General features: G+C 34.6%; 7 protein-coding genes and 1 pseudogene across 10 annotated transcripts; 5 read left to right on the plus strand and 3 right to left on the minus strand.

Annotated features, from left to right (window-relative positions):
- Positions 1–717: 717 nt before the first annotated feature.
- Positions 718–1682, minus strand: LOC120083201. Its single transcript, XM_039038852.1, has one exon. It carries the CDS (start codon positions 1555–1557, stop codon positions 1057–1059), a length of 501 nt encoding a protein of 166 aa, XP_038894780.1. The 5' UTR covers positions 1558–1682; the 3' UTR covers positions 718–1056.
- Positions 1683–5270: 3588 nt separating this feature from the next.
- Positions 5271–9254, plus strand: LOC120082528. Of its 3 annotated transcripts, XR_005483202.1 has the most exons (5): positions 5271–5741; positions 6177–6257; positions 7026–7165; positions 7711–8260; positions 8993–9254. XR_005483202.1 is itself a non-coding variant. In XM_039037733.1 (4 exons), the coding sequence occupies exons 1-4, from the start codon at positions 5436–5438 to the stop codon at positions 7766–7768; spliced, it is 585 nt and encodes a 194-aa protein (XP_038893661.1). In that variant the 5' UTR covers positions 5271–5435; the 3' UTR covers positions 7769–8409. The 3 variants fall into 3 exon arrangements, 2 of the variants coding, with proteins under 2 accessions (XP_038893661.1, XP_038893660.1); XM_039037733.1 differs by lacking the exon at positions 8993–9254 and having other exon boundaries at positions 7711–8409; XM_039037732.1 differs by lacking the exons at positions 7711–8260; positions 8993–9254 and adding an exon at positions 7266–7585.
- LOC120082529 (spermidine synthase 2-like) lies at positions 7669–11391 on the minus strand. The gene is made up of 9 exons (XM_039037734.1): positions 11017–11391; positions 10449–10525; positions 10211–10333; positions 10005–10109; positions 9131–9203; positions 8963–9034; positions 8098–8296; positions 7842–7968; positions 7669–7735 (listed from the first exon to the last, which is right to left on the minus strand). The coding sequence occupies exons 1-9, from the start codon at positions 11225–11227 to the stop codon at positions 7670–7672; spliced, it is 1053 nt and encodes a 350-aa protein (XP_038893662.1). The 5' UTR covers positions 11228–11391; the 3' UTR covers position 7669.
- Positions 11392–20124: 8733 nt separating this feature from the next.
- Positions 20125–22544, plus strand: LOC120082459 (U-box domain-containing protein 19-like). Its single transcript, XM_039037639.1, has one exon. It carries the CDS (start codon positions 20239–20241, stop codon positions 22282–22284), a length of 2046 nt encoding a protein of 681 aa, XP_038893567.1. The 5' UTR covers positions 20125–20238; the 3' UTR covers positions 22285–22544.
- A 1093-nt stretch (positions 22545–23637) lies between these two features.
- Positions 23638–26562, plus strand: LOC120082562 (protein DELETION OF SUV3 SUPPRESSOR 1(I)-like). Of its 2 annotated transcripts, none has more exons than XM_039037793.1 (3): positions 23638–23794; positions 24291–24398; positions 26114–26562. In XM_039037793.1, the coding sequence occupies exons 2-3, from the start codon at positions 24308–24310 to the stop codon at positions 26242–26244; spliced, it is 222 nt and encodes a 73-aa protein (XP_038893721.1). In that variant the 5' UTR covers positions 23638–23794; positions 24291–24307; the 3' UTR covers positions 26245–26562. The 2 variants fall into 2 exon arrangements, with proteins under 2 accessions (XP_038893721.1, XP_038893722.1); XM_039037794.1 differs by having other exon boundaries at positions 23642–23794; positions 24295–24398.
- A 33121-nt stretch (positions 26563–59683) lies between these two features.
- On the plus strand, positions 59684–60894 carry LOC120084080 (bidirectional sugar transporter SWEET5-like; the record flags this gene model as incomplete). The annotated part of the gene is made up of 5 exons (XM_039039982.1): positions 59684–59739; positions 59830–60046; positions 60142–60303; positions 60400–60519; positions 60609–60894. Coding segments are annotated over 5 exons (690 nt in total), but the record flags the coding sequence as incomplete, so codon positions are not given.
- On the plus strand, positions 60776–88202 carry LOC120084081 (annotated as a pseudogene).
- A 27154-nt stretch (positions 88203–115356) lies between these two features.
- Positions 115357–115980, minus strand: LOC120084082. Its single transcript, XM_039039983.1, has one exon. It carries the CDS (start codon positions 115978–115980, stop codon positions 115357–115359), a length of 624 nt encoding a protein of 207 aa, XP_038895911.1.
- Positions 115981–144179: the final 28199 nt, after the last annotated feature.

Raw genomic sequence — 144179 nt, forward strand, 5'->3', positions numbered from 1 at the left:
AGTCTCGACATTCTCCTATATCTCCTGCGACTTGGCTATATCATCCTTACTTGTTTTAAATACTTTTAGAGTTTCTATGTCTCCTATGACAATTTCCAAGAGGTCACCACCAAACATAAAATTACTCTAAGCTAAGCACACTTAACTTTAGAGTTTCTATGATTAAATTACCGAAAAAGGAAACATAAATGAACGAAGATCACATTCAAATGAAAGGGATTCTAAGAATATAAAATTATATTTAAACAAAGCTTAAAAGAATTAAAAGTTACTCCAAATAAAGTATCCTTCCTATCATTAATTGATTTCGATTAAGTAATTACTTATAGTTGATTTCAAATTCAATAATTTTTTATATTGTCATTAATTTAAAAGATAACATGGTAATCTGCAATGAGCCCTTTTTTTTTTTTTTTTTATCAAGACACATTCTCTTTTTAAAGTTTATGACCTTACAAACAAAATTATTTTTTTTTATTTAACAAAATTAAAAGTTAGGTTCATATATTTATTAAACATTTTTCTAATAAAGAAACAACACCATTTAGAACTATACTTATAATTTCACCTAACTAAAGAAAAATAATAATTTTTAATTCCATCCATTTACATTTCACGACACTAATAATTTGTAATTGGAAAAAGTAAACTATAATACAGACTACCAAACTCCATTTTTTTTAATTAACAAAGAAAAAAGAAAATATATACACACACTTTCTCTTGATATCAATAATTTATATAAATAAAACTCTATTTGAAATTTGGAATCATACAAATTTAATTGGAAAAAAAACAAAATTATATCAACTATAAGAATATGAACACCACCATTTTGCTCCACGTCACCCCCACAAAAACAGTCAGACTATCTTATTTAACACGCGTACAGCCGCCATTGGCGCCTCCTATTTCACCGCGAACGGTCAACTTCCAGCTCATCAGTTGAAAAAGATACGTTAAAAGCCCAAGACCGGACGGAAACCGCCCGTTCAACTTCACCGGAGAAAACAAGACCGCCATCGTCATCACCACCGCAACCGTCACCGCCGCACCCTAACCATTCACCGCCGGCGCTCCCGACGACTTCACAGGCGTCGGCACGGCAGCAAACCGGTCGGAGAAGTTCTGAAACCCACCACCACTGTATTCATCCCCGTCGAAATCCACATCCCCATTATGCCCGTCATCGAAATTCAAAGCGTAACTGATAGGATCATATTGGAATTTCCCGAGCTTGACAGTGGCCGGACGGTTCCTATTAAACCGGCGAATGAAAGTCTTCCATCTCGGACCGGCGACGATCTCAGACCATTCACGAAGCTTTTTGAGGGATCTGATTCCGCCGGTCCACCAGTGATCTTCTCCGTCGAACTTCGTGGATTTTGCCTTCGTCTTCACCCGTTCCCACCATGATACCTCGTCGGAAGCCGACCGGCGAGGTCCAAAGCAAGGGAAGCAAAAACAACTATAGCGTTTAGAGGCTAAAAGAGCATCGGCGCCATCGATTTCTCCGATTGATTCTAATTCTTTGAAAGCTCCGTCACGGTCTCCCATGGCCGAAGAGAGAGAGAGAGAGATTAGGATTTACAGGGAAGAATAACGCTCCCGTATATAGAGCCAACGGGGAGAATTAGAAAGAAGGAAAACGAAACAGTGGGCGACCGGAGATTGCCGGTAAAGTGGTGGGGCCAGTATTGGATAGCCGGTTGTTGAATTATCCGAAAAGAAGCTACAGAGATTTAAAAAAAAGAAATGGAAAACGGGATTATTTTTTAGAGCCGTTGTGCGTGAGGAGGGTATGATCTGGTGTATCGCGGAGAGAATGAGATGGTACAAAAAAGGTGGGGCCCTGGATTAGCTGGCATGAGAAGATTAGAAAAATGAGGCGATGATTAGGGGATGTTGGGTCCCACTTACGGAATCTTAATTCGCTGGCGCTTTTATCCACTGCCTACTGGCACTAACTAATATTCACTATTTTCTTTTTTCTTTTTTCTTTTTTCTTTTTCAAATTTTCATATGTTCGATATATCAAGGGATTTTTTTTTTTTTTGATAATATTGACTTTATAATGTTATTTAAAATAAAAATTTGTCTGCCTCCAAAAATATAAAGTGTCCAACTAATTTTGCAATTGCTCAATTTTCATAAAGAACCAAAAAACAAAAAAGTATATATAAAGTGGACGGTTTTTGTTATAAAAGAGAAGAAAAAGTGGACGGTTTTATCCATTGTTTTTTATTTATTTTATTTCATTTCGACGAGAGGTGGGCCATAGAAATGTCCATGGGCGCAGTGGGACGGGAAAGCCCCCTCTCCGTCCTCACCCCTATTCCATTTTTTGTTCCTATGAATTTTTTCGCAGAGAACGGGGCAAAAATTTTCTGCAAGAATCGGTTTTTCGTTGGAAAATTTTCTCCATCATCATTTTTTTGTTTAAATTAAATATACATTTTTAACAAAGTAATTGTATTCCCTACTATATAGTTTTTATATATTATGGTTTTAGTTTGATTTAAAAAGTTATAAAAATTTAGTCTGCAAATACGGTGTATTTGTACTATAATTTATGTTTTCTTAGATAATGTGTGTAACTTTATGTTGAGTTTGCAGATTTTGCATTTTCTTGCATTACACTCCATACTTTTTAAAATTAGAAATTAAGTCTTTCTTCAATTATTAAATTAACTTTCATAGGTTTAACATATGAATATCTCACCGAGTTTGAGTTTTATAAACTAGTGTATTTGTATTCTGATTATTTCTTTTATTTTATTTCAATTTTTTTGCAAGTAAATATCACTACTTTTTATCTGATGGGATATTTTGGTCAATTTTTTATTTCTTAATTAATAGTGTTAAAATTCATTTTGCCATTTTTCTAATTTTTAAAAAAAAAATTGTCATTTTTTAAAATGAAATATTTTATTTTGTCATTTATCTCGTTGGCCAAAAGAATTATAAGGATTTTTTTGGAGAGGCAGGGAAGTTGGGCCGTGGGCTTTATGAGGTGCGAGAAGTTTGGGTTTTCTAGAAAGCCCACTCCACTATTCAAAAGCCCAAAATGTGGTATGAAAGTCAAAACTCTGACGTTATACAAAAAAGTCAAACACTTCGCACGGATCCCACGAGGCACAGCTTATGCGAGAAAAAACAAGATTTATATTACTTCTGTTCTTTTATAAAAAGCGTGCACGGGCAATCATCCATTCCAACTATTTTGAGTTCAATTGTACGAATTTTATATCTTTGAATTTTTGCACCGATGATCTAAATTAGAGGAAAAAAAAAGAATGAGATTTGCCTACTTTTTAAAAATGAGATATTTTTAATCCTTTATTGATGTTACATTCGAGTAAAATTACAAAAACAAAACTTTCGTGCACGTGAACTGTAAACTAACTCTCTCGTTCTTGAACTCTATTTCCTCTCTCATATGGATCACTCTCCCTAGTCCCTTCTTCTCATAATCTTACTCTCCTCTCTTCTTTCTCACTCTCCAATGCTCAATCTCGTTCTACAACATCGTCAGATCAAGTCGCTCGTCAGAGAAGAAAAGCAAAAGTCCGGAGGAGGAGGAGGAGAAGAAAAAAACCTGCAAGATGGAGAAAGGGAAATTTTGTAAAATTGGTTGAGGATGATGTAAGCAAGAGATAAAAAAAAATCTTAGGTTAAAAAACTACTTTTATTTTGGACCTCCAAAATGGGCCAATTGTACAATCTTCTCTATTTAGGTTAATAATTCGTACAAATTTAGGATTTTAGAGTTTAGGATTTAGGTAGGATGTAGCGGGTTAAAGTTTATAATGAATATATTTTCTCAATCTTTTAGCGCATACAAATATCAACTTGAATACTTATTAGGAGATAAGGTATTCACTAATTATTGTTTAGTTCAATATTTGATGTTTTATTCATCTAGATATTATAGGATTATTCATTGTCTTTTTAATACTTTAAAAGTTCGATCACCACTCTTATATTTAATGAACTAAAAAGATAATTTCTTTTAATTCATATATGAGGATAGAAATTCAAATATCTGACATTTTAATTGATGATATATACTTTAATCAATTGAACTATATAAATTGAGAAAAAAAGAAAGTTTCATTATGACAAATCATTTTGAGAAGGATGCGTAAGTTGAAAAACAACACGACGTTTGATGTTAACCTAGTTGTAAAGAGTCATTATAGTTTTTATTTTGAAGATTTGTTACGAAGTTTTGGTGATATTTACTACTAATTTTTTTTTTAAAAAAAATAAAAACAAAAACAAAAACGCATTTTAATAATAAATTAGGTTCAACCAAAACTTTCGGTACAACCTACCGCGTCTAAAAGAAACTTTTGATACATGAACTTTAATTAAAGGGACCATTTTTGCTTCCTTTAATTTTTTTTTTATATATTTTTTAAAATTACATATTTAGTTCAGATTTTTGTCAATTTTGTTTTATATATTATTATACTTAAAAAAATAATTAACTTTTAGTCCAAGTTATTTACAAATTTGATGGTACTAATATAAATATTGGAGTATGAGCGACTCAACATTACATGAGTGTAACTTTCTCTATTTATAGACATTAATTCAATTTCCATTATATAAATCTGTTGATAATCCACATTTCGATATCAACTAAGTTCTTTTGCCAAGCATTCTAGATTTATTTAAAAACATATTTTTGATCCTTCACAATCATTTACAAAATTCATACAAACAAGTTCTTAGTTTCTAGAAAGTGTCATCTAAATTGTGTACTTTAAATTTATTGTAAAATTTAATATAATAATAATTTAATATTTTTTTTGTACTAATGACTCATTCTCAATCCCGTCAATCTTTAAGTGTTTGAGGCAAGAAGTAGGTTATTATAGTTGAGTTACAATAGTTTGTGTTCGGGATGTAGATTATTTTAGTTTGGATTATAATAATATGTGTTTGAGATATAAACTATTTTATTTTGAGAATAAAATAGTAAAACGATAGCAAAGAATAAAAAAATGATAAAGATAAAATAATAAAAATTGTAATAAATAGTAAATAATAAATAGTGTAGTAAATAGAGGTTTTAAAATAGTATCGAATATAACTAATTGAAAAATAGAAAATAATATTCACTATAGTAAAATGTGATTATTATGATAGTTTTTATGTTCACACACATCCTAAATGATTAATCATCGGCTCCTAAAAACAAATAAAATCTAATCTTTTAGTTGCCACAAAGCAATGATGATCACTATAATAATTGTCAATGCAATATTATAAGTGACGGATCCAATTTAGTAAAAATAAATATAATGAGGGAATTTGAACCCCTGCACCCCTGCTAAATCCTGAGTTAATGGCTTCCATTCCCGTCGGCTCCACTGAATATTGAGATCGGAAACTTGGGTTGCGACTGTGATCGTTGAGACCGAACCATGCCTGGACCTGGGCCGCACATGCTCTACGCCATGGGCTCAGGCACCGCTCTGACGACTCTCACCGACGGCCGATTCAGCCCCCACCATACCCTCATTTACACCGTCAACGCCTTCTTCGGCCCCGACATCGGCTCCTTCTCCGATTGGCTGTCCTCCGTTCTCGGTTTCTCAGGATCTTCCGTTCCCGACGCAATCCATCATCCCGTTTTCTACATTCTCATTCTGGGTCTTCCTCTCTGCCTCTTCTACTCCTGGCTCTCCTCTTTTCTACTCCAAAAGGGCCTCCTCGAGTCCGTCTCTGGGGTGAGTCAATTCACTTCACGATTCGGCAGATTTTGAAATTCCGTGTTCCATTTTTGGATCATTGAATTTGTTGTTGGTTACTAAAATCTGAAGAATTGTGCGAAGACCTAATTGGGTCTCTCGATTTTTTTTTGTGATTGATTATATTTTGATTTACTTTGTTGTAAGATGATTCTTAAGTTATGCTCGTGTGGATTGATTGCAAGCATGATGGTGAATTTGTTAGAACGATGTTGTATTTGGTTTTATCTTATGGTTTGAAATTGGGCTGTGAAATATACTCTTTGTTTTCTTTTAGAAGGGATTGGTTACTCGATTTACATATTTATGAATTAGCTGCTTCTAGTGAAAAGAAATGGAAAATATTGTCATCTTTTAGAAGATTGTCTTGAGATATTAATCTTCATCCTGGTTTATTTTGCTGTATTGATGTAGGTATCTCTTAATAGAAGGCAATGCTTGTTGCTAATCTCAGCTGGTTCTTTTTCACACTTCTTTCTTGACCATTTGTTTGAGGTAAGCTTTACATCAAGAATTTAAATTGCCCCATCACCAACCTTTCTGCCTCTGTAAGTTCTTTGATCATTTTTTAAAGTAAAATAGTCTTGCTTGATATAGTGATGTGTGAGAATACTAGTTAGTGGTCTATAGGTAAGAATAGTAGGATATTGGTAAGGGGTACTTCGGGTAGTTAGTGGTGTCTTAGTTATAAATAAGAGGAGTTGGACACCTTGGGGGACTTGGATCGTTTTGTTGAAAGCTTCGATTGTGGGACTTTGGTGGAGAGATATCCCTCTGAAAAGCTATTAGTTTATCTTAACTTCTCTTGATATTACAATATATTCCTATCCTTGCGTTCTTTGTATTTCTTTGAATTTTCTCGTTAGGTGGTATCCTAATATAATGCTGCTAAATTAAGCATCTCAGGTAAAGCACCTGTGATGAAGAGATGTGACGTGTGTTCAAATAGAAGTTTTCTTATATCTAGGAGGGTGCAAGGGAAAATTAGTGTTATTATTAATGTCTGGTTAATGATTTTTGAGGTCTTTGGTGGTTTACAACAAGACAAGATATATCACAAGTTAGTTGAAAATTATTATCCAATCAGATGAGAAGTACAACTGATATATCTTGTCTTTGATGAATTCATTCATCAATTTTCGACTTTCTTTGAATCGTCTCCCTTTGGAGTGGGATTGTTCTTTCATGTTTTATATTTCTCAGAAACTTATATAATTAAACAAGATGGGTTGTACTATTATATCTCTATCGCGAAATTTGCAGGAAAACGGGCATTCGTCAACATACACTTGGATATTGAGCACTGGTTGGTGGGAGAACCGAGCACCAATCAATCCAGATGCTGTTATGGTTGTTGGATTCTTGTGCACTTGCTTAATTGGCGGCTTTGTTTACATTAACAGGTTCGTGATACCAAATATATTCATTTACACTGTGCCATTTGAGTTTCATTAAATCTTTAGCCTGTACTCAAAATACCATTCATGCTTCTTTATGAGACAGAGCGAAGTCTGCAAAGTCGATTTCAAAACAATCATATCAGTCGGTAAAGCTTATCATAGTTGTAGCTACCCTATATTCCATGTGGTGTGCAAGCCAGATATACTGGGCTAGCCCCCGTCGACCAGCTGTCGGCGAAGAAGCCGACCTTGGAGTTTTAGTGTTTCTGGTTTTCTATTTTTTTCTACCTCATTATCTTTGTATAAAGTCCATGCAACCAAAGGATCTTGAAATCAAACATCTCCCATTGTGATAGATGAGATATTCATTTATATTAGAAAAGTCTCGATTGACAACAGTTTCCCGTTGTCACTTTCACATTACAGCCTACAGTTGATGAACTACTGAATTTGGTAGACTTTAGTATATGCACATAATTCGTTCATATACTTATACTTCTGAGTTCCTCATGTGTATTTGGAACCCATCGCCGACTTTGCGAATGCAGGAAGACAAAACGCAGCAGTATGGATCTAAACAGCAGAGTTACACAGCCAGTTAGCTAGATCTTAGGAGTATGCATAGCATAGCATGGCATAGGCTTATGAACAAATGTGAGAAAAAGAAAGAAGAAACCACCTCTGGGTTGTAGAACTTAGGGGGTCCTTTTGCAACACCAAAATTTCCTGGATCCAACAGGTTCACCGGGTGTTTGAAGTCGACTGATGGACCGGCGGTTGAACAGAGCATGAAGCCGATCACTCCACTGAATTTGGATCATTTAACAGGGAAAAGAAAGGTATCAGAAAACTTCAGATTGTGCAGAAACATAAAAGTAAAGAATTTTGGAAATGAAACAAAGCTATATATAGGATTTGTTTTCGGTTGGGTTTACCTTGGATATGAAGGAACAGAGGTCCAAGCATAGTTTACAGAGCCTTTGAAGATGTCACGGCAAAGAGTTATGGTATCTTCCATGGCGAAATTGTTTTGCCATATGCTGTCAGCCGGAGTCGACATTACGCCACCGGGCTTCAAAGCCGTTGCCATTGATTTAAGTAAGTCTTCATTTGAAAGCTCTGTTGCATAAGCCCCTGATCTCCAACCCACATTCAATTGGAAAAAAAATTATGGAATGGTTAGCTAACTATTTGGTTTTCGATTTTGAGTTTTAAAAATTAAACTTGTTTTCAAAAAGTTTTTAAAATTTGGGTAGAAATTTAAGTTTTGTTGACTTTTTTAACACTTAAAAGAAGAGTATTTCTTTTGTTTTTTCACGAAGTTGAAAACCATAGTAAAAAATTCAAGGGGAAGCAAATATTAATTTGAAAAATAGAAAATTAAAAACAAAATCGTTATCTCAATTTATACTGAGTTGTATCACTTAAAACTAATAACTAATAATTATATACATTGAAACTTTAAGCTACATTAATCATTTGTTTTTTGAATTTTAAAATTTGTGCTTGTTTATTATTTTTTTTTTATTATTATTAATTTTGAAAGCTCGACTTTAAATTTGAAAACATCATTTTTGAAAAAAAGGAAAACAAAACAAAACATATCGATGTGAAAGTAGTATTTATAAGTTCAATTTTTAAAAATTAAAAAACGAAATGATAAAAAACGGAATTATTAACACTTACATAAAATTTGAGAAATTATTGCAATAGTAGAGAAGAAATTTTGAAATCAAATAGACATTAGGACAATTATTAGTTGAAGTTTTAAATATATTCAATGAAAAAATTATAGCGTACCCATGCCCTGAAATGCATCAATTATAATAGCATCATAGGTGGCTGGAGGAACAGATTTGATGAAGGCCACACCTAAAACAACGAGCAACCATTATGACAATTAGAAACAACACGAAACACAAAATCCGACAACATTCCTCGAACGACATGTAGTTCTATGTTTCATACCGTCGCCTATGCATACATTCACACGAGGATCCTTGTACCCGATAGCAATGTCTGGGAAATACCTTTTGTAAACCTAAATGAAACACCATTTTATTAATTAGTAAGGAAAAACAAATTCTTTTCATTATGTATTCTTCTTTCATAATTTCAGCCACGCAAAATTGAAAATTAAAACATAATTAATTTTGAGTTTCTGAGGTTAAATTAAGGTTTAGTTCCTAAACTTTCATATTTGTGTTTTTGTCGATCTCTATAATTTTAGAAAAATCTAATTGAGTCATTGAATTTTTAATTTTGCCTCCAATAATAGGTTCTTGAATTTTAAAACTGTCAATTAGGTTTATGAACTTTTATGTCTAATAATTCTATATATGCACACCTTTGCCAAAAAAAAAAAAAAAAAAAAAAAAAAAAAAAAAAAAAATCTATATACACAGACTAAAATGAATAGTTAATAGACATAAAATGAAATTACTATATCTTGTCTTAAATAAGTTCGTGAAGCTTTTAAAAAGCCAAAGAAATATAAGATACAAAATCAAAAGTTTAAGATCCTACATGATACCTTTAAAGTCTAGGGATTTAGACCTATTAGAAACAAAATTGAAAGATCAAGGACTTATTAAACATTTTTAAAGTTTATTAATCTATTTGATACATGAAAATACGTAGGTGTTGCTAGGTGAGCGGTTCAATAAAAGGTTGTCATGTGACTTTTTTTTTGTGTGTGTGTGTGTAAAAAAAAAAAGGAAGCGTGGAGTTAGGTACAACGTAAAGCCGTGTCTAATCATTGATCTTTGATACAAACCTGAAAGTTCAAGAACAATACTTTTGATTTGATCGAAAATATATGATACTCAGAAGTATAACTTACATCGATCACCATTTTGTCGAGATCACAAATGTCGATGTGCTCCACACAAGCATGTCGAGATATTTCTCGAAGAATCCCTCCATCCCCACCCCCAATCAGCAAAACCTAGAAGGTAAGTATTAATCAAATTTTGTATTCAAATTAGCTAGTAGATTGTAACTCATAAGACACTTGAAATCATTATGATATGAAGAAAAAAAAATCACCTTTTTGGGATTGGGAATAGAACAAAGTGGGAGATGAGTGAGCATTTCTTGATAAGCAAACTCATCCTTCTCTGTTAGCTGAAGGGAGCCATCCAAGATTACAACCTTCCCATGTGTTGGTGACTAATTTTCAATTAAAAAAAAAAAAAAGAAAAAAAAAGAACTTAGCAAAATTAAACAAAAGTAACAATTAATTTAAGGAAAGTAGACCAGAAATAAAAAAAATGAAAAAAAGTACCTGAAAAACAAAAAGATCTTGATATTGGGATTTCCCCTTGAATATGACCTTCTCTAGCTTATAGACATGTGCCTCCTCTGTTAATTTAAATTACATCATTAAAGAGTGCATAATCATGGATTATGAATACTACTCAAAAAGAAGACTAATTATAAATTATCCTTATACTTTTAATTAATTGGGAATTGGTTCTATTTTAGGAGAAAGAATGGCTAAGATATCATCTTTGAAGTTGGTTCAATTTTAGTCTTTGTACTTTCATATGTTCCTGTACTTTCAATAAATCTTAAATTTAGTCGTTGATGTTAGTTTATTGTTGTATTTTTTTAGCTATTAGCATTTTTATTATAAATTTTGAAAACATATTCACGTATTATATTTCTTTGCATGAAAATTATTATTATTATTATTTAACCAAATTCGATATAAATTAACTTTGAGAGACTAAATTTAAGATTTATTGAATGTATATATAGACTAAATTTGTGCATCTAAAAGTATAGAAACTAAAATTAAATAGATTAGCTCAAGGTACAATGACTAAAATAAATTTTAACCAAGAAAATACCAGGATAGCATGGGGCAATATCGACATAGCAGCCAGGAAAAACGGGTGAAAAAGAGGTCTCGTTTTGAGCTCCATTTTGAGTGCCATTATGAGTACCATTTTGAATAGGAGAAAAGGAAATGATTTTCACAAGCTCATTATGGTCGGTTCCGATGGTAGGGACATGGAGTTGAGCTTTCGTGGAGGAAGAGACACCATTTTGAAAGGTCATTTTGGAAGGATTTAGTGGATATATATTGTGATAGATTAAAGAGTATTGAGTGAGTTTTATTTTGAGGGAATGGGGGCAATTTATATAGTAGTTGAAAGCTTTGGGAGAACAACAATATTTTGGATTGAGGGAAGGAAGAAATGGAAAGTTTCTAATGCATGAAATGAGAGTGGTGGATCAGAAAGTTTGTGATTTTCCCTCTTTATAAGTGATTTTTTCTTCAAGGTGAATTGTACTTTGTTATTTAGACTAATTTGGATTCTTATGCTAGCTAGAAGGTTTCTCTCCTTTTTACCTCATTTTATGATCCCTTTTGGTGGTTTACATTACAAGAATCCTTTTGTGGTTGGTGGAATAAGGAGACTTTTGAAATAATATGTTTTTAATTCTTCTTTATTGTTTTGATAAATAAAATAGTGTTTCTTTGGATCAACAATATGTGGAGATTCGAACCTATAATTTCTTGGTTGAAAGTATATTGTACGAATAACTAGTTGAATTATATTAGTGTTGATTAAAATTAAATAAACTAGTTCGATATTTGGTTAATAATCGATTTTAATTATATAAATTTAGTTCGAAAAAGAAAATAAGACAATATCTAGAACTTACATGCTCTAAGTCAAATTTTCGTGAAGTTATTTGTATACCTTCCCTAGAAAAGAACCCTACAAAACATACCTATGATCCTATTTAATTACACATTTCCCTATTATAAATAAGGGGTTTACACACACTCGTTTCATGCAATTAACTATGTATGAGATAATCTTACCCTCTTCGAGTCTACTTAAATCATATTAATAATGTCATGTATTTATAAATAACACTTAGGAGTATGCTCAAATAAAAGCATCTAATTAAATAATCTTGGATGTCCTTCATAAATCTCAAGTTAATTTTAAATTTTCATGTTAAGGAGAAATTATTTGAAGAGATTGTCTCAATATATATGACAAATAATTTTTCATGGTTTGATGTATATTAATGACGAGGAACACATTTTTGCTATTCTACTAATACTTGTATTTGCTTTGCTATTCTGCTTGAGCACTTGGCTAAGGAAGAATTACAAGATGAAAAATTTAAAAAAAGGATGATTCGGGTTTATATGTTAGAGACTAAAGAGAGTAAGAAATGCAAAGAGAAGATGCAGACTCATAAAATTCTTTGATTTCAAAATCCCAATAACTCTATGTTAGGTCCCCATTTAAGGGAGCTCCAAATTTTGTGTGTTTGAATTTTGAAATATAGTGATGAAATGGGAGAAATTTTAAGAATGGTAGGTAGGGATGGAAAAAAAAAAAAAAAAACCGCGAGATCAAGTCCCTATGGGTCCCGATCTGATCGGATCGGGAAATCTTCGGTTTGACTAGTCAGGTCAGAGAATCTTCTATTTGACTGAGAATGGGGTCAAATCGGGGACCTGCGGACGGGGATAGTATCCTTGCCCGGATCCTGACCCTAATTAGTTTTTTTAACCGAAGCCCAAACCATAATGGCTAATTAGTAATTTCATCTTTAGATTTTTTTTTTACCAAGTTCCAACCCTATTTTCATTATTCACATTCAGCAGCTAGCTCCTCACCATTGATTTCTACCGTCGAGCAAACAACACAAAATAAAGAGGTCTGGTTTGATGGTGTTAACATTCAACAAATGGAAGCTAATGAGATCCTACACACTCTAACTACATCAATTTTAGTGAATCAGCATGTGTATTCTTGTTTTTCTAGAATTTAAGGTTTATAGAAGTAACCTTTGAAGAATCCATGAATTGTTCCAAATCTCTGCAAATTTCTTCTTGTAATCTTGAAATAGACTACCATAAGATCTTCACCGCTAAACTCTTGATCTTAGATTGAGTGGTGATACTCATATTGAGATGATTCTGGGATGAACTTTGAGATTTGGAGAGAGTTTTGACAGAAAACTGTTTTTCTTCAAAAATTGAATTTTTGCATGAGAATTTCTACTGAAATTAAAACCCCTACTTATTGGTTTGAACATGCAATCTAGTTTAACAAGAAATTGATACTCAGTTTCCCACTAACTTGATTGATTAGTGGTAACATTTTGGAAAAATCCACTAACATATTATTTATTTTTAATTTAATTCAAATTATCACAAAAATCAAATTAAATTAGAACAATTAATACTGAATTTGAAATTTATTCAAGTTTAAATTAATTTACATAATTTATCTTGTTTTTAAATATTTATTTAATTAAAAATAATTTAATATCAAATATTAAATTAATAAACACCTAGTCCAAATATGAATCAATATTCATATAGAGAATATTTAAATCAAATTTAAATATTTTAACTCTCCAATTACACTTAATTCGATAATTAAATGTTAATTATATCGTATATAATAATCCAAACCCTAATCCGAATTTGAACATTTCAAATTCATTAAACACGTTATCCTAAGGTTTAATTCATTTACAAACTAGTAGAGGGACTTAGTGGATCTACATATCATGAGTTCCAACGATTTGAGATTAATTGGCTAAACTCCTTTATCCGGATTAATCGATATTCATTAACTACCGAGACATATCACTATAGGTCAGTAGTTGCACTCTCATCACTGTAGATATATTTATGTCCACTTGATTTAACTATAATCAGTAAGTCGATTCTTCACAGGTTGTTCGTATTTACAGTTGCATCAAAATTATTGTTTTACCCCTGTAATACATCTTGTTCCTTAAGTCTCCACTAATCCACAAATGAACAATTGGTTTATGGTTCGACCTATAAATTGAATCCCTCTCGGCCATAGAGAGGGTGGCACCCCTTATTTAAGACTAAAAATCAGTACTTAAGGGAACAACCTATCTACTACCCTGAAATGAGTAGGAGTGAGTTCCATCTTGCAAGACTATGTCTCTAGCTATCTACCTGGTCTGACCCTTAAAATAAGAAGCTTATTAAGCGACGATGTTGAGCCACTCTCATCCATGCAGATTATAGGATAATCTCGAATAAACAAGAGTTTATAGTTAGCTCAGGATTGAGATCGAGTTACCTTAGGTCATCAAATTGAAATAGTCAGTTTTAACAGTAAACGGTCATTATAAAGAAAAGTGACTATTTCATGATCTGGTCTTATGCAAACAACTTTTGCATAGACTGCCCCCACTTGCATGTCTCCACATGAACGATTAGGGATCACATAATTTGTATCTAATACAAAGCAGGCCGCATCCGTAGTGTCCCTAGGATAAGGTACCCAACCCTATCTTTATACTTATAGACCATTTTGGTTATATACTAAAACTTGATCCTCTTTTATATCTCTACATAAAGTTTAAGTATTCATGTTATAGCCATGGGTTCGTTAGTTTATAGGATTTAGCAATTTAAATGCAATTTACATGTTCAATAACAACTCTATTGAATAAACTTCAATAATAACTTTATTGTAAATAGAATATGTTTAAAGTTTACAAACTACGAGTTTTAGAATATATAACCTAACATGGTCTGCCATCGAATAAGCCATAGTATCGTCGTCTGTCAAACAAGCTGTCATCAAAGTTGTTGCTGCCTTCGAGTACACCCTACTGTCATCAATCAATGTAAGTTACTGATTTTTACTTGAGATGTAAACTTTGTAACTTTTAAGAAAATCCAATGACTTCTATTGGAAAATCCAAATCCATTATAGCATAATCATACTAATGAATTTTGAAGAAGGTATTCTAAAACTTAGAGAAAATTTTACATGTCAAAATGTTGAAAAGTCGGTTTCCATTCAATTTCCTCCCCCCTCCCTCTCAAAATCGTTTATATACTATACAAGTCATGGAATCTTCCTATTAAACTGAAAAGTCGAGTCTCTCTTCGTTACACATTGTTGTATGTTGGTTGAATAAGGGAAACGGGGAATCCCATCCCCATCATCGCCATTTGAAGGTGGAGAAACCCCCCTCCCACTCCGATCCCGTTGCCAATCCTAATGGTAGGTCTAGATGGAGAAATGCTTATTTTTGTAATGTCGGAACAAAAAGAAATTGCTAAAACAGAGCAAGGGAAGGGCTTTGATGGTAAGTTGATAAAATCTTTAAAGAGAAAGACTAAATTATTACATGTTAAAAGTATGAAGATCGAATCATTAATTTTGAATTTTTAGGAACCAAATTGTTGCTTTTATCAAAGTTCAGGGACTAATAATGATTTAAACCTATTTCTAAATATCTAAAAAAAAGTATAAAAGAAAAAATTATGTAAAGATATTAAACATCTATCTCTTTTTAAAATCTAAACTTCTATTGGATAACTATTCAATTTTTTGTTTTTAGTATTTTTTGAAAATTAAGCTTATAAACATTACTTACACATGTTATCCAATTCATGTATTAATTTTTGTGAATACCAAGCTAATTTTTTAAATTAAATAAAAAAATTATTTTCAAAATATAGTTTTTTGTTTTTAGAATTTAACTAGAAAAACAAGTATTTCTTAAACAAAGATGACACCTGTAATTAAAAAGTTGGTTAGAAACATACATAAATTTTAGGTTTAAATACTATTTTGGTCCCTGAACTTTGATACTTGTTCTATTTTAGTTCCTAAATTTTTATAAATATCTATTTTAGTCTCTGAACTTTTAAAAAATGCTTACTTTGGTCCATACTATTAAATTTCTATAACTTTTAAACAAAATGATGAGATGGCTTGTATTTTTAAATGGCTAGGCTGCCAAATAAGTTAGTAATGCTAAAAAATGCAGGGTTTCAATTTTAAATTAGGTGATAAAACATTTTCTATCGAACTCAAAAGTCATTTTTCGTTCAAGAATTTGGTCGTTCAGCGTTTTGGCACATTGGTTATTGATATTTTACTTCACCTTCATTTTACTCAACACATGCTAGACGCAATTTCATCAAAGAATTAACAAAGTTTTAATAGTAAATGACTAAAATAAATACTTTTTAAAAGTTTAAGGACTAAAACAATATATTTTTTTAAGAGTTTGGAGACCAAAATAGAGCACAGTTGAAAGTTCAGAGACCAACATAGGATTTAAATCTAAATTTTAAAAATAGAAAACTAAAAAACAAAATTTATTATTAAACAAGGCCCAATAATCTAGATTTCTTAAAAATAGATATCACTTATGAATCAACATATATGATTTTTCCAACAAGCCACACATTTTATTTTCTTTCTTTCTTTCACTTTTTTCTTTTACAATATAGAATAAAGAGATTGAACTTCAAAACCTTGAATTTGATAGTACAAGTTCATGTCCGTTGTTATTATTATTATTATTATTATTATTATTATTATTTATTTTTACTTGTGACAAGAAAACAAAAGAGAGCAATGTAGGTTTTTTATGGTGTGAATGAAGTATAAGTGCGTTTGAAATGTCAAAAAACTATTGGACAATAATGGTTTTATTTTAATTAAATAAAATCTGTTGCTCTCTCTTAGCAACATTTTATTATTTATATATAAAAAAACATTTTATTATTATTATTATTATTATTATTTTGAAGAAATAGCAACATCAAAATTCTGTTCTAATCAAATCAATTCTACCAAATTCAACGACTACATCTTATTATTATTATTAAATTCAAATTTCTTGAAAATGATAACGCCATGCATATTAAGCCACATAATATGATTACAATGACCCACACACTATATATGAATCTCTACACAAAAATATCTACTTTTAATTCCACCATATATTTTATTTTTCAAATTATTCTCTCTTATTAAAACAAAATCATATTCTTCATCTCAAAAAAGAAAAAAAAAATCATATTCTTAAACATTAAAACAATACACTACTTCCTAGATGCTTCTTAATGTTGTTTGTTGACTTTATCAATGTTTTCTTTTCCTTTTGTGGAAATTTAGAAAAACTTATTGTTTATTTAAAAGTGGTTTTTCTTCTCCCCACTTAATTGTCCTATCAAAATGAAGAGATTATTTCAATATTTTAAAGTTCCAATATAATTTCAGAGAAAAATATTTCGTAGAATAAGTTCTTAGTTTTAGTTTGGTTCTTATATTTTATTTTTTAATTAAAATATCATTTTTATCTTTATATTTTAGAATTTGTTCAATTTTAATTTTTATATTTTTAAATATCCAATTTTAATTTCTATATTCGATAAATCTTAAATTTATTCCCTATATTTATTGTGAATTATTTCATTACTTTTTATTTTTATTTGTATTTTTACTATAATTTTTTAAAATATATTCACATATTGTATTCCTTTGCATGAAAATATTATAATCATTTCAATTTCGATAAAAAAATAACTTCGATGGACTAAATTTAAGATATAGTGAAAGTACAATTACTAAAATTAAACATTTGAAAGTATATGGACTAAAATTGAACCAATCTCAAAGTAAGGGACCAAAATAGTATTTTAATCTAATTTTTATTTAGTCTATTGGTTTCAATATATTACATTTTTATCTTCATATTTTGAGTTTAATTCTCATTTGATCTCTTGATGTTTCAATATTTTACACTTTTATCATTGAATTTTTATTAATGTCCATTTTGCTATTTGACCTTAATTTTTAGTTAACTAATTTTAACTAACTATGATGTGAAATTTTTTAGTTAATATAATAAAAATGAAAAATTAGTAAAAATATAATTTAATTCTTTTAAATTAATGAATGAAATTAACACCAAGAATTGATGGTCAGTATTAATGAAAAATCAAGGTTAAATGTGTTAAATTTGAAGCTTTATAGTTCAAATTGAAACAAAACTCAAAACTTAAAAATAATAAAACTGTAATGTTTCGAAACTTGTGGACCAAATAGAAATTGAACTCAAAATCCAAAATTAAAAATGTGATGTATTGTAATCTAAGACCAAAAAGATACATGAGTTTAAGTTTCAATTTAGTGTTTATAGTTTGATAAAAAAGTTTTTGATATAGTTATATGATTTAATCAAACTTCCCAAAATTATCTCTTGCATTATTAATTTGCCTATCTTTTTCAGGTGGCAATTAATGAAAATTTGAAAATTGTAAACTATATAAACCAAATTAAAACCATAACTATATCATAGACTAAATTGAAATTTCCCCAAATTATAGAGTTCAAATTAGTTTAATGTCCTTTATTTTATATAATATTTTTGTGTATATTGGATAAAATGGTCAAGTCTAAATGGGTAAATTAATGCAATGAGATAGCTAGCTGTCCTTAGACAAATTGATGAAGCTATCAAATTTATTTAATTAATGATTTAATTGCAACTATACTTTGAAGCTTTTAATTAATTATAATTAATTAACCACTTAAAAATGACGTCTGATTTAATATATCCCAACCCATTACCTACCGACAGCTTAAGTTGATGGAAATCTAAACGCTAAGGCTAACCTTTATTTATTTATATATATAATTTGATAATTATGTTTTTATAATTAAATATTATTAAAACTAAGACACTGTTTAAGTCAATACTCCTCACGAGCATATAAATCAATATTTGTCTTCTATATAGCAAGATTCTCGTGTCACATTTGCCTTATTATTGTCATTAATTAGTATCTTTATTAAAATGGGTTTTGATTTTATAACTCTTAAAATGTTCTATTTTTGTTTTTATAATGAAGATTCTAGTTCTCAACATCAATATAATATAATTACATTTCTTATATACATATATTACAAAAAGGGAAAAGAAACTAATAAGTATTTATTAATTAATAATTGGCAACTTTAATATAATTCAATAATTGAAGTTGAAAGTTTAAATATTCATCCTTTATTGTTGTACTAATAAATTAAAATAAATCAAATAACTTTACTATAAAAATATCGAGATGAAGATTTAAATTTTTAATCAAAACAAGAGTTGATACATCAATCATATTCATGTTGATGTTAAAAACACTTTAGTCACTCTTTTCTATTCAGCTTATAAAAAATGGTCACATCATTAGAAGTGTATACATAATATATCGATGTAGACATGAAATTAGGCAGGTGTATTAAGATCAATATATTATAAATAAATATTAAGGAACACAATAATTAAAATTAATTAAAAAGAAAATTTATTTTAAATGACAAATCATTAAAAATATTTTTAAATATAGCAAAATGTCACAGTCTATCAGTGATAAATATTGATAGATATTTATTAGTAACTATCAATGTCTATTAATAATAGATGACAATAATTTATTAGTATTTATCACAAATAGATAATGATATTTTATTATATTTATAAATATTTTAATTTATTTTTCTATATATGAAAAAGATATTAAAAAAAATCAATATTTTAATAATTTAAAAGAGATTTTTCGTAAGGAAAAAAAAAAGAAGAATGAAGGCAAAATCTCGAAAGTTCGAATAATAAAGGAAATTTAAACCCATTATTTTTATTATTTGAGAGAGAATTTGAACCTATTTTCTTTCGTAGATGATAGCTTAAAATTTATCTCATGACAATTATAAAATCCTATAATATTTTCACGATAACCTTAATAATAAATTTATATCGACCTACTAAAAAAACCTCGTTTAACTTTTTTTGAATGATTAATTATATTATTAAAATTTAGTAATTTTTTAAAGAAAAATAAAAGATAATATTTAAATTTGATTTAAACTAAACACGCGTCCAGCCACGAGTCGGGTCTGACGTTGCTTAGACCAAGCTGACAATACCTTTGCCGCAAGTAACATGTCGTCATCCCATTGGTCCACGATTCTATGTCGGTTTGTGGGCCCCACAATATTATCCGTATCAGATTAAAAACCGGTACCCGAATCCGAGCAGGATCCACGAAGCCACGTATGCCCAACCAAAATCCTCCACGTGTCACCTTACACGTGTACATATTTTCGCGGCAAATCCAACCCCCACCTCCGTCCTTTTCTTTTCAATTGAAACTTGAAAACCTCAATTTCTTAAATTTCCATCTTCTTCTCTAAATTTCTTTTGTTGAAAAAGAAAATCTGATTCATTCAATTTGAAATTCTTCAATGTTTCACAATTCCAAAAGCTCCGATCGTCGGATTCTGACTTTTCCGGCGGTTCATCCCTGCGAAGCAATTTCCCCGGCGACTCTCTTGGCTTCCTTGATCGATCTCTGCCGTCAAATATGCAATCATCAAACGAAAACTTTCGTAACCCAGAAACGAAACGCCCGAGAAACGATTCGACAAATGGGAATTTTATTGATATTCTTCGAGGAGCTTCGCGACATGTCGTCCAATCTTCCGGATTCTGTCGTGCTCTGTTTTTCAGAACTTCACCTAACGTCTCAGAAAATATTGTTCTTGTTTGAAGATTGCTCGCGTTCTAATGCGAAGGTTTGGATGTTAACGAAGTCCCAATTCGTCGCTACTCAGTTTTGGGTTCTGATTCGAGCACTCGCTACGGCTCTCGATGTGTTGCCGTTGAATCGGATTGATACGAGTGATGAAGTGAAGGAATTGGTTGAATTAGTTGTGAAACAGGCACGAATTGCGAAATTTGGTTTGGATAAAGATGATGAATTGATGATGAAGCGTCTTCAATCGATTTTGCTGCAATTTGAAAAGGGGATTGAGCCGGATTTAACCGCCATTAAACGGGTTCTTGATTACCTTGAAATTCGAAGGTGGAGTGATTGTAATAAAGAGATAAAATTCTTGGAAGAAGAGATTGATTTTCAGTATTCGGATTTGAAAGAACGAGATGTTCAGATTTTGAGTAGTTTGGTGGGTCTTATGAGCTACAGCAGAGTAACTCTGTTTGAAGCTCTGGATTTTCGGGACAAATATCAAGTGGAATTCAAATGCAATCCCGAGATTCTTAGCTGTTTAAACCCAGAAGATTTTCGATGCCCAATTTCTCTTGAACTTATGATCGATCCTGTTACTGTATCCACTGGACAGACTTACGATCGAGCTTCGATTCAGAAATGGCTTTCCGCCGGAAATTTCATCTGCCCCAAAACAGGGGAGAGGCTCACAAGCTTAGAACTGGTTCCAAATTCGAGTCTCAAAAAGTTGATCAACCAATTTTGTGCCGATAATGGAATTTCCTTGGCCAAATTCAACACCCGATCTCATGATATAACTCGAACTATAATTCCGGGAAGTCTGGTCACCGCGGAAGCGATAAAATTTACATCGGAGTTTCTTCTCCGGCGACTGGTTTTTGGAACGAGTACGGAGAAGAACAAAGCGGCGTATGAGATTCGTTTGTTGGCGAAATCGAACATCTTCAATCGGTCTTGTTTGATTAAAGCGGGTACAATTCCCCCATTGTTGAATCTTCTCTCGTCTTTCGACAAATCCACGCAAGAAAACGCCATTGCTGCAGTGTTGAAACTTTCAAAGCATTCGACTGGGAAGATTTTGGTGGTGGAAAATGGAGGATTAATGCCGATTCTCTCTGTTTTAAAATCTGGGTTTTGCTTAGAATCTCGTCAATTAGCGGCCGCCACATTATTCTACCTCTCGTCAGTGAAGGAATACCGGAAACTGATCGGCGAAATTCCGGACGCCATTACAGGTCTTATCGAGCTCATCAAGGAAGGAACAACTTGCGGGAAAAAAAACGCAGTAGTCGCCATTTTCGGACTCTTACTCTGTCCGAAAAACAACAAAACCGTTCTTAATTCCGGCGCCGTTCCAATTCTTCTCGACATAATCGCCACCTCCGACAACAGCGAGTTGATTTCCGATTCACTTGCCGTAATAGCAGCGTTGGCTGAGAGTACAGAAGGAAGCAATGCGATTCTTCAAGCCTCGGCTCTGCCTCTGCTTATGAGGACTCTGAATTCCGCAAGTTTGTCGGCCGGAAAAGAGTACTGCGTTTCGGCGCTACGTTCTCTGTGCAGCCACGGCGGCGAGGAGGTGGTGGCGGCGCTGGCCGGAGATCGGTCCGTTGCGGGGTCGCTTTATTCGGTGTTGACGGAGGGAAATGCGGCGGCGGCGAAGAAGGCGCGGTCGTTGTTGAAGATTTTGCATAAGTTTAGGGAAAACGATGTGGCGGTGAACTCGGCGGTGGATCGAGAACGATCTGTTCATGTTTGGTAATTAGGTTAGAAAAATTGGATCATAAATGATTAGAGATTTTAATTGTTTTGTTAATTTTTGGTATTTTTGTTGTTCATTTTAGAAATTGAGCTCGGTTTTTAAAAGAGCTCGTTTGCTTTAGTTTGGGTAGAGATATAAAATAGTGGTATATACTTGTATATAAAACCATACTTTAAATTGAGAAATATATAGTTCATTAAATATTTTTGGACATTGTAAATGTGTAACATCATATATATATATGTAATGTGTGTTGGATATTTGTAATTCAAATGAGTATACTAGAGAGTACTTTGCCAGATCATTGCAATTTCTCATCAACGAACTCAATTTTCTCATTTTTGGGGAATCTACATATTTGTAGTTCACAAAGTCAACTATCTTTTAATTAATTGAATTTCATAGGTATGTAATGGTGTCTTATTTTTGTTACTATAACTAATCAATTAACCTTTGAGCAAGCACAATCTATTGTTATTATTATAATTGGATATCTAATATTTTAGCACCTTTGGAACAAGTATAATCTATATTAACTATTATTAACTGAGAGGATTAAGTAACCTAACTCCCTTCCACTTGTGCTTTGTGGTAAATTCATGCTTGTCCATATTAGACTTATGCGTGAATTTCATGTCTCAAGGACTCTAGGTAGATTTTATCCCAAACATAAAGTAAAAAGAATATTTAACAATTTTTTACAAAGTGGTGTACACATAATTTAGATTAAAAAAAATATGTGCACCCATATTTATGGGAAGATTTGAGCCTAATAATCGAAAAGAAGAGGAGAAAATAGGCGTTTTTTTTAATAGATGATCATAATTGTGTTGTGTTAAGTCGAATGACCCGAATTTTGGAAATAATGAATATTGACTTTTTGCTTATTTCACATACCATATAGATTGCGTTTGCTACTTTATTTGTTATTCTCGTTTGGGCTCCTTCCTCGTTCTTGCACTGCCTGTTTCTCTCCCTCTCCCTTGTGTTTGTAGGTATCGTATGACCATTCATCACTCTTTTTGACGATTATTCACGCTCACGTTTTAGCCTACCTACCATTCATTACTCGCTTTGACGAATCCTTGTTACTTGTGGTACTAGCCACTTTCAAACTTTAATCGCGAGCACAAAGAGTGGGGAACACAAGGATTTACTCTACTTTCAATTTTTGAAGAGAAAGACAGGGAAGTAGGAATACGAGGATGTGAGGGAAGAATGTAAGTAAGAGGAACAAAGAAAGTAAAGAAAGTTAGTTTTTATTATTTTAACTCCAATTTGAATCATCCTTGTAAAAATCAAAAAAAGAAAAGAAAAAAAAAAGTGGAAAACTAAAAGCAAGTGAAAATATCTAGAATATAACACCGCACCGCAAGGCTCAGCGTTTTGACCTGATTATTTGGGCTAAAAATTCATTTGCTAAACAGCAAAACTCTTCAGTTGGCTTGTCTTCTTACCCATCTCTCGACCTTCTACTACCTTTCTCCACGTCCTAATAGAACGAACGAAGGTAATGTCCTCTCCTGTTCTTCACTTAAATCTTAATCGATTTTCGTTCTTATAATTTTACGACTTCCTCGTGTTTAGATCTGTAATTTTCTTTGGAGTTCTTCAGCAATTTTATTCGGAGTCGCATATTACGATTCGAATGTACTGATTCGATGTGTTTGCTATTTCTATCTCCTTATCCCACTTATGAATGAACAAGTATTCTATTCACTATTCAACACTTCTTGATTTTTGTTTATGTAATGCGGACTCTTTTCTGAGATACTGCAAAATACTTGACCTAACCCGATCTTCATGGTCTGGCTTCTTGTGTGATTGGGATCTTAGATTGGAGAAGTTAGGGTTTTACTACAGTGCTCTTCTTATTTTAATGCTAAATTCAACTATAAATTCGTCATTTAGAATGCAGTACAATATGACTTCTAGTTTGTGTTTATAAATATATTTTACTTATTTATGTGGTTATTGCTGATCTTTGTTGAATACTACATCTGTAGACAGTTCAAACTTTGTGATGGCGACTGAATCCAAAACTGCGACTGAGGAGGTTAAGATGGATCTCTTTGAAGATGATGATGAGTTTGAAGAGTTTGAGATTAATGAAGGTACAACTTACTGTTAATCATTTAAAAAAAATGAAAAAATCCTCCACTTATTTGGAGTTCTTCACTACTGTTTGCTGTGTATACTTGTTTTTCGTTTATGGTTAGCCGATGTGGAATTGCTTGCTGCTTGTTCCAGCCAAAAGAATGGGAATGCAATGAAGGGTCTGCATAGTCCTGTTACTGCCTTGGCGATAACTGAGAACTGCTACAGCAATAATAGCATTCTCTAATTTGAATCAGCATACCCTAAATATTTCTTGTTCACCCATGACCACTATTTTATTTCCATCTGATACAATTAGAATCACCCATACCGTATGATGAGCTGGAATTGCATTCTATACAGTTGCACTAATAATAATGATCGATTACAGAAACTATTAGTTAGAGAGAAAAAGAGTCAGAGTTACATGCCTTTTGGCTTTAGAGGAATACCCTTACAAATAATCTCTGAGGTTGACATTCTGCTGTTAGGATTTGGAAAGTCTTTATTCACATTAAAGTTTTTATGATATTCAGGATGACACCTACAGATTGGTAAGTTTTTCTACTGTGCGCTCAAGAATCCTAGGAATTTTAGTTTTATATAAGAAAATTGGAGGGATGATCTTGGTGGGATGGTTTATTTATTATTAAATAAAGTGAGAGAGAGACAAAATCCTTTTGCAGTTCAACCATTTTGAATTGCTGCAAATCAAATGGTCGATATGCATTGAGGGAAGAAGTAGAAAGTCCCCCCAACCCCCCCCCCCCCTGAAAGTCGTGAAGATTTTTGGAATTGGGTAAAAAAAAAAAATCAAGAAAATCCAATCCACGAAAAATTTGATCTATGGTAAAATTGATTTTGTATCCCCCCCCCCCACTCCGGTGGGTTTGAAAAAGTATGCTCTGCTGCTTGATTTGAATCCTCCCATGGGCAATGCAACAGTGTTTTGAGGAAGGAAAATCGAGTCCTGGGGCAAAGCATAAGGAAGGAGTCTAACCATGGAGAACCACATCCCCTTTAACCCTTAAATACTTAAGCACCTTGGAGAACCACACCCCAAAAGCCAGCTATTGAGGTGAGAGAGCCGGGCCACTTAGGTACCACATTGGTGATTCCATTCTAATCGATTTGGGACAAAGGTAGCCCATACTACCTTGGTTCCTAACACCATTATTCTGTGGGTTTCTTTTGATTTGTTTACATTTTAGCTGATATCTTGCTTGTCTCATATGTCACAATGTGAACCCTTTTTTTAAGTATGAAATAGGTCTTTTCTTTAGTATGTATTAGCACACGAACATGAATGGATCGTTTCTTTAGTATGTATTAGCACACTAACACAAATGGACCGTTTCTTTAGTGTCTTTACCACTTAAAGATGCACTCATAAGAGAGAGCTATTTGTTTGCTTTTTATTGTTTCTAGCAGTTTCTTGGTTACTCATAAATGGGAGGATGCCATGACATTCTATGATATATGTATAGTCTTATTAAATCGATTCTAATCACAATTAGTAATTGGAGCTCATATCTCAGAGACCTTTCTCTTAGATGCTAGTGTAGAACTTGTTGCTCGTGGCTTCTTCTCCCCCCTTCTGATGGAAAATGAATCTGCTTCTTGTTCTTTGATGGCTTTGATAGAAATTTGGTTCCATAGGGATGCTAATCTAAATACTCTGTTATCATATAGACATTTATGATATTCTTATGAATGATCATATCAACTGCAGAGTGGGAAGTAAAAGAAGAAGGGAAAGAAGTAACACAGCAGTGGGAAGACGACTGGGATGATGATGATGTCAATGACGACTTCTCTTTGCAGCTTAGGAGAGAATTGGAGAGCAATGCCGAGAAGAAATGAGAAGATTTTTGTTTGTCTTGTACGTTTTCTTCTTTTAAGATCTATGTTTAACTAGGTCTTTTGACCCCATTGTGGTTTTACGCCGTCTTCTATCCTTGTAAATGGTGGTATTATGAATATGGTTAGAAGCCTAAAACATTGTTACCTTTTCGGATCAGATAATTGGAGAATTGTGAAACATTTGGCTCTGAAGAAAACAGCGTTTTTTTTTATTGCTGGTGGTTGTTGTCACGGACTATGAATCCATCGAGATTATAAACATTGTAAAGGAATCATTCTTGGAATGTCAAAAATGTCGACAGATTGTCTGACGAGTCACTAGGGTAGGAGAAAACTGGGGGGTTTCAAATATATCTATATATCTTTCATATTTTTAGCATTTCCTTTAAAGTGTACTTATTCTCTTATTCCTTGTTTCCTCTCAAGGCTTACTGGCCATTTCTCCATCTATTTTACGAATTTGTTTCAATTTTGATTTCTATTTACCTTGCTCTGAACTTCTATTTTCATCTCTTGCACCCACACAATACATATTGTCACCTTCTCCTCTCTGTGCCTATCAGTATTGGTTTTATAAACTCAAAAGTACGAAAAACTGAGTTAAATCAAAGGGGGGAAAACTAGTGAGATATTATAGGGAGAACCTAGAAGTAGGTCTCTACACTAACATTTTCTTTAATGATAAAAGCCTTTTAAAAAAGGCTGTCTATGCAACTGCTCAAAATGAGCATTAGCTCATATAGTTTATATTATCAATTTCAAAGTTAGAGATTTGATTCCTCTCACTCCATAAAAAAATAATCTTTCAAGTATCTAATTTTTATGTAATAGTATATTTTGAAAGAATATTTTTGAGAGACTTGACTTGGTTTTTTAAAATAATTGTTTTAATCTTTTGCTATTGTTTACACAACGTTTTCATATATATATATATATATATATATATATATATTTTATTTTCGAGTTCTTGCACTTCACTCTTTTCTCTTTCTCTTGCTTTTCACTCTCTCCAACTAGGACTATTGACCAAACTTTCATTGTGAAATGAAGTAAGAGTGTGAGGAAAAAGTGAAAGCTAGAGAAAGGGTAACATAGTAGTGAGAGCAGAAGAAAAAAAATAAGGAATGAAATTTCAAGAATAAAAAATAGGAAAATAAAAGTTTGACGATGAATCATCATGAGTTGACCTAGTGGTAAATAGAGAGACATGATCTTGATAAATGATTAAGAGATCATGAATTTAATTCATGATGATCCATCGACTATTAGGTTCAATTTTAAAAGTTGATGTACGTGTAAGCTGGTTCAGATGTTAAAAGGAAAAAAAAAAAAAAAGTTAGAAGCACTTTTAAAAAAGTAAAGATTATGAATGGAGATTATCATAATATCTATCAAATTGACATTTGAAATAAGAGCCGCAGGATGCAGTCTCGTGACGACCGCGTCCAAGAATCCAATGCCATAAATTCTCAAAAATCACAAAAAACTGAAGAAAAATAGACCATATTCTTATTAATTACAAAACTGAACAACATAAACCAAAACATAATAACAAGAAAACAAAAACAGGAAAAAAAAAAAAAGAAAAAGAAAAGAGTTGCAGACGAGAAAAATATTCGACGAGAATCCCCGTCCACAAAAAAAGAATTCTCCATTAACACCAACTTTACCCTCTTCTCGGCCCCTCCTCTTTGATAAAGCCTTCAACATTTTCCCCAAATTCAGTAGACGGCGGCGCTTCTTGTGAACATCAAGTTCCTCCGGCCACCAGTGGCGGCGGCAAAACACACATACTAGATACTACCCTCAATCAGAATATGAATCAATTCAATTGAATGAAGGAAATTTTAGGAAGAGCAGCAGCAAAAGTTCTACAAATAGGGCAAATGGGTGTATTTAAAAGCCAAGAATCTATGCATTGGACATGAAAAGTATGGTTACAATTAGGCAACAATCTACATCTTTCCCCAGTTTTGAAATTCTCCAAACACACCACACATTCCATTTCTAAATCCCTCATTTTGTATTCATAACAAGGAAGCTTCTCCAAATCCTCCTTTGAAAATCTCTTCATCCCATAATTACTATTACCATTATTAATCCCTTCTCCTTCTCCTCTCAAAGCTCTCCCAACAATACACACATGAATCACTACCAACACAGCTATCCCCACTACCAAAAGAATAGCTGATACAACAATCTCCATAACCATAATCTCTACAAACCCTTTTTTCTTTGTGGGTTTCTTTTGTTTTTTTGATTTATTCTGCAAATTCACTCATTTTGGTTCTTCAAAAGGAAGTATTTGGTGGGATTGAGTTTTAGGGACAGAGAGAGAGAGAGAGAGATGAAGAAGAAGAAGAAGAAGAAGAAGAAGAAGAAGAAGAATTTGGTGTTGAGTGTCCTTCTGGCTTTTGTCTTTTTTGAAATCATTTCACAAAATTTCCAAATTTTATCAAACACCCTTTTGGAAGCTCTTTTGTTTGGATCATTAGATGGGGAAGTTCTCACCAAAGGAAATTACAGATATATCCATCCTCCATGAAATCCAAAAATGACGGACACAGCATGTAAGTGTTCCTCTGGTTCTCTCCATTTTTCTTACATTATAAAAAATAAATAAAAATAATTCATATTTTTTTACCACAAGACATTTTTTTTTTTAAATTTTTATTGGGAGTTGTCTAAATTGTATAAAAATAGGTGCAACTTATACCACGCGCAAATTATTTTCATCAATTTAAGGTGACTGGGATTGGAGAGGTAAATAAATAATTAACTTAAGCTCCATTTTATATGCATATCATTGTGAAAAACGGAAAGAAAATATATTTAATTTTTTTAAAAAAGGGAATTTACAATGGATATGAAATCCAAAATCTATAACTAGGGGTTGGAGATGTGACAAAATTCTAAAATTTAAATTTCGGTTTATTTCATATTTCAATTTTGCCCTTTTAATAAACCCACATTTTTTTTGGTATAATATACCACATCTAAAATATATTAGCTGTGTATTTTTTTCATTGATTTGTATAATTTTTGTATTTTTTGTTTGCAGTAATATGAGTTATTACTCATTTTAATTTCTATATTTGCTACATTTTATTTATTCTTGATTTTATTTATAGTTTTTTTTCCTTTTTAAATGATGTCATTTCTTTCATTTTTAAATACAAATGTACAATAGATCAAAGAAATTCAATCTACAGCTCACTAACACTCAGTTTAGTATACTCATTTTGACAATTTAGGCATGTTTGGAATAACTAAAGAAAAAAAAATATATATTTTTTAAAATCATTTTCATGCAATTTTTTTTAAATACTTAAATAACTAGTCATTTTCAACCGTGTTTTAATAACATATCAAGTGTATCAAATGTTTATCAATATGTATCAAATGCGTATTACCAATGTATCAAGTGTATTAGGCGTATACTAGTAGTGTATCAAGTGTATCGGGTGTATTGAGCTTGTCTTTTTGCTATTTTTGTAAAAATAATAAATCATGACACTAGACCTAATTTTTGAAATTTATTTTGCAAAATCTACCAGAAGTCCTTTAAAAAAAATCTAATGGTTATTAATTTTATTTTATTTTTTTATAATTGTGCTTATAGGCACTGTTATTTCTTTATTTTATACTCTATCTTTTAGGAGTATTTTTTAGGAACCGGAGGAGTCTTGAAATTTTTTAAAAACTTATTTTCGTCTTTAAAATTTGGAAAAAATAAGGTGTTTAGTCAAAATAGATAAAAATTATGATAAAGAACAAACATTATTTTAAAAAACTAAATGTAACTCAATAGGTTTATGTTTTTCATTTAGAATCCCATGCTTCAATACATTAAAGTTTGCTGCTTTGTTATTATTATTTTTATTATTTGGATTTTGTATATATATGAAAAGGGGTCTTCACTTGAGTATAAAACCAACTCTTTCTTGTTGCAACCAGGTTAGAAATTGAGAAAATTTTATAACTTTCAAGTTTGTGTCTAACAAATCATTAATCTAGGGTTTATTTGAGATGATTAAAGAAAAAAATTATTTTTTTAAAAAAAATAATTTTCATTTAAACTCTTTGGATAAAAACGGTTTAAAATACACTTTGAAAGTGTTTCAAAAGGTATTTTGAGTGATTGTCCAACAATTTAATTTTTTTTTTTACAAAATTAAATATTTGAAAAATTAAGCTAAATACACCCCTATTTAACTTTTTAAAATGTTTATGAATCTACTTGACAAAAAAATTCGAAGTTAATATTTGTATCTAATAAAGCGGTTAATTAAAAAAAAAGTCGAATATGACTTAAATATTTTAAAAGTAAAATTTAAAATTCATTAATCTATGCTTATATTGGATACAAACGTGAAAGTTCGAAAACTAAATCGATACTTACTTAACCTAAACAATATCATATTATTATTATTATTTTTTTTTTTGTGAGTGTCATGGTAAATTGTATAAAGAGATTGAAAGGCAATGTTCACCAATGATTGGAATTGTCCTTTTCAATTGCCAAATATATGTTAGGATAAAAATAAAAAAAAAAAGAAAAAGAATAAAAGAATAAAAGAATTGGATGCCAAAGTGAAGGGCTTCATAGGACATTGTTTTATGACAAAAACAATTATTAAATAGCTCCACATGACATGAACTAATTGGGAAACCATTTTTTCTATTAAAAATTAAACTATAAATTATTAGAAGAATCTAATCATGTTCATGTGTATAACAAAGTCTTATGATTGAGAGAATCCAATCATATAAATATTGTACATCAAATTTGTGATTGTCTCTGAGGTCACTAATGGCCTAAATTATTGAATTTTAATTTAACTCTTATATATGGTTATCAATTAGGATATTCATTTCCATCTAAATCAAAATTCATTTTCTTTTATTTTTTCTTTATGAAACTTCCTACCATGGAATTTCATTTTCTTAAATATTATTGGATTAACCCATTGTTTATGTTGATGCATATAAACACTTATTACAAATATTTGGTTAAGTAAGAGTTTCTTAAAAATGTAACTTTTATATTTAAGTTAGTAGTTTAAATTCAAAACTTGATAGTGATGAATCAATATCTCTTCGTTTTTTATTTTTTGTGTGTGTGTGTGTTTTTTCAAAAAATTAAGTTCGCATGTGTTCTATGAACATCACTATATGAAGGCTAGTTTTCATTGTTTGATCGTATATGTTCTTTTCATATTTACCCATCATTTCTTCAAATTTTAAAATCATTGATGTTAAAAGTGATTTATAAGGGTATACAAATAAATGAATCCTTTCCACATTATAGGACGGATTAGTTAATTAGTTGGGTTAAGATTTTGTTAACTACTTGCTTCTCTATATCCAAATGAATACAGTTAAATTGACATACAATATATAAAGCTTCTACTATCTATTTCGACATTAAAGGTTCAATTATCTTATTCCACTTATTCTAAAGGAAAAAAAAATCTATTTGTTTCTTTATAATTCTTTTATTAGGGGATAAGAATTGGTTCTGAAAGTGATAAAATTGTTTTCAAAGATAACAAAATTAAACACGATTCGTTAAGAAAAATATGTTTCTTATTGTAGAATCAGATGATTCTTCTTAACATTTAAGAAAGCTTAGGGTTTAAATTGATATATATATGGTGTTGCAAGTTTTGTGTAATCTTATGGTGTTGTTGAGGTACTATTTATGATAAGTTATGTTTAAGTTTGAAATGAAGTTCTCGGAATGAGATTTGTGAATTTCGAGAACGGAATTCTTTTAAGGGGTAGGGAAATTATAAACCCTGAAACTTTTTCCCTAAGATATTCCAAGTTAAGTTGCTTGTGGAGTTGGCTTAGGGTGCTTAGAAGTTCAAGCTTGGAGTAGGCATGGGTCGTGGAGTGTTGGAAAAGAGAAGCTTAAACTTGAAGAAGAGAGGATTAGGTAAGTAGTCATGGCATGAAAAGTGATTTCACACAAAAGGGAGTTAGCAAGGAGTGAAATTGCTCAAGATTATAAAAGGGGCAACTAGGTGTTGAGGATATGCACAAGGGAAGAAGAGGAAACCATGCCATGACATAAGCTTGGTAGGCCATGCACGGAAAGTAAGCTAAGGAGGAGCAAAGAAGGCTTGGCCAAGCTTGGAGATGGCATGAGAGAAGTTTGGTGTGAAGAAAAAGTTTGTACAAAGAGATGTGTGACCTAGGCGTGGAAATTAAAGGAGTTAAGGCGTAGAACTTGCATGATAGGCTGAAAAATGAGAAGGGTAAGTGTTGAGAAGGCTTCCCTTGGAGGTTATTTTGGCATGAATCAAGCTCACATGCGATGGGAAGACATAGTGGAACCATGCGATGGTTAAGACTACGAGGCATTAGGAATTTGAAGGACAAGGAAGGGTGGTCGGTGAAGGACTCATATATTGCATGAAAGATGAAGTGGCTGAAGGAAAAATAGCCAAGTGTAGAGAAAGTGCCAACTGGATGCATAGGTGTCTAGTTATTAAACAAGGAAGGTATGCAAGAAGGACTATAAATAAAGGCTGCAAAGATAATGTTGGTTTGGCCATTCTACTTGACCAAAAGAAGGGATTTTGAAGTTATTTAAAAGCTTGATGAGTGAGGAGGATGCTTTAGGGTTGTTATGAAGAATCTCCAACGGATTAATGCTGAAAACTTAAGGAAATCAAAGGTAATGCAGGTTCTGGACTCCATCGAGCAAGCTGTTCTGTTTAGTGAATTTTAAGCTTTCTTAGAAGAATTAAGAGCTCCAATTTTGAGGTAAGCTAGTTTAAAGGTTTTGTAAGAAGTTCATATAAGAAATTTTCAGATTATAATGAATGGATTTTAAGTTATATGCTATAAAATTTGAATATGGAAATTAGGTGATAAAGAAGCAAGCAACTAACTAAGTGTTAAGAGAAAGAAGTGGTTTGAACATTTGACTCGTGCAAAGAAGAAGATTTTCTGTGAAGTCGAGGCTATTTGAGTGTAGAAGTTGCTCTTGGACTGCCATGGAGGGATTTGACCAAAAGAATGTCCAAAAATGAAGGAAAGTTAAGGAAGATTTGGATTTTGAAGCAATCAGAGCCGACTAAGGATTTTGATGCATTCTGAATTTTTGAGGAAGAATTTGAAGCTTGACATTTCTTGAAAAGTTTCATGAAGGAAATTTTGTTTAGTTGGAGATGGAATTGATGTTATACGTGCTGGAAAATGAAGGGAGTTCGAAAAGGGTTGTTAGTTGAAGAAGAGTAAGGCCGGCGTTGAGAGGCTGTTACTGGTGGGCTAAGTCAATGCATGGGCGTTGAGGGTTGCATGCCTTCTGTGCCTGCATCCATACACACCGCACATGCTAGGGGGTTATTGCTGCATGCCATTGCTTGACACCCAGCCTCATCACACACGCCTGCGCTAGAGTTGTCGTACATCTAGCTATTCGTGTGCGAGATCCAATGCACATAGCTTGTGTCATGACCCATGACCTAAGTGTAGCGCCCATGCACCCAAGGAGGGCAGACGACCAACCATGCAATGCAGTGAAGGAATGCACCTTGGCTTAAAGAAGGCCATTTGAGTGAAGGGGTATCTGAGGCTTTAAAGGGTTAAAAGGGAGCTAAATAAGAGTGAGTGGCTTTTACTTTTTGAAAGTATTTTAAAGAGCATGCTTATGATATGTTTTAAACAAAGTTTGCCTATGTTATGCCTAATATAAGTATAATCCTCCAGATGAGTTCAAACATAATTGAGATAAACTTGTTTATCTATAGGTTTACAAAGAGGACTATGTTATGATGTTTATGTTGTTATTCAAGTTATATTTTACAAAGGGCCACATCTTGATGTTATGTTTTCAAGGAAATTATGATATGTTATGCTTTTAAAAAGGCTTATGAAGTACTATGTTTTCCAAAGTAGTTTAGGCCATGCTATAATTTCCAAATAGATTTGTAGCAAATATATTTATGACCTCAAGCATGTGCATGTTGAACCATGATATGGTTTAAATGAAACAATGTTTCTAAAGGATGCCAAAGCTTTAAGTTTCTCATACATAAGCTAGATGCTCTAATGTTTCTAAGGCATGGTTAAGCATGATACATTCTAATTGAGCTAGATGCTCTAAATGTTTTCAAATACGATTAAGTAAGGTTTATTTCAAAAGGAGTTTATGCTATGATTTTCCATGATGTTATTGATAGGTTAGATCTTGCAATGAGTGTATGCTAGGCGATGGTTTTCCAAAAGGCTAGTCATGCCATGATTTACAATGAGAATTTATAAGAAGTATGTTATAAACTCAAAGTATGATTTATGAGTTTGAAGAGCATAATATGACATGAATGGAAATTATGAGACGCTAAGTTTTCCTAAAAGGATTCTAATAAGCATGTTAGAATCCTCAAGCATGTTTAATGACTTTTAAGAATGATTTCCTTGTGATCTCAAAGGAGGAATTTAATAAGCAATGTATGATGTTTATGCATAGAATGTGGTTTTGGAATAAAAGGGTTTCCAACTATTGGTTAGGTACCCTGGATTGCTAACATACGGCAGAGATGTTTGATGGGAATTGTCAATATACACTGATAGGAAATGTCAACGTACTCTAATATATATAGCTGAAAATTGTCTACATGTGAACATGGGGATGGGATAAGATAGGGTACAGGTCAAGTATGTTTTTTAGTTTTATGAAAAAGTTCAATAAGTTAGTTATCATCAGTCAAGGAGAGGAAGTTGATGATAGCCAGTTTGTTACTAAAAATATGTTTTCTTGGATCCATAAGACTAGGTGAGTTTAATATCTGGATTTGCTGAGATATTATGCTATGTTATTCTCATGTTTTAATATGAATGTTTTATGAGTATGGTTTTCATCAGTCAAGGAGATGAAGCTGATGAATGACAGTTTTTGAAAAGGCTAAGCATGTTTTCTTGGTTTGAGTGAAAATTTATGATCATAATCTCTGGTTTTAATGAGGTGTTTTAACGATTTTTCTTAGTTTAAATAAAACCAATTTATGAGTAGCCTATGGTTTAAGTGTTAAAGGTGTATGCATGAAATCTAACTGAGATACCTTACTTAAATGATATTTCTGGATTTAATGGAATTTATGTAAGAGGTATTCTCAGGTTTAAATGAGAAAAATGAAATGTTTAAATCTTTGGTTTTATGAGAAAGACTAAATAAAATGCATTATGTTAAAGTGACCTTTGGTTTTCACTACGATAACTTAAGAGCATAATGTTTTATGTGGAGTTTACATTCTCAATGATTTACTTAAGAATGATTTGGCTAAGCATGTTTTAATGCCTTATGTTAAGAGATCCGGTTTTAATGATCGTACTTTATGTTTAATGATTTAAAAAAGAGTTTCCAATTTAAAGCATATGTTTATAAAGTATGCCATTCACTAGGCTTCCAAGCTCATGCTTTCTAATGTTTTGTTCTCCCCTCCCTCCCAGGTAGCAGGAGAGTTCCAAGGTTGCTGGTTGCTCGTCAAAAAAGGTTCAGTCTACCACTGACTCAAATGTTTCATAGGTCAAAGGTCTAAAAGAATCTTGATGTTGTTCTAGATCAGGTTTGTAATTAATGAGCCTCTATGGAGGGAGAATTAGAGCTTGGCTTGTAAATAAGTTGTATTCAGGGTTATAATGTTGTGAGTGAAGTTTATGGTTGTGATGTATTAAGTTATGTTCTATGTTAGTTATTACATTACACAGGTTTATAGTATTGGGTTTTATGCCATAAAGTTTGTAGATAGTAAATGTAATTAATTGACCGTCATTAATAAAGAGTTATCGATGTTATTTCAATAAATATTATTGATTGTGTACGTCATCAATAAAGAATTATTGATGTCATTTCATCAATAAATAGTTATTGATGTTACTTTAGTAAATGTTATCGATATTGTTGTATTCTATTTTGTCTTAATAACCATAAATCTAATAAACTAACATCCACGACTATCTTATTAGTCTTGAACAATATGTGGAGACATACAGGGATTAATATTCAAGATATAGTCTAAAGGGCCTATAGTATAGGGATAAGGTTGAGTACCTTTTCCTAGTTACACTATGGATACGATCCACTTTGTATTTGATACAAACATAGGTGATATGCGAGTGAAGTTATCCTATGCAATGAGTTTGCATAAGACTGGACTGCGAAATAGTAACCACTGTATATAACACTGTTGACTAGTTAGATTTCTATTTCAATAGAATGACCTAGGAAACTTAGTCTTAATCCTGAGTATATTATGAACTTCTATTCATGAGGGATTGTCCTTTGAGTTTTTTTTTGAGTGAGAGTGGCCAGTTCGTCGACTTAATAAGCCTACCATTTTGGGGACAAGATTGAGTGGGGAGTTGGGAACATAATAATACAAGATGGAGTTTACTTATTACCGACTTTAGGGTAAGTAGATGAGTGTTTCTTTAAGTGGTATCTTCAAGACTTGAACAAAGGACCCTACATTTCATTGGCTCGAGAGGAGTTTCTGTTTAATGGTTGGACTATAAACATGTTCTTCATTAGAGAAGCACTGGTACTTAAAGAGTCAAAGATAACCCAAGGGTAAAATGGTAATTTAACCCAATTGGTGTTATGAACACTCGTGAAAGACTAACTTGCTGTTATTGGTCTATATCATGGACACACAAATATATCTATAGTGAGAAGAATGCAACTGTGGGTCTTTAGTGGAGTGTACCTACAGTTAACAAATATTGATTAATCTGGTTAATGAGTTTGGCCGACTAATCTTATATCGTTGGAGCTTTTGATCTATAGGTCTATTAGGTCTCCTTGTTAGTTCACTAAAGGATATTAATGATGGATGATTTGAACTGTTTAAATAAATTGAGAAAATATCATATTAATGTGATTAATATATTATATATAATTAATTATAGATGTGATCTATAATTCAAATCATGTAATGAGATTCAAATATTGGATTTATATGAACTGGATTCCTAAAGAGATACATTTAAATATATGAATTTTATATGTTAATTAACTCTATATTAAATATGATTTAATATAGTTACTTAATTGATTAATTAATGGTTAATTAATCGATTAAGAAATGATAGAGAAAGTGATATTTATATATATTAATTAATTAACTATACATATTAAATTAGATTTAATATGTGGTTATTTAATTAATATGCTAATTAATTAAATAAGGTGCTATTTAATTAATTGACATCAAGGGTAAAAAGGGAATTACCTGGAGAAAGAGAAAGGGTAAAACTCTTCTCCAAATAAATTCTCTTTATTAGTCCATTTAGGCCAAACAATTTCTTTTGGAGAGAAATTTTATTTTTGAGAAAACCAACCGTAGCCACCAAATTAGTCCCTCTCTACAGCTTTTTAATGAACTCTCTACCTCTTCCTCTTCCAAGGGTTGGAGACCACACATCCAACTCTTGGAATTCCTACAGAATAACAAGGTAATCTTGTGGTAATTTCGGTGATCGTTGAGAAGACATTCGTGTGGAGAAAAGAAGGAATTTCGAGAGGTTCGGGAGTCTACAAAGGTAAGAACCATTCTTCCCTTTTACGACTCCTTCTTAATGCACGTAGTATAATGTTTATCCTATTCTTCTCTTTTAGTTGCTGTTTTTGTTTCTTATAAAATGGAAAAACAAATGCAAGATGATCCTAACGCGTCCACTTAGGATTCGATCCCCCTTACAATTGGTATCAGAGCCAGGTTTCTTGCATTTTGTTTTTCACATTTTAAAGACAAAAATCAGTGTAGAAAGATGGGTTTACAATCTGCATTTTGAATGAAGGTTTGCAATATTGGATGTTTGCAATTTTTGGCACTTAGATTTATGTTTTAATTCAATGAAAATGCAAGGCCCATTTTTTTGGCATTTATGTTTTGCTATTGAGTCTGTAAGTCCGTGTCGATCGAGAAGCAAGTGTTGCTGAAGAGATCGGTGAGAAAACGGAGGTGTTCGATCCAAGTTCGAGGCAAAACGAAGAAAAATGGAGCATTCTGAACTACAATGTTGCAATGTTGCTATCGAAGTGTTACAACGCTAGGGGTCTAGAGGAGACAAAATTCAATCGTAGGGTTGCAACGCTGTCCCTCAACGTTGGAGCATTCTGAACTTCACAGGCGCACACGCAAGGGTTCCAACGATCATGAGATCGAGTCTCAATTCCGTGTTTGCAGCTATTTATTTGTATTATATATTTTTATTAATTAAACTAATATAAATTTGTTATATTAATTTAATTAATTTTTTAGGATGCCAAAATTTGGTTCAATATCTGATGTTTTAATTTATTATGCATATGTTTAAATTAATGTTTGAATATTATATAATGTATGTCATATAGATTCACAATCACACCTTAGGATAGACATATTCATGCATCATGATTAGATATAAGTGTTATATTTTATGGAAGTATGATTAATTAGCATGCCCATATATCATAATATAAGTGTTATATCTTTTTATGTGATTTATTAAGCATGTTCATGCATCATACAAAGTATAAATATTATAATGTATGATGGAATGATGAATATGGTTGTTTATTTTTCATGAAAGACAAATATAAATATTTATATTTTTCCAATGAAAATGAACCTTGCATTGAACATGACACTACTTAGATAAATATATTTGATCGACGTCATTAGATGCAAATTATAGGTTTTAATACGACATTAATGTTGGGATATACTAGCATGCAACGGAAGCAAACAAAATCAATAAGCACTCTAATTACATTTAATTTGGGTTCTAAAAGCATCCTTAAACAGAAATTTAAGAAGAGAGTTTCTAAACAACATACATTTGATGAAGTCTCCCAATTCTAAGCTGCTTTTCACGTGATTTCAACTCCAATTCAACAGTGAACCACCAAGAGATCTTCTCTACTATTCTCATCCTTGAATTTGAGTGGTGGAACTCCAAAATGGAATGAATTTGTGAAGGGAGAAGTGGGTTTTTGTCAAGAAGAAGAATACTATAGCAAGAACTTTTCCAGCTGCCAAAACTCTTTCTCTGATCACATCTTCAAATTGAAGAGGTTTTATATTTGATTCACATGCAAGCACTGAAGTTCAGCAATATTGACACTTCAATCACTTGAAATTCACTGGACAAGGTGTGTAATTAGAGAGAAAACACCTCCTACTTCACAAAAGTGGGGTGTTTCCACTTTCTATTTTCAATTTTCCATTTTCTATTTTATTTGTTTTTAGTTTCAATTAATTCAAAATTAATTAAAATCAAAATCAAAGTTTCAATTTCTGAAATTTGAAATAAAGTGAGAAATTAATTTAATTTTAATCAATTAATTAAATAATAATTTAATGTCAAATATTAATCACACACCTAATATAAAACATGAATCTTATTCATGCAATTAATATTTAAATCAATATTTAAATAATATAAACTCTCCAATTTCGTTTAATAAATTAAACATTAATAAATTATATCAAATATAATTATATAAACCCCAATTTGAATCTTAAACTATTCAAATTCAAACCCTAATTTCAATTTGAACATTTTCAAATTGAAATTCAATTTGAACAATTCAAATTTATATCATTCTAAATTCACTCAATTTATTAATTCAAGGTGTTCATGTTTTACGAACTAGTAGAGGGACCTTATGAACCTATAGATCATGAGCTCCAACGATTTAAGATTAATTGGCCAAAAATCTTTAGACCAATTTAATCAGTATTCGTTAACTATCAAGTCACACCACTATAGCTCGATAGTTGCACTCTTCTTATTGTAGATATATTTGTATCAACTTGATTTAATCATAATCAGTAAGTCGACCCTTCACAGGTTGATCGTAATAACGGTTGGGTCAATATGCTTTTTTAGCCTCGATATTACATCTTGTTCCTTAAGTTCCACTAATCCTCTAATGAACAATTAGTTTGTGATCCAATCACTAGACCGGATCTCTCTCGGGCCAATGAGAGGGTGGGGTCTCTTGTTCAAGACCTGGATTTAGTACTTAAGAGAACAACCTTTCTCTTATCCCTAAATTGGGTAGGCGTGAATTCCGTATTGTACCCTATGTCCCTGACTATCTACCCGGTCTTACCTCTGAAATGGGAAGCTTATTGAGCCGGCTCTATTGAGCCAACCCTCACCTATACAAATCTATGGATAATCTCGAATAAACAGGAGTTCATTGTTAGCTCAGGATTAAGATTGAGTTACCTAGGTCATCTAAGCGAAATAGTCAGTCTTAAACATTAAACAACGTTATAAAGTAAGAGTGGTCCGATCTTATGCGAACTCATTGCATAGGATGCCCCAACTCCTCATGTCAATACCTGAATGAATCAGGATCACTTCGTTTGTAGCACTTTACAACAAATTGTAACAACTACAGAGTGGACCACATCCGATAGTATTACCAGAATAAGGCACCCAACCTTATTCGTATACTATAGATCATTTTGACTATTCACTCGAATCTGATCCATTTTTATGTCTCCAAATAAAGTTCAAGTATTCATATAATAGTGATAGATCTTAGTTTATTGGATTTAGTCTTTACAATTGCAATTTAAAAATTCACTAATAACATCTTTATTGATAATAGAATATGTTTAACTTTACAACTGCGAGTTTTAGGACATACAACCCAACAATACTCCCACTTGGACTAAAACTCCAATATAAAAATATATACAATGTTGAGTTCAATGAGAGAAAACAAACAAAAATAAATACAATAAACTAGGGCATCAGATACCCATTATTTCTCCCACTTGCCCTAGTAGAAAGTATCTCATAGTCCCAGTCCCACTAGGTGACCCTCGAACACTTTAGCTAAGAGGGGCTTTATAAATGGATCAACTAAGTTGTCTTGTTAGGCTTTCCATGTTTATGACTTCGAGGTTCCTCTGAGTTTGTAACTGCTCCACTGTTATCACAATACAGGGTGACTGGTAGGTGCATATTTCGAACCACTTCCAAATCAGTTAGGAACTTTCTGAGCCATACTGCTTCTTTTGCTGCTTCACTTGCAGCTACATACTTAGCTTCCATTGTGGAGTCAGCAATACAACTTTGCTTGATACTCCTTCATGAAGAAAATCGAATACGAAAATTTCCATGAGCAACAGAAAGATCATTCCAAATTACAATCGTATATGAACTTTACAATTACAATTAACAATAGAAACATACGGTTATGGAAAAAACATAAATTATAGCATGCTATACAAATGATCAAGAACAAGAGTAACACACTTTTGTCGACTCATCATAAAGCTCCTTGATCACGAATGCTTGATCACAGCTACATAACAACACACGAACTCTCGTCCAACACAACTGCTATATTACATGAACATTGTGCACTCGAACTAAGCGATTGCCTTGGTCACGAACACCCCGAACAACACGAACGACCTCCACAGAACCTCGATAGTGTCAAGTTGAATATGACACCACCAAGAAAGCTACCTTGGTATTCTCAATGTGATAATCCAAAGGGTGGGCTCTATGTGAACTTGGTTTGAGGCCGAAAGCAGAAGGAAACACAATCGCGTAAACGATTGAGCAAGTGGGAGATGGAAGAACCTATCGTATAGGTCGATGCCCAATCGTTTAAGAAAAGCTAAGTGATCGTCTAGCTCATTTAACTCATCGCTTAGCTAAGTGTCTGTCGCTTACTAACACTCCACGATCGTTTAGCTAGCTTCAAGCTGTCGCTTAGTAAATTCAATTTACTTGACAACTTCCCGTGAGAATTTTTCAAGAGAGGAAATCTCAAAACAACAATTTTCTCAACCTTACAAAACCTTACTAAAATTAGGAAAACATTTTTCCTTTTATCTCACGGTTACCATGAAATCACCAATAACCTCCCATTCAATTGGTTATTTGAGAAAAAGAGATAATTATCCAATAATTAATATCCTATAAATATAAATGATAACTATCTTATCATACTATATTTATAATCTATAGTTTTAATATTTCATCTCATGAAACATACAAACCATAGCTCTTTTTCTATTCCATGACACTTAATGTAAATCTCATTTACATTAATCCTCCACTTTATGTATCTCATACACCATACTGATTATATCATATATAATTGAGTTACCTTTTTTCAATTTGAAACATTTCAAATCAAAACCAAGAATTGATCCTCAACTTGAATCCATTGAGCTACCAAGGGGACCTTATGGACCTGTAGCTTGAAGCTCCAATGGTACGTGAATAACTGACTAAACTCTTTAGTCACAAGATCCACCATCCGTTAACTGCCAGACACTCCACTAAAGACTGACAGTTGAACTCTCCTTACCACAGATATATTATGTGTCCATTTTAACCAATCAATAGTGCGACAACCCTTTACAGATCGCTCGTAAGTACAACTCGCCCAATAACCGTTATACCCTCGTAGTTATATCTAACTCTTTAAGTACTACTGAATCCTCTAATGAACATAAGTCATAGTTCTACTATGACTGAGTCATCTCTTCCAAAGAAAAGCTGTGGCCATTATGTTCAAGCCCCGGAATCAGCCCTTAAGGGAGTAATCTCTCTACTTACCCTACTTCGGGGAAGAAGTGAATTCCATCTTGTGTATTGAGTTCACAGCTCCCAAATCAGACAAGTCCCCAAAAAGGTAGGTAGCATTGGCAATCTGGTCACTTTCACCCATACTAATCAAAGGACCACCCTCAAAGGCAGGAGTTCTCAAAACACTCAGGATTGAGGTCGTGTCACCTATGGTCGTTTAGGTGAGATGTAAGTCTTTAATATCAATGGCATTATATACAGAGTCTAGTCATCTCATGGTCCGATCTTATACAAACTCTTTGTATAGGACACCCTCGCTCGCATGTCTCTATATGAATGGTCAGGATCTATCATCTGTAGTAGTTTACAACACTTGCAAACCTCTACAAAGTGGCCGTATTAGTAGTGTCAATAGGATCAGGTATCCCACCTTAATCCTTATACCACAAACCTATTTAGGTTATCACTTAAGGCATGATCTACTTGTATATCACATATACATGCTTAAGTTTACATAAGATAACCATGGCGCTTTGTTTATTGGATATGAGTAAATGCTAGAATGAAATAACAGTTATTTTATTCATAAAAAAATGTGTATCATTATAAACAATGAGACTCCGGGAGAATTAGGACACCAATCCCAACATTCCATATTACTGCTCCTTTATTCAGAGTGAATACTGACCTGAAGTTGATTTCCTTGAATCAATATCGGTCTGGAAGTCAAAATTAGTATATTCAGTAAGGATCAGATCCTTAGCACCATACACGAGCATATAATTCCTCGTTCTCTGAAGATACTTGAGGACGTTTTTAACGACAGTCCAATGATCATATCCTGGATTGGACTGAAATCTGCTGACTATTCTGACTACATAGCATATGTCAGGACGAGTACACAACATGACATACATTAAGCTCCTTAGTGCTGATGCATATGGAATTCAATTCATAACCTCAACATCTTGAGGTGTCTTAGGACTTTGTTCCTTAGACAGATGAATTCCATGTCTGAAAGGCAACATTCCTTTCTTAGAATTTTGCATTTGATATCTAGATAACATCTTGTCTATATAAGATGCCCGAGACAATGTTAAAGTTATGTTCTTTCAGTTTCGAATTATTTGGATCCCTAAGAACATACTGTGTTTCACCCAAATCTTTCATTTGGAATTTTGTAGCAAGCCATATCTTGACGTCAACAAAAAATTCTACTTTATTTCCTATGAGTAGAATATCATCAACATATAAAACCAGAAAAGTGATAGTTTTGTTAACGATTTTCTTGTAAACACAAAGTTCGTCAACATTTTGGTCAAAACCATCAGATTTGGTTGCAGTGTCAAATCTTATATTTCAGGATCGAGACACTTGTTTCAATCCATAAATGGATCGATTAAGCTTGCAAACCTTTTGCTCTTGACCCCATTCAATAAATCCTTCTGGTTGAGACATATAGATATTCTCCTTAAGATAGCCATTTAGGAAGGTTGTCTTGACATCCATTTGCCAGATTTCATAATCATAAAATGCAGCTATGGACAAGAGTATTCTAATGAATTTATCATGGCAACCGGAGAGAAGGTTTCTTCATAGTCCACCCACTCTCTTTGGGTAAACCATTTTGCCACAAGCCTAACTTTTTAGGTCTGTACCTTTCCAGTTTGGTCTCGTTTTCTCTTGTAGATCCACTTACAAACAATGAGTTTTACCCCTTTGGTTGATCTACAAGGCCCCAGACTAAATTGAAGTACATTAACTCCATTTCAAGGTCCATGGCTTTAATCCATTGGTCTTTATCCACATCGTCCATTGCTCATTTAAAAGTTATTGAATCCTTTAAGCCATCATCAGGTATGATGACTTTAGTTTCACTTAAGCACATGTACCGGTAAGGCTATTGTACAACCCTCCCACTACGTCGAGGCACTCTCAACTCTTGAGAAGGACGTAGAGTACTAGTTTCATCAACAACTCTTATTGATGGACCTGCGTAATGTATAACTCTTGTTGATGCATTTGTCGTTTCTCTGGTCATTTCATTTATTCTAGCCTACTGTGAGGTTGGTGATTCTTGATGTGGTCTTTCTGCAAGAAATTTGCATTTTTTGATACAAATACTTTATCTTCCTGAGGATCATAAAAGAAACCATCTTTTGTCTCTTTAGGTTAACCTACAAATAGGCATACTTTTGAACAACGTTCCAACATTTTAGGATTTTGCACCAACACGTGTGTTGGGCATCCCCATATCCTGAAGTGATGTAAACTACTTTTACGTCCTCTTCGGAGCTCGTAAGGTGTTTCAAAAACACTTTTTGTGGGAATCATGTTCATAATATACACCGCAATCTCAACTACGTGTCCCCAAAAAGAATTTGGCAACTGGGCATAACTCATTGAGAACGAACCACGTTTAACAAGGTTTTATCTCTCCTTTTTGCCACACCGTTTTGTTATGGTGTGCCAGGTGCTGTGAGTTATGACTAAATTCCGTGTTCTATCAAATAGTCCTAAGCACATTTGTTATTCTTTACAGAGAATTAGTTCCTCTCAGTAGCTCGAGGAGGTTGAAATAACGCTTAAGGTTGGAATGGGAGATGCCATTTCAACTCTGCAATGGGAGCTGCTAAGTTGTCTTTTGGAAATAATACCTGTTTTTGGAAAATTTATATATAGTTCCTAAAATGAAGAGGAACCTTGTATCTATTTCTTGTTTAATCGAACAATCATATTTTGTTTCTTTTTCATTCAATGAAGTGCATTACAAAAAATTGTGTCACGATTTGTTCAGCTAAACTAGAAGACAACTTATATGTGTTAAGACCAACTGAATCAAAAGTACTTTTAAATCATGAGATGTTTAAAACTAAGAATACTCAAACTAAAAGGCAAAGAATTTCTCTAAGTAACAATAATATCTATCTTTGACATTTGAGATTAGGTCTCATAAATCTCGATAGGATCGAGAGACTGGTAAAGAATGGACTTCTAGCGAGTTAGAAGATAATTCATTACCTCTCTGTGAATCCTGTCTTGAAGGAAAAATGACTAAAAGATCTTTTAGTGGAAAAGGCTATAGAGGCAAAGAGGCCTTAGAGCTCATACATTCAGATCTTAGTGGTTTGATGAATGTAAAATCACGAGGAGGGTTGAATACTTCATCACTTTTATAGATGATTATTTGAAGTATGGTTACTTATACCTAATGGGACATAAATTTGAAGCCTTTGAAAAATTCAAAGAGTACAAAGCTGAAGTTGAAAACTCATTAGGTAACATGATTAAAACACTTTGATCTAATTGGGGTGGAGAGTACATGATATAGAATTTCAAAACTATATGATTGAACATCGAATTCAATCCCAACTTTCAGAACCTGGTACACCTCAGCAGAACGACGTACTTAAAAAGAGAAATAGAACCTTGTTAGACATGGTTCGTTCTATAATGATCTATGCTCAATTGCCTAGCTCATTTTGGGGTATTTAATAGAGATTGCAGTTCATATCTCGAATAATGTTTCCTCAAAAAGTGTTTCTGAAACATCTTTCGAGTTATAAAAGGGGCGTAAACCTAGTTTACGTTACTTAAGGATTTGGGGTTGTCCTACACATGTGTTAGTGAAAAATCCTAAGAAGTTGTAACCTTGTTCAAGGTTATGCCAATTTATTGGTTACCCTAAGGAAACGAGAGGTGGTCTATTCTACAATCCTTAAGAAAACAAGGTGTTTGTATTGACAAATGCAACATTCTTGGAGGAAGACCACATGAAAGATCATAAACTACAAAGTAAATTGGTATTAAATGAAGCTACTGAAAAATCATTGATGCAGCTGATCCTTCATCAAGAGTTAATAAAGAAGCCAACACTTCAGGTCAGTCTAGTCCTTCTCAATCGTTGAGAGTTCCTTGACACAGTGGGAGATGAAGGAACTCTTATACAAGTGTACCTATGAGCGGAAGTGGATCATTCCAAAAGCATTGTGACAAAATTTCCACATTTAAGGCCATGAGAAGGTGTGTGGCACCACATCGTTCAAGCCATGAGAAGGTGTGTGGCACCGCATCGTTCAAGCCCCGGGATCAGCCCTTAAGGGAGCAATCTATCTACTTACCCCTGCTTTGGGGAAGGAGTGAATTCCATCTTGTTAGCTGAGTTCCCAGCTTCCAAATCAGACGAATCCCCAAATTGGTAGGTTTGAGTCGGCGACCTGGGCATTCACACCCATACAAATCAAAGGACCGCCCTCAATGGCAGAAGTTTCTAACTCACTCAGGATTGAGGTAATGTACTTATGGTCATCCTAGTGAAGTGAAGTCTCTGTCATGAATGACGTTATATAACGAGACGTTAACACTTTGTGGTCAGGTCTTATACAAACTCTTTGTATAAGACGCCCCCGCTCACATGTCCCCACACAAATGATCAGGATCAGACCATCTGTAGTAAACTTGTAACCATTCCATAAAGCGGGCAACATCCGTAGCGTTACCAGGATAAGGTTTCCCTCATATATCCATATACTACAGACCATTTTGGTTATCACTTAAGACATGATCCACTTGTATGTCGTCACATACATGCTTAAGTTAGATAATGACAACAAGAGATTTTAGTTTATTGGTTTGTTGTAAAGCAAATAAAACATCCAATGTGCAAAGTTAAGTAGTGAAGAAAATATCATATATTATACATCATAAGCGTTCGTACAAACTGTGTTTACAAACTACAGGACACAAGACTTTAGGGCATCATCCTCAACTGGGGAGTTATATCACAACCTACCCATTACTTGGGTTTAATTGAAACTCAGGTTGTCATACTAGATGATGGTGTTGAAGATCCATTGTACTATAAATAGGCAATGAATGACGTAGACAAGGACCAATGGGTCAAAGCCATGGACCTTGAAATGGAGTTTATATAATTCAATTCAGTATGGGAAATTGTAGGTCTACTTGAGGGATTAAACCCATAGGGTATAAATGGATCTATAAAAGAAAAAGAGATATAGCTGGAAAGGTACATACCTTCAAAGTTAGACTTGTAGCGAAGGGGTTATACCCAGAGGGAAGGGGTTGACTATGAGGAAACTTTTTTCCCTATTGCTATACTTAAGTCTATAAGAATTCTCTTATCCATTGCCACATATTATGACTATATGGTAAATGGATGTCAAGACTGCTTTTCTGAATGGTAATCTTGAAAAGAATATCTTTATGTTTCAGCCTGAAGGGTTCATAGCCCAAGGTCAGGATAAAAAAGTTTGCAAGCTGAATCGATCCATTTATGGATTGAAGCTGAAGGTACCATTGAAGGTCATTGAGAAGAAGCATGAGATCAGACCAAATACCCAAAATTTACAGAACATAAATTTTATAGCAAAAACATACAGATATTGCATTTAAAAGATAATTGCAGCATGCTTAAAAACATAAATTGTAAAATAGTAAAAGAGTTCAAGAAATCTTACCCTTGAAGAACTCTTCTTCAAGAGATTCCGTCTCCAAATCTTGTCACGAACAATCTCAAACACTCTAATTGTCAATGAGGACACCACCATAAATGTTACCTCTGTATTTTCTGGGTGAGAATCCAGGAGTTTTGTGGGCTCTGACTATTTTAGAAGAGAGGGTTTTTGAGAGTGTTGAGAGGAAGAGATGATATTCAGATTTTCTCACAAAACTCTTTTGTGTATCTATCTCTTATGAAAAAAACACACTAGGAAGAAGAAGAACAACTTCTTTTTATTTCCCCACTATCACATTTTAGAGAGAAAAGAAGGGCTCCCTCCCCAATGATTTTTAAAATAAAATAATTTATTTTCATAAATCAGTTATATATATATATATATATATATATTTATATGATAACTACATTATCATATAATATATATTAAACTATATGTTATATCAAATACAACACATAACCTATAGTTTCTATTCTTTCACCAATGACATTTAATATAAATCTCATTTATATTAAATTTAATTATGTGAATCAAATTCATATAATTAATATTTGAATTATGTTCAAATATTTATTTTCTCTCAAATAAACTTTATATTATAATGTATCAAAATACATTATAGTAATTATATCATATATAACTAGATTAAATTAATTAGATCACATATAATTAATTCCCTCAATTAATTTGAGAAATTCAAATGAATCCAAAAATTGATTCTCATTAATTCTCGTTGAGCTACAGAGGGGACCTCATGGACCTATACCTTGAAGCTCCAACGGTATGTGAATAATTAATTAAACTTCTTTAATTAAATTGTTCACTATCCGTTAACTGTCGGGCACTCCACTAAAGATCGACAGATATACTCTTCGCATTACAGATATATTTTTATGTCCATCGGATATAACTAGTCAATAGTATGATGACCATTCACAAATTTCTCGTAAGTACAGTTGGGCCAAAATTACCTTTTTGCCCATGTAGTTACATTTAACTCCTTAAGCACCACTGATCCTTCTAATGAATAATAAATCATAGTTCAACTATGACCAAACCCCTTGCGAGCTAGGAAAGGGTGTGGCGTCACATTGTTTAAGCCTTGGAATCAACCCTTAAGGTAGTAATCTGTGTACTTACCTCGACGTTGTGGAATAAGTAAATTCCTTCTTGTGTAGCTATGTTCCCAACTCCCCAATCAGACGAATTCCCAAAATGGTAGACTTGTTGGGTGGGCGATTTGGCTGCTCTCACCCATATAAATCAAAAGACCGCTATCATAGGCAGGATTTCATAACTCACTTAGGATTCAGGTCATGTTACCTATGATCATCCTGGTGAAATGAATGTCTTGATTATGAACAACGTTATATAATGAGACTAAATAACTCGTGGTCCAGTTTTATACAAGCTCCTTTGTATAGAATATGCACGCTCATATGTCTCCACATGAATGATCAGGATTAGATAATTTGTAGCGCTTTACAACAATTGTAACATCTACAAATCGAGCCATGCTCGTAGTGTCACCAGGACAAACTATAGAACCCTACGATATTTAGGGCATCAACCCCAATAGAAGCAAGCATCCAGATCTTGGAACATTAGATTTGATACTGCGATCTAATCATTTCATTTTGATCAAAATGTTGATAAACCTTGTGTCTACAAGAAAATCATCAATGATAAAGTAGCTTTCTTAGTATTTTATGTGAACGATATCCTACTCATTGGGAATGATGTAGGGTACCTTACTGATATTAAGAAATGGCTAGTAGACCAATTTTAAATGAAAGACTTGGGAGAGGGGCAACATGTACTTAGGATCCAAATTATTAGGGATCACAAGAAAAAAATGCTAGCTTTGTCTTAAGAAACTTATATCAACAAAATGTTGATTCGATATTCGGTGCAGAACTCTAAGAAGGATTTATTACCTTTCAAGCACGGGGTTGAATTATCTAAGGAATAGTGTTCTAAGACACCTTAAGAGGTTGAGAACATGAGACGTATTCCATATGCCTCAGCTACGAGCAACTTAATGTATGCTATGCTTTGCACTAGGCTAGACATTTGTTATGCAGTGGGAATAGTCGATAAGTACTAGTCGAATCCAGGGTTAGACCACTAGACAACAGTTAAGAATATCCTCAAGTATCTTAGGAGAATAAAGGACTACAAACTAATGTATGGGTCTAAGGATTTGATCTTTATGGTATATACTGACTTTCATTTCCAAATTGACAAAGATTCTAAGAAATCCACGCCATGATCCATGTTTACCCTAAATGAGGGAGCTGTTGTATGGCATAGCATCAAGCAAGGATGCATTGCAGACTCCACTATGGGGGCAAAATATATAGCTACTTGTAAAGTAGAAAAAGAAGCAGTTTGGCTAAGGAAGTTCCTAAGTGATTTGAAAGTGGTTCTAAACATAAACTTGCCTATTACCTTATACTGTGAAAATTGTGGGATAGTAGCTAACTCTAAATAACCTTGCAGTCACAAACGAGGAAAATATATTGAGAGGAAGTATCACCTAATATGGGAGTTTGTGTAATGAAGAGATATGATCGTCACAAAGATCTTTTCGAAGTATAACATTGCTGATCCATTTACGAAGACTCACTCGATTAAAGTGTATGAGAGTCATCTCGAGAGCTTAGGTCTGCGAGACATGTACATTGTATAATCTAGGACAAGTGGAAGATGGGTATAATGATGCCCTAGTTTATTGTATTTATTCACCATTCCCGTTGTCTTGTGTAGGAATATTATATACATCCCACTAACTAGAGTTTTAGTCCAAGTGGGAGTTTATTGAGTTTATACTTTAAAACTCGTAGTTAGTAAATGCAATTAATTAACTGTCATCAATAAAGAGTTATCGATGTTATTTCAATGAATGTTATTGATTTTGTTACATCATCAATAAAGAGTTATTGATGTCATTTCATCAATAAAGAGTTATAGATGTTACTTCAATAAATGTTATTGATATTATTGTATTCTATTTCGTCTTAATAACCCTATATCTAATAAACTAACATCCAATGCTGCCTTATTAGTCTTAAACAGTATGTGGAGACATACAGGGATCAACGTTCTGAAGGAACTCTCGACAGAGAGAACTAATGAGCGGAAGCAGATCGTTCCAAACCCCATGTGAAAGAACCTACATATTTACAATCAAACAGTAACAGTTTTGCATAAACTTTAAATTACAGCATGCTTCAAGAAGAAAATACAAGAGATTGAGTGAACATACCCTTGAAAAACTTTTCTTCTCGTATTGCTCAATCAATCAATCCAACGTTCAATAACACGAACATCACGTGAACAAACCAGCAAACAACACGAACTTGTAGAATCCTCGAACACAATCAAGTGAAACTCGACCCTTGACCCTCGAACAGTAAGTAGACACTATCATTAGGCTACCTTGGTATTCTCAGTGTGAGAATCCAGGAGTTGTGGGCTCTGTATGGATTTGGTAGAGGGAATGAGGAATAAACGATCAAGTAAGTGGGAGAAGTTAGGAGTTTATCATGTAAACTTGGGTACTCGATCATTTAGTAGTGAGCAACTATCATATAGAAAAACTCAATGCACGATCTTTTACTCTCTCAAGACTATCGTATAGCTTTTGGTTTAATGCGCGTTCGATTATGAAAAAATAAAAACGATTTTCATTTTGTACATCAGTTAACATAACTGATTGCAACTTCCCACTAAGTTGGTTATTAGGAGAAGAAATCGAAACCAATTATCTCATAATTGATTTAATTATTAATAAATATTATATTCATAACCTATAGCTTTAATATCACATCTCATGCAATATATAAACAATAGTTTTTTTTTCTCCTTTATGGCATTTAATATTAATTCCTCTAATTAATATTTCTAATACATCAAATCAATTATATCACATATAATTGAAGCAATTTAATTATATCATATATAATCAAATTCCCTCTTGTTAATTTGAACACTTCAAACTAACCCAAAAGCTGATTCTTAACATGAATCTATTGAGTTACCAAGGGGACCTTATGGACCTGTAGTTTGATGCTCCAACGGTACGTGAATAACTGACTAAACTCTTTAATCACGATATCCACCATCCGTTAACTACTGGGCATTCCACTAAAGACTGACAGCTGCACTTTTCGATCTACAGATATATTTCTGTGTCCATCGGATATAATCAATCAACAGTACGATGACCCTCACAAATCGCTCATAAGTACAATTGGACCAATTTACCATTTCTCCCCTATAGTTACATCTAACTCCTTAAGTACCATTGATTCCTCTATTGAACAATACATCATAGTTCTACTATGAGTAAACATTTCTCGGGTTAAGAGAAGGTATGGCGCCACATTGTTCAAGTCTCGGAATCAGCTCTCAAGGGAGCAATTTATCTACTTACCCCTACTTTGAGGAATGAGTGAATTCCGTCTTGTGTAGCTGAGTTCTTAGCTCTCCAATTAGATGAATCTCCAAAGTTGTAGATTTGAGTCGGCGATCTGGCCACTCACACTCATGCAAATCAAAGGACTGCCCTCATAGGCAAGAGTTCCCAACTCACTCAAGATTAAGGTCATGTTACCTATGGTCTCCTAGTGAAATGAAAGTCTCCATCATGAACGACATTATATAACGAGACAAAACATTTCATGGTCCGATCTTATACAAACTCCTTTGTATAGAGCATCCTTGCTCGCATGTCTAATACATGAATGGTCAGGATCAGACCATTTGTAGCACTTTACAACACTTGTAACATCTACAAAGTGAGTCACATTCGTAGTGTCACTACGATAAGGTTTCCCTCTTTTATCCATATACTACAGACCATTTAGGTTATCACTTAAAACACGATCCACTTGTATGTCTCCACATACATGCTTAAGTTACAACGACAACCAGAGATCTTAGTTTATTGATTTATGGTTAATGCGACTAAAATATGTCATATTTCATATACTGTAGAAAAAAATATCTCATATTATTACATCACAAATGTTTGTTCATATAGGTGTTTACAATCTACAGGACCTTACGAGATTTAAGGCATCAACCCCAACATGTTCAAGATACAGCCTAGAGGATCTATAGTATAGGGATAAGGTTGGGTACCTTATCCTGGTGACACTATGGATACAACCCACTTTGTATTTGATACAAACATAATGATCCAACATGTTCTTGTAGGTGACATGCGAGTGGAGGTATCCTATGTAATGAGTTTACATAAAACCGCACCGCGAAATAGTAACCACTAGATGTAACATCGTTGACTAGTTAGGTTTCTATTTCAATAGGATGACCTAGGCAACTTAGTCTTAATACTGAATATATTATGAACTCCTGTTCAAGAGAGATTATCCTTTGATTCTATGGGTGAGTGTGGCAGTTCTCCGACTTAATAAGCCTACTATTTTAGGGACAAGATCGAGTGGAAAATTGGGAACATAATAAGACAAGATGGAGTTCACTCATTACTGACTTTAGGGTAAGTAGATGAGTGTTCCCTTAAGTGGTGTCTCCAGGACTTGAACAAAGGGCCCTACACTCTCATTGGCTCGAGAGGGGTTTTTGTTTAATAGTTGGACCATAAACAGGTTGTTCATTAGTGGAGCATTGGTACTTAAGGAGTCAAAGGTAACCCAAGGGTAAAATGGTAATTTGACCGAATTGGTATTACGAACACTCGTGAAGGACTAACTTACTGTTATTGGTCTATATCCATAGAAAAAAAATATATCTATAGTAAGAAGAGTGAAACCGTAGGTCTTTAGTGTAACTGTGGGTCTTTAGTGGAATGTACCCACAGTTTACGAATATTGATTGATCTGGTTAATGAGTTTAGCCAACTAATTTTATATCGTTGGAGTTTCTGATCTGTATGTCTATCAAGTCCCTTGTTAGCTCACTAAATAATATTAATGAGGAATGATTTGAATTGTTCAAATCAATTGAGAAAATATATACTAATATGCTTAATATATAATTAATTATAGATGTGATCTACAATTCAAATTATGTAAGAGAGATATATTTGAATGAGATTCAAATACTAGAGTTATACGAATTGATTCTTAAAGAGCTGTATTCATATAACTATTTGATATTTATATGTTAATTAATTCTATATTAAATATAATTTAATATAATTACTTAATTGATTAATTCACGATTAATTAATTGATTAAGAAATGATAGAAATGTGGAAGGATATAAACATGTGATGTTTATATATATTACTTAATTAACTATACATATTATATTAGATTTAGTATGTGGTTATTTAATTAATGTGCCAATTAATTAAATAAGGTGTAATTTAATTAATTGACATTAAGGGAAAAAGGGGAATTACTTGGAGAAAGCGTAAAACCCTTCTTCACATAAATTCTCCTTATTATCTCATTTAGGGCAAGCAATTTCTTTTGGAGAGAAATTTTGTTTTTGAAAAAAAAAAAAAAAAACAAACCCTAGGCACCAAATTGAACTCTCTACACCTTCTCTACAAACTCTCTACCTCTTTCTCTTCCAAGGATTGGGAACCACTCATCCAACTCGTAGAATTTCTAGAGAATAACAAGGTGATCTTGTGGTAGTATCGGTGATCATTGAGAAGACGTTTGTATGGAGAAAATGAGGAATTTCGAGAGGCTCAGGAGTTTACAAAGGTAAGAACAGTTCTTCCTTTTTGCTACTCTTTCTTAATGCATGCTTAATATAATGTTTATCTTATTCTTCTATTTTAGTTGCTATTTTTGTTTATTATAAAATGGAAAAACGAATGCAAGGCGATCCTAACGCTTCCGCTTGGGATTCGATCCCCCTATATAGGTTAAATTTTGAACCAAAATAGGTTCAAATTCTAAGTTTAACAGGTTCAGTTGATAATTGATGTCATAAGAAGGTTGATATTTGCTGTCCTCACATCTTCTTCTTGGTAAAAGAGATAAACCTGGGAGGGGGTGTGACAGGTTGGCTGGCGTCGATTGATAGAGGTAGTGGTCAGAGTTCCAAATACAAACTAGGGAGAGATTAATAATTAAATACTCAAAATTCATTTTTCTAAAAGTTGGTTTCAAATATTTATCCCAAACCAACTTATTTTATAAACTCATTTTTTCAAATTCTATTTTTGGTGGTTGCCAAGCACATGAATTATTTCAAAATAAAATATATTTTTAAAATTTAATCACTTAGAAATGTATCCTAAACACACCCTAAGCCTTTAATTATTATTATTATTTTTACAATATGTGATCCTGAGGTGTGGAAATCATATCTCTAACCTCGAAGTCGATACTAGTATAAGTTTCATATCTAAGTTAGCTCAAACTAAATCTTAAATATACTCGCAATCTTATTGTTGGGATTGATGTCCTAATTCTCCTGGTGGTCTCGTAGTTTATAAAAATTTTGTACACATATTGTTATTAATAAAATAAATATTATTTTATAAGCATTTATTTAAATCCAATGAACTAAGATCCGAGGTTATTTTACGTAACTTAAGCATGTATGTGGAAACATACAAGTGGATCATGCCTTAAGTAATAACTTAAATGGTCTGTAGCAGATGGATAAAAGAGGGATACCTTAACCTGATGATACTACGGATACGACCCATTTTGTAGAGGTTACAAGTGTTGTAAAGTGCTACAAATGGTCTGATCTTGACCATTTGTGGAGACATGCCAGTGGAGGTATCCTAAACAAAGAGTTTGTATAAGACCGAACCACGAGATGATTAGTCTCTTTATATAACACAACTGATAATTGAAACTTACATTTCATTAGAATGACCATAGGTGACATGACCTTAATCCTTAGTGAGTTAGAAACTCATATCTATGAGGACGATCCTTTAATTTGTATGGGTGAGAGTGGCCAGATTGACAACTCAATAAGCCTATCATTTTGGGATTCGTCTGATTGGGGAGCTGGGAACTCAGCTACACAAGACAAAATTCACTCCTGCTCCGAAGTAGGGATAAGTAGATAAATTGTTCCCTTAAGGGCTGATTCCGAGTCTTGAACATAGTGACCACACCCTCTCCTGGCCCAAGAGGACTTAGTCATAGTAGGACTATGACTTATTTGTTCATTAGAGAAATTAGTGGTACGTAAAGAGTTTGATGTAACTACACGGGGCAAAACAGCGAATTGGCCCAGTTGTACTTACCAGCGATTTGTGAAGGGTCATTGCACTGTTGATTGGCCATATGGACACAAAAATATATTCGTAGTGTGAAGAGTGTAGCTATCGGTCTTTAGTGGAGTGACCAACAGTTAATGGATGATGGATCTTGTGATTAAAGAGTTTAATTAGTCATTCACGTACCGTTGGAGCTTCAAGCTACAGGTCCATGAGGTCCCCTTGGTAGCTCAATGGGTTCAAGTTGAGAATCATTTTTTGGGTTAATTTGAAGTGTTAAAATTAATAAGAGGAAATTCAATTACATGTGATATGATTGATATGATGTATTAGATACATTAATTGGAGGAATTAATATAAATATGATTTATATTAAATACCATAAAATAGAAAAAGGACTATGGTTTACATGTTTCATATGATGAAATATTAAAACTATAGGTTATAAATATAATATGATAGTTGGTTATTATATTTATTTATAACATATTAATTATATGATAATTAATTATTTTTTCTCTCGAATAACTGAATTGAGTGAAAGGTTATTAGAAGTTTTATGGTATCTATGAAATAGAAAGGAAAATTATTTTCCAAATAAAAAATATGATGATTCACTCGAATTTCATAGTTTTCCCACGGGATTTTAGATAGACATTTAATATCTTTGTTTATTTCACAAGATTTCAATTTTTAAACCCAGGATATTATTATCTAGAGAACTTCAAAATCCATCTAACATGAGTTTTTTTATACCATGCAAAAGCATGAAATTTTTATGCCTAGGAGATGATCATTAAAAATATAGCTTAATTAATTAATAAATTAATATCAATTACTCATTATTATTAATTTTAATTAATTGTTAAATATAAATATATTATTTGGACTTAATAAATTTCAACTATATCTTTCTAATTCATATTTTATGCTATCTTAACTATTTAATATAAATTATTATTATGATGAGTATCAATATTCTAATTAATTTATAACAATAATTGAAATTAATTAGTTATGTTTAATAAAAGCTTTAATATAGAAGTATTGGTTTATTTTTATTTTGTTAAATAATGCTAAATTTATTTGATGACTACAATAATTGGTCTCTTGTAATTAATTAAATAGTTATTTAATTTTGGCTTCTATATACAAAATTAGTAAATTGAACACTCATATTTAACTTTCAAATATTAATTATCATGCATATTCAAACACAAACATTAATTATCATGCATATCCAAACACAGATATTTAAAACCCTGACATTTAAATCCCAAATATTTAATATCTATACCCATGTAACAATGACTGCAAACCAAACAAGTCCTTAATATCAATGGCGGACAGAGGAATTTTACGTAGGGGGATATCATATGTACAAGTCTAACAAAAGAAATCTATAAATGAATGTAAAGAGGTATTAATAAATTCATATATTAACTAATTTATTACATTAAAATTGCCCGTTTACATGTTTTGAAGTCGATCATGACTCTTCACTTACTTCTAGTTTGAAAAGGTAGCAATATAAACAAAATGTAACATCCTTGAACTGCTATATTCTAACTAAATAGAATATTCGCTTAATCAAACATGTATTAAATCGTCTTGACTTTGTACTAAAATTCGTAAGTGGAGTGGTATGATTTCAAGACTGACGAAGACCTTTTAGTAAATATGTTATACGAACTTGATCTTGAATATTATAATTATAATCATAAATATTGGTTCTTAAACTAGGATCTACAGGTAGTTCTCCTAGATTGATTTTTGCATAAGATAATTAGAATCCAAAACATTTTTCTTCTTTGAAGAAGATGTCTCTATTGTTGTTTTTCTTTTATAATATCTCTCCATATTAATTTTGAATTAATTCTAAAGAAGCATTAATAATTAATAATAAGAATATTACATTTTAATATATATATATATATTTAAAGATATAAAAACTTAAAGTCTAATAAGATTTTAAAACTTACTTGCCGAGTTCGTATATCTAAATGAGTGACAACAAATAATCCTCTTACTTGAACTCTGAAATTAAGTTTAAAAACCTATACGAACAAACGTGAATGTAAAAATAACATAGAAACGAACGAAAATATATAAAGTGTAATGTGAATATAAAATTATTCGCAAAAAATGAACAATACCTTTTTAATCGAATGTTCTTGAGATTGAGAAGTGGATTTTGAAAAAAAGAGAAAAAAGTTTATAAATTGCCTAGTCTTATTGTTGATAAAAAAAAAATATATTGTTTAATTATTTATTAAAAAAACCATTAGAGATGAAAAATATAAGTAAACACTCATACAAAATTTGAAATAAAACGTTGCAAGCAATAGGAATCAAACCTCTATCCACTATTAAACAAACAACACTACATGCCAACAAGTCAACACCATTCGTGTTACTCAATTTGAACTTATATATATGTATATATTATTCTATAATTTATATTAAAAATATAAAAAATGGATAAATTGGGGCACGTGTCCAAGATGGATAAATTGGGGCACGTGTCCCCTGCCTTTAGTGGCTTCGCTTGCTTGGTATTTATTAATAGGTGACTAAATCCTAATCTCTTAACCCTTAGTTTTAGGCATTCCACGTGCTAAAATTCTTCTAAAAAAAATCCTAAAATTAGACTAGAATCCCTCATTTTAATCAATGTAATTAAAAAAAAAAAAATTGACTTTGTCTTCAGTCAATTACATAATTATTATCACTTGCTCAGCTATTTACGTTTAGCCTTTAGAAAAGTTCTTAATCATTGAAATAAAACCATCGAAATTTAGCCACCATCGAAACTCTCTCTTTACACATTTTGTATATAAAAACCCACAAACATTATCATTTTCAACCAACATTTTTTTTACCTTAAAAGAAAAAACCCACAAAAAAAGAGAAAAAAAAACTATAAAAGAGAGAAAAAAAAAAAAAGATTTGCATCTTTTCCTTCCTTTTCTTGTGATCCTTCTTCTTTTTTCTTTTTCTGTATTCTATAATTCAAGTTTTTCAAGCCCTTCACTCTTAAAAGGGGTAATTAAAAAAAAAAAAAAGAGAGAGAATTTTGTTTGTTTGTTCATAATGGTGAGTACAAGTGTAGCAAGGACAGTGATTGGCATTATAGGTAAGAAATCTAATCAAATTGGTCATCGTCAATATGAATTAGGGTTCGAATTTGTAATTACAAAAACAAAAATAATTTGATTGTGTTCTTTCAGGAAATGTCATATCTTTTGGTTTATTTATGTCACCGATGTAAGTTTCTAATTTCTCTATATTCTTTTGTTACTCAAAAGTTTATTACTTTTCTTTTTTAAGTAACGAGATGATCCAAAAATTTTGCAGCCCTACATTTGCTCAAATAGTGAGGCGCAAGGCGGTAGAAGATTTCAAGCCAGATCCTTACTTGGCCACAATCCTCAATTGTGCCATGTGGGTGTTCTATGGAATGCCATTTGTTCATCCCGATAGCCTCCTCGTCGTTACCATCAATGGCATTGGTTTTTTCATCGAGCTCGCCTATGTTTCCATCTTCTTTATCTACTCTCCATGGGTCAAGAGAGTAAGCCGAGAGTCGTTTCTAATTTCTCTTTCTATATTTTTTATACGGTTTGGTTGAATTGATTAGGACTTCGTTTGTTTTGTGAAATTTTTCAGAAGAAGATGCTGATCATTCTTTTCATCGAAACTATCTTCTTCACCGTTGTCGTCCTCATTACACTTTTGGTTTTTCACAACACTACAAGCAGATCTTACTTTGTTGGCATTTTATGTATTATCTTCAATATTGGAATGTATACTTCTCCATTGACTGTCATGGTATTAAGAACTAATTCAAAAAAACAATAGGATTGTTTTTATTCTAAATTTATAATTTATAGTTTTGAATATTGAATTTTGTTGTGTTTCTTTTAGCGACTAGTCATCAAAACAAGGAGCGTGAAGTATATGCCATTTACTCTTTCACTCGCCAACTTTTGCAATGGTATTGTATGGGCTGTTTACGCTCTTCTCAAATTCGATCCTAATGTCTTGGTAAGCCTTTAGTTCCATAATTAGCCTGTTATGTTTGATAATTGTTTTAAGTTTTTGATTTATTGATTTTTTTTGTTGTTGTTGTTCAGATTCCAAATGGTTTGGGAGCTCTTTCAGGATTGATACAATTGATTCTATATGCAACTTATTATAGAACGACAAATTGGGACAGCGACGACACGTCGTCCTCGAAGAAGCCAGAAGTGCAAATGACGAATGTGTAGTTTTGGGAGGTTGGATATATTTAGAAGTCGACATGTCGTCTAGCAACTTCTTACCTCCTTTTGGAGCTTCGTTGAAGGCTCAGCTAAATAACTTGGTGTAATTTTAATCATTGCATCCATTCTTTTTTTTGCTGTGTACTTCTAATTCTTTTCCTCCACACCAAAATTGTTCTTACAATATTCTTTATTGGATATTTAATTCAATTTGCAATTTTCCTCACTTAACATTTATTCCTTATTTTTAATTTATTTTGTTATACGAAAATGCCGGTGAATTGACAATTAAGTACCCTTTGAATATGTGAAGACCAAATTCTTTGATTAAACATGAATTAACTTAAGATCAAACCTCTTAAGACAAATAACAAGTTTTGTAAAGTAGTATTTTGTTAGAATAACAACTAAATGAAGGGATTGGAATTCCCATAGTAGAAGCAATCAAATATGTCTTGTCTCAATTACGTTTTAACTTGAAATTATAGAGGCGAAAAAAATAGGATAAACAAAATTAAATCTAAGCATGCTTTGAGAGAAAAGGGGAAAACGAAACTAGCCCTTCAAGAAACACTTTCTCCACGTTTCCTCGCCACAATAAAAAATCACAAACTAGACTCCTCCTTCTTGATCTCGAACACCATGAACACATCAACTCAACGGAAACCGGTTCTTGAACTCCACCACAAAAACTTTCTTATATTCTCTAAATGAGAATCATAGAGAGTGTGTGGACTTTGTTTTGCATAGGGAAGAAGATGAAGAGAGATGGAGAGCACATAACACTTGTGTGAAAAAAAAAAAAAAAAAAATCATGTAATTCAAAGATATGTCCACCTCTGTCAAAATCAGTTTTTAAAGAGAAGTTAATAAATAACTCCCTTGAGAGTTATAAATTTGAATTTCAAAATTCAAATTATATTTAATTATTTTATATTTAATATAATTAAATGTAACTATATTATATCTCATATAATATAACCTATAGTTTATTATATCACATATAATATAATCTATGGTTTATAATTCTGTCAAATAACTTATGGTATTAATATGAATCATATTCATATTAATTTCAACCTATAGCTTTTATATGAATCATATTCTTATAATTAATATTTGGACCATATTCAAATATTTATTTCTCTCATTAAAACTTTATATTATAATGTATGTATTAGTTATGTATAATTAATTTGAACAATTCAAATTAAAAAAAAAAAATTTAATTTTCATTAATTCTTATTGAACTAACAATAGGATCTTATGGAACCTACAGATTGAAGCTCAAATGATATGAGATTAATTAATTAAAATCTTTAATTAAATTAATCCACTTTCATTAACTGTCGGTCACTTTACTAAAGTCCGACAATTGCACTCATTGCACTGTAGATATATTTCTGTGTCCATTGGATATATCGAATCAACAGTGCATCGACCCTTCATAAATTGCTTGTAAGTACAATTGGGTCAAAATTACCATTTTACCCCTATAGTAGTTACATCTAACTCCTTAAGTACCACTGATCCTTCTAATGAACAATCAGTCATAGTTCAACTATAACCAAATTCCCCTCAGGCTAGAAGAGGGTGTGATGCCATATTGTTCAAGACCCATATCAGTTTTTAAGGGAGCAATTTATCTACATGCCCTAACAACAGGAAGAAGTGAATTCATTCTTGTACAACTGTGTTCTTAGCTCCACACTCGGACGAATCCCCAAAATGGTAAGCATATTGAGTCGACGAATTGTCCATTCTTATCCATGCAGATCAAAGGACCGTCCTAATAGGCAGGAATTCACAACTCACTCATAATTAAGGTCAAGTCACCTATGATCATCTTGGTGAAATATAAGTCTCTTCTAGTAATGATGTTATAAAGAGAGATTATTTATTTCATGGTCCAATATTATACAAACTCTTTGTATAGGATATCCTTGCTCACACGTCTCCACATGAATGATCAGGATAAGATCATTTGTCATACTTTACAACAATTGTAACAATTACAAAGCGGGTCTTATATGTAGAGTCACCAGGATAAGGTACCCAACCTTATCTATCTACTATAGACTGTTCAGGTTATTACTTAAACATGATCCACCCGTATGTTTCCTACATGCATGTTTAAGCTCCATCAAATAGCTTTGGATCTTAGTTTATTGGTTTTGGGTTAATGCAACTAAATGTCAAATAAAATAACAACTTATTTTATTAAATAAATAACTTTTTTGAACAAATACAATTTACAAACTACAAAACCATAAGTTTTAGGGCATCAACCTCAAAACTAAATGCCTTGAATTTTGGATTATTGCTTCATCTGTATGTCACTATGATCTCCAATAATTTGAATCCCTCATCGCTCATATAAGTCCTTATCTGAATATTTGACAACTCTTTGGCCAATTTAGAAGCAAATATACCGTCACTGACGCTATCGCCATCGCTGCAGGAACTTATGAAGACATCATATATTTGTTTAATAAGTCGTAACTTTAAGGAGCTATTTGTTTTCTTGAAATCAAATATGTTGATGTTTTTTGTGTTGGCTATATTTTTTTGGTGTTACAACTGTGGATTTCGGTAAACGTGTTTTTCATCTTGTCCTCTATGATATTTTGTAGAATGTCTCACTCGATGATTGTCTTTAAGGATTTTTTTTTTTTACTTATGTTGGTTTTGTGCACTAAACTCATAGTTGGTAAATGTATAAACAAATTATTGATAATTAATAAAAATAATTTGTTATTTTATTATGTTGCATAATTCAATTGAATAAAAAAAATCCAAGATTTGTAGGGTTTTATGCCCTAAAACTTATAGATAGTAAATGCTATTGATTGACCGTCATCGATAAAGAGTTATAGATGTTAAATCAATAAATGTTATTGTTTGTATTGTTGTCTATTTTTTCTTAATAACCATAAATCCAATAAACTAACATCCAAGGCTGTCTTATGAGTCTTGAACTGTATATAGAGACATATAGGGATCAATGTTCAAGATACAACCTAAAGGGTCTATAATATAGGAATAAGACTGGGTACCTTATCCTAGAAACACAATGGATACGAACCACTTTATATTTGATACAAACGTAATGATCTAATGCGTTCGTATAGGTGACACGCTGTTGGGATGTGTCCTAATTCTTCTGGTGGTCTTGTAGTTTGTAAACATTTGTACACATATTGTTATTAATAAAAAAGTATTATTTTATAGGCATTTACTCAAATCCAATAAATTAAGATCCTTGGTTATTTCATGTAACTTAAGCATATATGTGAGACATACAAGTGGATCATGCCTTAAGTAATAACTTAAATGGTCTGTAGTAGATGGATAAAGGTGGGATACCTTATTCTGTTGACACTACGGATACGACCCGCTTTGTAGATGTTTACAAGTGTTGTAAAGTGCTACAAATGATCTGATCCTGACCATTCATATGGAAACATGCGAGCAGGGGTATCCTATACAAAGAGTTTGTATACGACTGGACCACGAGACGATTAGTCTCTTTATATAACATCGTTGACAATTGAGACTTACATTTCACTAAGATGACCATAGGTGACATGACCTTAATCCTGAGTGAGTTGGAAACTCCTGCTCATGAGAATGGTCCTTTGAATTGTATGGGTGAGAGTGGTCAGATTGCCAACACAATAAGCCTACCATTTTAGGGTTTTGTTTGATTGGGAAGTTGGGAATTCAGTTACACAAGATGAAATTCACTCCTTCCTCGAAGCAGGGGTAAGTAGATAAATTGCTCACTTAAGGGCTCATTCCGGATCTTGAACATAGTGGCCACACCCTCTCTTTGGAAAAGAGGACTCAGTCATAGTAGGATATGACTTATTGTTCATTAGAAGAATCAATGGTACTTAAGGAGTTAGATGTAACTACAGTGGTAAAACGGTAAATTAGCCCAACTGTACTTATGAGCAATTTGTGAAAGGTCATCGCACTGTTGATTGGTCATATGGACACAGAAATATATCTGTAGTGCGAAGAGTGCAACTGTAGGTCTTTAGTGGAGTGACCAACAATTAACGGATGGTGGATCTCGTGATTAAAGAGTTTAGTGAGTTATTTATGTACAGTTGGAGCTTCAAGCTACAGGTCCATGAGGTCCTCTTGGTAGCTCAATGGGTTCAAGTTGAGAATAAGATTTTGGGTTACTTTGAAGTGTTCAAATTAACAAGAGGAACTTCAATTATATATGATATAATTGATATGATGTATTAGATACATTAATTGGAAAAGTTAATATAAATATGATTTATATTAAATACCATAAAATAGAAAAAGAACTATGGTTTATATGTTTCATATGATGAAATATTAAAACTATAGGTTATAAATATAATATGATAAGTTGGTTCTCATATTTATTTATAATATATTAATTATATGATAATTAATTATTTTTCTCTAATAACCGAATTGAGTGGGAGGTTATTGTAAGTTTTATGGTAATTATGAGATAAAAAAGAAAATGGTTTTCCAAAATTAGATTTGATGATTCATTCGGAATTAATCTCACGAAAAATGCTATCAAGTAAAAAATGTTTTTACTAAGCGATAGCATTGAGAGCATGCACGATCGAGCTACAAGTTGACTATACGATAGTTACTCGCTTGATCGTTGCTACACGATCGAGTATCAAAGTCTATACGATAGGCTTCATCTTCTAAACGATCGAGTACATCGTTTATACAATAGACAGTATTCGTCTCCCACTTACTCGATCGTCTACCTCCTACTTTCTTCAATCCAAGATCATACAGAGCCCACAACTCTTGGATTCTCACACCGAGAATATCAAGGTAACACTTATTGTGGTGTTCCTGTTTAGTTTGAGGATCGAGTTGGACTCGATTGGTTTCGAGGTGCATCCAGTTGTTCGTGCTGTTGGCTGTTCTGTTCATTGTGTTCATGTTCATGCTTATTGGATGCATTGGAAATTGATCGAGCGATATGTGAAGAAAAGTTCTTCAAAGGTTTGCATACTCTATCCCTTGTATCTTCATATCTTGTAGCATGTTGTAATTTCTAATTATTCATAATCTGTTCGTTTCTGTTTAGACTGTAAATGTTTGTGTTCATTCTCAATGAGATTTGGAATGATCCACTTCTGTTGCTCAAAGGATCTCTATTTAGATTTCCTTCAATTGGTATCAAAGACAGGTTGTTATGATATTCCAAATTCCATTGCTGTATTGAACTTTTTTTACAGTCATGGTGGGCTTTAAGTTTTCTACAATGCGTTTAAGAGTTAAATGTGGTTGTGGATGTGTTTATGGATGTTTACAGGATGATTGTCTTTTTTTAAAGCTTTCTTTAAGTTTACAAAGTGTTAATTTGTAAGGATCTCTCCGTTTTTAGGCATAATTAACAAGCAATCGAGTTTTATTCAAAGTGTTTGAAGTTTTTTTATTCGTTCGTGATGAAGTTTTGAAGCTTGGAGATGCTTTGTCATTAAGAAAGAAGACTAAAGGTTGGTCGCATCGTGTAGCCCAAGCTAAATGATCATTAGATTTGGCTAAATGATCTTGTAGAAAAATTCTACCCAATCGTGTGTAGTATTTACTAAACGATCGTATAGCCGATGCTAAACGATTGAGTTAAGGGTTTACTCTATCGTGTTGCATTAACTGCTCGATTGTGTGGACGCTTGGGGTAAACGATCACATAGAGTATTTGATGCTCGTCGTTTAATAGGCGCGCGCACTAAATGATCGTGTAGTCCAGCATGCTTCATCGCATAGTCACTAGCTATATGATCACCCAGTATACGATACTTGATGCTTGCTCAGCGATTGTTTAGACAATCATACTTCACTGCATAGTTGTGGTCTACTTGATCATTTAAGTTATGTGTTACACGATGTGCATGATACGATCGTGTGACCTTCATACTTCATCGCATAGTCAAAGGTACCCAATCGTTGCTAAACGATCGTTTATGTTCATGCAGCATTGCTAGACGATCACAAGGACTTGTTACACGATCAAGGAGATACGGCTTCGCCCAAATGATTCAAGACCCGGTTTGCCTATTTGAACTGGTGGAATGAATGCTCTTTGTAATAGTTTGCTATATTCTTGAGGATTTGAGGCTAATTATCCTGGTCCATCAATTTTACTTAATGTACATGAGATGTATGTTTATTTATATGCCATAATGTATTACATATAGATTTAAAACCCACCTTAGGTTACGCATTTTATTCATGCATCATATATTATAAGTGTTATAATATAGTAAATGGCATGATGGAATTACAAGAAAGCATGCTTATGCATCATAAAATATAAGAGTTATATTTATGTATGCATTAAGCATATTCATGCATCATCTTTATATTATAAGAGTTATAGTATAAGGGTGTATGAGAGCATGTATGCTTGTTTCATCACTTTGTAATATAAGAGTTATGTACAAGTAGTAATGAATGAACAATGCATGGAGCATGACACTTAGGCATATTTATAAGAGATATGAATGCCTTATGAATGTGTTGCTTTGTATTGTGGTTGGTTTTAGTTGTTTCTTTTTATAAGTGTTATAATAGAAATTAGAACTAAAATCTATAAGAAAGATTTGCATGTGAACTTAGGTGAAATCATGTTTTAAAAGAGTTCTAAATTTTAATTGAGATAGACCTAAGTTCATGGTTCTAATGAGATTAGATACCTAAGTTTAATCTTTTAAATCGGTTTAATAGGATTAAATTGATTTGAATAAAAGATTAAATTTTTATTAAATTTATCTATAATGGATCTTTTGTCTAAGGCTGATTCTGGCTAGAGTGGGGTATTTAAGCTGACGAAAATACAACATCCCTACCTGGGAACCTACCTAGGTGAATTAGATAGATTTTCTACAAGATGCAACAGTTGATCAAAGACTTCGTTAAAGTGTTTAACGAATGATGATCAAAAGTTGTTCAACTTTCCAAAGCATTACTTTTGGGCAAACCTAAAAAGTCACTTAGTCAAAACCATAGCATGTTTTTTCTAAGTAAACTAAACCCTAGGTTTTAAAATACTCATGGGAGGAAAAGATATATATGATATATCAATTCCACTCACGTTTCTCCCTGAATGTTCACATCGTGAGATTCATGCTTGGCCTCGTGGAGCCCAGGGAGCATCCCCCTTCGGATGGTATTTGCATGAGTCAATATCAAGGTGGACAGAGAGAGTATTTATAGTAAGTGGGTGAAGGATGTGCGTCAACATGTCCTGCGGTCTCCTTCATTGATTTGCACCGTGAGACCTTCTTGCACGTCCTCGTGGCGCCCTGGGAGCGTCGACCTTTGGATGGTTTGTACGGTTGGTCAATATCAAGGTGAACTCTAGAAATGGATAGGGTCGCTTTAATTTTTACCCCAATCGGATTTTTTTTCCTTCGGATTGGTTGCTTGGGGTGGAACTCTAGTATCGAAAATGAAGGGTCACACTTACAAAAAATTGTTAAGTAAGTTAATGACCGGTTGGGAGTATCTTAATTCAGAGGAGGGATAAATTGACTACCCTTCAGTGGCTTTTGTCCTAAACCACTGAAGTATCATTGCAAAACGAGATGTCACACAGGGTTCATTTAGATTTTGCTAAACTAGATTGGATTTTGTTTTAAAGAGTACTTGCTAAAATCTAATGTAGATCAATGTGTTTGTTTTTTCAGCAACATGTCATTGTATGATTTACCGTTAGTTGCCTCTTTTAATTTGACTGATTACATACATTGATAGGGTCTCTTAAAACATATTTCGTGGTAAACGACCTTGAGTTTGTCATGATTGAGGAGTGTCCTCAAGTCCTGACCCTTGATGCATCGCTAAATATTTTTATTGCATATGAGGTGTGGATGCAAGCTAATTCGATGGCCCGACTTCACATTTTGGCTAGCATACCTGATACATTAGCCAAAAAGGTTGAGAACATGGTCATTGCACGTCAGATCATAGACTCGTTGCAAGAGTTGTTTGAACGTCAGTTCTCACTTTTTGAGTAAAAAGGGATGGATGACAAAGAAACCAGTAGTATTAGTTCCCAAGATAATCTTCAGACTTTCTTGAATGTCAAGGGACTAAAAGAGAAAGGAATTGTTGTTGACTTTGAAAAATTTCATCAACGAGAATTGTTCTCTAAAATGGAACTTTGAGCTTATTTAGATTCTGATACTGATCCCACTACTCTCCAGAAAGAGAAAGAAGTCTAAAGATAGTAAATGTGATTTATTTTTCTTGGAGACGTGTTTGGTAGAGAATGATGATTCTGCCTGGATACTTGATTCAGGTGCTACTAATCATGTAAGTTCTTCCTACCAAGGATTTAGTTCTAATTCTCCCGGAGTCTCATTGTTTGTAATGATACACATTGTTTGATGAATAAAATAATTGTTATTTAATTCTGGAATTTACTCATATCCAATAAACAAAGCTCCTTGGTTATCTTATGTTAACTTAAGCATGTATATGTGATACACAAGTGGATCATGACTTAAGTGATAACCTAAATAGATGTATAGTATAAGGATTAAGGTGGGATACCTGATCATGGTGACACTACGGATACGACCCACTTTATAGAGGTTTGCAAGTTTCGTAAACTACTACAAATAGTAGATACTGACCATTCATGTGGAGACGTGCGAGCGAGGGTGTCGTATACAAAGAGTTTGTTTAAGACCAGACCACGAGATGAGTAAACTCTGTATATAACGCCGTTGATACTAGAGACTTACATCTCACCTAAACGACCATAGGTGACACAACCTCAATCCTGAGTGTTTTGGGAACTTCTTCCATTGAGGGTGGTTCTTTGATTAGTATGGGTGAGAGTGGTCAGATTGCCAACTCAACATGCCTACCTTTTTGGGGACTTATCTGATATGGGAGCTGGGAACTCAATCCATAAGATGGAATTCGCTTCTTTCCCGAAGCAAGGATTAGTAGAGAGATTGCTCCCTTAAGGGCTGATTCCAGAGCTAAACATAGTGGCCACAACTTCTCTTTGGAAGAGAGGACTTAGTCATAGTAGGACTATGACTTATGTTCATTAGAGGGATTAGTGGTATTTAAGGAGTTAGATGTAACAACAGGGGCATAACAGTTATTGGCCCAACTGTACTTACAAGCGATCTATGAAGGGTTGTTGCACTGCTGATTGGTTAAGATGGACACATAATATATCTGTAGTAAGGAGAATTCAACTGTCGAGTGGAGTGCCTGGCAGTTAATGGATGGTGGATCCCGTGACTAAAGAGTGTAGTCAGTTATTCACGTACCGTTGAAACTTCGAGCTACGGGTCCATAAAGTCCCCTTGGTAGTTCAATTGATTCAGTTGAGGATCAGTTCTTGGTGTTGATTTAAAATGTTCAAATTGACAAGAGGTAATTCGATTATATATGATATGATCGGTATGGTGTATGAGATACATCTAGTGGAGGATTAATGTAAATAAGATTTTTATTAAGTGCCATGGAATAGAAAAAGAACTATGGTTTATATGTTTCATGAGATGAAATATTAAAACTATAGGTTATAAATATAGTATGATAAGTTGGATATTATTTATATTTATAATAATATTAATTATTGGATTATTAAATATTTTTCTCTAATAACCAATTGAGTGGGAGGTTATTGGTAGTTCATGGTAACCGTGAGATAAAAGAAAAATTATTTTCCTAATTTTAGTAAGTTTTTGTCAAATGTTGATTTTGTGATTTTTCTCTTGAAAAAGAAGTTGTCAAGTAAATACAATTTACTAAGCAACAGCTTGAGCGAGCTAAATGATCATGTAGTGTTTTAGACGACAGACACGCTACTAAGTGATGAGCTAAATGACCGCTTAGCTTTTGGTAGATGATCGCTTAGTTTTTGCTAAACGATTGGGCATCGACTTATACGATAGGTCCAGTATTCTCCCACTTGCTCAATCGTTTACACGATTGTTGATTCATCCATTCTTCTACCTCATACCAAGTCCACACAGAGCTTACCTTCTAGATTCTCGCACTGAGAATACCAAGGTAGCCTTTTTGATGGTGTCATACTCAACTCAACACCATCAATGTTCTGTTAAGGCTGTTCGTGCTGTTGAGGTTTTCATGACCAAGGCAATCGCTGAGGACAAGTGTGTGGTGTTTGTGCTGTGTAGCGGTCATGTTGTTCGAGCATTCGAGGTTGTTGTGTTCGAGCTGTTCGTGATCAAGGAGTGTGGAGACGAGTCTACAAATGTGTTTAGAGATTTCTCTTCTTGATCATTTGTAGTTTCATGCTGTAATTTCTATATTGATTGCATAATCGTATGTTTCTGTTCACGACTATAATTGTAATGTTCATACATGATTGTAAATTTGAATGATCTATTCCGCTGCTCATGGAAATCCTCGTGTTCGATTTCCTTCAGAAAAATGGAGAGTTAACTCTTCGAGTTGGTACTGGTGAGGTTGTTTCAGCTATTGCTATAGGCAGGCTGAAGTTCTTTTGGACAAGAAACGTTATCTGTTACTGGATAATGTTTATGTAGTTCCTCATATCAAAAGGAACTTAATCTCAGTTTCTTGTCTGATTGAACAAGGTTATACCGTTTCCTTTTTTAGAATAAAGTGTTTATTTCAAGAATGGTATGGAGATTGGTTTTGATTCAATGGAAAATAACTTATATGTACTAAGTCCGTTAGTCATAAAAGTCTTACTTATTACTGAAATATTCAAAACAACGACAACTGCAAAAAGACCAAGGATTTCTCCTAAGGAAAATACCTATCTTTGGCATCTAAGGTTAGGTCAGATCAACCTCAATAGGATTGAGAAATTGATAAAATGTGGACTGCTAACTGGTCTAGAAGAAAACTCTTTGTCGGTATGTGAATCATATCTTGAAGACAAAATGACCAAACGACCTTTTACTGGAAAAGGTTATAGATCCAAGGAAACCTTGATGCTTATACATTCAGACCTCTATGGTCCGTTGAGTGCAAGAGCTCGATGTGGGTATGAATATTTCATCTCTTTCATAGACGATTATTCAAGATATGAGTATCTATACCTAATGCAACATAAGTCTGATACTCTTGAAAAGTTCAAGGAGTATAAGGCTGAACTTGAAAACTTGTTAGGTAAGAAGATAAAAACACTAGATCTGATCGTGGTGGAGAGTATATGAACTTAGAATTCTAGAACTATATGATAGAACATGGAATCACGTCCAAACTCTCGACCCTAGGTACACCTCAGCAGAATAGTGTCTCAGAAAGGAGAAAAAGAACCCTGTTGGACATGGTTCGGTCTATGATGAGTTATGCTCATCTACCAAACTCGTTTTGGGGATTTGCAGTGGAGACTCCATGTTACATTTTGAACAATGTTCCCTCAAAGAGTGTTTCTGAAACACCTTTTGAGCTGTGGAGAGACTGTAAAGGTAGTTTACGCCGTTTCAGAATTTGAGGATGTCTGGCACATGTACCAGTGGTTAGCCCTAAAAAGTTAGAACCATATTCGAAAGTTTGCCTCTTTGTAGGCTACCCTAGGGGAACAAGGGGTGGATACTTCTATGATCCGAGTAAGAATAAAGTGTTTGTTTCTACAAATACTATCTTCTTAGAAGAAGACCACATCAGGGATCATAAACTACGAAGTAAGCTTGTTTTACATGAGATTTCTACTGAGACTATTGAGGGTTTAACAATAGTTGTTGAACATACTGATAGACTAACAAGAGTTGTTGAGGTCGGTTAATTTAATCAACTATCTCAAGAGTTGAATCTGCTTCGACGTAGTGGAAGAGTTATGAACCCACCGGAACGCTACATGGGTTTAATTGAAGCCCAGAACATCATATCTGATGATGGGGTCGGGGATCTATTGTCTTATAAGCAAGCAATGGAGGATGTTGACAAAGATGAGTGGATTAAAGCCATAAACCAGGAAATGGAGTCTATATACTTCAATAACGTTTGGGAACTTGTGGATCAACCTGATGGGGTAAAACCTATAGGGTGTAAGTGGATCTACAAACGAAAACGAGGTGCAGATGGAAATGTGCAAACCTTTAAAGCTAAACGCTTGGAAAAGGGTTATACCTAGGTAAGAGAGGGACTATGAGAAAACTTTCTCACCTGTTGTCATGTTGAAGTCTATCAGGATACTTCTGTCAGTAGCCACATTGTTTGATTATGAGATATGAAAAATGGACGTCAAGACTGCCTTTCTTAATGGTAATCTTGAGGAGACCATCTACATGGCTCAACTAGAGGGGTTCATCGTTCTAGATCAAGAGTAAAACGTTTGCAAGCTTAATAGGTCCATTTATGGGCTGGAATAAGCATCTAGATTGTGGAACATTGATTTAATGGTGCGATCAAATCGTTTGGCTTTGTTCAGATCATTGATGAGCCTTATGTTTACAAGAAAATCATCAACAACTCAGTATCTTTCCTGGTACTGTATGTAGATGATATCCTACTCATTAAGAATGATGTAGGCTTTCTGACTGATATTAAAAAGTGGCTAGCTGCCCAATTCCAAATGAAAGATTTGGGAGAGGTGCAGTATGTTCTAGGGATCCAGATCTTTCGAGATCGTAAGAACAAGAGGCCTTATCTCAGGCATCGTACATTGATCAAATGTTGATCAGGTACAGGATGCAGGATTTCAAGAGGGGTTTATTACCCTTCAGACATGGAATTGTATTGTCTAAGGATCGGTGTCCTAAGACACCTCAAGAGGTTAAGGAGATGAGATGGATTCCCTATGCTTCGGCTGTTGGAAACTTGATGTATGCATTGTTATGTATCAGACCTGGCATTTGCTTTATAGTAGGGATTGTCAGTCGTTATCAGCCCAAATCATTGGATTAGATCACTGGACAACGGTCAAGACGATCCTCAAGTTATCTTCGGAGAACGAGGGACTACATCTGCTCGTATGGAGATAAGGATTTGATCCTTATAGGATACACAAAACTCTTGACTTTCATACTGATAAAGATTCTTGAAAATCGACATCAGGTGCAATTTCCACTTGAATGGAGAGGCTTGTAGTGTGGCGGAAGCTCGCGGACTCCACTATGAGAGCCGATATACATAGCCGTTTGTGAAGCTGCTAAGGAGGCTGTTTAGCTGAGGAAATTCCTTACAGATTTGGAAGTTGTTCCAAATATGTCTTTGCCGATCACTTTCTATTATGATAACAATGAGGTTTAGTTAGTGCCCAATAGTTAATGAATGGTGGATCCCGTGATTAAAGAGTTTGGTAAGTGATTCACGTACCATTGGACTTTCAAGCTACAGGTTTCATAAGGTCCCCTTGGTAGCTTAATGGATTTCAAGTTGAGAATCAATTCTTGGGGTTGATTTGAAGTGTTCAAATAAACATGAGGAAATTCAATTATATATGATATAATTGGATGTGATGTATGAGATACATAAAGTGGAGGAATTAATGTAAATATGATTTACATTAAGTACCATAAAATAGAAAAAGAACTATGGTTATATGTTTCATGAGATGAAATATTAAACTATATGTTATATAATATAATATGGTAAGTTGGTTATCATATTTATTTATAATAATATAATTATTTGATAATTATCTCTTTTTGTCTAATAACCAATTGAGTGGGAGGTTATTGTAGTTTTATGGTTAACCGTGAGATAAAAGGAAATTTTTTTTCCTAAAAATTAGTAGTAACTTAATTTGGAAAGAAAACTCACAGAGAAGGCATATGAAGTGAAATTGTTTCACTAAGCATTAGTTATAGAAGAGACTAAATTATCGTGGAGTTTGACTATACGATAGTTCATTCAGCTGATCATTGCTGCCGACGTGTTGCATTTCTATACGATAGGCTGCCATTTACTACACGATCGAGCATTCGTCTATACGATAGACAGCTTGCTATCTCCCACTTGCTCGATCGTTTACACAATTGTTGTCCTCCAATCTCTTCCTCAAGCCAAGTCCATACAGTGCCCAAAACTCTTGGATTCTCACACCAAGAATACCAAGGTAACCATTGTGGTGGTGTCTCACTCAACTCAATTGAATTCAAGGATCTGGAGGCTGTTCGTTGGGTTCGTGGTCGTTGTGTTCGTGTTGTGCACCGGTGGTTCGAGCTTTACTGTTTTTGAATGCTTGAAGTCTGTTCGAGGGAGTTTGAAGAATCCTTCTTCAAAGATACGCATACTATATCCTTTGATATTCTTTGTAAGCATGTTGTAATTTCTTGTTGTGCATGACCTATTAGTTTCCGTTCTTGTACTGTAGTTGTTCATGTTCAATTTTTGAATTGAATTTGGAACGATCCTTCCACTGCTCATGGAAATCCTCATGTCTGATTTCCTTCACAAACATGAATCCACATTCATGTATGTAAATCATTATTTAAATATATTTAACTCTTCAAATACGTTTAATTTCAATAAATTTAAACATTAATTATATCGAATATAATTATCAAACCCTAAATTGAATTTTAACATTTCAAATTCACTCAATATTCTAATCCAAGGTTTAATCTTTTACGAGCTAGTAGAGGGACTTTATAGACCTAGAGATCATGAGCTTCAATGATTTGAGATTAATTGGCTACACTTTTTAAACCAAATTAATCAATATTCGTTAATTACCAAGACATACCACTATAGCTCAGTAGCTGCACTCTTTTCCCTGTAGATATATTTTTGTCCACTTGATTTAACTATAATCAATAAGTCGATCATTCACAGGTCATTCATATTTACAGCTATGTTAAAATTATCGTTTTACTTTTGTAAATACATCTTGCTCCTTAAGTCTCCACTAATCCTCTATTGAACAATTAACTTATAGTCCAAGTAAAAAACATATCCCTCTCTGTCATGAGAGGGCGAGACTCCTTTGTTCAAGTCTAGAAATCAGTACTTAAGGGAACAATCTATGTACTAATCCTAAGACGGGTAGGAATGAATTCCTTCTTGTAGGACTGTATCCCCAACTATTAATCCGGTTTTATCCCCAAAATGGGAGGCTTATTGAATGGTGAAGTTGAACCACTTTCATCTATGAATATCAAAGGATAATCCCGAAACAGAAGTTCGTAGTTAGCTTAGGATTAAGATCGAGTTACCTTAGGTCATCGATTTGAAATAGTTAGTTTTAACAGTAAATGGTTATTATAAAGAAAAGTGACTATTTCGTGGTCCGTCTTTTGCAAATGTATTTTGCATAGCATGAACCCACTCGCATGTGTCCACATGAACGATTTCAGGATCACATCGTTTATATCAATATACAAAGTGGGTTGCATCTATAGAGCCGAATACAATACAAAGATATTATTGTGTATCTTTTTGCTAGATATACAAAATTGAAATAAAAATCTAAGACGAAACAACTTAAACATTTTTATTGTTGTGCTGGATCCGCAATTAGATCTAATAGAATTATTTTGCTGTATCCAGACTAATATCAATCCAACCCATTTCATGAATAAAATGTGACCAATTAAACCAAACCAACAAAATACTTGTTAACAACAAATAACATCTTGTTGTTGCAATCGAAACATAGAAATGTTTGACTAGATCTAATTTCCTTTCGTCTGAAACCGTGGCATACATCTAGGTTACAATCCCCTAATAAAGATTCAAGACGAACGAAAGGACAAAAAAATGAAAATGATTTTTGTTTTTAACAGTTTGGGGAATGGAAGCTGAACGCTCCTTTTGGTTCTCCCCGAAGACAACCGTTCGTTTTTGAACCCATTTTCATAAAAGAACTCGAAAAAAAAATGAAAAAAAAAAATGAAAAAACTGGAAAAAAGAAGCGGTTTCAAATAATAAGACTTTTAAGTAAAGAAAGAACAAAACTTGTTTATAAATATCTAAAAAGAAAACAAAAAAAATGGGTCATCAAAAAACATTTCTTTAATAAAACAAATAATAACAGAAACTTTCACAAAAGAAACCCAATTCGATTATTTTTGAATTGAAAAAAGATATCGAGTTGAATGAAGCGAAAAACGAAAAAAATTCGTAATAAGTAATCGAATGATCCAAGGGCTGTCCCATTATACACTCGGTCTATGGAGTGACAAATTTTTTCAATTGAAGAAGAAAAAAAGATGAAAGATCTGACTGATAGAACAAACACATACTAAAAAAATTGAAAAATTCGAAAAAGACACGAAAAAAGAGTTTCTAAATACAGAAATCAATATTAGTCCTACAATAAGTTATGATGATAAAATTTGACTCAGAAAATATTTTTCAGATATTAAAAAAAGAAATGTACGATTACATTGTAAACTCGCATCATTTTTTAAAATTTTTTCGTTGAAAACATATTACATAGATATTCTTTTAAACGTATGATTAATATGCGGAGTTAATGGGCAACTTTTTATTGATTCAATAAAAAAAAAAATTTGAACCCCCTTAAAAAAAAAATAATCCAAATTTCCCAATAATGAAGCAAATCAAGAAAGAATTGATTAAAACACAATCAAAGTCCGAGAGCGAGCGGTTTATTTTCAAACTATAAAAAGTCCAACTTTCCAATATTAATAATAAAAATGGAAAGATCTTTTTGGGACTTATCATACTTTGTTCGCAAGCCATTATCTATTTTAACAACTTTATCACAAACATCTACAATTAAGTAACTTATCTAAGTTAAGACCTTGTCTTCAGATTCACGGAACATCTTGTTTTCCTTAAGAATAAATACAGGATTTATTATTGTTGAAGTTGTTGAGCACACAAAATATTTACATTCCGACTTAAAACAAAAGAAATCTTTCAAAAAAATCCTGGAATGATAAATCATGGAAAAACCTGGTTAATGGGGTCATTTATCAACTCCGATTTATCCGATTAGATGGGCAAATTACTTCCCCCAAAAATGGCCAAAATAAGTCAAGCAAGATCGTAAAAAATATAAAGATTTTTTAAGCCAATGTTATTCATATGAAAAAAACCGATTAATTGATTACAAAAAACAAAATTCTTTTGAAACACACTACTCATTACCGAATAAAAAAGATAATATAAAAAAAAAATATAGATATGATCTTTTATCATATAAATCTATTAATTATGAAGATAATAAAGATTCATCCATATACCTATAAACCTTTTTGGATATATACTAAAACTTGATCCTCTTTTATGTTTCTATATAAAGCTTAAGTATTCATATATAGCCATAGGTTCGTTTATTGGATTTTATGACAGAATGCAATTTCAATAACACTTTTATTAAAAGAAGTCTCAATAATACTTTTATTGCAAAATAGAATATGTTTAATAAATATGATTTGCGAGTTTTAGGATATTCCCAATAAACTTCCACTTGGACTAAAACTCCAGTGAGTTACAAATATATACAAATATACAATGTTGAGAAAGAGAGAAAGAAAATACAATAAACTAGGGCATCCATGTGTTAGTGCAAAATCCTAAGAAACTAGAACGTTGTTCAAAATTGTGCCTGTCCGTAGGATATCCCAAAGAAAGAAAATGTGGTTTATTTTACGATCATCAAGAAAACAAAGTATTTGTATCAACAAACGGTACATTTTTAGAGGAAGAATATATGAGAGATCATCAACCTTGTAGTAAACTAGTATCGAGTGAACTTTTCGAAGAAGCTGTAGATAAATAAACAAAAGTTGTCGATAAGGCCAGTCCATCTACAAGAGTTGTTGAAAGGACCAACACTTCTAGTCAGTCACATCCATCTCAAGAATTGAGAATGCATCGACATAGGAGAGGGTTTTCATCAGCGTGACCGTTACTTGGGTTTAACGAAAACTCATGTCGTCAAACCTGATAATGGTGTTGAGGATCCATTGACCTATGAACATGCGATGAATGATGTAGACTGAGACCAATGGATCAAAGTCATGGATCTTGAAATGGAGTCTATGTATAACAATTTATATAAACTAAATTATGTAAAACCTATTGGTTATAAATGGATTACGAGAGGAATAGAGACCTAGTTGGTAAAGTATAGACTTCTAAAGCTCGACTAGTGGCAAAGAGTTATACCCAGAAAGAGAGGTGGACTACGAAGAAACCTTCTCTCCGATTGCCATGTTAAATTCAATGAGAATACTTTTATCCATTGCTAAATTTTATGATTATGAAAATTGACATGAAATTTAGCAAATGGATGTTAATGTTGGGGTAAATGCCCTAAAGTCTTGTGTCCTATAGTATGTAAACAGTTTATACGAACGCTTGTGTTGTATAATATATGATATTTTACTTCACATCTTGTATTTTGCTCAGTTGCATGTTTTATTTGCTTTACCACAAATCAATAAACTTAAAATCCATGGTTATTTGTATGGAAGTTAAGCATGTGTGTGGTGACATACAAATGGATCATGTCTTTAGTGATAACCAAAATGGTCTGTAGTATATGGATATAGGAGAGAAACCTTATCTTGGTAATGCTACGGATGCGGCCCGCTTTGTGGAATGATCATAAGTGTTGTGACTTGTCATAGATGGTCTTATCCTGATCATTCGTGTTGGGGACATGCAAGCTTAGGCATCCTATACAAAGAGTTTGTATAAGACCTGACCATGAAGTGTTAATGGCTCGTTATATAACACCGTTCATGACAGAGAATTCACTTCACTAGGATGACCATAGGTAACATGACCTCAATCCTGAGTGAATTGGGAACTTCTACTATTGAAAGTTGTCCTTTGATCTGTATGGGTGCAAGTGGCCAAGTTGCCGATTCAAATCTACCATTTTGAGGATTCGTTTGATTTGGGAGTTGGGAACTCAGCTACACAAGATGAAATTCACTCATTCCTCAAGGCAAGGGTAAGTAGATAGATAGCTCCCTTAAGGGCTGATTCCAAGGCTTGAACGATGTGATGCTACACACCTTCTCTTGGCCCGAGAGGTGTTCACACATAGTTGGACTATATTGTATTATTCATTAGAGGAATCAGTGGTACTTAAGAAATGAGATGTAACTACAGGGGCAAAACGGTAATTTGGCTCAACTGTACTTACGTGCATCTGTGAAGGATCATCGTACTCATGATTGGTTATATCTGATGGACATAGTAATATATATGTGGTAAGAAGAGTTCAACTGTTGGTCTTTAGTGGAATGCCTGACAGTTAACGGATGATGGATCTCGTGGCTAAAGAGTTTAGTCAGCTATTCACGGACTATTGGAGCTTTGAGCCACAGGTCCATTAGGTCCCCTGGGTAGCTTGGATAAAGTCGAGAATTAGTGTTTAGGTTAATTTGAAATGTTCAAATTAACAAGGGGGATTTTGATTATGTATGATATAATTGGACTGGTTAATTATATATGATATAATTGGCTAAATGTATGAGATACATCATTTTGGAAGAAATTAGAAATAAATATGATTTATATCAAGTAAAGGAAAAATTACTATAGTAGATATGTGATATCAAACTATAGAGTAAAAATATAATATGATTATATTTATTAATAATTTAATTTGTTAATTATATGATAATTAACCTGAAAACTCTCTCGGACGTGGGTTAGTGGGAAAACCGCGTCGGTTATTGTAACCGAAGAATAAAAATGAAAATTTGTTTCATGTTGCGTAGTTCGGAAAAAGATCGAAAAGGTTTTTGCATTGGCGTGGAAACGTAAATGATCGCTTAAGTCGAGAGCCTATACGATAGTCGCTCAGTGCCTAAACGATCACATACCTCATGCCTAAATGATCGCATACTAGTTCTTTAACAATCAGATAGCTTTCCTAAACGATCATATTGTGTGTCGTGTTTGCTAAACGATCGTATACCTTTTCCTAAACGATCATTCAGTAAAACCTACACGATCGTGTAGTTTCTTCTAAACGATAAGCATCTAGCTTTGCAATAGCTTCCTATTCTCTTCCACTTGCTTATTGTCTACACGATCAGTTCTTCCTCCTACATCTACCAAACTCACCAAAGACCACACTTTGGGTTCTCACTCTGAGAATACCAAGGGCTCCTTTCTAATGGTGTCTTCCCCACTGTGTTCATTTGTTTGTGGTTGTTCGTGCTACTATAGCCGATGCGTCTACTGGGCGTTTATTGATCGGGTAGAGGTCTTCCATTGTTGAGTTCTGAAGTTTGAAGAACGTCTTCAATTGGTATGAGAACTCTTTCCTTTACTTTTAAGTGTTTAAAGCATGCCGTTAATTACTGTATATTTGCATAACTGTATGTTCGAATGTATATGATGTATTTCGGTCACGGTGAAATTGGAGAGATCCGACAACACTCATGGAACTCTTCGTTAAGAGATCCTTCAGTCAAGACAACCTTTCTAAATGAGAAGCTCAATATGTTCTTGACCAAATACTATCTCCAAAATAACTCATATTCTTATAGTCATTTAGTTATCGTTTTCGGTCAAAATCTTTACTAACACTTAGTAATTCTTGTAAGTGTAGACCCACCATTTTCAGATCTTACAGAACGGTATGAATACGTCCCTGAAATAAAAGACAATACCCAAGACGAAACTATAAGACCCTATTCATTTTATTGAAGCCTGGGTTGTTCTGAATCGTATGTTATAACCCTCCGCGGGGATCATCGCGATTAACGACTAGCTAGTGCTGCCTAAAAATACTTTCCTCATTCACTTTGTTATTGACTTATGCAAACATTTTCTGAATGGAGTAGTCGCGGTAAAAGCGACACGAAACCAAGCATGGATCTCACGGTGTAAACTCTTGAGGATGTGAGAGCTAATAACTGTTAATCTCCCACTAAAGTGTTCTGAATGGTTGGATAAATTTATACTTAGGTTCTTTTCAGAAAATAAAAACAACCCTAAGTCTAGGCAATTTATCCAAGTATAACACATAAATGGATTTAAACCTACGATTTCTAGGTTATAAACCGTTTTATTACCTCACACCGCTCACGTATGCTCATAAAACCGGTTACCAACGCTTAATAATTTGACCATAATCCCCAAATAGAAGGTGTTCCGTACACTGTCAACTTAAGTACCCCCAGCCTTTGATAGGATTATATACTAGTTGAGTTTGTAACCCGAGTTTTACAAGTTTAACAACTTACTTTAACTATTTAAACGAGTAGTTAACTTAAGTGAGTATGCAACTATTTTTTATTATGAATTTTAAACGTCTAACTCAATTTTATAACAACTTACAAAATTTTAGACATGCTAAACATCCACCACAAGCAACAATGGCATTTATATCTAATATAACTATTATATTAAATAACAGAAACCCTAACATGCATACTATATATTATAACATTTTATAACATACTTTCTATGCATGTAATATGCTTCCTACTATGGGATTTTAACTCTACATGGCATACTGTATGCACATACAAGATTTATTTAATTATAACAAACATCAAATGCATAAATAATTAAACACAGATTGATATGATTTTAGCTTTTGCAAAAACAAGCAAACAAAAACCTAATTATTACAAAACAGCTTTTGAACCACTTCTAGACTGCTCTAACCATTCCAAAACGAACTCAAATAGCTTGAACCAGACCCAAACCATCTGAACTGGACCAGTTAAGTATGAATCAGACCAGCTAAAAACCCTTTGAGTCTGAACCGGACCGGACCTCAAGAGAATTGGTCGAACCGGCTGCTTTCACTCAATGCTCATCATCTTGCTAAGGCTCATCGTTTAGCATTGACGACCATTGTCATGCATTTTCCTGATCGTTTAGTGTTTGCGTGATTGATAGCACCAACACATGGCGCCTATCCAAACTACACGATCATATAGTGTCTTCCTTTTATAGCATAGTGTCATCGTCTAGTGTCAGACAATGCTACACGATCGCTTAGTGTCTAACACTAACGTGCAGCTCTATCGTCTAATGCCTGAAGTTGATCGTTTAGCATACACACAAAGGTAAGTGATCGTGTAGTTCTATCGCATGGCAACTCAACGCATCGCTAAGCTGCCGTATAAAGGTAAACGATCGTGTAGTGCTATCGTATAGCTTTTCAACGCATCGTTTAGCTCCCACCCAAAGCTACACAATCGTGTAGTGCTATCGTATAGCAATACAACACATCGTTTAGCTCCCGCAGGTACACAATTATCTAGCGCACAACACTTCAACGCTCGAAGCTACATAATCGTCTAGCTTTTCTTCACACCATCTAACGCCTGAAGCTAAACGATCGTCTAGCACTGAACCTCAACAACAATATGAATATAGGCTGATAAACTAGAATCTGCAACGTGGCTTCTTTACTTGTTTCTTCGATTACAACTTAATTTCAACTCTAATGACTCAAATAAGTTAAAGACTCTTGGGAATACATATAAGCTCATCAAGCAAGAGCCAATTATAAATTTAATTGAGAAATCAAAGAGAAATTAAAAGCCAAAAACAAAAAAAAAAAAAAAAAAACATATCAGTGCAACAGTTTCATATAACTCATATAAAATACCCACCATACCAAAATTATACCGAATTGAATGCTTATATGATGCTTTGATACCAATTGTTGGAACGTATCAGCACGCAATGAAAGCGATAGGATTGATAAGCACTCTAATTCATTAATTTTTGCAGAAACTAAAGCATGCTATAGCATAAATAAATGGGTTTCAAATCATACCTTTGTAGAACTTCTTCAAAGCTTGATTTCAGCTGCAAATCTCTTCGAATTTTGTTGTAGATCACTCCAAGGTCTTCCCTACTATCGTTTTTGTACTCTAAATTAAGTTGTGAGACTCAAAATAAGCCTGAATTAAGGGAATATGGAGATAAGCTCACAACAGCAACCCAATGGAAGAACACATTCTTCACACATATGTTTTAGCAAAATTCAATCGGTTGCATTCCCTCAAATTCACTCCAATCTGTTCAATATATTGCAGACCATCATGCAATGAAAATGGCTGCATGAGATGCAACTCATGCTTGGAGTAATTGAAGACTTAAAGATGTGGGTTTAGTGTGAGCAACTTGAAGAAGTAATGGAAAATGCCAATTTTCCATTTTGTGTTTTTCCTTCTTTTTCAACTTTTGATAAATTGATTTCATAAATCAATTTATTTTATAAAATTGAAAATATTATTAATTTTACAAAATTAATTTCATAAATTAATTTTCTTAATAAAATTAATAAATAATCATTTAAACAATTTAAATAATTCAAATTAATTTAATATTAAATATTAAATTAATTTTACACAATTCCATCTTCATATATTTAAATCACATTTAAGTATTAATTCTCCAATTTCGTTTAATTCTAATTTGAACATTTCAAACTAACTTATCACGCTACTCTAGAGGTAATCTATTTACGAGCTAGTAGGGGACCTTGCAGACCTACAGATCATGGGCTCTAACAATTTGAGATTAATTGGTTAAACTCATTAGATCAAATTAACCTCCATTCGTTAACTAATGGGTCACTCCACTAAAGCCCATAGGTTAACTTCCCTCACTATAGATATATTATGTCCACTCGATATAACCATAATTAGTAAGTTAACCCTTTACAAGTTGTTTGTAATAATGGCTGGGTTGAATCTATGTTTTACCCCTGAAATTACCTCTTGTTTCTTAAGTTCCACTGATCCTATAATGAATAATTGATTTGTGATTCAATCAACAAATTGAGTTCTCTCAAGCCAATGAGAGGGTGAGGCCTCTTGTTTAAGACCCAGAATCAACACTTAAAGGGAACAACCTCTCTACTAACACTAATCAGGTAGGAGCGAATTCCATCTTGCAGGGCTATGTCCCTAGCTATTCATCTGATCTTATCCACAAAATGGGAGGCTTATTGAGCAGTGACGTTGGACTACTCTCACTGTTTGTAGATAAAAGGATAATCTCGAACAAACAAGAGTTCATAGTTAGCTCAGAATTAAGGTCAAGTTACCTAGGTCATCACTTTGAAATAGTCAGTCTTAAATAGTAAACAACGTTATAAAGTAAGAGTGACTAGTTTCGTGGTCCGATCTTGTACAAAACTCATTTGCATAGGACGCCCCCACTCCTCATGTCATAACATGTACGAATTAGGATCACTTCGTTTGTAGCACTTTATAGCTCTTTGTAACAACTACAGAGTAGGCCACATCCAATAGTGTTATCAGAATAAGGCACCCAACCTTATTCATATACTATAGATCATTTTTGACTATTTACTTGAACCTGATCCACTTTTATGTCTTCACATAAAGTTCAACTACTCATGTAATAGTCAAGGGACTTTTAGGTTTATTGGATTTCTAATAAGCAATATATTCAATAACAACTTATTGAATTTTCAAAATAAGTTCTATTATTTATAAACCATGAGTTTTAAGACATAAAACCCATCAAACTAATAAGTACAACGTTGTTAGTTGTTTAACTATTCATTAGGAAAACTATCCTTCCTTAGGTATACTGCTCCTCAGATGTATATGGTATTGCATCAATCTGGGTTATCAATTCATGTGACTCTTTCTTGTTATTTACAATTTTTGTTTTTTGTCATCAAGATTGTTTAACATTGTGTGTGACTTGTTATATTATGTGTCTGATAACCATTCTTTTAAGATATAATTGAAATCTTCAAATGCCTTAAATTTAAGATGTCTGAAAATATAGATATCTAACGTTTTTAAATAATCATATTTGTTTTATAGAAAAATATGTAAGGATGTCCAAGAATATTTTATTAGCCATTTTGTGATTTGTCTAATTTTTGGACGAGTCTGAAAATGATGTTATTATTCAACCATGTCTTTCTACCTTCAAATAATTTGAATTTATATATGATTTTTGTGTGGTTAATAATTTAATAATTTATTGTTATTGATTCAGTTTATATTCATTTTACATGCTATTTTATAAAATAAGTTAATTGTTATGGTCTTGAACTCATGATAGAAGATCTAGTATTCAGTATTTAATTTACTCTTAATTTAAAAATACTTGAACTTATTGGAAAAGAAGATAATTATATGGTTTATAGTATTTATTTTAGCGAATTATATTAATACATTAAAAATAAATATTTTTAGAGAATTATCCATTTCTTATATATTTTTTCTAATATTGGTTGATGATTATTGAAATAAAAAAAAAAAAATTCAAATTTTCACTTTAGAGATTTCAATTCAAATAAATTGAACATAATTATATAACATAAATAGAGTTTACATTATATGTAATGAGAATATAAACATAATTAATCGCATGTATAGAGTTGTTTATTAATAAATAATTTATTAATTTATTTAAATTATAAAATGAAAATAATAAAAATTTATAAATAAGTAATAAGATGAGAATCTTTACCTGCCTATTCTTTTCTTCATTTTTTTTATGCATTATCTTTAACTTTAAAAATTGAACACATGTAGTTATTTACTAATATATAAGAAAGGTTTTAAACGTCTATAAATTTTCATATGCATGACGCAATGACTTATTCTTGATAATGGCTTAATTGACATTCTAAGAAAGTGTAAATCTCCATATAACGTATTTCTAAATCAAGTTTTACATAGTCAAGTTAGGATTATTAACTGTATGTACTCTAACTATTAATTAATTAATTACAATCAATAGAATTAATCCACAATTTTACAATCTAAGATTAATATTAATGAATTACCATATAATATCTAAACCCATTTTCGATATAAAATTATTATAAGTTCATCAGAAACGTTCTAAAATTAGAATCCAAAACTCTAAAATAAGATAGAATGACCTTTTATCCATAAAGTAACAAACCTTCTTCACACTCTTCTTCACACACATATATACATCCACAAAGCTAATCATTTTCATAAGAAATATTACTTTTTTACCTTTAAAATTCCCCACAAAAAAAGAAAAGAAGACAAAATTAAGTTACCTTCTTTTCCTTCTCTTTCTTGTTTTCCATTTTTTTTTTTTCAATACTCTCAATACTTCAGTAAAATTTCAAACCCTTATTCAATATTAAAGAAGTGTTACACAATGATGCATGGTGAGTGCAGAGGCAGCCAGGACAGTCATGGTATTATAGGTGAGATTTCTATTCCAATAATCATAATATTTACGATCATTCTATATGAATTAGGGTTTGAATTTATAATTTGTAACAATAATTTTTTTAATCTTTTTTTTTTTTTTTTAAAGAAATGTCATCTTTTGGTTTATTTACACCACCAATATAAGCTTCTAATTTCTCTATATTCTTTTGTTACTGAAAGTTTATTGGTTTTGTCATTTGGTAAGATTATCGAATTTTGAGATGAACAAAAAATTTTGCAACCCCAAATTTATTCAAGCAGTGAAGTGCAAGGCGGTGGAAGATTTCAAGCTAGATCCATATTTGGCTACAATTCTCAACTGTGCCATGTAATTCTATGGAATACCCTTTATTCATCTGGATAGCATTTTCATCTTTACAATCAATGACATCGGTTTTTTCATCGAGCTCATCTATGTTTTCATCTTATTTATCTATTCTCCATGAGTCAAGAGAGTAAATTGAGAGAGAACTAAGTTTCTAATTTCTCTTCCAAAATTTCGAATTCGAAAAGTAACTCGTTTTTCTCCTAAAGTTTAGGGTTTAATTTCTTGTGTGAATTTTTCTTTTTCAGAAGAAAATGTTGATTACTCTTCTTGTCGGAACTATCTTCTTTGCGGTCGTTGTCCTCATTATGCTCTTGGTTTTTCACACCACCATAAGTAGATCTTACTTCATCGGCATTTTATGTATTATCTTCAACATTGGAATGTATACTTGTCCATTGATAGTCATGGTATGTATCCTTCTATCCTCTTCTTCTATATTAAAATCAACAACTTAATTATTACACATTATCTATAATTAATAAATAATTAAAAAATTAAAAAATTTGGTATTTTTATTTTCAACGACAAGTCATCAAAACAAAGAGCGTGAAGTATATGTCATTTATTTTCTCCCTTGTCAACTTTTGCAATGGTGTTGGGCCATTTACGCTATTCTCAAATTTGATCCTAATGTCTTTGTAAGCCTCCAACGATCCCAATCAATCAATTTATAAACTTAGTTTTCTAAAAATTAAATGATTATTAACAGGTTCAATAAAGTTTCATCAAATCCAATATAATCAACTTTTTTGTTTAGTGGTAATTCAACATTGAGTTTTCTTTTTTCTTTTCTTTTTTTTTTTTTTTTCCGGGCAAATTCCGAACAGTTTGGGAGCTCTTTCAAGGTTGATACAATTGATTTTGTATGCAACTTATTATAAAACAACAAATTGGGACGATGACGACACATCGAACTCGAAGAAGCCAATAGAGGTACAAATGACCGACGTGTAGTTTAGGGAGGTGGATGATGGGATATGTTGCAAAGTCGACCTGTCGTTTTGCACATTTCTTACAAAGCCATAAGTTGGGACGATGACGACAAGTCGACTTATCATTTTTTTTTTTTCCAATCTTTTGAGGACATGCACATTTCTTACCTAATTTCGAAGCTTCATGCAATCTAATTCGTTGAATCAATTATTTTTATTGCCATCTACTATATTTTCCCCTCGCATCAAAATTATTCTTACAACATTATTTATTGGATATTCAATTCAACTTCAATTTCGTCCCTTTTGAATATTCTCTATTTTAGCTTACATGTTAAATTTATATAATCCCACTGATTAATTAAACTTTTTTTAGTACAATAATTATTGGAATGAAGGATTAAACCATCGACCTTTAAGGAATAAGGTCATATCAATTACCAACTAATTAAACTTAAACCATATCAATATGGGATATTTAATTTTTCAGATACCTTTAATTTTGTCAATTTATTGAACTAACAAATTGTATGGCATGTTCTAAATCTCGTAGTTTTAAAATTGTAAACAAATTGTTGAATGAATAAAGTATTAGAATAAATAGACATGTTACTTGTTATTTACATAACTCAAATCCAAAAACTAAGATTCAAGGTTATTTAATGTAACTTGAGCAGTATGTGGATGATATACAAGTGGGTCGTGTTTAAGAATTAATCTAAAAAATCTATAGTATATTAATAATGTTGGATATCCTAGTAACATTATGGATACGACTCACTTTGAAAATGTTAAAACTGTTGTGAATGTTACAAATGATTTGATCCAAATCATTCATGAGATGACTTGTAAGTGAGGGTATCCTATATGAGTCTATGTAAGACCGGACCGCGAAATATAATCTCTCTTTGTAACATCGTTAAATTGAAGAGACGTATATTTCGTATAATAATCATGTAACTCGATCTCAATCTTGAATGAGTTATGAATTTTTGCTCATGAGGGTTGTTCTTCTATTTGTATGAGTGAGGGTGAACTTGCAGATTCAAAATGACTATCATTTAAGGATGATATTGAGTTAGGAATTAGGAACATAGCTTCACAATAAGGAATTCATTCATTCCCGACTTTAGGGAAAGTAGATAGGTTATTCCCTTAAGTGTTGACTCTAGGACTTGAATAATGAGGTCCCACCCTCTCATTCGCCCAAGAGGGACTTTGTTTATGGTTTAACCATAAACAAAATTGTTCATGAGAGGATCAGTGGTACTTAAGGTGCAAGAAGTACATATAGAGGTAAAACGGTAATTTGACTTAGCTAAAATTACGAACAATTTGTGAATGATTGACTTATATAATATGGTTTAAATCAATAGACACACAAATATATTGTAGTTCATAAGAATGTAGCTATGGATCTTTAGTGGAGTGTAATTATGGGTGCTCAGTGGAGTACTGATAACTTGTAGAAATATAAATTATTGTCTCTCGAAAGTTGGAACAATCAGGATTCTTAATGATAAAATCTCATCTTTCTTAAAGGAAAACGCATAGAATCCTTCAAACATAACTAACCTTCACAAAACAATTTTTTTTATAAAATTGCATCATTAACGCATCTCATCGCAGGATATTAATAAATTTCACTAAGTGTCGTAGGCTCAACTAACGCAAAGGCATGTGTCTGAAGGATTCCAACGCAAAGCAGATACATTGGTTTGAGCTGTTCCTGAATCTCTGCTGCTAACAAATTGAATTTGACACTCGTAGTGCGATGGTCCTTTTCTGAATCTCTACTGCTAACAGCATGGTAAGTGAAATGTCAACATCATCTTTTGATACTTCGAGATATGCATTCATGTTGCATTTCACCAACCTTACGATCATCCCTCTATTATGGTTATAATTTTGTAGCCGTAATCTCTCTGTGATGACCGCACTCGCTTGACGACCGCAACTTTCATGCGATGGACGCATGCGGTTCATGGCCGCAATATCTATGCGATGACCGCATTCGCTCAACAACCGCAACTTCAATGTGATGGACACATGTGTTAATGGCCGCAACATCCATGCATCGAATGTATGCGTTCGCCTCTGCGATGGAGAGATCCCCGCATGCGGTCGTCTTTGCGATAGCCTGGCTTCCGCCCATGCGATCGCTTTCTGTAGTTGCTACAAAAATAGACATTTGAACGCATAATAACGCATAATAGTGGCTTTGCTGAGATTCTTAATGCCGATGGACGGGAACTCATTTTCTCATGAATTCCTAACATAAACGCCACATATTCTGCTTAACAGCTCATAATTCTAAATAAAAGGCCTTAGATGACGTACATTTCTGTATGTCATCAATAGGAACATGTGGAATTTGCATTGAGAAATGTTAAATGATTAGACAGACAGAAACCCAATGCATTGGCATACATTTGATTGTAAACACGCATCCTTCATCTTCATTCTTATCCATACTTTTCCTTGTCTATCTTACTTGGATCAATGCGTTCACTTATCACTTAGCACTATTCCTTCATTGAACCCTATATTCCACTTGAACTCTTGTTTCTTCTTGTATGCATGCAGTTAAAATAGTGTAAACTTTTCTAGCATTTATTTAGAGCCCTTATACATCAGTGCAACACAAGGCTTGCGTTAGTCCAACCTAAATCCCTGTGTTTGACCCTAGACTTTCCCGAAACCTGAATTAGATTTATACTTGGATCTAACTCAGGTAAAGCTTGTACACCTCATCTAGTGAGTGTAATGCATCATCCATTATTCTAAAGCTTGTACACCTCATCTAGTGAGTGTAATGCATCATCCATTATTCTCACCTAGAGAAATCTTTCACCATTCATCTTCATTCACATCAATCTTATCTTCCATTTCCATTCATAATACACTACTAGCATACATCACGAAATCCACGAACAAGTTTTTGGCATTGTTGTTGGGGATTTAGCAACAAGGCTAACCAGAATTTTGCTTGTATCTTTTGAAGAAAACTTACAGCCAAGGGAGTATTACAAGCTACGCCAAAGCTTGTAAACATTTTATGAGCAGGGAAAACACTCGTGAGCTCCTATATGACCCCGAAGTTGAAAGGACCTTTAGGCGAAGAAATCGATTGAATTGTCGTCAAAGGTTAAGGCAACAACTGTTGGGGTTGATGCCCTAAAGTCTCTTGTCCTATAGTTTGTAAACAGTTTGTACGAACGTTTTGTGATGTATAATATATGATATTTACTTCACTTCTTGATTTTGCTCAGTTTGATGGTTTATTTACTTTACCACAAACCAATAAACTAAAATCCCTGGTTGTCTTTTATGTAACTTAAGCATGTATGTGGTGACATACAAGTTGATTATGTCTTAAATGATAACCAAAAATGGTCTGTAGTATATGGATATATGAGGGAAACCTTATCCTGGTAACGCTACGGATGCGGCCTGCTTTGTGGAATAATTCCAAGTGTTGTGGCCTTGTCATAGATGGTCTGATCTTGATCATTCGTGTAGGGGACATGCGAACGGGGGCATCCTATACAAAGAGTTTGTATAAGACTTAACCACAAAGTGTTAACATTTCGTTATAATAACACCGTTCATGACAGAGACTTCACTTCACAAGGATGACCATAGGTAACATGATCTAAATCCTGAGTGAGTTTGGGAACTCCTTGCCATTGAGAGCGGTCCTTTGATTTGTATGGGTGCATATGGCCTGGCTGTTGACTTAAACCTACTACTTTGGGGATTCGTCTGATTTGGGAGCTGGGAACTCAGCTACACAAGATGAAATTCACTCCTTCCCTAAAGCAGGGGTAAGTAGATAGATAGCTCCATTAAGGGTTGATTCTAAGGCTTGAATGATGTGGCACCACACACCTTCTCATAGCCTGAGAGGTGTTCACACATAGTTGGACTATGTTGTATTGTTCATTAGAGGGATCAATGGTACTTAAGAAGTGAGATGTAATAATAGGGGCAATACGGTAAATTAGCCCAGTTGTACTTACGGGTATCGGTGAAGGGTTATCGTACTCATTATTTGTTATATCCGATGGACACATAAATATATTTGTGGTGAGAAGAGTTCAACTATCGGTCTTTAGTGGAATGCTTAGCAGTTAACAGATGGTGGATCTCGTGGCTAAAGAGTTTAGTCAGCTATTCATATACCATTGGAACTTCGAGCCATAGGTCCACAAGGTTCTCTTGGTAGCTTGGATACAAGTTGAGAATCAGTTTTTGGGTCAGTTTGAAATGTTAAAATTGACAAGAGGGAGTTTAATTATATATGATATAATTGGACTGGTTAATTATATATGATGTGATTGACTAAATGTATGAGTTACATTATTTTGAAGGAAATTGGATATAAGTATGATTTATATAAAGTAGAGGAGAAAGCACTATAGTTGATATATGATATCAAACTATAGGTTAAGAATATAATATAATTATATTGGGCGGTTATGAGATACTTGGCCGGAGTTTCCTCCAAATTCGTGTGATAGTGGGAAGTTCAATTCAGTTATAGTAACTGAAGAATAAAATGAAAATAGTTTTCATTTTGCAAAAGACACGCTAAATTTCTCACGGTATGAAAGTCTTGTATCGCTTAGTGTTGAGAGCCTATACGATAGTGCCGCCTACTAAACGATCGCACACCCGTGCTTTCCTAAACGATCGCTCGCGATTTCTTAAACGATTGCTTACCTTTCATAGAGGATCGCTTAACGCCTGAGCATAACTAAACGATCGCTTACCTTTTACCTAGAAGATCGCTTAGCAATTACTACACGATGTATACCCTGACCTAGACGATCGAGCACCTGACTATACAATAGTCTTCCCTTTCTCCCACTTGCTTGTTCGTAGTACACGATAACCTTTTCTCCTCTCCTCTACCAATTCCATCAAAGTCCACCCTTTGGATTCTCACTCCGAGAATACTGAGGGCTTCGGATGGTGGTGTCATCCTCGTTCGCTGTTGTTCGTGCGTTGCTGTTCATGTAAACGATCGTGGTGTTGCTGGACGATTGCTTGTTGGATGAGATAGAGTGAGAGGAGTTCGTTCACGGTGAGACCGAGATTTCTAAAGAAAGTCTTCAATTGGCCAGTCTCTTAGTTTCTTGTATTTTATCTTTTAAAGTATGCCAGTAATTTAATGTTTTTCAATACATATCTATATGTTAGAATGTATGTGTAGAATTCTATCACAATCTATTGGAAAGATCCACTTCCGCTCATAGGTACTCTTATATAAGAGTTCCTTCAATTGGTATCAGTGCCGGGTTTCTGATATTCCAATTTCATGCTGCAAAGAATTGCATATACATTCTCAGTGGGTGCAGTATGTCTGCTCTCTATTTTAATTGTTAACTCGTTTGTGGGTGTGTGGACTAATGGAGTTTTATGGGATGAAACCTCGAGTTTTAAATTCTTTTACATTTTTAGTTAATTGTAAAGGCCCTTGCTTTTTGGCATAATTAATTGCATATAGAGTCTGTAATTTAAAAGTTAGTTTGAGTTTTGATTCGTTCGTGAAGAGCAGTTTGGAGTAAGGGTTGCTTTTTCGAGGAAGAAGATGATAAGCATTGGTCGATCATGTAGACGATGGGTAGATGATCGCTGAGTATCGGATGCTCGGGTGTCATTTAACGTGCACACACATTAGATGGTCGTATAGCTTCAGCAAGTTTCATCGTTTAGTCATTGACTATACGATCGCTGAGTTTAAAGGCGAGGTAAATCGTTTACCTTTGCGCGTGTTAAGCGATCGTCTAGACGATCAGGCTTCATGGCCTCGTTGTCGTCTAAGCGATCGTTTAGATTTTCGCGCTATCGTCTAATGTGCGCTACACGATCGTTTACCTGGAGGCGTTTACTAAACGATGGTGCTTCGCCCGGCGGTTCAAGACCTAGTTTGCCTGTGAATTGGTTTGCTCGATGGAAAAATGTAATAGATAGAATTTTTCATTCCGGTTTTGTGTAGGTTCATCCCGGTCCATTAATCTTTGGTTTAATACATGAGATGTATGTTTATTATATGTCATATGGTATGCACATATAGAAAATCCCACCTTAGGTTATGCATTGGTCATGCATCATCTCTTTATTATAAATGTTATGATTTAGAGAAACCTGATTTAAATTACGTAAGAGCATGCTCATGCATCATATAATAGAAAAGTTATATTTATGCATGCATAAAAGGCATAGACATGCACCATCTTTATATTATAATCGTTATAGTATAAGGGTGTATGGAAAGCATGTTTGCTTGGTTATTACTTGTATATAAAAGTTATGTATAGTAATGACCGAACATTGCATGAAGCATGACACATAGGTTCCTTTATAAGCGTTATGTATACCTTGTTATGTGTAATGTGTTTTAGTTGTTTCTTTTTAAAGGTTAAGGAGAAATTAGAACTAAAAACAATAAGAAAGACATGCATTCTCACTTAGGTTTAATTCATGGTTTTAAAATGTTTAAAACTTGGATGACATAGACATAAGATCACGATTCTAATATGATTAGTAACCCTTAGGCTTTAATCTTTTAATCAGTTTAATAGGATTAAATTGACTAATAAAATGTTAAAGTATAGCAAATCTATCTATAAGGGCCTTTGTCTAAGGTGGGTTCTGTCTAGGCTGGGGTATTTAAGTTGACGGAAATGTAACACCCCTACCTGGGAACCTTTCTGGAAAGGTGAATTAGATAGATTTGATGCATGCATGCAAGTTAAGGACAGTCCATCAAAGTATTTAAATGTGACTACTTGAACTTGTTTTTTATTTCATAGACAAAAGTTGTTTATAAGCGGACTTAAAAGATGACTTAGACTAAAATCAGTAGCCGAATTGTCTAGGGTAATAAACCCCTACGTAGAACATTCAGTGGGAGGTACTTGGGGCATATGATGCTTCATTTAAACCTTTCACGTTTCTCCCATATAGTCCACACCGTGAGATCTACCCTTAGTCTCGTGGCACCCTGGGAGTGTCCTCCTAAAGGATGGTGATTAGTAGGTGAATATCAAGGTGGATGGAGAGAATGTTCATAGTAAGTGGGAACGGGAAGTGCGACAACATGTCCTACGGTCTCCCTTCGTTGAATTGAATAAAGTTTCTGCGCATTTACCTCGAGGCACCCTGGGTGTGTCCCCCTATAGGATGGCAGTTTTGTATCTCTTTATTTGATTCTCCTGTAAGAGCATAGGTTATTTAGTCTCTTGTCCTAATGGTGGGCTCATTAGGCGGACTCTGGCGTCGAAAGCGAGGGTCACACTTACGTGAAATTGTTAAGGGTTAACAGTTCTGGGACCAAATAAATGGTGGCTGTTAGGTTCAGTTCCAAGAGTTGGTTCTACCTAATGGTTGAGAATGTCTCATCCTAGTGAAGGGGCATCTGATCACCCCATCGATGACTTTTGTCTTGCCTCGCTGAGGCATCATTGCAAAATAGAAGTCTTAAACACTTAGTGTACTTGAAAACTGTTTTGCTAAAATTAATTGGTTAAAATGTGGTTTAGCAAAATCTTATAAAAGTTTGTTCATTTTTCAGCAACAAGTTTTAATGGCTACAACCACTATAGCTTTGCTTAGCACCGACAAACTTACTGGTGACAACTTTTCGACATGGAAACATATGATCACAACGATACTAATCATCGAGGATCTCATGTTTGCCTTTATGGAGGTCTGTCCTCCTATTCAAACTTCCAATGCCACTCGAAATGTTCGAGAGGCGTACGTGCGATGGACACAGGAAAAAGAGAAGGCCTGAGCCTATATCTTGGCCAGTATTAATGACGTGTTGTCCAAGAAGCATAAGCTCATGGTCTTAGCGCGTGAGATCATGGAGTCTCTGCGAAGGATGTTTGGACAACCGTTTGAACAGCTCAAGCACGAGGCTCTTGAATACATCTTCAACTCCAAAATGGAGGAAGGCACCTCTGTTCATGAACATGTGCTTAATATGATGGTCCACTTCAATGTGGCGGAGATGAATGGTTCTACTATCGATGAGGGCAGCCAGGTTAGCATCATCCTACATTCTTTGCTGAATAGCTTCTTGCACTTTTTTAGCAATGTGATTCTTAACAAAGTGAAATACATCCTTACAACTCTCCTCAATGAGTTGCAGACATATCAATCTTTACCGAAAAGTAAGGAGAGGAAAAGGGCTGAAGCAAATGTTGCTTCATCCTCTAGGACGTTCCATCGAGGTTCGACCTCAGGAACAAAGTCTGCACCTTCTACTTCTAACTCTGTAAATGGGAAGAAGGAGAAGGGTGATAAGGGGAAAGGGAAAGCGATTGCTTACCTGCCACCTATTGCCCCAAGAAGGTGTCCGCCACCGGTGTAAAAGGAAGAATGTTGCCACTGCAACCAAGATGGACACTGGAAGAGAAATTGTCCTTGCTGGCTGAAGGAAAGGAAGGCAACCAAAGCTAAGGCCAAGGCAGATAAAGGTAAATATGATTTACTTGTACTAGAAACATGTTTAGTGGAGAATGATGATTCTGCCTGGATAATTGATTCGGGCGCCACTAATCACGTTTGTTCTTCTTTTCAGGGGATTAGATCCTGGCGACAACTGAAGGTTGGTGAGAAGATGATGCGAGTAAGCACCAGGCACGTCGTCTCAGCTATGGCAGTAGGAGGCATCCAATTATCTTTACATAATAGGTTTTTAGTTTTAAAAGATGTGTATGTAGTTCCTGAACTAAAGAGGAACTTTATTTCTGTATTACAATGTAAATATACTCTTTCTTTTAATGTGGATAAAGTGTTGATTCATAAAGATGGTGTTCAAATTTGTATAGCTTATCTGGAAAGTAACTTGTATGTGCTAAGATTGTTAGCCTTAAGTTCTCTCTATAACACAGAGTAGTTTAAATGTATCATAACTCAATCTAAACGTCAAAAAATTTATCCAAAAGAAAATACCCAACTTTGGCACCTTCGATTAGGGCACATCAATCTCAATAGAATTAAGAGATTGGTGAAGAATGACCTTCTAAGTGAGTTACAAGAAAATTATTTAATGGTGTGCGAATCTTGCCTTGAGGGTAAGATGAATAAAAGACCTTTTACTGGAAAAGATTATCAAGCCAAAGAGCCTCTTGAGTTAGTACATTCTGACCTTTGTGGTCCTATGAATGTGTGAGCCAGAGGTGGGTATGACTATTTTATCACTTTTACTGATGATTACTCTAGGTATGGGTATGTTTATCTGATGCAACAGAAGTCTGAATCCTTTGAAAAGTTCAAAGAGTTCAAGGCTGAAGTTGAAAACGCATTGGATAGACGGATTAAAACACTTTGATTAGATCGAGGTAGAGAGTTTTTGGACTCGGCATTCCAGGACTATTTGATAGAACATGGAATCGTTTTCCAACTCTCAGTGTTGGGTACACCTTAGCAAAATGGTATAGTGGAGAGGAGAAATAGAACCTTGTTGGACATGGTTCGTTCGATGATGAGTTACGCTTTCTTATCAGACTTGTTTTGGGGTTCGCAGTGGAGACTGCAACTTACATACTCAACTATGTTCTTTCCAAGAGTGTTGCGAGAACACCTCTGGAGTTGTGGAACGTGAAGGAAATTGGAATCACAATTTTCATGAGCAGCGGAACAAGACTATTCCAAATTACAATCATGAATGAACATATGTTTACAGTCGACTTCAAAACAAACGGTTATACAATTATAGTGCAGAAATTGCAGCATGAATATCTACAAAAGCAGTAAGGGAAAACTCTACACACATTTGCAGATGCGTCTCTACGCTATGTTGAGCGACTCTGATCGAACAACAGCGACCACGAACACCCGATCTACATGACCACAACACCGCACCAACACTTTACGCTCGTCCTCAACAATCTCCTCAGTCACAAACTCTTCCACAACACGAACGACCTCCAGAAAATCTCGACGATGTTGAGTTGAGTCTGACACCACCAACAAGGCGACCTTGGTATTCTCAGTGTGAGAATCCAGAGGGTGGGCTCTGTTCGGACTTGGTATGAGGCAGACGAATGGAGGAAGCAACGATCGCGTACACGACTGGGCAATTGGGAGATGGCTGAGACGTATCGCATAGGTCGATGCCCAATCGTTTAGATAAAGCTATGCGATCATTTAGCTCGGTCTGTCGCATACATATTCTACACGATCGTTTACCTTGGGCCAGTGATCGTCTAGCAAAGCTATGCGATCATTTAGTAAACACTGCACGATTGTTTAGCTTGCACCTGTACGATTGTTTAGCTCGTCCAGCCGTGTCTCTTATACACATCTAGATGTGTATAAGAGACAGGCAAAGCATCGCTTCTCCAACTATCGTGCACTAAGCACCCCACGATCGTCTACACGATAAAAAAAACACTTCGTTTTATCGCTTACCAGCGCTCTAGAGTTAAACGATCGTTTAGCATTACTATACAATCGTCTAGAAAAATCCAAACGCTCGCTAAGCTTTTACTACACGATCGTGTACCTTTACGAAGCGATGAAGCCTGAAGTACACGATTGCTTATCGCGCTCTACACGACGCCCGCCTTCCGCGATCGTCTAAGTGACTACGATGCCACGAAGCACCATCGCCTCCGTATCGCATACGCGCGATCACATAGGTAGTAACTAAGCGATGAAGCTTGCGAACTATGCGATCGTCTAGCGTGTGCCTTCTACTAAACGATGAGGATCCCATGCTCCCACTACGATCGTTTACCTCCAATGCCTACGGGATCGTGCAACCAATGCTACACGATATGGTAAATGATTTACCCCATCTTTTAGCATTAGCTAAACTATCGATTAGAAAATACTACACGATCGTCTAAAAAAATATCTAAATGATCGCTTAGTGAAATCCTAATGATCGTTTACCTGAGGCTACACGATCCGAATAACGCTTGGTCTTCTTCTTCATTGAGAATTGCATCGCCATGCACCAAAGCTTCATCACGAACGACTCGACAAACTCGAACTTTTCGAATTACAGACTCGATTGCAAAGTTAATTTTTCCCAAAAACATAGGGGCCCTTACAATTAACACTTTATAATACTGAAAGCTTTAACAAAAAGGTAAATTAAACCCGAAACGTTCATCAAATCATCCATAAATGCAGAGAACAGTTAACTACAAATGCAGAAACCCACCGCGACTGAAAATGGCGTTCAATTCAGATATGTAATTTGGAATATCAGAGAACCTGGCTCTGATACCAATTGAAGGAAATCAGAATCACAATTTCCATGAGTAGTAGAACAAGACTATTCCAAATTACAATTATGAATTAACATATGTTTACAGTCAACTTAAAAAAAACAGTTATACAATTACGATGCAGAAATTACAGCATGAACAAATACCAAATGTACAAAGAGAAACTCTACACACATATGCAGAAGCGTCTCCATGCTCTGTTGTGCACTCTGATCGAACAACAGCGACCACGAACACTCGATCTACACGAGTGCAACACCACACGAATACAACACAAACACTTCGCGCTCGTTCTTAACGATCTCCTCAATCACGATCTCTTCCGCAACACAAACGAACACTGCGTCCGTCCTCAGCGACATGAATAGCCTCCACAGCACCACGAATGGCCTCAAGAAAACCTTAACGATGTGGAGTTGAGTCTGACACCACCAACAAGGTGACCTTGGTATTCTCAGTGTGAGAATTCAGAGGGTGGGCTCTATTCGAACTTGATATGAGACAGACGAACGGAGGAAACAACAATCGCGTACATGACTAGGTCAAGTGGGAGATGGTTGAGACCTATCGCATAGGTCGATGCCAACTTAGATAAAGCTATGCGATCGTCTAGGAAAAGCTATGCGATCATTATCTATCGTTTAGCTCGGTCTGTCGCATACAGACTTTGCATGATCGTTTACCTTGGGCAAGCGATCGTTTAGCTCGCTCAGCCGTCATTTAGTAAATCTGTATTTACTTGACTACCACCGTGAGTTTCTTTTCCTCGAGAGAAAACTCAAAACCGTTTTCAAACTTTTTGTGAAAACTTCTTTTTTCAAATAGGAAAACCAATTTTCCTTTTAAACTCACGGTTACCATGATCCAATAACCACCCACTACTTTGATTATTTAAAAGAAAAAGTATTAATTATCTAATAATTAATATTATTATAAACATAAATGATAACCAACTTATCATACTATATTTATAACCTCTAGTTTTAATATTTCATCTCATGAAACATATAAACCATAGTTCTTTTTCCATTCCATGATACAAATCTCATTTACATCAATCCTCCACTAGATGTATCTGTTTATACATCAAACCAATTATATTATATATAATCAAAATACCTCTTGTCAATTTGAACATTTCAAATCAACACCAAGAACTGATCCTCAATAGAATCCGAAGCTCCAATAGTACGTGAATAACTGACTAAACTCTTTAGTCACGGGATCCACCATTCATTAATTGCCAGACACTCCACTAAAGACCGACAGCTGAACTTTCCTTACTACAGATATATTATGTGTCCATCTTAACCAATCAGCAGTGTGACAATCCTTCACAGATCGCTCGTAAGTACAGTTGGGCCAATAACTGTTATGCCCTTGTAGTTACATCTGTCTCCTTAAGAACCACTGATCCCTCTAATGAACCTAAGTCATAATCCCACTATGACTGAGTCTTCTCTTCCAAAGAGAAGCTGTGGCCACTATGTTTAAGCCCCGGAATCAGCCCTTAAGAGAGCAATCTCTCTACTTATCTCTGCTTCGGGAAAGAAGTGAATTCCATCTTGTGGATTGAGTTCCCATTTCCTAAATCAGAAAAGTCGCCAAAAAGGTAGGCATGTTGAGTTGGTAATATGGCCACTCTCACCCATACTAATCAAAGGACCGCTCTCAAAGGCAGGAGTTCATAAAACACCAGGATTGAGGTCTTATCACCTATGATCATTTAGGTGAGATGCAAGTCTCTAGTATCAACGATGTTATATACAAAGTCTAGTAATCTCATGGTTCAGGTCTTATACAAACTCTTTGTATAGGACACCCCTACTCCACGTCTCCATATGAATGGTTAGGATCTACCATCTGTAGTAGTTTACAACACTTACAAACCTCTACAAAGTGGGTCGTATCCATAGTGTCACTAAGATCAGGTATCCCAACTTAATCCTTATACTACAGACCGATTTAGGCTATCACTTAAGGCATGATCCACTTGTATATCACATATACATGCTTAAGTTCACATAAGATAACCAAGGAGCTTTGTTTATTGGATAGGAGTAAATGCCAAAATTAAATAATACTTATTTTATTCATTGAACAATGTGTATTTTTACAAAACAACGAGACTCCGGGAGAATTAGAACATCAATCCCAATAGAACAAGCATAAAGCTAGTTTACGCCACTTCCGCATTTGGCGTTGCCCGACACATATGCTTGAGGTGAATCCTAAGAAGTTGGAACCACGGTCGAGGTTATGCCTCTTTGTTGGCTACCCCAAGGGTACACAAGGGGATTATTTTTATGATCCATCAGAAAATAGGTGTATGTTTCCACGAATGCTACTTTCCTGGAGGAAGATCATTAGCATAGTCCACGTAGTAAAGTCGTGTTACTTGAGCTTTTCAACGAAACTGCTGAAACTTCAACAATAGTTGTTGAAAGACATGCTTCATCAGCAAGAGTTATTAATGATAGTTCATCTAGTAGGCCGTTTCCACCTCAAGAGTTGAGGCAACCTCGACACAGTGAGAGGGTTGCGAACCCGCTCATTCGCTATCTGGGTTTCACAAAAATCCTTGTTATAGTAGCAGATGCCGACGTTGATGATCCATTGTCTTATCAGAAGGCAATGGAGGATGTAGACCAGGATGAATGGGTCAAAGCCATGGATCTCGAGATGGAGTCGATGTACTTCAACTCAGCATGGGATCTTGTTGATCAGTCTAATTGAGTAAGACCTATAGATTGTAAATGGATCTACAAGCGTAAATGGGGTGCTGATGGGAAGGTGCAAACCTTCAAGGCTCAACTTGTGGCAAAGGGTTATACCCAGGTAGAGTGAGTTAACTATGAGGAGACTTTCTCGCTTGTTGCCATTTTACAGTCGATCCGCATCCTTCTATCCATTGCAACTTATTATAATTATGAGATATGGCAAATGGACGTCAAGATAGCCTTTCTGAATGGCAATCTTGAGGAGACCATTTACATGGTGCAACCCGAGAGATTCATTGCCCAAGGTCAAGAGAAAAAAGTTTTCAAATTGAATCGGTCCATTTATGGGCTGAAACAGACGTCTAGATCTTGGAATATTCGGTTTGATACTGTAATCAAATCATATGGCTTTGACTAGAATGTTGATGATCCTTTTGTCTACAAGAAGAACGTCAACACTTCAGTAGTTTTCTTAGTGTTTTATGTAGATGTTATACTACTCATTGGGAATGATGTAGGTCTACTGATAACGGGCAGAAATGCACGTTATTACAGTGCTAATTTATTAAACAATGAAGGTTTACAGTGATAAAATATGTTAGATTGCGTCCAAAAAGCATTAAGTTCATAACATTGCGGTCACATGCGTCCATCACATAAAAACAATTAACTTTTGTATTTTTATGCAGAATATGCGTTGACGCAAAGCGAAAAGTGCGATCGCAAGAAATCAACAGTCGAGCGCAGTATTACCGCAAGGCTTTGTAGTGATTTGTGATCGCTAACATCTGTTGAAGAAGGATTGCCGCATAGAGCCGCCAAAACTTGGTGGACGCATCTGGGTGAAAGGCATAATTAATCACGATGGGATAGAAAATTGATGATGGTCGAGTCTGAATTAAGTTGACAAGCCGCTAACGATAACAAGTACACTGAGCTTTTCGGTGACAAATATTCGGCGCATCAGTCAGAGAATTAAAGCCATCCCATCTGTGTAATCATAAGAGAGAAGCCGCCTTTCACCCCAAAGCTCTATACATACCAAAGAAAACCTTCAGCAAAGGAGTTCGAACACTTAGAGAATTTTCCTTGAGAATAGCCTTGTTCTTAGTTTTTCTTTTATTTTAAGCCGGAGCGAGAGAAGGGAAGAGACGCCGGAATATCGCTCAGGGAAATTTGAGAGAGAACCCAGAGGCGTGGAAAAGCAAAGAGCGGACCGACTCTCACGAGAGCCAGACAATCTTTTGATCAGAGTAAGAAAGACAATGTAAAAGCCTTGGGAAGCAAGAGATTGCTACCAGGCTCTTTATTCACATCTTGCATTATTATTTTGAATTTCAACTCTATATTTATACAATGGAAGTTCTTTATCTACATCTGTTCACTCTTTTGAAAGCATGCATGAGTAGCTAAACTAATCGAATGGGTTGAGAAGAACTAAGCTAACATGACCTAGGATCTTCATGGCATGCGATTATTTTGTTTTATGCTGTGCCCAACACCCCTTTAGAGCTACTTGAGAGAGAGTCTAAAGAGAGCTAGGTTAGATCTGCATAAGCAAGAGATAGGGACTTAGAGATAAGCTCTCTTTCCAACCTGCATCGCATGCACCCTAGAGATAGGTATGATATTATGTGGTCGCCTTATTTGTGTGTATGTCCTTTTGTCTTCGCATAAATAAGAATAGAGACTTATGTGTAGGTCCTATAGACTTATCGCATATATTGCATGCATTCTAGTATTAGAAGCCATAGCATTTTCGTCAAGAGATGGTTTTTTATTGTATGTGTGTTGCATGATCGTATAACATGAACGCATCCTAGGGAGTGTTAGCCGGATCCCTTCTCAACCCATTCACCGCATACTCATCGCATTTTCTTTATTATCAACTCTTTTTGAAACTCCGTCGCATTCGTTTATTTTATTACCACAAACAACAACACCAAACAACTATTTGATTTACTGGTTACCGCAAAGTCTTTTGAAAAATTATCACCACATACCATTTTCCCAAGTCCCTAAGTTCGACCCTGGACTTACCAGGATACTCAGTGGGGTTTATACTTGGATTCCACTGAGAAAACTTGTCGCTCAACGCAATTCCATCACCATATTTCATTCCATATTTTCACCTCATAAAATAACGCATCAAGTTTTTGGCTCCGTTGCCGAGGACTTTGGCAAATCAGTGTGCTAACGGTAATTTTTCTGATTTCTTTGCAGCTCTCAATCTCTGGCGAATTATGAACCAGAGATTGAGAGGATTTTCCAACGATGATTAAAAGACAACCGCCAACCACAAGACAAAACCCCAAGAATGGCGGAACAACCAGAAGAAAGGGCCGCAAACGCAAACAATATAATTGCCAACCCTATCCTTTTGGCGAATGACCACAATAGACCCATTCAGGACTATACGTTGCCCAACCTCTATGATTTCTCTCCAGGAATCATGAGGCCAGCGTTAGATGGATCGAGGTTTAAAATGAAGCCGGTAATATTTCAGATGATTCAGGCTGCTAGGCAGTTTGGAGGAAGGCGTGGCGAAGACTTGCACGCCCACCTCCGGAGCTTCATAGAAATCTGCAACACGTTTGTGTTCCTGAATATCTCTACCGAAGAAGTTCGACTAACTCTGTTTCCATTTTCTCTGTGTGATCAGGCAAGAAAATGGGCATATTCTCTCGAACCGGGGGAGATAACTTCGTGGGAACAAGTCGTCGAAAAGTTCATGAAGAAATATTTCCCACCAATCGAGAATGCCAGGAGAAGGAAATTTATAACAAATTTTGGACAAGAAACTGACGAATCGCTTAACTATGCTTGGGCGAGGTTCAAGAGGCTAGTAAGAGACTGTCCACATAACAACTTGCCAGACTGCTTGCATATGGAGATCTTTTATCAATGACTGAACCCTGCTTCGCAGACTGCTGCCAATGCGGCAGCAGCTGGTGGTCTGCTGGACAAAACATATGAGGATACCAAAAACATACTTGATCGCATTTCCAAAAATCACGAGGATTGGTAAGAAAGCGATAAGAGATTGAGAATAAAAGATAATGACGCAAACAACGGGCCATTGCATCCCTGCAGAGCCAGATGACTGCGATGATGAGCTTGATTCAAGGCATTGCAATTAGTAACACGAGAGCGAAGAAAGGGCAGGTCAACGCAATTGCTCAAATGACCGCAAGTTGTGTCATTTACAGAGATGCTCATTTGATGGAGGAATGCCTAGAAAATCTGTAGTCAGTGTGCTTCATAAAGAATAATCCCTATTCCATGATGTATAACCCCGGGTGGAGAATCCACCCAAATTTCGCGTGGAAAAATCAACAACAAAGCTTCCAACCAGTGGCGCAAATAGAAGGGCCACCCGGATTTTTCCCCCAAACCAATGGTCCAACGCATAGCCAAGCTAGCAGCTCACAAACACCGCAATCTTTGTCCTTAGAGAGCTTGTTGAAGCAATACATTGAGATGAACGAATTAGTGCTTCAGAATCAAGTAACATCCATTCAAAATCTCGAAATTCAGTTGGGAAAAATTGCGGGCGAGCTAAAAAATAGACTGCAAGAAGCGTTGCTGAGCTCAACTGAGCTTCCTCACAACGATAGGGGTACCGGGAAGGAACAATGCTTAGCAGTTTCCGTGCTAAGCAACAAAATGATGGTGGAAGTAAAGGAGGAGCCCATCGCGACCAACTTGAATGCGGTGACAACCGAGGACCCGTTGACTTATAATTCGAAAAAGCCTGAGAAGATGAACCTTGAAGTTGCATCCACCCTCAAGCCTCTAGAACATGAGACAGAAGAAGTCTAGCTACCACTAGCTCTGAAAAGATTGAAAGAGAAACAAATGATGAAGACAAGAACACAACAGTGGAAACAATGTAAAATACTATGATCCCACCTAAAATGTGCGACCCAGGAATCCTCACGATACCATGCTCCATCGGAGCGGTCTACAGTGGCCAAGCACTATGCAATCTTGGGGTGAGTATAAACGTAATACCGCTATCAATCTTCAAATAATTGAATATTTGCACACTCATGCCCATGACAGAGACTCTTCTACTTGCGGACAAATCCCGAATATATCCGGAAAGAGAGTTGAAAAATGCCGCAATCTCAATTGATAAATTTATTTTGCCGGCAGACTTCATAATTTTGAATTGTAAAGTGGACGAAGATGAACCCATCATATTGGGATGACCATTCCTCTCGACCGGTCACACCCAAATTGATATGTGCAAGAGGGAGTTTGTAATGAACATTAATGGGGAAAAGCTCTGGATTAAGGCAGTCAAGATTCCTCAGGACATAGAAAAGAAGAAAAAGCCATCGTGGACATTAAAAGACCAGTTTGGAATAAGTAGTTCCTGAGTCATTATGCGAATCAACCTCATCAAGGACACAAACTTTTTGAATATCCTTTTTCTACATCAATACTCCATGAAATCTCATCATCTTGTTATTATCTATTATCGCATATCTACTTTTAGTCCTTTCAACAAAAAAAAAAAAAAAAAAAAGAAACAAACAATTGTGCTAAACGATTGCGGTGAAACGATTTCGTTAACTTTTTTTTTTTAATATTTGACCTTCTCGATGTTTTTCTTGCAAACGATCAAGGCAAACAATTGTAGAGGCACTACACGAAGATACGACTACTTTATTCCACCACCGCATTACAAAGAAAGAAGATCGCCGCAAAGTAGGATGCGTCAACAAAATAATGCGGGCGGTAGCGCAAATTTGGGGGTTGTATTTTCCTTCACTTTATTCCAAATTATGCATTATCGCATCGCATCTTAATTTTGAAAGTTTTATCACCTCATCCTCTTTGATTACTGCAATCATTTAACATTGATAAATTTAGTCAGCCGTCGCATGCTGTCTCTTTGCCAATTATGATTTCAATGATAAAATACATGCTTCTATTTTTTCGTATATACTAGAGCCAACTTAATTTTAGGACAGTCACCTCATGAAATATTTCTAAAAGTTAGTGGTGTGCTAGCTTCCTTTCAAACTGACTCTTTACGTAGCTTCCTAAGAACATCGCATGACTTCTTTCACTCTATTGGCAATGAGGACATTGCCGCATTTTAAATTTGAGGGTGAGGTATTTATTTTCGACCTTGCTATTTTTAGCTCTATGAAAAAGAAAAAAAAAAAAAAAAGAGGAAAATTTTGAGAATAACAACTCCATTGTCAATGCAATGGGTAAACCCATGTTGATAAGAGTTAAGTTGTGAAGGGCACTTACCCGTAGTTGGATGTCCGCATGACACACGTGGGGCAAGCCAAAACGAAAGTAAGTCACCAAGATGAACGCATAAATAAATGACCGCAACTCTGCTGCCAAATAGGTAGGAGTTTAGTCTGAGAAAGAGCATCTTGCTCGTGGTTAGACTGCCGCATGACACACATAGAGGCAAGCCAGAATGAAGACGAGGCTCTTGAATCAGTGCAAGATTAGAAAAAAAAAATAATAATGTAAAAAATATATAAGGATAAAAATCATTTGACACCCTAGTAAAAATTTTTTTTTGAAATAAATCATACGATGTCATGGAATCCAGTAAAGTCATTTTGAAGGTTAAACTTGCGATCCCTAGGTTTTAGAAATATTTTAAGAAGAGTCTTGAATAAGAATTAAGGAAATTTTAGTGTATAGGATTTGAATGAAGTATCCTTGAGAAATCTAGAAAAGAGATTGCGGTCAACTTTCTAAAGAAAATCTTTAGCTTATGCTTGAGGACAAGCATTGTTTAAATTTGAGGATGTGATAACGGGCAGAAATGCACGTTATTACAGTGATAAGTTATTAAACAATGAAGGTTTGCGTTGATAAAATATGTTAGATTGCGTCCAAAAAGCATTAAGTTCATAACATTGTGGTCACATGTGTCCATCGAATAAAAACAGTTAACTTTTGTATTTTTATGCAGAATATGCATTGACGCAAAGCGAAAAGTGCGATCGCAAGAAATCAACGGTCGAGCGCAACATTACCGCAAGGCTTTGTGGTGATTTATGCTCGCTAACATCTGCTGAAGAAGGATTGCGGCATAGAGCCGCCACAACATGGTGGGCGCATCTAGGTGAAAGACATAATTAATCACGATGGGACAAAAAGCTGATAACGGCCGAGTCCGAAATAAGTTGACAAGCCGCTAACGATAACAAGTACACTGAGCTTTTCGGTGACAAATATTCGGCGCATCAGTCAGACAATTAAAGCCATCCCATCTGTGTAATCATAAGAGAGAAGCCACCTTTCACCCCAAAGCTCTATACATACCAAAGGCAACCTTCAGCAAAGAAGTTCGAACACTTAGAGAATTTTCCCTGAGAATAGCCTTGTTCTTAGTTTTTCTTTTATTTTAAGCCAGAGTGAGAGAAGGGAAGAGACGTCGGAAGATCGCTCAGGGCAACTCGAGAGAGAACCCGGAGGCCTGGATATGCAGAGAGCAGGCCGACTCTCGCGAGAGCGAGACTATTTTTTTATCAGAGTAGAAAAGACAGTGTAAAAGTCTTGGGAAGCAAGAGATTGCTACTAGGCTCTTTATTCTCATCTTGCATTGTTATTTTGTATTTCAACTCTATATTTATACAATGGAAGTTCTTTATCTACATCTGTTCACTCTCTTGAAAGCATGCATGAGTAGCTAAACTAATCGAATGGGTTGAGAAGAACTAAGCTAACATGACCTAGGATCTTCATCGCATGCGATTATCTTGTTTTATGTTGTGCCCAACACCCCTTTAGAGCTACTCGAGAGAGAGTCTAAAGAAAGAACCTAAGACTTGAGAGAGCTTGGTTAGAATCTAGACTCGAGAGAGCAAAATTAGATCTGCATAAGCAAGAGATAGAGACTTAGAGATAAGCTCTCTTGCCAACCTGCATCGCATGCACCCTAGAGATAGGTATGATATTATGTGGTCGCCTTATTTGTGTGTGTGTCCTTTTTTCATCGTATAAATAAGATTAGAGGCTTATGTGTAGGTCCTATAGACTTTTGCATATATCGCATGCATTCTAGTATTAGAAGCCGTAGCATCTGCGTCGAGAGATGGTTTGCTATTGTATGTGTGTTGCATGATCGCATAACATGAACGCATCCAAGGGAGTGTTAGCCGAATCCCTTCTCAACCCGTTCACCGCATACTTATCACATTTTTCATATTATCAACTCTTTTCAAAATTCCGCTGCATTCGTTTATTTTATTACCGCAAACAACACCACCAAACAACTATTTGATTTACCGTTTATCGCAAAATCTTTTGAAAAATTATCACTGCATACCGTTTTTCCAAGTCCCTGAGTTCGACCCTAAACTTACTAGGAAACTCAGTGGGGTTTATACTTGGAATCCACTGAGAAAACTTGTTGCTCAACGCAATTCCATCACCGCATTTCATTCTATATTTTCACCTCATAAAATAACGCATCATCTACTGACTGCAGTTAAGAACAGGCTAGCGACCCAATTCCAAATGAAAGATTTGGGAGAGGCTCAGTTTCTTCTGGTTATATAAATCTTTCGGTATCGTAAGAACAAAGTCCTAGCACTATCTCAGGCATCGTACATTGACAAGATGTTGCTCAAGTACTCGATGCAGGACTCCAAAAGGGGCCTACTACTGTTCAGGCATGGAGTCACTTTGTCTAAGGACATGTGTTCTAAGACGCCTCAAGAGGTTGAGGAAATGAAACGGGTTCCATATGCATCTGTCGTTGTCAGTTTGATGTACGCGATGCTCTATACTAGACTAGACATATGCTATGCTGTGGGCATAATCTGATCCCTTATGATTCTTCCAATGTCTAGAGGGATGCACTGCATAACGCAATAAATAGCCAGGATGCGTTCCTTTGATAATGTCTCATCATGCGTTGTAGGTATGATGCTATGTTTGATCAGGTAATACCACAAATTTACGTATGGAGTTAGATTCCTGGAAGCTAACATTTTTGACCCATTTCTCGATGTTTTCCATTTTCTTCCAGGTTTGGCTACTATCCTTAACGCATCTTCTAATTTAGTTGATGTAGGCTGCTCTAAGATGCGATTCCCCTCCGCGTCTGGGTGATGAACACTTCGTTTATTTTATCAGCTGAAAAGCGCACTAACACCTCTTCAACAAAAGCAGTGTTTTTTTCCATGTCGAATTCATTTGTAGAATGTGCGGACGAGGTTGGGCCAGATACGAGTGTGCCCAACGCAGAATTGGTTCCATCCTAATGCGTTGATTGTCTCAGTTTGTAGATTGACAGTGGGTGGCGTTCGGGGAAGAAGCCCTTTTCTACAAGTATGTCATTAAACTGTCGCTTTTTTCCCGAAGTCTTCTTAGGTAACGCCTCTGTTACCTTGCATTTCCCTGCCGCATACTCTTTTGCTTCCCTTGCCAGTTCTCTTAGTTCGTTCTCTAATTCCCTTTGGAGATCAGTCTTCCTTCGCCCTTGCCTTGCAGGCTCGTAGCTTTCCAATTCTTGCTCTAATGCATTGTGCCTTGAGCTGATTTCATGCGTTGCACCCTCAGGTCTGAATGCAGCTTGCTCTTCTTCTTCTTCCTCCAATATCAATCTTCTTTTCTTGATACTCTTTTTTTATTTTAAAGGCCCTTCATTCGCGTCAGATGAGCATGGTTGAGACACGTCAGGGCCAACTCTACCTTCTCTTTTTTCTTCCCTTTCTTCTTCTTCTAGTTCCTCTTCAAGCATCATTGCATACCGCTCCGCTTCGTCTAACTCAAGTGATGCGTTAGGTGGGTCTGATTGCATCACTTGTTCTTCCTCTTGGTCTTGATTGAGGGATGCCAAGATTGCACCAAAGACCTCTTGCTCGTTGAGTCGAGCCAGCTCTGCCAACTCTTCAAGATTTCGCTCTGACGCAGGACTGTCAGAGGGTGGTATGGGTGGAGTGAATGGAGGGGTGCCCTTTGGAGTGTGAGGCGTCCTAAAGGAAGATATGAGGATGAGTGAAGGAGATGGTTGGCTCGACGCATCCGATTCCACGGGATAGATGGTGGCCAAAGGTTCGATAGAGAGTGGAGGTGGTGGACACACTGCAGGTGACGGTGCGTTGTGGGTATAGGATGGGAGTGGGTTGTGCGTTGGACCCACCAAAGTGTTGTTAGGGATAATTGGTGGTAGGGTAGGCTTGAAGAAGGGTTTGAATACGATCGTAGATGACGAACGCGTCCTAGGTTTTGCTGGTGTCTTAGCCCTTGGCTTGGGGGTAGATTTGGGTTTTTTAGGGGTTTTAGGTTTAGGTTGATAGATCTTGGCCAGAGGGTTGACGATGGTTTTAGAGGTTTTAGCAAGGGTTTTCGTGGGGGCTGAGGATGGTTTTGAAACGGTTGCTGGGAAGAAGTAGAGCTGCCACGTGTGAGTTTCGTTTGGGCGAGGGCTGTGGTGGTTTTCCTAGGGCTTGAGGGGGTTGAAATCAATACAGAGGTAGAAGAGTAAGAGCTTACCGGAGAGTCATTGACAAAGCTAATGCTCTGATTCTGGCTATCTGAAGCGGACGACATGGTGGCCTGAGAAGCTCGAGCGTTGAGGAGGACAGAGGGGTTCGGCAAGCTTTTTCCTGTTTTTGTTTCAGAGGGTTTGAAGGCAAAATGAAGGAGAAGAAGAGGAAGAAGACGATTCGGATCATGGGGCCTTTTTATAGGCAGGGATGTGATCATGGCTGACGTCAGGCGGCGCCTGACGTCTGTAATAAATGTGAAGTTGAAGGATCGCCTCGGTTATCTAAATACTCGAGTGTTTTTGTGTTCTTGAGATGTGTTCTTTCAACTGGGCCATGCGTTAGACTTGCGTCTAACACGTCCGTTGTTTCAAATTCGATCATTCACAACCTTTAAAAGAAAAAAAAAACAAATAAGTTTCCAACTTTTGTAAAAGCAAAACAATCAATCTAAAAACATCCAAATAACTAAATCAACAAATTCATACACATCATAGAATACAAAATGCAAAAAGATAAGGGTGAGAGAAGCATCCCTGGAATATATAGCGTTGCAAACACAGGGATGCCTCGACGCGGGCCTCAACTGGCTTCACATAGCGCGAGAGAGTACTTCTGGCATTCCAATCCATCTTCAAAGTAAGGCTTAACTCTTTGGCCATTTACCTTGAACGCGTTGGTGCCATCTTCTCGTGTTATTTCCACAGTTCCATCTGGAAGGATAGATTTAATGATAAAAGGTCCGGACCACCTGGATTTAGCTTTCCTGGAAACAAACGCAGACGTGAATTGAACAATAAAACTTTTTGACCAACAACAAGTTCTTTCTTACTGATGCGTTGATCATGCCAACGCTTTGTCTTTTCCTTGTACAACTTGTTGTTTTCGTATGCTTTCAATCGCCATTCCTCGAGCTCGTTGAGCTGAAGTTGGTGTTGAACGCATGCGACATCTAAGTTCATGTTCAACTTCTTCACTGCCCAAAAAACCTTGTGCTCTACCTCTATAGGTAAATGACAGGCTTTTCTAAATACGAGAGAGTAAGAAGACATACCTAGAGTGCCTCATCCAGCCTCTGCGCCCAATCTTTCCGTGTTGCATTTTTGACCTTTTCCAAGATGGACTCGATTTCTCCATTTGATACTTCCGCTTGACCATTTGTTTGAGAGTGGTAGGCAGTGACAATCTTGTGCCTAACATTATATTTTTCAAGTAATTTAGAAATGATGCGATTAATAAAGTGCGTACCTTCGTCGCTTATCAGGGCTCTTGGTCTTCCATAGCGTGTAAAGATATTCCTGGTAAGAAACTTAGATACAGTGGACGCGTCATTCCTGGTACAGACCACTGCTTCTACCCACTTAGATACATAATCTACTGCTAACAGTATGTACTATTGGCCACAGGATAGGGCAAAAGGTCCCATGAAATCTATGCCCCAAACATCAAACAGCTCAACTTCGAGAATATTATTCAAAGGCATTGCATCCCTTGAGGAAATATTCTCGGTGTGTTGGCAGGGGTCACATTTTCGAACAAACTCCCTTGCGTCTTTAAAGAGGGTGGGCCAAAAGTATCCGTTTTGAATGACCTTCATTGCAGTTCTTTGCCCAGCAAAATGACCTTTGTAAGGAGAGTTATGACACTCGGCCAAGATGCCTCCTTCTCCGGAATAAATCGATGCAGTAGAGAGTCAGGGCCTTGTTTGTATAGAAACGGTTCATCCCAAAAATAAAACTTGCTGTCATGAATTCACCGTTTCTTCTGCTGAGAGTTGAAGTTCCCAGGGAATTGCTTGGTGATTAAATAATCGACTATATTCCCATACCAAGGTTCCCTGCCTTCAACTCTAAACAGGCTTTCATCAGGAAATGCGTCCTTAATTTCACTTTCTTGGGCTTGCATTTCTTGATTCTCTAGCCTGGACATGTGGTCAGCCACCTGATTTTCTGTTCCCTTTCTGTCCTGGATATCAATGTCAAACTCTTGTAGTAGCAGCACCCATCATATCAATCTTGGTTTTGCATCCTTTTTGCTCATCAGGAATTTAATGACTGAGTGGTCGGTGTATATGGTGGCTGACGCACCAACTAAATAAGATCGAAATTTTTCAATACCAAACACCACAGCCAACATCTCTTTTTCAGTAGTGGTATTATGTTCCTGAGAGTCATTAGTGTTTTGGACACATAGAAGATGGGATGTATCAAGTTACCCTTCTTCTACCCTAACATAGTTTCTATTGCCACATCACTCACGTCGCACATAAGAATAAAGCGCTGCGTCCAGTCCGGTGCTATCAGTACTAGGGTTGTCGTCAACGCATACTTCAACATCTCAAATGCGTCAGTGCAGTCTTCTTAAAGTCATAGGGCCGGTTCGCCTCTAGTAATACGCTCAGAGGTCGCGTAATCTGAGAGAATCCTCTAACGAGCTGTTTGTAGAAACCAACATGCCCTAGAAAACTTCGTAATGTTTTAACATTTGCTGGTGGTGGAAGTTTTTCTATGACATCAATTTTGGCTTCATCCACTTCCAAGCCAGCCTTAGATACTTTGTGACCCAAGACAATTCCTTCAGTCACCATGAAGTGAAATTTCTCCCAATTTAGTACCAAGTTTGTCTCCTCACATCGAGCAAGGACGACCTCCAAATTACTAGGCATGATTGGTATGAGTCTTCAAAGACTGAAAAATCGTCCATGAAGACTTCAATGGTCTTTTCCAAGAAGTCAGAGAAGATGGCCATCATACATCGTTGAAATGTCCTCGATGCGTTGCACAGCCCAAAGGGCATGCGTTTGAATGCAAATGTGCCGCATGCGTCTGAATGCAAATGTTCCAAAGGGACAAGTAAACGTGGTCTTCTCCTGATCTTTCGGATCTATCAAAATCTGGTTGTAACAAGAATAACATTCGAGAAAGCAATAGAATTATTTACCTATAAGACTGTCAAGCATTTAATCGATGAAAGGAAGGGGGAAGTGGTCTTTTTTAGTTGCTGCGTTGAGCTTCCGGTAATCCATATAGATGCGCCATCCCATGATAGTTCTCGAGGGTATGAGTTCGTTATTACCGTTGACTATCACTGTCGTTCTACCTTTCTTGAGAACGCATTGCACTGGACTTACCCAACTGCTGTCGGATATCGAATAAATAACTCACGCGTCCAAGCATTTTAAAATCTCCTTCTTGACTACTTCTTTAATTATGGGGTTCAACCTTCTTTTAGGCTCGATTGACCTCGACTTCCCTTCTTCCAACCTAATCTTGTGCATGCAATAAGATGGACTTATCCCACGGATGTCTACAAGCGTCCAACCTATTGCACGCTTGTGCTTCTTCAGCATAAGCAAGAGAGATTTCTCATTAGGCTCTGTAAGATTTCGTAAATGATCATAGGTAAAGTGTTGTTGGTTCCAAGGAATGCATATTTCAAGTGTCCAGATAACTATTTCAACTCGAGTTCTGGTGGTTCTTCAAGCGATGGATACGTTGGTTTTATCTGCCGCTCACTCAGACTTGGCGGCTCTGATTCCTTTAGGGTCTCCTCCAACGCGAGGACCTCATATACATGTGTCTCTTCTTCAGGCAACTCAATACTGTTTAGTTGACAATCTTCACTGTCTGGGAACTTTAATGCGTTGAGCACATTAAACTTTACCTTTTCATTATCCACACGCATAGTTAATTCACCTTTATGCACGTCAATTAAAACTTTCCCAGTAGCTAAGAAGGGGCGTCCAAGGATAATTAGTACCTCCCAATCTGCTTCATAATCCAAGATAATAAAGTCTGCTGGGAATATGAGATTGTCAACCTTCACCAAAATGTCTTCAATCTTCCCTTCTTTGTATTTAATTGTTCTGTCAACGAGTTGAAGGGTGACGAAGTAGGTTGTGCTTCGCCAATCCCCAATTTCTTAGAAATTGAAAATGACATGAGATTAATGCTGGCTTCTAGATCGCATAACGCCTGACCCATATCCAATCCTCCTATCGAACAAGGAACTGTGAAGCTCCCAGGGTTCTTCTGCTTCTTTGGTAGATTGTTGCTTACTAACGCGTTACATTCTTGCGTTAGTGCTATTACTTCCTTCTCACTGACTTTTCTCTTCTTTGTCAAAATTTCCTTAAAAAATTTTACATATGTTGGTATCTGCTCCAAAGCCTCCATAAGTGGAATGTTGATGTGCAGCTGCTTTAGAAGCTCAAGAAAGCGCTTGAATTGATGTTCATCATTCTTCTTCATTAGATGCCTAGGGAATGGTGCGTTTAGCAACACTTCAGGCTTTCCCGCGTTAGACGTTTTGATTTCTAAATAGCTTATAGTCTTGGGCATTCTTTCTTCCTGATCCGTTGAACGCGTAATGCGTTCTTTCGAAGGATTTCTATTTCTTGGATTCCCTCTTCTTTCTTCAAAAGCTCTTCCACTCCACAACGTCATCGTGTGACATTACTTCTTCCCATTATTGTTCCCAGGTGTTTCCGTATTGCTAGGTAGAACTCCAGGCTGCCTGTTTTTCAACTCACTTGCTATCTGCCCTACCTGGATCTCCAGGTTTCTAATAGATGACGCCTGACTTTTCAGCAACGCGTCGTTCTGGGCTATGTATTCCTTCAATAGGTTCTCAAGCGGAGATCCTGAGCTCGACGCCTGTCCTCCTCTATTGAAGGGCTGTTGATGCTGCTGATGTGTTTGTTGAAATACAAGCGGTAGTCCACTCATTTGCTGATGGTTCGCCCCTAGGTGGTGCTTCTGCTGATTTCTTCCAGTCCAAGAAAAATTTGGATGGTTTCTTTATCAAGGGTTATATGTATTAGAGAACGGGTTGTTTTTTATGAAGCATACTGACTGAGGTTTTGTGGACACTCAACATAGGAGTGAAGATCTCCGCAGCCTACACAGCTAACCATGGGTTGCCCAAACGCCTCTACTTGGTTCACCTTCTGCTGGTTTGATGCGTTTCCCAGCGTTATGTTCTGCGGAAGGCTGGTCATCGTAGCCACTTGAGCAGAAAGTGTGGCTATTGCGTTGGCATCAACAGAATTAACATTCTGAGATTTTTTTCTCATGTCATTTCTTCCATCATGTGTATCATCCACCCTTTCCATATTGTGTTTAGCAATGCAGTCTAGTATCTCTTTAGCCTCAGTATAGGATTTGTCCATAAGTCCACCAGCCACTGCTGCGTCTGCTACCATTTGTGATGCTCTATTTAGTCCTCCATAAAACGTCTCCATTTGAATAGTCAGTGGTAGTCTGTGGTTCGGGCAATTCTGACCAAGCCCTTAAAACGCTCCCATGCAGTGCTTAAGGTCTTAGCATCTTCTTGTTCAAAGTTCATAATTTCTCGATGCCTCCTCGCGTTGGTGGTAGGTGGGAAGTATTTTTACATGAACTTTTCCATCAACTTCTCCCAAGTGGTGATTTCACCAAGCTCCAGTGAACTCACCCATTGATTTGCGTCATCACCTAAAGAATAGGGAAACAACGACAACCTGATCGCCTCTGGTGATTCCAAAAATCACAAATGAATTACTCGTTTCCAGGAAACGCTTCATATGAGCGTGAGGATCTTCACCACGACCACCCCCAAATTGTCCAGCAATCTAGAGCATTTGAAGCATAACAGATTTCATTTCGAACCTGGTTCCATCCAGCATTGGGTATATGATTCTTGGAGAGAAATCATACAGTACAGAGGATGCGTATTCCCTCATGGGACGCGTGCTGCTATTCGCCATCAGGATCGGATTCTGTGCAGCATGAGCTAGTTACTGATTTGGTTGTTCTTCCACCTTTGCTCGTTGCCTGTTCTGTTGTCTGAGTAATTGCTGCCTCAACATTCGTCGACGGTTGGATCGATTCCTACGCTGGAAGGTCCTTTCAATCTCTGGGTCGTGTCTGAATTCAGGAGTGCTCTCCCTATACATAAACGTTCACAAGCTTAGGCGTAGCTTATAATACTCCCTCAACTGAATTGTTCCTAGAACAGATACAAACGAAATTCTGGTTAGTTCTTGTTTCTGAATCCCCGGCAACGGCGCCAAAAACTTGTTCGTTGCTATCGTGAGATGCGCTAGGAGTGTATTGTATAAAATAAATTAGAGAAATAAGTTCTAAGTATAAGTGATGCGTTTATGCTTTTATGCATTTAAGTATTGTAATGCGTTGGGGTGTTAGTAATACGCACAGAACGCACACAACTCCTTCTAATGACGTTCAAGTTTTCCTAAACCAGACCCAAGTATAAATCTAATTTAGGTTCCTAATAAGTTCAGGGTCGATCTCAGGGATTCAGTTTAACCAAACGCAAACCTTGCGTTGTATCTACTATAAGGGTTTTCCTAAATGAATGTGAGTAATGTATTATTTACGCTAACATGCTGTGCCTGTGCAAGAAGATACAAAAGAGTTGAGTGGTAATGATGGCTCATGTAAAAATGGAATTTAAGATAGGTGGACGCGTTGGCCTAAGATGAATGTACACAACTAAGATGTGATGTAGATGAGGTGGGATGGATTGCTTATCTTTTTGTTTATGCATTAGACCTTATTTAACACTTCTCAATGCGAATAATATACAAAACCTATCTCTAGGATGCATGCATCTAACACAGAATGCAAGAAACACTAGTAAGTCTATCTCTAGCTGTACTAGGCATTCTACTTAATGCAACTTACATATTCTTTCGAACAATCTAAGTGAGAGATGCTTTTACCAAGTTGTCAAGTTGGCTTGAGCGTTAGGATAAAATTGTGCATAAAGTATTAATGCATTCAACATAAACAAGAGATAAACAATATTAAGTATGATGGATCAAATGTGTGAATTTGATAAAGAAACAAGGAGTCTTTACAAAAACAATATTCAATCGAATGGAGTGAAAGCTGTCTCTTATACACATCTAGATGTGTATAAGAGACAGTCTCAACACCACGGCACGAATTCTACAGAACTAAGACTATAACTACAATTTACAGAGAGTAAGGATCTTGAAAATGTCTGAACATGTTAACTCTGGAGGGGCTTCATCTATTTATAGGCATTGGTCACGTCCACTTGGTGAATGGGCAGCATTAAAGTCCATGCCCTGGTTAGCCGCCTGACTCTCAGAAGCTTTTGAGATGCCGCCTACTGCTTGGAAGCTTTTTAGACGTCGCCTACTACAGGTGCCCATACTTGCAAGTGGTGATGTGACACAATCAGCCTGGACCAATGAATCTTCTCTACGTTGAACTCCCTCCGCATGGCCCATGTGCTGTCTCTTATACACATCTAGATGTGTATAAGAGACAGCAACTATTTATAGGCATTGGTCACGTCCACTTGGTGAATGGGCAGCATTAAAGTCCATGCCCTGGTTAGCCGCCTGACTCTCAGAAGCTTTTGAGATGCCGCCTACTGCTTGGAAGCTTTTTAGACGCCGCCTGCTGCAGGTGCCCATACTTGCAAGTGGTGATGTGACACAATCAGCCTGGACCAATGAATCTTCTCTACGTTGAACTCCCTCCGACGGATGGCCCATGTGTTAGAGCATTTCCTGTGGCACTTGTCTAATGCGTTAATGTCAATCCTTGCAGTGAAATCCTACAATACAATGCGTTAGTGCCGTGATATTTAGTAATAAAACTTCTTTTGCATGAAGTTGCTGATGTTTGAATAAATCCATGCGTTTCTACTAAAAATGAGGAGAGTTTATCATTAAAAACCTTAATTGTTCCAACTTAAGAGCAAGAATAACTTGTATTTCTACAAGTTATCAGGCATCCTATACAAAGAGTTTGTATAAGACCTAACCACGAAGTGTTAATGTTTCGTTATATAACGCCGTTCATGACAGAGACTTCATTTCACTAGGATGACCATAGGTAACATGACCTTAATCCTGAGTTAGTTGGGAACACCTGCCATTGAGGGCAATCCTTTGATTTGCTTGGGTGCAAGTGGCTAGGCCATTGACTCAAACCTACCACTTTGGGGATTCGTCTGATTTGGGAGCTGGGAACTCAGCTACACAAGATGGAATTCACTCCTTCCCCAAAGCAGAGGTAAGTAGATAGATAGCTCCCTTAAAGGCTGATTCCAGGGCTTGAATGATGTGGCGTTACACACCTTCTCATGGCTCGATAGATGTTCACATAGTTGGATTATGTTGTATTGTTCATTAGAGGGATCAGTGGAACTTAAGAAGTGAGATGTAACAACAGGGGCAAAACGGTAAATTAGCCCAAATGTACTTACGAGTATCTGTGAAGGGTTATCGTACTCATGATTGGTTATATCCGATGGACATAGAAATATATTTGTGGTTTGAAGAGTTCAGCTGTCGGTTTTTAGTGGAATGCCGATAGTTAACGAATGGTGGATCTCGTGGCTAAAAACTTTAGTCAGCTATTCACGTACCATTGGAGCTTTGAGCCATAGATTCATAAGGTCTCCTTGGTAGCTTGGATACAAGTTGAGAATCAGTTTTTGGGTCAGTTTGAAATATTCAAATTGACAAGAGGGTATTCAATTATAAATGATATAATTGGACTGGTTAACTATATATGATATGATTGACTAAAGATATGAGATGCATTATTTTGGGAGAAATTAGATATAAGTATGATTTATATCAAGTAGAGGAGAAAACACTATAGTTGATATATGATATCAAACTATAGGTTAAGTATATAATATATTTATATTCATTATTTTATTAATTGGGCGTTTATGAGATAATTGACCGAAGTTTTCTTCAAATTTGTGTGAAAGTGGGAAGTTTAATTCAGTTTTAGTAACTGAAGAATAAAATGAAAATAGTTTTCATTTTGCAAAAGACATGCTAAATTGCTCACGGTGTGAAAGTCTTGTATCGCTTAGTGTTGAGAGCCTATACAATAGCGCCCGCCTACTAAATGATCGCAGACCCGCACTTTTCTAAGTGATCGCTTGCGATTTCTTAGACGATCGCTTACCTTTCAAAGATGATCGCTTAATGCCTTTGCGTAACTAAACGACCACTTACCTTTTACCTAAACGATCGCTTAGCAATTACCACACGATTGTGTACAACGACCTAGACGATCAAGCACCCGACTATACGATAGTCTTCCCTTTCTCCCACTTGCTTGTTCAGAGTAACGATAACCTTTCCTCCTCCCCTATACCAATTCCATCAAAGTCCACCATTTGGATTCTCACTCCGAGAATACTGAAGGCTTCGAGTGGTGATATCGTCCCCATTCGCTGTTGTTTGTGCGCTACTATTCGTGTAGACGATCGTGGTGTTGCTATGTGATTGCGAGAGGAGTTCGTTCACGGTGAGACCGAGATTTCTGAAGAAAGTCTCTCAGTCTCTTGTATTTTATCTTTTAAAGCATGCCAGTAATTTAGTGTTTTTCAATGCATATCTGTATGTTAGAATGTATGTGTGGAAATTCTGTCACAATTAATTGGAAAGATCTGCTTCTGCTCATAGGTACTCTTGTATAAGAGTTCCTTCAACAACAACTAAGACAACAACAAATGGCAGATGATCAACTAAACCAAAACTTAGCACAGTAATTAGCCAACGCTATCTCAAATCCAATCCTGATGGCGAACAACAGTATGCGTCCAATGTGAGAGTATGCCTCACTGGTGCTATATGGCTTCTCGCCAAGGATCATATACCCAACACCAGATGGAAGGAGATTTGAGATGAAGTCTGTAATGCTCCAAATTCTTCAAACTATATGTTAGTTTGGAGGTGCCCGTAGTGTAGATCCACATGCCCACATAAAATTCTTCCTAGAAACGTGCAATTCGTTTGTGATTCCTGGAATCACACCAAAAGCCATCAGACTCTCTTTATTCTTCTATTCTCTCCGCGATGATGCAAAGCATTGGGCAAGTTCCTTGGTACCTGTCGAGATAAAAACATGGGAGAAATTAGTGGAGAATTCATGCAGAAGTACTTCCCTCCAACTACTAACGGAATGAGAAGTAGAGAAATTATGAACTTCAAACAAGGAGAGTTTGAAACATTAAGTGCCACATGGGAAAGCTTTAAGGGATTAGTCAAGAACTGTCCTAACCACAGACTACCTTCAATTGTTCAAATGGAAAACTTTTATGAGGGGTTGAATCGAGCTTCTCAAATGGCAGCTAATGCAGCCACAACTGGCGGCATAATGGATAAGTCCTACAATGAAGCTAAAGAAATACTAGATCGCATCGCCAAACACAATATGGAATGGGTTGGCGATACTTACGATGCCAGAACAGACAGTAGGAGGCGTTCTTAGAGTGTGAACAATGTTGATTCAAATGCAATAGCCACACTCTTTGCATTGGTGGCTGCCATGACAAACCTTTTGCAAACTTTTATCATTAGGAAATGCAGCTCGTATTCAAAAGGTGAATAAAGTGGATGCATTCGTACAACCTATGGTTAGCTGTGTGGGCTGTGGAGAACCTCACTCCTATAATGACTGCCCGCAGAATCCGCAATCAGTCTATTTTATCAAGAACAACCCATTCTTGAACACTTGCAACTCTAGATAGAGAAACCATCCAAATTTTTCTTGGGGAGGTCACCAGCAGGAACTACATCATCCGGGGGCAAACCAACAGCAAAGTCAGGGACCATCGCCTGGATTCAAGTCATCATAATAACTTCAGCATCAATCCTTCAGAAGAGGTGGTCAGGCATCGAGTTTAACTTCTCTGCTTGAAAATCTCCTGAAGGAGTACATGGCCAAGAATGACGCATTGTTGAAGAGCCAGGCGTCATCTATCAGGAACTTGGAGATGCAAGTGGGATAGATTGCTAGTGAACTGAAGAATTGGCCGCAAGGAGTGCTGCCTAGCAATATGGAAACCCCTAGAAGTAATAATGGGAAGGAGCATTTTCATGCGGTTACATTGTGAAGTGGTAGACCTCTAGTAGAGAAGAAGATGAACCTAGGAAATAACAATCCTTCAGCAGATGAGCACACAACGAACACTAGGCATTTGAAGATCGAGAAGAAAGATACAAGTCATTCCAAACCGAGCACGTCCAACGCAAGGTCGCTTGCGATGCAGCTGAATGCACCATTTTCAAGACGCCTGCAAAAGAAGAATGATGAACAGCAATTCAAGCATTTCCTTGAGATCTTAAGGCAATTGCACATTAATATTTCTCTTATCGAAGCCTTGGAGCAAATACCAAAGTATGTGAAATTTCTGAAGGATGTTCTAACAAAGAAGAGAAAAGTCGGTGAGTTAGAAGTCGTGGCGCTGACGCAGGAATGCAATGCGTTGATCAATAACAAAATTCCTAAGAAGCATAAATATTTGGGAAGCTTTACAGTCCCTTGTTCAATTAGAGGGATAAATGTATATAATACTTTGTGCGACCTGGAGCTGGCATTAACCTCATGCCCCTTTCAGATTTCAAAAAGCTAGGAATTTGTGAAGTGCAACCCACTTCTGTGATGTTCAGCTCACTGACAGGACAATCACATACCCAGAAGGAAAGATTGAAGACGTTTTGGTGAAGGTTGACAAGTTTATATTCCGAGCAGATTTTATTATCTTGGATTATGAAGCAGATCGGGATGTTTGAATAAATGTTCAAATTAAACTATTTAATATGAGAGTATTGATATTTGAATAAGATTCAAATATTAATTTAATATGAATTGGTTTTATATTTAAACTATAATTTAAAATTAATGTAAATTGGGATTCATATTAAAATTATAGGTTCAAAGAGATTATGTACATTAGAATATGATTTATATATCTTTAATTAAATATATGATATTTAATTGAATTAATTAAATTTGATTTAGTTAAATAATTAAATCTAATTTGTCTAAATTAATTTTAAAAAATAACTCTCTCACATTACAGAGAAGTGGATTAGTGTGGTGGAGGAAGTTACAATTCTCCTCACATATGAAATATGCAGATGAGTCTATATTTGAAAGGTTGAGCAATATAGAAGGTTTCTCTAAAAAAAAAACTCACCTATCTCTCTTACTCTCTTGCTCTCACACTGACAGAGAAAAAGTTCTCTAACAAAAATTACATCCCTTTCCTTGACTTCCATAAAGAATCCCACCATCCTCCTTGTCCAAAAAGAATAGCAGAGAAGATCAGTGGTCGTGTCTCCTTTTGATTGTGCGGCCTTTTTTCCAAAACTGGGAGAAGACATGTAAAAAAGGTTCTTCAAATGTAATTTCTACTCTTCCCCCTTAGTAATTCTGTCACTGAACAGATTTGAATCCCGTTAGAAGCATGTGATCGTGTTATTTGATTTTTTGTGATGTTATACTAAAAATACAAATAATTATGAAAAGGTTAAGCAACATACCTTTGCCAATCCACAATTGCAGCAAAATCTTCTCTTGAAACTGGTTGTCTCCTTCTTGAATTCTTCTAATTCCACGAGATCTTCCTTGCTATGACTTTGGAAGGATTCGGTTTGTGAGAACCCTTCTTGAAGGAATAGAGGGAATGTGGAGACGAATTTTCTTAAAACTTTTCTAAGAAAATTGGGAGAATTTTTGGAGGGAGAGTTTTAGAGAATTGTATAGATTATTCTTGTAGAGAGAGAGTGGGCATGTAAAGTGTGTTCAAGAGTGTTGCTTTCTAAATACGTCAATCGTGAACTACACTATGATATATATGTGATGTTATATTGTGCGCTCAACTGTAGTCAATCATGCGCTAATCACAATCTTTCTTATTCTCTTGCCAAGTATAACAAGATAACAAGTTTCTCGGACTGACTCAAGATCGAACATGGGAATTTTTACTAAGAATGCTAGAGAAATGAGCAAATGTGGTGAAATTAATATTGTAGTGGAATTGAAATCTTGTAATTAACTAAGTTATTCAATGTAAGCATCTAAACTAGTAGAGACTACTTTGAAATTGATTCTGAGAAAACTTATGTAACACAGCAGCCTTAATCCATGAGAAATAGATGGAGAAACCAAGGTTTGGGGGAGATCAATGCTACATCCCTAAGCTTTAAATTAAAAGTTAATCCTAGCTTGTAACTTCTGTTCATCGCACACCTCTTGGTGGCTAATCACATTAATCATATTTCTATGGTGCATGAATGTTGTTGCCTTGAACGCATGGTTATTTCTATCTCTAGAAACACTTCTTACTTTATTTAATGAGATCCACAACTACTTACCTTCTCGGGCAGTTAGTTATAGCTACTTGACTTGATGAGTGATCATAGACAAGCATTTAAATAGTCATACATTAAGCAAACAGGGTAACTTTTACATATTTAGCTTAGTTCATGGCCTTAACTTTCCCCCTCACCCCGTGAAGACTAGTTACTCATAATAAACGAGAAAGTGAAGGCAAAGATGGAGAAGATGATGAAAATAGCCATGACAATATTAAGATAAAGATATAGTCGTTGTCTACAAAATGAATAATCTCTTAGAAAAAATGTAATACAACAACAAATAGTAGTAAAGAAGTAAAGGGAAGGGCAGTTGTCAGCAATTTCTTGCTTCCAAACAATGGATGTCAAGGCTGGTGGTGATAGGGTGGTTGTATGAATGGAGAAGGCCCTCTCAAACTCTTGCTCCAATGAAGCTCCGTTGATGAATCAGAATGAAGTCTGAAAGATGGAAGTTCTATCGTCAAAATCTCTAGGTCCCTCCATTTCCCTCCTCATGGGCATCAAGGCTCTATTTATAGAGTCGGACGTTGACAATTGTTGGGATTCCTGCTTTGATTAGTCATCATCATCTTACGCAGTAGGTGAAGATGTCAGCACTACAATCATGGTCAACATTCTAGATGCTTGACAAAAAATCTGCTGGTATAGGCTCAGAGATCTCGAGGCATGCGATCAACTATTTGCTCTAGAAGATCAAAACATGCGATCAATCTTGCGGTCAACTGCAAAATAGACACTTTGGCGCAATATAACTTATGATATGCAGTTAGCAGGTTTTTTTAATGCACTTCAGTGCAAGTTTAATATTCATCATGAATCCCTAATAGAATCAACTCATATTCTTCTTATCTACCCTCATTATTCTAAGTAAAAAACTACAACAACTTGTATTTCTACAAGTTATTAGAAAACTCCTAAGGGCACTATTTATAGAACTCTATGAGTTACTCCTAATTCTATTGGGATAACCATTTGCAGAGATTTTTAAATTTAAATATTTGATAATATCTTAATAAAATATTTACTCAAATAATGTCTCATATTAAATGGTTTAAAATATTTAAATCATATTTAAATATTTATTTCCTGCAGAATCTTTAATTTGAATCTTATTCAAATTAAACAATTAATTATTTGAATCCCATCCAAATTAATTAATTAATTCTCTCTCCATTTATTTAATTCAAATCTTATTTTAAATTAAATAACTTAATTATATGGATCTCATCCAAATAATTTAATTATTTGAATCATATTCAAATAAATAAATTCTTCCATTATCTATTTAATTTGAATCTCATTCAAATTAAATAATTAATTATTTGAATCCAATTCAAATTAGTTAATTAATTCTCCTTCCATTTATTTAATTCAAATCTTATTTAAATTAAATAACTTAATTATATGGATCTCATCTAAATAATTTAATTATTTGAATCATATTAAAATAAATAAATTCTCTCATTATCTATTTAATTTGAATCTTTATTTATTTATATGGATATTATCCAAATAAATAATTAACTATTTCAATCATATTCTAATAAATTAATTCTCTACATTATAAAGTTATAATCTGAATCTCATTCAAATAAACTTTATAACAAATCATGTAATTAATTATATCAAATACATTTAATATTTTCTCTCATAAAACTTGAACATTTTAAATTTTCTTTCAACATAGTTGATCCTTGTTGGTTCGATGTGAGCAAGCAAGGCGACCTTATGGACCTACAAATTATAAGCTTTAATGATCCAAGATTAATTAATTAAACTCTTAAACTAAATTAACCTTCATTCATTAACTACTGAAAAAACCACTATAGACCAATAGTTGAACTTTTATGCATTGTAATACAAGTTATGTTCATGGATATAATCATTATAAGTAAGTCGATTCTGCACGAGTTGTTCATAAATACAGCTGAGTTAAATATCTATTTTACCCTTGTAATTACCTATTTTTCTTAAATACCACTAATTTCTCTGGTAAACAATCTGTTTATGGTCCAACCATAAACTAAGTCTCTCTCAGGCTAGTGAAAGAGTGGGGTCTTTTGTTCAATACCCGAAATCAATACTTAAGGGAAATAATAATCTACTTACCGTTATGCGAGAAGGAGTGAATTCCATTTTATGTAGTTATGTTCCCAACTCCCCATTTAGTCAAGTCCTTAAAATAGTAGGCTTATTGAGACGACAACACTGTGTTAATCAAAGGACCGACCTCATAAATAAGAGTTTATAAATAACTTAGGATTCAGATCGAGTCGCATATGACCATCCTATGAAATATTAATCTCATTATTTAGTGGATTTAAAAAGAGAGATTAATTATTTCATAGTTCGGTCTTATTGAAACCCTTTGTATAAGATACCTCCACTCACATGTCTCCACATGAACGGTTTGGATCTTGTAATTATTACAAAGTGGGTCGTATCCATAGTGTCACCAAAATAAGACACCCAACCTTATCCATATACTATAGACCTTTAGGTTATTTCTTGAACATAATCTACCTTGTATGTCAACTACATACTATTTAAGATTACATATAATAACCTTGGATTTTTTCGGTTAATGAATAAATTAATATTGCATAATTAATAATTAAATTAATCAACTAATAAATTATGAGGCTTTAGGCATAAATCCAAATCGTCACACCATGCTTAACTTCATAATTGTATTTTGTTCTGTAAAATCTTTATGTAGAAAAATTGGGCAAAAGCGATTAAATGCTTCTACTATGAAATTTAATCTATTCAATTTGTATTTGAGCCTAATTTTTTCTTTCACTTCCTGATATGAAATTTTACAGAAAACTTTGGTGGGTTCTTTTATGCATATGATGTATGAAATTGATTTGCTCAATAGATGTTCTAAGTATTGGCAATTAGATTTCATAATTTTTCATTGATAAGATCGATGTATGATGTTTTGGACATTTTAAACCTGTTATCGAGTCTATAAGTCCAAATCGATTGATTGTAAGAGTTGCAGGGAAGATTGACTGAAAATATATATGGAATTGCAAAGACCAATAGCTGAATTTTTGCTCTCTGTGAAGTAACATCGCGATGTTGTATCTTAGCATCACAATGTTGCGCCATAGCATCACGATACCTCTATGTGGATGGTCATAGTGTTGCAGTGCTATGGCACAGTCCTACAATGCCAGGGACCAAATGGCCTGAAGCGTCGCGATGCTCTCCCAAAGAGTCATGATGCTCCGAGAAGTGTGCCCTGATCGTGCTCGAGTGTAAGCATCTAATCGTGGAAGTCTTTTTTGTAATTAACTGTTTATTTAATTTATTTATAATTAAATTAATATAAATTAATTATATTAATTTAATATTTTTATTAGGGTGTCAATATTTGGTCTATTAATGATTTATTATATAGTTTTAATGTGCATGCTATGTATGTTTAATTTTGTTGTTTATATGTAACATATTGTATGCTATATAGATTTAAAATCCCACCATATGTTAAAGCATAATCATGCATCATATTTAAATATAATTGTTACATTTAAAGTTTAGATTATTTCCTAAAGTATATACATGCTTGATATATCTTATATAATATGCATGATTATAATATAATTGTTATGCTATATAATCTAATGTATGATGAAAGCATGTATACTATATAATTTTTATTTTTATTAATATTTATATAAGTGTTATATTATGATGGTTGATAAAAATAAATGATGTATGAAGCATGACATTAAATAGTTTAAATATAATTATTGTATTAGTAATGTCACTAGATGCATGTTATAGGTTCTAATTTCATTAAAATATAATTTTATATATTTAATCATTTAAAAATTTAAACCTATAATAAAGAATTGCATGCAAACATAGAGTTTTAATTAATGTTTTTAAAGAGTTTAAAAATTGGAAATTAAAACTTTGTGATAAAAATATTTCTAATAAGATTAGAAATAAGTTAATCTTTTATTTGTTTTTAATAGAATTAAATGAGTTGATAAAAGTTTAAATTTATAAAATATTGACTATAAGGGACCTTTATCTAAAAAAGGTTCTGCCTAGAATTGGAATATTTAAACTGAAGAAAATGAAATAACCCTACTTTGAAGCTGACCTTAAAGGTGAATTAATCAACATTTTATAAACATGCAATAACTTATTAAAGTTGATTAAAATGTTTAATAAACAATAATCATATGTTGTTAAACTATCCAATTTAAGCGTCATATTGGACAAATAAACATCACTTAGATAAATGATTTAGCCTAAATTTACCTAAGTAATGAACCCTAATTTATAAAACACTTAGTGGAAAAAAATTTATATGATATATCTTTTTTTTTTCTCACATTCTTCGAAAAAATTCACACCGTGAGATCCATACTAGGCCTCGTTGTGCCCTGGACACACCTTCCCTTCGAAAGGTGTTTGTATGAGTCAATATCAAGTGAATGGAGAGAATATTTATAGTGAGTGGGAGAAGAATATGTGTCAACATTCCTATGGTCTCCTTCATTAGTTTACAAATTGAAATTTCATACTCGGCCTTGTGGTGCCCTAAGCGCACCCTCCCTTCGGAAGGTATTTGTATGCAGTTAATATCAGGGAAAACTTTAGAAGTGGATAAGGTCGGCTTAGTTTTTGCATCAATATGGTCTTTTCCTTCGATAGACTTATTTGGCAGAACTCTGGGATATAAAAGTGAGGGTCACACTTACAAGAATTTATTAAATAAGTTAATGTTTTCTTGACCAAAATAATGGTAACTAAACACTATAGGAATAAGAGTTGTTTTGGTGTATTATTTGATTGAGAATGCCTCAATTCAGTGAAGGAATATCTGAATACTATTCGATAGCTTTTAGTTCTAAAATATTGAAGTATCATTGCAATCTAAAACGAGTTTAAAGGTTTTCGTTATTATGTTTGCTAAACTAGATTGGGGTTTAAAGAGTTATACAATTTTTTTTAACATAGATTAGAATTTGTTTATTTCAACAAAAGTAATGGCTAGTGTTGTTCTTAACCTACTTTCTGTTGATAAACTTACTAGCAATAATTATACGACATGAAGAAACACTATTAACACCGTGCTTGTAATTGACGATATAAAATTCATCTTTGTTGAGGAATCTCCTCAAATACCTACCTCTAGTGCTACGTAAAACGTTCACGAGGCATACGAAAGATGGATTAAAGTCAACAAAAAGACCGGTGCATTTATCTTGGCCAACTTGTCTGAAGTTTTAGCCAAGAAGCACGATAACTTGATCTCTACTTGAGAGATCATAGAATCGTTGAGTGATATGTTTCGAAAGTCGTCCACAAAAATTAAGCACAATTCCCTAAAGTTCATCTTTAATGCTAAGATGTAAGAAGGGACCTCTGTTAGAGAAAATGTTCTTAACATGATGGTCCACTTCAATGTGGCCGAGATGAATGAGTCGGTTATTGACGAAGCCAACTAGATGATATTTATTCTAGATCTCTTTCGAAGAGTTTCCTTCAGTTATGTAGTAATTTTGTTATGAACAAGCTAGATTATAACCTAACTACCATTCTTAGTGAGCTGCAAACTTATGAGTCCTTGATGAAAGTCAAATGACAACATGGGGAGGCAAATGTTGCCAGCTCTTCTAGAAACTTCCATAGAGGGTCGACCTCTGGGATTAAATCTGAAGCTTCCTCTTTTAGATCTAAGAAGTGGAAGAAGAAAAAAGGTGGAAAGGGTAATAAAGTTGCCCCTCCTGCTGCTGCCTAAAAAGGCAAGAAAGCCAAACCTGCAAAGGGAATATGTTTCCCTTACAACCAGGACAGATACTAGAAAAGGAATTACCCGAAGTATTTGACTAAGAAGAAGAAAGCCAAAGAGGTAAATATGATTTTCTTTTCTTAGAAATATTTGCTTTTCTTAGAAACTTGTTTGGTAGAGAATGACAATGTTGCTTGGATAATTGATTCAGAAGACATTAATATGTCTGTTCTTCTTTACAAGAACATCTTTGGAGTTATGGAATAACCGTAAAACTAGTTTACGTCATTTCAGAATCCGGGGTTGCCCAACACATGTGCTCGAGGAAAATCCTAAGAAACTGGAACCTCATTCAAATTTGTGCCTATTTGTAGGCTACCCCAAAGGAAAATAAAGTGTTTGTGTCGAAAAACGCTACTTTTCTAGAAGAAGACCATACAAGGGAGCACGAGTCCTATCGTAAAATTGTGTTGAATGAACTTTCTAAGGAATCTACTGAACCTTCAAGAAGAGTTGTTGAAGAACCCAACATCTCAACAAGAGTTGTTGAAACTAGATCATCTAGTAGATTAAATCCACCTCAAATGTTGAGGAAGCCTCGATGTTGTGGGAGTGTTGTGAACCTGCTTATCCGTTATATGGGTTTAACAGAAATTCTAGTTATGGTAGCTGACGAAGATGTTGAGGATCCAATGTCTTACAAGAAAGCAATAGATGATGTTGAGAAAGATGAGTATATCAAAGTTATGGATCTCGAAATGAAGTCCATATACTTCAATTTAGTTTGGGATCTTGTAGATCAACCTAGTGAGATAAAATCTATAGGTTGCAAATGGATCTACAAGAGAATATAGGCTGCTGATGGGAAGGTGCAAACCTTCAAGGCTAGACTAATGACAAAGGATTACACCCAAGTTGAGGAAGTCGACTATGAAGAGATTTTCTCACCTGTTGCCATGTTAAAGTCAGTCCGGATCCTCCTATCCATTGCCTCATAATATGACTATGAGATTCGGCAAATGGACGTCAATACTGCTTTTCTAAATGAAAATCTTGAGGAGGCCATTTATATGGAGTAGCCTGAGGGATTCATAGCCCAAGGTCAAGTGCAAAAAATTTGTAGGCTTAATTAGTCCATTTATGGTCTGAAACAAGCTTCTCGATCTTGGGACATACGATTTGATACTGCGATTAAATCTGATGGCTTTGATTATAATGTTAATAAGCCTTGTGTATACAAGAGGATTATCAACAATTCAATAGCTTTTTTAGTATTGTATGTAAACGATATCATACTCATTGGGAATGATGCATGTCTATTGACTGAAGTTAAGAACTGGCTAGCGACCCAATTCCAAATGAAATATTTGGGAGAGGCTAAGTTTGTTTTGGAAATTTAGATCTTTAGAGATCGAAAGAACAAAATGCTAGCTTTGTCTCAAGCATCATACATTGACAAAATGCTTGTCAAGTATTTGATGCAAAAGTCCAAGAGAGGTTTATTATCTTTCAGGCATGGAGTTATATTGTCTAAGAAACAGTATCCTAAGACACCTCAAGAGGTTTAGGAAATGAGACGAATCTCCTATGCATCGGCTATTGGCAGTCTAATATATGCAATGTTATGTACTAGACCTGACATCTGCTATGCGGTGGGATAGTCGGTAGATATTAGTCTAATCTAGGATATGATCACTAGACCGTCGTAAAGAATATCCTCAAGTATCTATGGAGAACGAGGGACTAGATTCTCATGTATGGTTCTAAAGATCTGATTCTTACAAGATACACAGACTCTGATTTCCAGACTGATAAGGTATCTATGAAATCCACATCAGGATTATTGTTCATTCTGAATGGAGAGGTAGTAATCTGGAGGAACACCAAGCAAGGGTGCATTGCTGACTCCACCATGGAGACTGAGTATGTAGCGACATGTGAAGGAAGTTATATGACTTAGGAAATTCTTGACAGATTTAGAAGTCGCTAAAGCCCATCATACTTTATTGTGATAATAGTGATGCTATGGCTAATTCCAGAGAGCCTAGAAGTCACAAGCGTGGGAAGCACATAGAGTGGAAGTATGATCTCATTCAAGAGATTGTGCATCGAAGGGACGTGATCATCATGCAGATAGCTTCAGAGCACAACGTTGATGATCTATTTACAAAGGCTTTCACGGCTAAGGTCTTTGAGGGTCACCTGCAGATTATGGGTTTATGAGATAGGCCACGTTTAGAAATGGAAAGTGGGAGATTTGTAGTGGGCGTATTATATCCTAGTTTATTGTTTTATGTACTATGTATATTAGTTTCAATTTTATATTGTATATCCTAATAGCTTTAGGTCAAGTGAGAGATTGTTGAGGTTGATGCTCTATATCTCATTGGTTATTATATTTTGTAATTGTATTGTACAAACATCTTATTTATTTAATAAAATATGTGATGTTTTATTTGACATTTAGTTGTATTAAACCCAAAAACCAATAAACTAACATCAACGGTTATCTTGTAGCTTAAACATGTATGTAGAGACATATGGGTGGATCATGTTTAAGTGATAACTTAAATGGTGATAGAATAAACATGCATAAAGCAGAAGCTAATAGAATCATTAAGAACTCTAATTACACTTAATTTGAGTTTTAAGCGTGCTATAACACAAGTTTCAAACAAAAAGGATTTTAGATGTACAACCTTTATAGATTTCTTTCAAATCCTTGCTAATCTCCAAGAATTTGACCTTTAAATCTTCAGTAAACCACCAAGAGAAACTTCTATATTATTCTCAGCCTTGGATTTGAGTGGTGGAACTCTGAATTGAAAGAGAATGGAAGAAGATTGAAGAGGGTTTGAGAGAAAAAAAAACTTTATGCAGAGCATGCCTCTAAATTCAGAAATTGAAGTGTTTAATCAATTCAAACATGCAAGCACTTCAATCTTTCAGAAACTTGACACTTCAAATTGCACTAGCTAAGTGGCCTTGGTTTTGAATGTTGGAGAAATCTACTATCACAAAATTGGATAAATCCACTTTCAAAAATAAAATTTAATTTAAATTATATTTAATTCAAAAAATAAATTAAACATAATTTTAATTCAATTTTCTGAAAGTCGAATTTCTTTAAAATTGAATTTGATTTTAAAAAAATTAATTAAACAAATTTAATTAATTAAATAATAATAATTTAATATCAAATATTAAATTAATAAAACACCTAATTTAAACATGAATTCTATTCATGTAATCAATATTTAAATCATTATTTAAATACATTTAACTCTCCAAATACGTTTAATTTCAATAAATTTAAACATTAATTATCGAATATAATTATCTAAACCCTAAAAATAAATTTCAACATTTCAAATTCACTAAATATTCTAATCCAAGGTTTAATCTTTTACGAGCTAGTAGAGGGACCTTATGGACCTACAGACCATGAGCTCCAACGATTGGAGATTAATTGGTTAAACTCTTTAATCCGAATTAATCAATATACCAAGACATACCACTATAGCTCGATGTTTGCACTCTCCTCACTGTAGATAAATTTCTGTCCACTTGATTTAACCATGATCAGTAAGTCGACCTTCACAGGTCGTTCGAGTTACAGCTAGGTCAAAATTACTATTTTACCCCTGTAAATACATCTTTCTCTTTAGGTAACTATTGATCATCTACTGAACAATTGATTTATAGTCCAACTAATAAACCATGTTCCTCTCTATCATGAGAGGGCGGGGCCCCTTTGTTCAAGACCAGGAATCAATACTTAAGAGAATAACCTATCTGCTAACCCTAAATTGGGTAGGAGTGAATTCTATCTTGCAGGACTATGTCTCCAGTTATCAATTCAGCTTTATCGCTAAAATGGGAGGCTTATTGAGCAGTGTTGTTGAACTACTCTCACCTATGTAAATCAAAGGATAATTGCAAATAAACAGGAGTATATTTAGCTTAGGATTAAGATTGAGTTATTTTAGGTCATCGAATTGAAATAGTCAGTTTTAATACTAAACTGTCGTTATAAAGAAAAATGACTATTTCGAAGTCCGATCTTATACAAACGTCTTTTGCTTAGGATGCTTCCACTCGCATGTCTCCACATGAATGATTTTGGGATCACATTCTTTATATTAGTATATAAAGTGGGCCACATCCATAGTGTTCCCAGGATGAGGTACCTGTTGGGGTTGATGCCCTAAATCTCATAAGGTCCTGTAGTTTGTAAACACTTGTATGAACAAACATTTTGTGATTTATGATGTATGATATTTATTCTCATTGTCTATGAAATATTTGATATTATAATTGCATTAACCAACAACCAATAAACTAAGATCCATTGTTATCGTTGTAACTTAAACATGTATGTGGAGATATACAAGTGGATCGTGTTTTAAGTGATAACTTAAATGGTCTGTAGTATATGAATAAGGCTAAATACCTTATCCTGGTGACATTATAAATATGACCCACTTTATAGGTGTTACAAATGTTATAAAGTACTACAAATGATCTGATCCTCATCATTCAAGTATTAGACATGCGAGCGGGGATATTCTATATAAAGGAGTTTGTATAGGACCAAACCACAAAATGTTTAGTCTCGTTATATAATGCCGTTCATAATTGAGACTTTCATTTCACTAGAATGACCATAGGTAATATGACCTTAATCCTGAGTGAGTTGTGATCTCCTGCCTATGAGAGCGGTCCTTTGATTTGCATGGGTGAGAATGGTCAGATCGTCGGCTCAACAAGCCTACCATTTTGGGAACTCAGCTACACAAGATGAAATTCACTCCTACTCCGAAGTAGGGTAGATAAATTTCTCCCTTAAAGCTTGATTTCGGGTCTTGAATAATGTGGCAGCACACCCTCTCTTGGCCTGAGAGGGGTTTAGTCAGGAACTATGATCTATTGTTCATTAGAGAAATCAGTGGTACTTAAGGAGTTAGATGTAACTATAGGGGCAAAATGGTAATTTGGCCCAGTTGTACTTACGAGCAATTTGTGAAGAATTATCGTATTGCTGATTGGTTATATCCAATGGACACAGAAATATATGTAGTGCGAAGAGTGCAACTGTCAGTCTTTAGTGGAGTGTCTGACAATTAACGGATGGTAGATAATGTGATTAAACAGTTTAGTTAGTTATTCACGTACCGTTGGAGCTTCAAGCTACAGGTCAATAAGGTCCCCTTGGTAGCTCAATGGATTCAAGAGAACCAGTTTTTGGGTTAATGTGAAATGTTCAAATGAATAAGAGGGAATTTGATTATATATGATATAATTTAATTAATTCGATTATATATGATATAATTGACATAATGTATTTGATACATTATTGTTTGATTGAAGGAACTAGTATTTGAATATGATTCAAATATAAATTCTATGAATAAGATTCATAGTTATTAAATTTAATAAAAATATGATTTATATTAAATTCCATAAAATAAAGAAAAAGAACAATGGTCTATATATTGTATATGATGCAATATGAAAACTATAAGTTATAAATATAATATGATAAGTTAGTCATCATATTTATTTATATTTATTAATTATTTCATAATTAAATTCTTTTTCTCAAATAACCACCCTTAGTGGGTAGTTATTAAGTTTATGGAAAATGTGGGATAAATGAAATGGTTTTGATTATTCCACGAGACAAGTGAAAAATGGACAAGATTATCAATTGAGTGCCTACACAATCACTTTGAGAGACTATACGATAGTTTCAATATCGAAACAATCGAGTATCTAGTCTATGTGATAGATTTTCTCATCCACACGATAGTCTTGTTGTTTACTCGATCGACTTCTTCCTTCACTCTAAACCTTCCCTCTAATCAAAATATGTCAGAGCCTATCACTTCTAGATTCTCACGTCGAGAATACCAAGGTAATCTTGTGGTAGTGTCCGATTTTTTCGAGGATCGAGTTACTACTTGTTCAAGGGAGTTCTTATTGTTCGACACATTGGTGAACGATCGAGGGATTATATTTGAAGAAGGGTTCTTCAAACGTGTAGTTTCTTAATCCTTTGTTTTTATTTTGAAGCATGCTGTAATTTATGATTTAAAATATAATTTGTATTGTATAACTGTAAATGTATAAGTTCATTCCCAATGGAGTTTAGACGATTCGTTTTCACTCAAAGGTCTTATGTAATTAGAGTTCCTTTAATACCCAATCTAATCCATACACTTATAGATCTTTTAGGCTATATACTATAACATGAACCTCTTTTATGTCTTTACATAAAGTTAACATATTCATACTATAGCCATGGGTTCGTTTATTGGATTTTATAACAGAGTGCAATTTCAATAATACTTTTATTTAATGAAGTCTCAAGAATAATTTTATTGAAAAAATAGAATATGTTTCATATATTACAAACCACGAGTTTTAGGACATTTCCAATAAATGGTCTGTAGTAGATGAATAAGGCTGGATACTTCATCCTGGTCACACTACGAGTATGGCTTGCTTTGTAGATGTTACAATTGTTGTAAAGTGCTACAAATGATCTGATCCTACTCATTCTTTTGGAGACATGTGGGCGGGGATATTCTATACAAAGAAGTTTGTATAAGACTGGACCACGAAATGACCAGATCGCCGATTCAATAAGCCTACCATTTTAAGGATTCGTTTGATTGAGGAGTTGTGAACATAGCTACATAAGACAGACGAAATTCACTCATTCCCCAATGTAGGAGAAAGTAGATAAATTACTCCCTTAAGGGTTGATTTCGGGGCTTGAACAATGTGGCGCCACACCCTTTCCTGGCCCAAGATGGATTTGGTCATAGCTGGACTATGATTTATTATTCATTAGAGGGATCAGTGGTACTTAAAGAGTTAGATGTAATTACAGGGGCAAAACGATAATTTTGCCCTAACTGTACTTACAAGCAATTTATAAAGGGTCATCGTACTGTTGACTGATTATATCTAATGGACACAAAAATATACCTGTAGTGTGAAAAGTGCAACTATCGGTCTTTATTAGAGTGCCCAACAGTTAACAAATGGTGAATACTTTAATTAAAGAAGTTTAATTAATTATTCACGTACCGTTGGAACTTCAAGCTACAGGTCTATGAGGTCCCCTCTGTAGCTCAACGGGAATTAATGAGAATCAATTTTTGGATCAACTTGAATTGTTAAAAGATTGAGGGAATTAAGTAATTAATTAATTAATTATAATTAATTTAATATAATTATATATGATATAATTACTATAATGTATTTGATACATTATAATATAAAGTTTATTTGAGAGGAAATTAAATATATGAATATGATTCGAATATTAACTATGTGAATTGGATTCATATAATTAAATTTAATATAAATGGAATTGAAATTAAATATCGTTGTTGAGAGAATTAAACTATATGTTATATTGTATTGGATACAATATTTAACTATAGGTTATATGTTATATTTGATATAACATATAGTTTAATATATATTATATGATAAAGTTGTTATCATATAAATATATATTAATGTTTTATTAAAATTAAATTTTTATTAATTTTAATTTTTGAAAAATATCTTTTCCCACTTTTTCTCTCTACTGCATTAGTGGGAATAAGGATTAAATCAGTTCATCTTCTTCTTCCCATTATGGCTTTCATAGAAACAATAATAGAGAAATCAAAGAAAGATTCTGCGATTTCTTCCCTAACTTCTCCTTCTCTCTACTCTCTGAGAATCCCTTTCTTCTAAAATAGCCAGAGTCTGCTCCTCCTAGATTATCATTCAGAGAATACAAAGGTCTCCATCGTGGTGGTGTTCCTATCTTTCGAAGGATTTCATTTGAAGATCAATCTTCAAAGGTAAGAGTTTTCTAAACCTTTTTTTTTCTTATGTAATTTCTCCAAACATGTTGTATTTAAATGCATGATGGTTCTGTCTTGTTTTTGTAAAATTCACAATTCTATAAATTTTGGGATTTAGGTTTGATCCCATTTTCCACTCAAGAACCTTCAATTGTTCCTTCATTTATAGTTCTTAACATTAGAAAGAACTTATTTTCAGTTGCATGTTTACTTGAACAAATATATTCTGTTTCTTTTAGCGTAAATAAATAATTTATTTTCAAGAATGAAGTTCAAATTTGTTCAGCAACTTTAGAAGATAACTTGTACGTGCTAACTACTATTAGAAAATTCACATTAATATTGTATTGTTTAAAACAATAACGACTGGAAATAAAAGATAAAGAGTTTTTTCCTAAAGAAAATGCCCACCTTTGGCACCCAAGACAGGTCATATAAATCTCAATAGGATTGAGAAATTGGCAAAGAATGGACTTTTAAATGAGTTAGAAAAAAATTCAGTACTAGTATGTGAGTCCTTGAAGGAAAGATGACTAAAATACTTTTTACTAGAAAAGGTTATAGAGTCAAAAAATCATTAAAGCTTATGCATTTAGACTTCTATGGTCCAATGGATGTTAAAGAAAGAGGAGGGTTTGAATATTTCATCGCTTTTATAGATGACTATTCAAGATTCGGATTGTTGGGATTTGTGTCCTAATTCTCCTGGTAGTCTCGTAATTTGTAAGTACTTTCTTATTCATATTGTTATTAATAAAATAAATTTTATTTTATAAGTATTTACTCAAATCCAATAAACTAAGATCCGTGGTTATTTCATGTAACTTAAGCATGTATATGGAGACATACAAGTAGATCATGCCTTAAGTAATAACTTAAATGGTCTGTAGTAAATGGATAAATGAGGGATATCTTATCCTGTTGACATTATGGATACGGCCCGCTTTGTAGATGTTACAAGTGTTGTAAAGTACTACAAATTGTCTGATCCTGACCATTCATGTGGAGACATGCGAGCAAGGGTATCCTATACAAAGAGTTTGTTAAGACCGGACCACGAAATGTTTAGTCTCTTTATATAATGCTATTGATAATTGAGACTTATATTTCACTAGAATGATCATAGATGACATGATCTTAATCCTGAGTGAGTTTGGAACTCCTGCTCATGAGGGCGTTGCTTTGATTTGTATGGGTGAGAGTGGCCCGATTGATAACCCAATAAGCCTATCATTTTGGGGATTCGTCTGATTGGGGAGTTGGGGTAAGTAGATAAATTGCTCCCTTGAGAGTTGATTCTGGGTCTTGAACATAGTGGCCATACCCTCTCCTGAATCGAGAGGACTTAGTCATAGTAGGACTATGACTTATTGTTTATTGGAGGAATCAGTGGTACTTCAGGAGTTAGATGTAACTACACTGGGCAAAAAGGTGAATTGACCTAGTTATACTTACGAGCGATTTGTGCAGGGTCATTGCACTATTGATTGGTTATATGGACACAGAAATATATCTGTAGTGTGAAGAGTGTAGCTGTCGGTCTTTAGTGAAGTGACTAACAATTAACGAATGGTGGATCTCGTGATTAAAGAGTTTAATCAGTTATTCACTTAGAGCTTCAAGCTACAAGTCCATGAGGTCCCCTTAGTAGCTCAATGGGTTTAAGTTGAGAATCAGATTTTGGGTTAATTTGAAGTGTTCAAATTAACAAGAGGAAATTCAGTTATATGTGATATAATTCATATGATGTAAATACATTAATTGGAGGAATTAATATAAATATGATTTATATTAAATACCATAAAATAGAAAAAGAACTATGGTTTATATGTTTCATATGATGAAATATAAAAACTATAAGTTATAAATATAATATCATAAGCTGGTTATTATATTTATTTATGATATATTAATTAAATGATAATTAATTATTCTTTTTCTCTATAACCGAATTGAGTGGGAGGTTATTGGAAGTTTTATGGTAACTATGAGATAAAAGGAAAATGGTTTTCCAAAATTAAGTTGATGATTTATTCGAAATAATCTCACAAAAAGGCTACCAAGTAAAAGTGTTTTACTAGATGATAGCATAGAGAGCATACACGATCGAGTTACGAGTTTACTATACGATAGTTACTCGTTTACACATTGCTACACGATCGAGTAGTAAAGTCTATACGATAGGCTTTATCTTTCTAAATGATCGAGTATCTAATCTATACGATAGGCTTCATCTCCGACTTACTCGATTGTCTACCTTATGCTTTCCTCAATCCAAAATCATACAGAGCCCACAACTTCTGGATTCTCACACGAGAATACCAAGGTAACCATTGTGGTGGTATTCTATTTTCGTTCGAGGTTCAAGGATCGGGTTGAACTCGTTTGTGATCAAGGTGCATCCAATCGTTCGTTGAGATCGTGTTCTGATCGTTGCATTTGAGTTCGTACTATTGAACGAGTTGCTGAACGATCATGGGATACTTGAAGAAGAATTCTTCAAAGGTTTGCATACTCTATCCCTTGTTCAGTCTTTTAAAGAAGCATGCTGTAATTTACTGTTTATGCATAATCATTTCCGTTTAGACTGTAATTGTTCGTGTTCTTTCTCAATGGGATTTAGAACGATCCGCTTCTGTTCACTGGATCTCTACTTAGATTTCCTTCATGGATACCTTTATCTAATAGAACATAAGTTTGAAGTTTTTGAAAAATTCAAAAAGTATAAGATTGAAGTTGAGAATTTGTTAGGTAAAACAATAAAATATTTTGATCTGACCAAGGTGGAGAGTATATAGACTTGAAATTCTAAAACTACATGATAGAATATGGAATCACATCCTAACTCTCAGCATTTGATACACCTCAACATAATGGCGTATCTGAAAGGAGAAGTAGAACATTATTGGATATGGTTTCAGTCTATGATGAGATATGCTCATTTACCTGATTCTTTTTGGGGTTCTACAGTAGAGTCTGTAGTTTACATCCTGAATAATATCCCATCAAAAAGTATTTCTAAAACACCTTTTGAATTGTGGAAAGTTCATAAAGGTAGTTTATAATATTTTAGAATTTGGGAATATCCAGCCAATGTGCTGACAAAAAACCCAAAGAACTTGGAACCTCGTTTAAGCGTATGTCTATTTGTAGGCTATCCCAAAGAAACCAGGGGTATTCACTTTTATGATCCTAAGGAGAAATTGTTTGTATCGATAAATGCGGCATTTTTAGAGGAAGATCATATAAGAGATAAAAAAATCACATAGTAAATTAATTTTTAATGAAATTTCCAATGAAAATGACACTTTGACAACAAAAGTTATTGACAATACTGAGACATCAACAATAGTTGTTGATGTTGCTATCACATCTAGTGAAAATCCTTCTCAAGAGTTGAGAGAGCCTCACCATAGTGAGAGGGTTATATCCTGTCTTACACGATATATGGGTTTGACAAAAACCTAAGTCATCATACCTGATGATGGTGTTGAGGATCCATTATCTTATAAATAGGTGACAGAGCTCGAAACTTACGTCTTTAATAAGCCTCAAACTTGATCAAAATAAAATTTTTATATACCGAACTACTCATATTACTACTGAAACGCAACAACAATAGTAAGTGCAGGGTCAAACCACAGAGAAGCGAAGAATTAATTTCTTTTGAATTAAATTTGACTTTGGAAAAACAGTAAAAACAAGATTTTGGTTTTTAATTGAAATTGAAACATGAAGAAAAATAAATTGCAAGGAATAGATGAATCAGTAATTGGTTTATCTAGTTCTCAAATCAAGTAGCAATTCAATGTAATTTAAATCATCGTTTTCTGCCAAGGAATCATGTCACAGAATTATGCATGCATAGCTACCCAATTGATACGAATTAACTAATCTCTACAAAGGCTGACAATCAATTAATTCAAAACCAATCAAGCATCCTAATTAATAATTAAGGTTGGAAAGACCTTCTCTAACTAATCTACATGCTCCTAGATTCAATTGGATCCTTAGTGGTCATAAAAAACTAGAAACACATGCATTAAGATTTAGGATTCAACTATGTCAACTAACTATCAGGAAAAGTAATATTTAATTAACCAAATATTCTTCAAACCTAAATTGAACATGCAATGCAAAAATTCAAGGTCAACCTATAAACCTAAACATTCACGTTCAATCGATGCTATAGGGGTAAACTCAAAGCATGGACGAACTATAAGGATATGTGCAAGCTCGAGATTAACTAGCGATAGAATTGCAATCATGATAGGAGCATCAATCCAACATACAAATGCAATTCAAAAGCAAACAAGAATCAAAGAAAACATAATTTCGAATTAAAACACAAAGTTGGGTAGAAAAATCAATAATTAACATGAATGCTCGATCCAAGAACTAAATAAAAGAATTACCTCATCAATTCATTGACAAACCAACAAGGTATGATTCAATACACGTTCATCATCTAAAACCAAACTAAAAACTATCCTAATGATACTGAAAATAAATAGGAAAAAGAATAAAATAGGGTATGTACTTGGCCTCCATCGAAATTCAGCCTTTCCCCATTGATTTTCGAGACCCCCTAACCTAAATCGAAAGAATTATATTTATAAAAGAGGGGATAGCGTCACAACGCTATGTGGAGCGTTGCAACATTGATGCGGTTGGTCTCGAGCATAAGGGACAAAAGTTCCAACGTTGGGCTGACGCTTGTTTGCACACGCGAGGGTTTCTCCATCTTTAACATCGTAGCGTTGCAACGCTGAGGGTGAGCATTGCAACGCTACCCATTTTGTCTTACAGCATTGGGCGAGCATCAAGCCAATACAAATCATGAGCATTGCAATGCTAAATCACCTCCAAATTTAACCCCATTCAACTCCAAATCGCCAATTCTACCTCGTGTTTGTTCGGTACCTACAAAAATAGAAAAATAAACACATAAAATCCAATAATGAGCCTGAATTAAACTGGAATAATAGCTCTTTTTTAGAGCTATCAATAGGTAACGGATGATGTTGATAAAGATGAATGAGTCAGAGCCATCGATCTTGGAATGAAGTCTTTGTACTCTAATTCGGTCTGGGAACTTGTAGATGGAACTGATGTTAGGATGTATGCCCTAAAGCCTCGTAGTTGTATGTTATTTGAAATATTGGTTGATTATTTTATACATGCAATAATCCATTAAAGAAAGATCTAAGGTTATTTTATGTAACTTAAACATGTATGTGGTTGACATATAAGTGGATCATGTTTAACTAATAACTTAAATGGTCTGTGGTATATGAATAAGGTTGGGTACCTTATTCTGGTGACACTACAGATATAACCCATTTTGTAATTGTTACAATAGTTATAAAGTGTTACAAATGATTTGATCCTGATTGTTTATGTGGAGACATACGAGTGAGGGTATCCTATACAAAGAGTTTGTATAGTACTAGACCGTGAAATGGTTAGTCTCTCTTTATAACACCGTTACTTGAAGAGATTTACATTTCACTAGGATAACCATATAACTCGACCTTAATCCTGAGTGAGTTGTGAACTTCTGTTTATGAGGGTGATCATTTGATCCGTATAGGTGAGAGTGACCAAATTTGTATTGAGGGTGCCAACATATGAGTATAGTTCAATTGACATAAAATATGAATTTTCAATCAAGAGATTAATTATAGATTTGAATCCCCCATACATATTGTTGAATTAAAAAATAATTATGATAACATAGATCTTACTAAAATCAAAATACGAAAATTTAATTCCATATATGAAACTTGTCGAGTGTTATTTCAGCCATAATATCTATGCTTATGGACTAAATTCATTTCTCCT

The sequence above is a fragment of the Benincasa hispida genome, chromosome 8 (assembly GCF_009727055.1).
Source record: "Benincasa hispida cultivar B227 chromosome 8, ASM972705v1, whole genome shotgun sequence".
In the NCBI taxonomy this organism is placed as follows: Eukaryota; Viridiplantae; Streptophyta; class Magnoliopsida; order Cucurbitales; family Cucurbitaceae; genus Benincasa; species Benincasa hispida.

Coding starts and splice junctions, on each gene's coding strand:
- LOC120084082 (XM_039039983.1), bottom strand. CDS start 115,980: ATGACGTTGTGGAGTGGAAGAGCTTTTGAAGAAAGAAGAGGGAATCCA.
- LOC120082529 (XM_039037734.1), bottom strand. CDS start 11,227: ATGACCTTTCAAAATGGTGTCTCTTCCTCCACGAAAGCTCAACTCCAT. Junction 10,526..11,016: donor TATTGCCCCATGCTATCCTG/GTATTTTCTTGG, acceptor TTAAATTAACAG/AGGAGGCACATGTCTATAAG. Junction 10,334..10,448: donor AAGATCTTTTTGTTTTTCAG/GTACTTTTTTTC, acceptor ATTGAAAATTAG/TCACCAACACATGGGAAGGT.
- LOC120082459 (XM_039037639.1), top strand. CDS start 20,239: ATGTTTCACAATTCCAAAAGCTCCGATCGTCGGATTCTGACTTTTCCG.
- LOC120083201 (XM_039038852.1), bottom strand. CDS start 1,557: ATGGGAGACCGTGACGGAGCTTTCAAAGAATTAGAATCAATCGGAGAA.
- LOC120082562 (XM_039037793.1), top strand. CDS start 24,308: ATGGCGACTGAATCCAAAACTGCGACTGAGGAGGTTAAGATGGATCTC. Junction 24,399..26,113: donor AGAGTTTGAGATTAATGAAG/GTACAACTTACT, acceptor TATCAACTGCAG/AGTGGGAAGTAAAAGAAGAA.
- LOC120082528 (XM_039037732.1), top strand. CDS start 5,436: ATGCCTGGACCTGGGCCGCACATGCTCTACGCCATGGGCTCAGGCACC. Junction 6,258..7,025: donor TTCTTGACCATTTGTTTGAG/GTAAGCTTTACA, acceptor CGAAATTTGCAG/GAAAACGGGCATTCGTCAAC. Junction 7,166..7,265: donor GGCTTTGTTTACATTAACAG/GTTCGTGATACC, acceptor TTTATGAGACAG/AGCGAAGTCTGCAAAGTCGA.